Raw genomic sequence first — 144,179 nt, forward strand, 5'->3', positions numbered from 1 at the left:
AGGTCATGGTCCCAGGGTCCTGGGATGGAATCCCACTTTGGGCTCCTTGCTCGGCAGGGAAGCTGCTTCTCTCTCCGCTTCTGCCTACCACTCTGCCTGCTTGGGTGCACTTGCTTTCTCTCTCTCTCTTTCTCTCAATAATAAATAAATAAATAAATAAATAAAATCAATCTTTAAAAAAAAAAAAAAAAACTGAGAAAGAAAATGACCAAATAGTAACAAAGGACCATGCAATTCTCAATGTTCTTGATTGTGTGTGTGTGTTTTCTTTGAAATTGCAATGTCACACAAAGTCTGGTCTGGTTTCGGCAGCAGAACCAAACAGTTAAAAATCTCATACTAAACACATCAGCCCTCATTTGCTGCTGCTAGGAATACGAGGGTGCAGCCATTTTGGAAAACAGCTTGGCAGTTTCTCAAAAACTTCACTATGGAGTTACCATAGGACCTAGCAATCCTACTCCTAGGTATATGCCCAAGAAAGAAAAACCAGGTATTTAAACAAATGCATGCACATACATATACGTATCAGCCCATTTTGCCATAAATGGAAACTCAAAGTGGAACTAACCCAAATATGCACCAGCAGATGAACGGTAAACTAAACCATGCAGTGTATTTATACAATGGGATAATATTGAGCAATAAAAGGAAATGAAGTACTGTACCGCATGGATGAGACTTGAAAACATTATGCTAAAATACAAAATACACATTGTATGATTCCATTTACATGAATTACATGAATGGAAATTCATGTTCTAGAAATGTCTAGAACAGGCAAATCCATAGAGATGGAACACAGATGAGTGGTTGCCAAGGGCTGGGGTGAGTAGGGAATTGGGAATGACTGCTAAAGGAGACAGAAGGTTTCTTTCTTGGAGTGATGAAAATGTCCTGAAATTAGGGGTAATGATGCACAATCCTTGTGACTATGTTAAATCCATGTGAATCCTACACATGGATTATATCATAGTTCCATGAAGTCAGGACAAATAAAATTATCAACATGAACACTGACCACACTGCACTCATAGTACTTTTGTTACATTTTCTTTTCAGTGTTTTTTCCTGTGCTATCCAAAATGCTCTTCAGTGAGTCACTTTCTGTTAGAAGTGTCAACAATTTTATGGAAGCCAAACTTCTGAAAAGAAGCCGATGTCCTACTTTACCTTTCTCAATAGTCTGGCTCTGTGTCCGAATAATCTTTTTCTTGTGGAAAAGCAATTGTTAATGGCTCAACACAGTGTAGGTCGGTTGTCCATCTCTGCTTTGAGAATTGCTAGAGATTAGGGTAAAGCTTTGAAATTATTTGAAATTTTACTTTCTAGGACCTAGAAATGCTTGAAAGTGCCCTGGCCCTTACTCATCTAGGAGTTTCCAAAGTGCTGATTCGAAAAGGAGTAGGAGCACTTTGAATCAAAGCCACACACTGTCAGGAGCCCTGCAGCCTCTGTAGCCCAAGTAGAGCTTTGTAAAAGGAGGAGGTTGAACTGGGGCTGAAGTCAAAGGCCAGCAGCACCTCCCAGTGAATACATATTAAAAAATCTGAGGGGGTTGGTGCGTTGGGGGCACCTGCATGACTCAGTGGGTTAAGCATCTGACTCTCGATCTCAGCTCAGGTATTGATCTGAGGGTAGTTAAGTTCGAGCCCCATACTGCATGCTAGGAGTAGAGCCTACTTAAAGACAACAACAACAGGGCGCCTGTTAAAACCTCTGTCTTTGGCTCAGGTCATGATCCCAGTGTCCTGGGAGTGAGCCCCGCATCGGGCTCTCTGCTCAGAGGGGAGTCTGTTTCCTCATCTCTCTCTCGGCCTGCCTCTCTGCCTACTTGTGATCTGTCAAATAAATATATAAGTATTTATTTATATAAATATATAAAATCTTTAAAAAACAACAACAACAAACAAAACAATTCATGGGCCAATATCCTCAGGCTTAATTGTGAAAAAAACAGTGTACCCTAGGCAGGATTTAAGCCAATACACATATTTTATGCCCTTCTTTTCGCAGGACATTTAGGACTTGATCTTCAGCATCTGACTAATAAACTCTCCAATTTGCCTGCTGCTATAATTGGGTACATGGAAAATCTGGAGAGTTTCATGTCTTAAAGTCCCTCGTGTGATTTCTTCCCCCACTCAGTGACCCTGAACTCATACAAAGAGCTCCTTTCTTAATAACTTAATATGAAGCTTATTTTGTCCTATTTAGTCCCTAATCCGTACATAACCTAATAAGGTGGCGATATTGAACAAATGCTTGCAAAACTCCTTACTGCCTTTATTTGGAATAATATTGCCAATAACTGTAATTAGGACAAAAAGGCATTCAGTGCTTCCCTGAATCTCTTTGGCCTGGCTCCTACTCCCAGTCCTGATCAATCCTTCTGTTGCATTTCCTGCTGAGCAGAACAAGAGACACACATGTCAGTTTCATAGCTGAAACAGAGAGCTAGAGTGAAAGAAAAAACAGCTGAGCCAGCAGGGAGCATAAACTGAGGGGGAGGTGTCAATAGAGATCTTTTAAAATCCAATGTAGTAAATAAACACATAGCCTTTAATAAAGCTGGGTAGCTCTATCCTTGAGATGCTAGCCTTTGCTTCAAGCTTGGCCCAAGGGTCAGTTGATTCTTTATCAGAGCAGCATTTTAGGAATTTTGGTAAAGTCAAACAAATGTGGGAGAAAGAAAAAGATAAGGTGCCCATTCCTGGGCTTATTCTCAAAGAGAAGTGGGAAACCCGAGACCCACGAAAAGACAAAGCATGTAGGAATCACAAAAATATATTCTAAAAATTTAGGATTGGCCATCAAGATACAAATGGATACTGTATCACAGATTTGACTATGACCTAATCTTTCCTCTTTGGATCTTCTGCAAATCCTTTGTCTTGGCTCTCAAAGCTCTCAATCGTCTTCTCTACCTTAATCTCTTCTCTTTCCCAGTTTGCTAAAGAGTGAAATGCTTAAACTCTTGGATTTGACAAAGCAAAAATTAAAGTACTGTAACTCTGAGCAGACAGGTGCCAGGAATTAGGTTATACATTATGTTATTTAATCATCCCAGCTCTTCTGCTTATGTGTTCAGTTTTGATGAAAAATTTGAGGCTTATAAATTCTAATTTAGAATAAAGTTAACATAAATTCTGCCCATCTGTGAGTGGTCTGCCCAATGCTCCCCGGCCTACTTTGCAGCCCTCCTCTGTCTTGTCTCCTACCCCTTCATCTTCACTTTTATACTTCAAACCACCCTTTGAGATCCTTGAGTGGGCCAGCCTTAGTTCTACCCCAGGGACTTTGCATCTGCACGTTGTCAGTGAGGGAGATCAGAATCCTCTTCCTTAAATCTGGTTCTTCCTTATCTTCTACTTCTTAGCTCAAAAGTGTTACCTCCTTGTAAGGTTTTCTCTAAACAGGTGGCTAACAAGTACCAAATCCTTCTCTCAGAGTAGCTTCCTATTTTGACCATGGAAGTGGATTCTCAGGTAACTCTTTAGGGGAGTGTAGCTGACTGACTGACTCCAACTTCTCCATCTTTAGAGCCACTGCAGTGTTCAGTGTAGGTCTGAGACTTTACCCTTCAGATGCTGGTCGGAGTCTGTGACTGAGCAAGGTGAGGGCATAAGACCTGGGCTGTTTCTGCCCAAGGCAGAACTCTTCCAATGAGCAATATTTACTAGGAGGTGGGGGAAGGGACCTCATTGGCCTGGTCAAGATTTTCTCAGTATTGTACCCTAGTCTGAGGCTATACCTACCCAATCCTTCTTCTTTCCTTCTCCCCAGTCCTGTTTTCCCCTAATGAACCACTTGCACATCTCCTTCTGTCTTGGTGTCTCCTTCTCAAAAGACCTGAACTGGTGAGCTTTCTTGCTAAACACTTTGTTTTGTTATCTTCATAGCACTTATAATTACTTTTGAATGTATCCGGTTTAATTGATCAGCTTACCTATTTATTTAACATGTCTCTCCAGTCTCTGCCCCCATTCACACCCTGAGGTCATACATCTTACTCACTGATCCCCAGTGCTAAGAACATTGCCTGGCTAATGATAGCCCTTCAGTTAATTTTGCTGAATGAATTAATGACTGGTTTAGAAGACTAGATTTATGCTCTAAATCTAGCTTCTCCATTTATCCATTTACAATGGGTATTTACTCTTCTAGCTGTTGGAGATAAAACACGTAACAAGAGACAAAATCTCTGCTTTTCCGAATTCATGTTCAAGTGAGAGAGACAGGCAATAAATGATCACAAAAATATGTGTGTGAGGGGCGCCTGGGTGGCTCAGTGGGTTGGGCCACTGCCTTCGGCTTGGGTCATGATCCCAGGGTCCTGGGATCGAGTCCCGCGTCGGGCTCTCTGCTCAGCGGGGAGCCTGCTTCCTCCTCTCTCTCTCTGCCTGCCTACTTGTGGTCTCTCTCTCTGTCAAATAAATAAAATCTTAAAAAAAAATGTGTGTGATGTGCTAAGAGTTACAAAGAAGTGGTAGTGCATAGGAAGGGAATGAAGAGGGACAGAGTATATTCCCCTGATTAGGTGACATTTGCACAGAGATGTGAATGAAATAAGGGAGGGAGCCAAGCAGATATCTGGCAGGAGAGTGCACTAGTCATGGAGAACAGAAGGGTGAAGGCCCCATGATGGAGTGGACTTGGCAAGTTCAAGGAAGAGCCTGGAGGTGGTGAGGCTGAACCACAGAGAGCGGGAAGGAACATGGCAGGAAATACTAGGGGTGAAGGAGGTGAACTTGATAAATTACGTGAGTCCTTGAGTGTCATCATAATGACTTGAGATGCGATTTTTCTCTAAGTAACACGAAAAGTGAATGGATGATTCTGAGTAGAGGAGTGAAGATATCTGATTGACAGTTTTAAAGGATGGCACCAGTTTTTAGCTAGACGATAGCAGGAGACAGTGGGAGAAGCAGAGGGAGTCGCAACAGGCTATTGCAATATTCCATAGACAATTTGAACCAGACTGTATCAGTGGATGTTGATACTGAGCCGAGTTCTGGATTTATTTGAAGGCAGAGTTAAGGGGATTTCCTGACACACTGGATATATAGGGTTTGGGGGAGTGGGAGGAAGCAATGCTGACGTTTGATTTTTGGCCTGAGCAAATGGAAGGATGGTGTTGCTGACTACCGTGTTTCTTCCAGTCAAGCTCAGCTGTGCAGGTACAGACACGTTCAGGCAAAGACTTGATTAACCAAATTGGAGGTTTTCCCCACTGAATACAATGATGGTGGTGTTTTGAAGGTATGTGGCAAAAGTGACGATCCTAGCGGAAGATGGGACATAAGTTGCGTAATGAGAGAAATTAGTGCATGGCAGCTCATGAGGGACCAGGGAAAGGGCTGTGCTCAGTGGATGGAAGGACTTGATGGCATTGAAGATTGGTGGCTAGAAGGTATCACCGGGAGTGAGGGGAAAAATCAGAGCCTGAGGTCCAAAAGTGGGGCAGCTGTGCTCCTTCCCTTGTACCACAAACACTGCCTTTCCTACCCCTGCGTAATGCCTGGGAAGACTCATGGCTAAAATGAAACAATAAATCTCAAACCTACTTCTCCATCTACCATCCCATGTGTCTACCGCTCTTCATGATTAAAATTCTTAAATGTTTCCGCATTACGCTCTGCAATCACAGTCCTTACTTAACGTGGAATTTTACATAGCATGGATTCCATTCACAACAGTACATCAAAGTGCTTTTGTATCTTTGTCAACCACTTTCTGTTGATACACTCATAGGAATTCAGAGATATTGGGACCTTGCGGGTGATCTAATTCCATAAACTCACTTTGACAGATTGGGATGCTGCAGTTTAGAGAGGCGAAGGGACTTTCAAAGACAAATACGCAGTTGAAAACAGAGCTCTGAACTGCTCTAAGTTTATCTGATTATCTGCCTAGAGTTTCTTCTATCGCATACAATCACCAGTTCTTTTTCTTTATGCTTGTCTGGGGAGATATTTTGTGATGTTTTGGAAATCATATCCTACCCTTTTCCCCTAAACCTTTCCCTCCTTCACTATGTCCTTTTACATTGTTCAGTTTCTCCTGGCCTCATCAACAGAGACTTCAAACCTCCGCTGCTTTAGCAGGAACTTAAGCCTCCTAAAAATGTTTCCCAAATATTTCCAAGAGTCCACCAAGGTGGCCTTCACATGTGCTCTCAGACCAGCCTGTTGGTTGAAGACACTTTTTTTTTTTCTTAACTATCCTTCACGTTTTTTCTCTTCTTTTTCAGTTCCTTCTGTCATGGCTTCCGTCAATGAAGCTCCTTGAAGGAAACTGGGGATTGCCACTGGCACAATGCCCATCGGGAGAAGGTGAATGCCCATACCCATACTCTGCTTCTAGAAGTTTTAGTCCCCCAGTGTGCAGGTGCCTGAGACTTGGTATGTTCCCTGCAGAGGTGATGCCTTTTACATTATCTCTGCCCACATGTAACTTGCACACCCAAAGAATGCGACTTGACTAGTAAAGTCTCTCAGTAATAATTCAATGGGTTTTTCTTTTTCAACCTTTGCCTAGAATCCCACTACTCTAATAGAAATGGTTTTGATTTGGGCTTTTCTATCTCTAGCAAAAGAGGGGTACACATGCCATGCTAGCCCTTCTGTTTTTCTAATTTTTTTTTTTAGTCCCTCCCCAAACCAAACTCTTCCCTTCTCACTTAGAAAGCAATAACCTCACTGTAGGCAATGGAAAAGTATCCACACGCCACGTCTGTTCTCAACTTTGTGAACCAAAGATACACATTGCCCTTCTGATTTCTTTCTCCCTCTTTTTGTGTGTCTGTGTATGTCAGGTTGTCTTGACTCTGTCTTCCTCTCTGGTTCCTCCTTATCCCTGTGCCTAATCTGTCAACACACCAAGCCAACACCTGTTAGATGCACTCCCTTTTCCCACTTTTGAGTGTTTTGTCATATGGCAAGATAAGTAGGGACAAGGCTGGAGGCCAGAAGGAGTTTCTGAATTTTAACTCTCAGTTCTGACACTAATCCCATCTGACTCCTGAATGATACGGAATCTCAAATTTGGAAGGTATCTTTAAAGTTTATCTATTTGTAGATCTTTCCCTAAATGCAATCATCCAGTCTAGACGTTTATATCTTAGTCAAGAATGAGGAAGCTTCCAAGGTCACCTATTCCTTTTAGGGGAATTGTACACCATTTTCCCTCACATCCAAATAAAATTTATTTGCTGTAGCTTTCTTCAATACCTTTAATGTACCACCTTAAAGTCAGACAGTGTTGAGTTATGACACAGTTTCGAGTTACTTTAAGACTTTGATGCCCACAGCTGAATGTCTCAATTGGTCTTAACATGTCCCTAACTTTTAAAAAAATTAAATTCTAGTGTAGTTGGCATACAGTGTTATATTAGTTTTGGGTGTATAATTAACTTTCTCAACATATGATGCTTATTAGTACTCAGCACTAAAAAGAAATGAAGTCCGGATCCATGCTACAACATGGATGAAACTTGAAAACCGTATGTGAAGTGAAAAGAAGCCAGACCCAAGGGTCACATACTATATGGTTTCTTTTATATAAAATGTCCAGAAGGAATGTATCTACAGAGACAGAAAATATATTAGTGGTTGCTTAGACTTGGGGTAAGGAATTTAAAAATTGGGGATAAGGCTATGGTTTAAGGGGTTTCTTTTTGGGGTGATGAATATAATCTATAATTGATGGCCATCATGGTTGTACAACTCTGTGAATATACTAAAAGCCATTGAATTGTACACTTTCAATGGATAAATTATATGGTGTGTGAATTATATCTCAATATAGTTATTTAAAAATATGATGTCCAGAAGGAAAACAGTACTCTGCTGTAGATTGCCTTAACCTCTGTATTTCAGTTTCATTCTATAAAACAGATGAGTTAATAATATCTACTCCACCTCCTTGACAAGATTGTTGAATCACACTTTGCAACATCATAATTATGTAAGTTATTAGTTTGAATGACTCTCACCACCTCATATCTGGATCACTGACACAATCCATTTACTGTAACTCATTTGTTTTGTGGGGTAAAAGACAATTTTTTTTTAAACACTTATTACCCAACTCAGGAGAATGTAAGGAACACTTAGCATCCATTGCATAAAGTCTAACACTTCACCTTAATATTTAAAGCTTTCTTCTAACTTTGCCCCACACTTCCTATCATTCTTCACAGCCAGACTACATTTTAATGATAAAACACTGGCTTTCTCCAACATGTATTTTACGTATTAACCTTTTTAGCTGGATATTCCCCTCAAACAAAATATACAGACTGTCTTCCCTTCCCCCTCTCCCCCAAATTCGTATGTTGAAGCCCTAACTCCAATATGACGGTATTTGGAGGTGAGTCTTGGGAGGTAATTAGGTTTAGATGAGGTTGTAAGTCTGGGGCTTACAGATGGGAATTTAATGGTGGGAAATTAGTCCTTATAAGAAGAGAAAGAGACTAGAGCTCTACATGCCAGGGCACAGCAAGGAGGAGACCACCTGTAAGCCAGGAAGAGAGTCCTCATGGGAGACCCGAATTGGCTGGCGCTTTGATTCTGGAATTCTCAGCTTCCACAACTGTGAGAAATAAATTCCTGTGGTTTAAGTCATCCATCTGTCCTATTTTGTTATGGCAGCCCCAGCTGACCAATATATGCCCCTGGAAATCCTTCACTAATCCCAGTTATGGCTTCCTTCCAAAGTTTTTCTTTTAACTTTTTTTGTAACTTTCTCTTGGACCTGCCTCCCCCATCGCCTTACTGATTACTCCATTACTCTACATCCTCTAAGAAGGTTAGCTTCATATAAAGCTAATTTTCAGTTCTTATTCACTTATGTACTATATTTTAACTCCTCACCTACTTGACAAGTTTTTCAAATGAGAGATGCAATGTGAATAATTTTGTTGTACCTTTTCCAAAATATGAATTTTATGGTCATTTCCTCCAGTATTAAGTCATGGCTGCTTCCTCCTTTCCTGCCATTGTTGGCCCTACACTGAGTATGGCCCAAAGCTTATAGGAAAGGCCTCATAGCCAATAATCCCAAATGGCTAATATATAAACACTATGTTGAAAGTTCACTCCATCAAGTTTAACTCCAGAGTTTCTGATGAGTGTCAACATTTAAAGCACCAAGAAATATGGTAGCAAGTGATTAAGTGCAATTTAAAGCTTGTACCTTTTTGTTGTTATGTTACAAAAGGTCATAGGAAAAGTTGGGGCAGTTCTTGAAATTGCATCTCTTGAGCCCAGCGGGTTTGACTATTGTGGGAGGACAGGAAAGGGCATATCCAATAAGGAGGAAACTGCAGCCTTTGCTAGCTCCCCAGTCCGGGTTCAGTGACCCACTTCTGCCCAGAGGATCAGTTCGACCTTACCTTCATGGAAAACTCAAGCCAGTTTGGTTTTTGTTTCTGTTTCTGTTTTTGTTTTTGTTTCTTACAAACACTTTGTAGAAAGTAAGACTTCTAGGTGGAAACCAAAGAGCAATTTCCTAATTTTTTAATAAATTAAAGAGGATGTTTTTCTTTTTGCTACTAGCCCCGTCTTCTAATCAATCAGCACTTCGTGCAACGTCAGGGAAAAGTGTAGTGTAACTGACAGAAGAGACCAGAGCTTAAACCTGCGCTCATTCATTCCATTCTGGGTGAAATGCCTCCGAGGGTCCTACAGGCTTATTCCCCCCAGACCAGTTGGCAATAGAAGGTTGGAGCCATACTATGGGTCATCTCCAATTCATATTATGGGTAAGGAGACTAGCTAAGGCCTGTGAAAGGGAATACCATGCCTAGTGGTTTAAGATTTACAAACGTGGTGATAAAAATTGGTTCAAAATTTGGTGTGGAAGCTTACAGGATGCTCCATGGGAGGTAGGTTTAGGTGCGGAGCACATTTATCTGTGTAGGTGTGTTTTATTGCTCCTGTCGTTATAAAATATACTCTGAATATTTGTCTCATATTTTCTCAAGTTATGAGAAAATCTATCAAAATGTTCTCTGCTTGTGAAAAGAAACGTGAGAATGGATGGAAGGAGGGAAAACAACGAAGGAAAGAAAAGCCTGAAGGAAGTAAGTTAACCTCCCAGCCCCCTCCCCTCTTCTGTTCCCCACCGTCCCCATCTCTGCTTTCGCCATGGCTCCATTCCCTTCCCAGCTCCCTTTATTTCCCACAACCCTGAAGGCCAGCCGACAGGGGTTTACATTTCGAAAACCCTTGCGCGGCTGCCGGAGCTGGGCATGCTCAAACGCCCAGGACGGGCTTTTTTCAGCTTCCAACTTTGGCAGCTCTCCCACCCGCACCCCGAAGGGGCAGGTCCGCACAGATCCCTCGGTGTGAGTAAGCGGGGAGAAATTAACCCACTCCCACGGAGGAAGCGAGGTCGGGGAGCGAGCCGGGCAGTTCGGCGTTCCGGGGGCGCTTCCAAAGGGCGGGCGCGGGGTTGCCGAGCCCTGGGGGGGCTGCGCAGCGCGGGGGGTCTGTGGCCGCGCGGGCGCGCGCGCCCGTCCGAGGGGGCGCTGTCCGAGGGCACGTGCGCGGGAGCGCGCGCGGGGAGTGGTCGCCGAGTGGCGGGCGGGGCGGGCAGGGGCGGGGCCGCGGCGGCGCGCGGACGCCGAGCTCCACCGGGTTTCCTGAGGCTGCGGCGCGGCCACCAGTGGGAGGGCGGCAGGCACCGTATCCAGAGCCCGAAAACCTAGGATTTCGGGGGCGCTGAGGGACGCAGGAGCGGAACCCGGCCGCGGGGAAGAGCCGCGCGGTGCAGCTCGCGCCTTTGCAGACAGCGCTTTCCTCGCTCCGCTTAGGAAGTGGGTGGGGGTGTTTCGTGGCCGGCGTCGGGAGGGATTGGAACGCCCGCGCCGGGAAAGAAAGAATTCACCTGTGTTTGAAGGCAGCTCGTCGGACGTGGAGGGAGCGGCGGCGAGCTCTCGCTCCTGGCACAATGGGCTGTACGCTGAGCGCCGAGGATAAGGCGGCGGTGGAGCGGAGTAAGATGATCGACCGGAACCTCCGTGAGGATGGCGAGAAGGCGGCGCGCGAGGTCAAGCTGCTGCTGCTCGGTAAGGGCGGCCAGGCGCGTCCCGGGGGGCCCTGGGGTCGGGCGGCTTGCTGGGCGCGGCGCCCCGCGGTGGCCGCTACGGGCCCCTCGCGTTTGGAAACGCAGAGCGGACGTGTCAGAGCGGCCGAGAGCGCGTCTCGTGGCGCCGGGGGATGGTTTCCGGGCGAGAGCGCGGCCGGTGCCGTGCGGAGCCGCGGCGGGCGCTCCTGTCCCTGGTCCCCTGCCTGCCTTCTCCCTGGCCGGGGAGAACTCGCCCGCGGGCGGCGGGAGCCTCCGTTCACTGACAGGCGTTGGTGTGGACCCCGCGAGGAACCGCGGAGCGGGTCGCGAGTAAGCCCGGTTTCTCTGAAGTTCGCTCAGCCTTCGGAAGATGAAGGGGGCTTTCGCGGCGAGGGGGGGAAAAAAAAGAAAACCACCCACCACCCCTCCCCCCTTGAAAACCCTTCGTTACGAGGTGTCGTATCGTGGTTGTGGTTTTCCCCTGTCTAGAGTGCCTCGTTTTGTGAAATCAGTGCACCTTTTGTGAGGTTCCGTGGGAGCGAGATGGGTCCTTCCTGTTAACTTCCTATGACGACTCAGTAAGTGTAAAGGGAGCACCGACTATATTTACCTTGCTCAAGGAAGGAGGCTATCTCTGCTGGATGCTTGGTTTTTATTACTGCGGAGACGTGGAAACCATCAAAGTTGGGTAACGTTTGCTCCGGTCGTAGGCAAGGCAGATACTCGAGGGGAGAAACCTATGCGAAAGGGTCACGCGGAAAACGGAATTCTCTCCCAGCCGCCACGGTTTCTGATGAATGAGATTTGCCAGGTACACGCCAGGCTTTTATTTGTCCTTAGTATTGTTCTCTTGGTGGAACGCTCTGGGGAGGTCTTTTCCAGCTTCTTGAGAGACCCCCCCCCCAAAAAAAAAAAGAGTAAGTCAGGGTTTTGACTGAAGAATACATTAGGAAAATAATCACAGTTTAAGATTTGTAGATCTGTGAGTTGGGGTTTTTTGTTTGCTTGCCACCCCTCCCCAACATACACACTCTATAGCTATTTAGGTAGGTGAAAGATTTCAGAATCTTTATTTGCACTTCCAGGGATTGCTTTTGTTTTAGAACAGTTAAAATAAAAGGAATCTTGCACAAGCCTGTTTTCAGTAAGCTTCTGTTTCATTGGTTTAATGACTGCAGGAAAAATGGTGGTTTTTTTTCTCCATTACTAGTAGGCTTAGAAGCAGCAAAGTTGGCATGACTAAAACTAATAATGATCTGAGTCATTTTGCTAGCAAACTGTGAAATAACTTTGCATTTTAAAGACCTGAGTGACTTTCTTCAACCTTTCCCCCAACATAAATCTTTCTCAATTAATACTGTTTACCTAAGTTTTTATGTTACTAAGAAATAACATATTTTGCCTGGGTCAGTGTGTTTTTAGTGTCTTGAACATGGAAGAGACACACCTTGACATGGAAACGTGTAGATGTTTCTCTTCTGATGTGGATGTGCTTGAGACAAAAATGAAACAAAAGGAAGATTGCAAAGTTCTCTTCCTGCAGTTTCTGCACTCCTGCTCTGATGTATTCTTTCAGTGTATTTTAGTGTGACTCTAGTTTGAGCCAGCCATCCACCATGTTTAAAGCAATTGAAAAATTGAGTCCTCTGGTGTTGTTTTATGCTTTAATTAGATGTCTATTGGAGAGAGATGGCCTAGGATAAAGGCCAGAGGAGTTGGTTTTTGCTTATATTCAGAAGAGGTCAGTGTTTCTCAGCCTTAGCGCTATTGGCATTTTAGGCACGGTAATCCTTTGTTGTGCAGGCTGTCTTGTACGTTGTGGGATGTTCAGCATTGCAGGATGTGCTTTGGCATCTACCTGTTAGATGCCAAGAGCAGCCCCCTTAAACTTTGATCCTTGACAATGTCTCCAGATAGTCCCCAGACTCCCCTGGGGGGTAAAAATTAATCTCTGATGAGAACCTAGATTGACAGGTATAGTGACTGTATAATTTAGAAGTAAAAGTTGCCCCTCTACAACCAGCTGCAGTAAGAGTTATAGGAAGGTGTAGCAGAGTCATGCTTTTCAGAAGAAATTAATAGATTTTGTTTTTCTATACCACTAATGTTAGAAAGATTTCAAAATGATTTTTAATATTTTTTAGGTAACTGAATTCCTTCAGTTGTCTTTTCTAACTTTGGTGTTTTGCTTTTCCCCCTGCATCTTCTTTCTCTGTAGAAATCCCTTTGTACCCCTGTTGTGGGCCCAGTTCTCCCTCTTCTTCCTCTTTATCTGTCTTACTCCTACTCCCCTTTTGCTCAGGGTCCCAGCATTCTAGATCCTATAAACAAAATGCTGGCTTATTTCATAAATGTTATTCTTGGAATGTTTCCAAACACTTTTTTCCCCTAATTTGTCTTTAGCAGTGAAGTTTTGAACTTGGGTTCTTCTATGGATGTTTAAAGGCATATGTGTAAGGAGCTCAATGAAATCATTCCATATAAAACACGACAGCTGAATCAACTAGAAAAACAAAATGGTTTTCTGGGTAATCAATAACCACTGTCACTTCCATTTATATCAGGTCTTCCTCTTCAATTATTTTATTATTTTTTTCATCAGATGGACTTTTTCCTTTTAAAAATGCCAGAAATCTCCCAAAGTATATTTAAGATAATATAATAAATAGTTCATTGTATTGCATTTTTTTCTTGAGGTGCATATGTATTGTATTTTAAACATCTGGGTTGAAAGTTTTAGGTATGCTATGCCCATTATTGGGGAAAAAAAAGGTACTGGGTGTCTATTATAATATAAACTTTTTTAAAAATCAGAACTATTTCACTATCCATATTAGGAACAGTGAATTAGGACTTAAAAAAGAGAGGACTTAGTCTAATCATTGTCCTAAGGGAAATGAGGTCATTATTAGAGTGGTTCAAGTCTTTAGGTTTAGTTTTCAGGCATTGATATGAGAATAATAATCATAAATAGAAAAACCCATTTTTATAATGAAAGTTTTCTTCCCATTATAGATGGCTAATTGCCTGAGGGGAAAATATTTTTTATTGACCTGTCTTTGAGGATGTTATGGTTTATCCTTTTTTAAGGTCTGTATCATTAGGTTTTGACTGTTTTTACAGTGAGACTATAGTATGCATATGGACACTTCTTAATTATAATTTTCACAGATGTAAAGGGTTAGATTATACAAAAGTAGAACTTCCATGCATTCTTCATAACATTGCACTCTGAAGCGGAGTTTTGAATCTTTTTCACTCCGTCTCATTATCCTCTCCGCTCCACTCATCCTCTCAGACAAACACAAATCCACACCCTTTCTCTTTCTGTAGTTGGTTTTAAATACTATAGGGTAAGTGAAAATGAGGTGAGGGATAAGATCTCTTCTGCTTGGCGAATATTTTTCCATTGCTACCAGCAACCAGCTCTTTGAGAAGCTACATCATTAATCTTTTTGTTCCTTTATACTTGCCCTGTGACTTCCTTCGTTGGGAAATTCTGGCATTGCAGGACGTTGGATTTTGCGTTGCTTTAGCTATTTCCTTAGCATTGGCTCAGGACCTTAGATGTGGGGAGTCCCATTTCCTTGAGTAAATGGACCTGTATTTCAACATGGGTTCTATGTTTCTCTCTCACTCACCTACCTTGAGGTTAAGGATTACTTTGATAGTCACTACAGGTGGTATTAAAGTGTGTTTTGAAAGGGCTGATTTTTCTGTATCTTCTGTTTCTCCTTCTTAAAATTTATAGTTCAAGTTCTCTGATGCCACTGGCAGCCTAATTGCAGAAGGCTTTCCAGCGTCTGGTGTTTCGCCTCTTGCCTACTCTTGGTATTGTGCTAATTCCTTGCTCAGAAACCTTTGTTGTCTTCTCCATTGCCTGCATAAAAAATCTTTCTTCTAGACCTTGCTTCCCTCCATCCTTATGCTCTTCTCCTCAGGGCACCCTCCTCCTCCAGACAGGAACAGTTGGCATATGGTGAAGCATATTGTGCTCTGGTTTCCAGTTTGGTTTAGCTGTGTGCCCTGCCTGTTTCTCGGACTAGTGTGAGCACTTCAGGGGCAGAATCATTGTCAGTTGTACTTATATGCATCCCAAACAACCATTTAATTTGTCATATGCTTAATTAGTTGCTAATTATGTTAATACCCTATGTAGAATTAGAACTTCATCTAGAATATAAACCATATACTTGGCCATTTTCAGTATTGATGGGAATAATTATCCAGCCAAACAAAGTAAACCAAAAAGGAATATTAACAGCATGTGATGACCAAAATAAACACATGGTATCTAAAAGCAGATTCATTTAAGAATTCTTTTTGACTTTTATGAGAATTTTTCACAGTCCTTATATTATTTGAGAAATTAGAAAAAATTAAAGAAAAATGACAGTGGATATTCAATGGAGGAAAGTGTGCTGTGTTGCAGTTGTTATGTTATTCCTTAGTTTTTTTTCTTTTGTACAGATCTTATTTTGTGATCTTTATTTTTGGCCTCTGAACCATAAGTAAAGAGCATAAGTCTTATTAAATTTATCAGTGATGGGAAATCTAATGCCACTATTATAGGACTTAGAAGATGTTTGGAAATGTAATGCCCGTTTTCTAGGATTTAGTAGGAGATGTTATTTAAACCTGGGAACGATTGCTAGAAATTTTCAAACAAAAAGTGAGCATCCAACCGCAATCTTACTGCTCCTTGTTTTGCATGCCTCAGCTTTGGAAAGTTCAAGCTACCACAAATTCCCATGGGAGGACCTGAATGTATTTGTTGCACTTCTAGGTCACGTATTTCTTGGTCACATGTTCTGGCATATGCAGTTACCCAATGTGTGAGTTCCCACAGTGTGACATTGGTGAAGCTCAGATCCCAGATGGCATTTGAGCTGTATGAACTAAGGTCAGCAGCACCTAATCTTGTAGTGTTTAGACTGCCTTCTGTCATAACTTGTTAAATACTAATTAAAAATCTTAGCAGAAATAAGGCAAACATCATTTTAAGGTGAATGTTCATTCCATAAGTGTAGTGGCTTTTAAACAATGTAAAATGTAATTAGCTTTATGTTCCTGGAGGTCAGAAGTCCAAAATGGGGTTGACCAGGCTAGAATCGGGATGTCAGCAGGGCTTATTTTCTTCTAGAGGTCTCAGAGGAGAATCTTTTTCTTGGCCTTTTCCAGCCTCTATCTAGAGGCTCCCTGCTCTCCTTGGTACATGGGAAACTTTCTCCATCTTCAGAACTAGCAGTGACTGGTGGAGTCTTTCTCAGGTAGCATTGTTCTTGTGCTAGTCCTTTCACTTCCAGGGAACCCTGTGATTTCATTGGGTCCACCTGGATGATGCAGGATAAGTCCCTTCCTTCAGGAGACTTGTCTTAATCCCTTCCACATAGTTTCTGTTCCCATGTAGGCTGACATGTTCTCAAGTTCCTGGGATTGGGACATGGACATCTTTGGGCATCTCATGGGCTATTATTCTGCCTCCCACAGTCTGCCCTCTGGCTGCCAAAGATTTATGTAAAATGCACTTACCGAATCTCAACATCTCCCACAGTCTCAACCCATTACGGCCTCAGCACAGTGTCCAAAATCTCATCCAGATCTCATAATCTAACTCATTTTGGGTGAGATTCTGGGTATAACCCATCTTGTGACAAAATTCCTCTCTGCCTGTGAACCTGTGAAACTTGAGAACCTGTCATCTGCTCTTCTAATATGATGATGGGACAAGCACAGGGTATCAGTTATAGATCTTCCTGTCCAGAAAGAAAGTGGAACCAAAAAAGAGTCATCCGGTCCCTTGCACTGTCCAAACTACATTAGGTTTCAAAACCTGGGAATAATCCTCTGATCCTCTCTACCTTCAGGGTTCTAGACCCCACCCTTCCTTTTTAATGAAAGGTAGCCATGTTTGCAGCTTGAGTAATTTTATCAGCCAGTTTCTTGCCTATAGAATTCTTGTGACCTGATAGGTTTTTGGACTCTCATCTCTTTTTTCCTTTACTGTTTTATAATAACCAGCAAGAAAGAAAACAGCTTGCACCTTCCAACAGTTTGCTTGGAAATCTTCTCATCTAAATACCCAAGCACATAGCTTATATGTTCTGTTTTCACATAACCACAGGACATAATTCACTTAAGCTTTCTGCCACTAGGTAGCAAGAAACCTCTTTCTGCTAGTTTATAACACGTTTTCCTTCCTGTCCAAGTCCTCGCCAGCAGCACAGTTAAAGTCCATATGTCTGTCAGCAGCATGTTCATGGCAATGAAAATATTTCCTGAGATCTCATATGTTTTCTCTAATATATGTTCAGATGCTTAATATAGGTGTTAACACCTGTATTTCTAATAGTGTGTTGGGGGCAATCCAGGCTTTACAACCTTGTTCCTCAAAATTCAGCCTCTGCCTGTTGCCTGATTCCAAACCCATTTCCGAATGTTCAGTGTTTGTGTGTGTGTGTGTTTGTGGCAGCATCACTGATATCTCACGTATAACTTAGAGCATGCAGAATGATTATGACTTCATTTTCTTCAGTCCTTTGCAGTTTGCGTGACTATCATGGTAACAGCAAAATCACCAGTTTCTAGTGCTTCGTATTGAACCCGTGATATTTCAGTCCAGACATAGTGTTAAAGAATAAGACTTTTATTTTTGTTTGCCTCCGCTTCAGTGAAGTTTTTCCTGACCATCCAGTCTAAATTTGTCTTCCTTCCTCTCCCTTCCTAATTACACCATTTTGAAATCATCTTGTGCATTTACTTTTTTATTGTCTGTTGTGCCTCGTGTTAGGGTTGGCTTCCTCAGAGCGTGAATCCTGTCTGACTTGTTTATCATCGAATGACACAGAGTAGTCCTTCCATAAATGCTGATTAAATGATTGACTAGTTAAATTTTTGAACATTAATTTTGATTAATAATCTTTTAAAAAGTTGATACATTTTTCTTGTGCCTTGGATATTTTTAATGAGTTTTGGCCCAGTGTATTCTCATTTATTTCTTTCATATCTTGCTGGTTATTATAACTAAAACCTACTACATTATTATTAACACTCTTCTAAAAACTAAAATTAATTTAGGATACCTAATTCTTGTTGCATGATCAGAAACATACTATGACTCTTGGGAAATTAGGTGTAGAGTGAAATGTGATTTTTATATTTGCTTATCCTGGACATTTTTTCTTTTTGTTTTTAATCTTCGTGGACACTTTGTTTTTAATAGGATTGTTGCATTGCTATTTCACCTGTTATTTGAGCGCTTTCTTAAAAGGCCTGCAGTCATACAGCGTGACATCAGATGTATTCTCACAATCATATCTTTCACAGCAGGACAATGAGATTGTAACTTTGGCTTTCTGGAGCCAAAGTTAGAGTGCTCAGAAACTGACCACAGTCTATTCTTTATGTCTTTTCTATCTTTATGTGGCGAGAATTGTCATTGGGGCATTTGCAAAGTGCTATGCCTTAGGCTTACCAAATCCTTAAGAGAATTTACAATTTACTTAGGGATATATATACATAAAAGTAGTTCCTCATAATGGTAAATAGGGAAGAAATGGTAAAATAATAGATACTAGGAAGGTGAGCTTTAACACTGGGTGTCTTCATTATTGATCACAGATGAGGGTGGAGGTCATGTACCTCTCAGAAATTACCTCTCAGAATAACTGTGGTTTTAAATCTGTCCATTTCCATGCATTTCTGAGCTTATTTTTTGATCCTGCCTGACTGTAAGCTGTATTATATAGAAACCTGCAATCTAGAAGAGACTTTGCTATCTATGACATAGTTTTCTTACAGTCTTCACATAGAAGGAATTTTAGCCCTCCAAGGTTTATTTAGCTCTGTGCAGAGACTCTCTACACAGGGAAGGGCCGTTGACCTGGCAGTAAAATGTTTCTCTTGAGATCTTGGTCAAGTTATCCTAATTCTTGAAGCTTTAATTTTCTTTTCCATAAATTCCGGATAGTAAATGTACCTACCTCACAGGGCTGGGGGACAAAGTAAGCTAATACATCCAGGATACTTAGAGTAACACATGGCACAGCAGTTCTTAGTAAATATAAGCTGATAAGATAAATACTTCAGAGATTCTTTGGAGTCAGCCCTCCCTCTCCGTCTCCTTCCGGTTTGATCCATTTATGTTTGTAGATATTAAATCATTTGTTGGCTCTTCTTAGCCAAGGGTATGTACATAGCAAAGATATCGAGAAGTATAAAGCCTATCTTAATTACTAGTTTCTGATCCAGCCATGGCTTCCTTGTGGGACTTGGTTTTCTGCTAATAGTATCTTCTTTGGGAAAAGACCAGGTAAATATCTGTGTTGTTAGGAATTCTAGAGAGAGTAGATTTTAAGTAATTGGAAAACTTTACAGATGATTTATAAGTAATTTTTTCTCCCTTTTATTACCTGTTTTTAGAGTAAATATTAATTTCCTGTGAACTTTTTATCTTTCTTGAAAATAAAACAAGGCTGTTAATGTAAGTTTTGAAACATTATTTGAGTTGACTCAAATGAATGTACCATTTCTCTGGTGAATTTATGATTAGTTGCCATGAATTTAAAGCCTTTTCGAAACTTTCTGTACTGGTGACTCAAACAGATTCCTAATAAAATTTCAAAATTACCATGAATATACTTTTAAGAAAGAAGTAACATCTCTTGAGAAAGTGGTAGTAACCTTGATATAGAAACAGTGGAACATTTACTCTGTGATAGTATTTGTCTCTTTTAATAATATTTCAGAGGAGTCTCTTCCTTCTGCTTTTATTTTGCCTTTCTAAGGCACAGTCTGAATTTTTTTCTAGTAATTTACTTATCTAATCTATATTGTAATTTTTTTGTTTGTTTGGGCTCATGTCTTTTATTTGACAGACTTCCATGATATTTAAGAAGCATTGGACCTATAAGTAAATGGCACCCAAGATCAATGTAATATAATAGGAATTAGAAGAAAACCTCCTTATTATTGGTAGTTCTGAAGTTAATTTAATTTCCAGAGTTAAATTTATTTCAGTGCAATTTAAAATTGATCTACTGAGTTTTTACAAACTGAGCAGTCAGTGTAATCAGCAACAAGATCAAGAATTATAGGCAAGGGTTATGCTGTGACTGTAACCAGTTGCCAGTCTGGCCAGTCTGGAACTGAAGAGCTGGTGCACTGGCTCCCACTCGGCCTCCCAGAACCTTCCATCTATCCTGGTTCTCTCTGCCATCTTCATATTTCTCTAAAGACTCCTGCATCCTGGTCCATAAACATTCTCAAGTCATGCCCAGCATTAAAAATAATAACATTCAAGCAAGATGTCCGTACTCTCCTTCAGTCATTTTAAATCTCTCATTTCCCATCTAAACTTTTCAAAATAATCAGGCTGCATTACATTTTTACTTTTTCACTTTCCATTCGCTCTTTAAATTGCTTTTTATTAAAAAAACTTGTTTTTCAACTATATAGGAATATTGAGAAATAAAACAGGCACTCTTGTAATCTGTATGAATATATATATATATATATATTTTTTTTTTTTTTAAAGATTTTGTTTATTTATTTGACAGGCAGAGATTACAAGTAGGCAGAGAGGCAGGCAGAGAGAGAGAGGAGGAAGCAGGTTCCCTACTGAGCAGAGAGCCCGATGTGGGGCTCGATCCCAGGACCCTGGGATCATGACCTGAGCTGAAGGCAGAGGCTTTAACCCACTGAGCCACCCAGGCGCCCCATGAATATATTTTTTTAAAGAGAGACTATCTTAAAAAAAAAAAAAAGAGAGAGACTATCTTATGGTTAGTCCCTTCTATAATTAGGTCAGGCCTCTCGTTCTGACTTCCTATCTCTTAACTTTTCTCCAGTTTTTTCTTCTTTAATCTCCTTTTTATGTTACGTATATATCTTTTAGTTTACCTTATCTATTTAGCAATAAACTAATCTGCCTTTTAACATACTGTTTTTAATTTTATTAGTAATATTTGTGTATTTAGGAACTCTAAATAATCTTTTGGAAATAGTTTTTTCCATTCTTATATTTTGTAGCTTTGTAAAATAGTCACTTTCATCATACCATACTTCATAGTCTCTTTGTGAAAGATTTATTATGTAAAGTTCTTAACAGTTCACATATTTGTAGGGTGTTGACTGTATTTCACGGTAGGTAGATCGTGTGCTCTAGTAATTTTTTATTGTGAGCGCATAGTAACCAGCACTTTGTGTGAATTTTGTGCACCCCAGGTTGGCTGTAGTTTTTTCTTAGTCATGCGGGGTGAGGGTAGACGGCAGATTTACTTTACTTACCTTATTATCACAATATTCTAAAACGGAAGGCCCCATCTCTCACCCACTTACCCAACCACTTCCTCCTCCTCCTCCTCCTCCTCTTTGCTGTTGGCTCTATTTTAGTTGGTGGCACCACTGATCCTTGATTTCTTATTTGCTTTCACACCCATTTAGTCAAAAGCTCCATTGACTTTGTTTTGTAAATTTGATTTTGTTTTGTAAATATTTTGCTTATTTTCCTGTCTCACATTTTATCATCCAGCAACACTGAACTCAGGGTTTCTCTCCATTCCTGTGCAGTCTTCTTGCTTGCTTGCTTGCTTTTTTTTTTTTTTTTAAAGATTTTATTTGTTTATTTGACAGACAGAGATCACAAGTAGACAGAGAGGCAGGCAGAGAGAGAGAGAAGCAGGCTCCCTGCTGAGCAGAGAGCCCGATGCGGGACTCGATCCCAGGACCCTGAGATCATGACCTGAGCCAAAGGCAGCGGCTTAACCCACTGAGCCACCCAGGCGCCCTTTTTTTTTTTTTTTTTTTTTTGCCACCGACCACCCTTTGCTCATGTGGTTTCTGCTTAGGATGAGGACTACGTGTGCGTATATGTGCATGTGAGTGTGCTCGTGCGCATGTCCGTGACCCTGGTTGGCTCTCCCAGTGCTGTTCTGGACTTATGATGAACTCCCATGGTGTCCTTGTTCCTGGCAGCCAGTTTTTTTTCCTTGCCTGCCAGCGTCCACTGCTTATTGGTCTGTTATGGCTCATTTTGTTCACGGCCAGGACAGTTTCTCTTACAGTCTTGCCCCTCCTTTGTGTCTCATGGGTGCTGTGGACCTTCTGATCTCTGTTTTTCCTGGGTAGCCCTTTGCTGCAGAGCCAGTCCTGGTAGCCAGGCTCTTTCGTGGCTACCTTGAGTGCTCTGTCTTCTCTGGTCACATCAAGCATGTTGAAAATTATATGTCCTATGCATTTTGCAGTGGTGCTGATATGCCCCAGAGAGATGCCTCAGGGTCTTTCTTCTCCCTGGATCTCACATAGGCTCTTCTGCCTTGAGCAATCTCTTCATCTTCTCTGACATTACTGGTCACCTCCGAAACTGTGGCTCAAAAAGGGATATCAAGATAGAGGTGACTCCCGACCTCTCTCATCCCTCGCTCTCTCCTGCATTTGCCACTAGGCTGTGGATGACCCTCTGGTTACCAGGCTAACGGTCTCTGCCATGCGATGCCTGGAAAGTAAAGCACTTGTACCCATCCATTTCATCTGATGACACTAATGCACCCCATCTGCCTCTTCTCTCATTATGCATGTAAATGCAAAGGAGAAAAAAAAAAACACATCAGTAATTCTCAAAATACTTCTAGCATTACATCCTCTGTTGTTCTTTCCATTCCTGCTCTGAAGTTAGGCCTTTTCACACTTGTCATTATTGTATGCTCTTGCTGGTCCAAGTATGCTAACCTTATTTTCCTAAGGCAGCTCTTCTGAAATTTAAACTTTAATATGCATTGAAATAAGTTGGAATCTTTTAAAATGTAGATTTCCTTTCTATGTCTGGGATGGAACCTGAGATTCTGCATTTCTCACAGGCTCTCAGGGCCTGCCTTTGCCACTGATCCCCAGGCCAGTCCATATTTTGGGAAGCAGAGTTCTAGAGCTGGTGATCCTCCTGGGTCTTTTCCATTTATTCACTGGATAAGCATTTTTCAAGACTTAATGCCATTTTTGCCATGTTCATGAAATCTCCCATAACCTCATCTTTAAGGTATTTAAAACAGTGCTTTGCACAAAGAGCTATCATTTATACATTTATACACACACGTACACATGCGTATGTAACACCTGTCACACTTACATAGTTAAGCTCTTAGTGTTAACCTGAAATGGTTTTTTAGTAGAATATTTTGAGAAAAACTATTTGATATGATCTTGCATGGAAACATGTACTTCCTGGAGAGTGATCAAAAACTGTAATTAGCCATAATGAGTCGTCAGTGTATTTAGCAAGTATTTTTATTTTTTTTTTTATTTTTTATTTTTTTTAAAGATTTTATTTATTTATTTGACAGACAGAGATCACAAGTAGGCAGAGAGGCAGGCAGAGAGAGAGAGAGGAGGAAGCAGGCTCCCTGCTGAGCAGAGAGCCCGATGTGGGACTCGATCCCAGGACCCTGAGATCATGACCTGAGCCGAAGGCAGCGGCTTAACCCACTGAGCCACCCAGGCACCCTAGCAAGTATTTTTAAAATGGATTTCTTCTTTTGATGATATGATTATTCAAGTCAGGTTGAATGTGACCTTATAAATATATTTTTATGAACATTTTCATCTAGTAATATTCATGACATTCCTTTCTCAGAAGTAAATAAAGGGTGGTTGCAAACTCTAAGAAAGTTTATAGTCATTGGTCTTGAAATAATTGATCATACTATTTTTATGTAACCTCATCTCTCCTAATCTTACCTCACATACAACATGATTTCCATTGCCTTCTTTAAAAGGCAATTCTGGTCTTAGAAAACTGTCCTTTCCATATAATATTTCCATTAATATTAATATTTACTGGCAAGTACTACAAAATATGAAACATTTTATGATTAAATATAGTATAAATGACTTAACACTTCTTTTCATTTGCTGGTTAGGCTTAACTCTAAGTTAGTTATGACACCTGGTTCTTATAAAACGTGTAACTTCATTCAATAAATATTTATAGATGCTAGCTCTATGGCCTGCATTATCTAGGTATCTGGAAATGAACAGTCTCTGGAAGTTGATATTAATTAAAGGAGAGGAAACATTCTTCAAGTATTTTAAGTATTACAATACTGGAAACGTAGAATAAAAGCATTATGGTTATTTTGGCTTGTTTACTAGAAAGTTTAAAGCTTAAGAAAATGGGTTCTGGGTTTTTTCTCTCTTTTGTCTTACTGTGTCTTTGGAGTAGATCATTTTAACTTTGTTTTGGATGATTGCATTTTTTTTTTTTTTAAAGATTTTATTTATTTATTTGACAGACAGAGATCACAAGTAGGCAGAGAGGCAGGCAGAGAGAGAGGGGAGCAGGCTCCCTGCTGAGCAGAGAGTCCGATGCGGGGCTTGATCCCAGGACCCTGGGATCATGACCTGAGCCGAAGGCAGAGGCTTTAACCCACTGAGCCACCCAGGCTCCCCTGGATGATTGTATTTTATACATCAGGTTGAATTTTACTGCTTTTTGCCAAACGCTATTCAAAAACTTCCAGATCAAGGAATAAATAAGGAACTCCAAAGTAAGTTATACCATGCATATGGCCATGTTTAGAATTTTAAGACTAATTTCTTGAAAAGTTTAACCAACAACATAGCCCATGGGAGTTTTAGCAGTATATTTGAGATGCCTTAAAGTTTGATATAAAATGTAACCAATATAGGGGTGCCTGGGTGGCTCAGTGGGTTAAAGCCTCTGCCTTCCGCTCAGGTCCTGATCCCGGGGTCCTGGGATCGGGCCCCATGTCAGGTTCTCTGCTTGGCAGGGAGCCTGCTTCCTCCTCTCTCTCTCTGCCTGCCTCTCTGACTACTTGTTATCTCTATCTGTCAAATAAATTAAAAAAAAAAAAAAAGTAACCAATATAAAAAGAGTAGTTCTGGAGAATAGAAAACTCTTAACAGACTCTTAGTATGGCTATATTTGGAGAGCCAGTTAGCAGAAATTTATAATTCATAGACTTGTGTAGATTTTGAAATATATTTGGGCATGTGTATGTTTTTGTTCATCAGTGAGCAAGTGTTATTTAAAAAACAAAACAAAACCAGAAATGTTAGAAAATTCAAACATCAGAATGAGTCTTTCAGATAAACAACTTGTTTTTTTCTGAATAGAAGTAGAAAATGCTTTTGTAAAGTTTTTGTAGAATGAACCCATAGACATGAGGAACTGAGTTGAGATCTCAACTTGAATATTTTCAGAGTTGTGTGGTATTCTAGAAATCATTTGGCATCATGGTTTGTCTTGGTTTCTGAAAGTTAAGATTAATTATTTATATTTATGTAGTTTTAGTCATTAAATATTATATGAATAAGTTTGCAACCAAGAACCAAGATATTCAGTGCATTTAAATAGGACATTTTGAGTAAGAGTATGGAGATGTCATTTAACCTTTGCTGCATTTTCAAGGTTTAGTTTGTTATTAAGATTCTGAAACTACCTATGTGTGAGCCTTAAAGGGGAGCATTCAGCTGGAGCATTTCTGTTACTATCTAGTGATTCTGTGTTTCTGAATATATTTCTTCTAATAATGGATTGTATGGTGTAGATCCAAGATAGTTTTGTATTTTTAATACAACAGTGGTGTGATAACTTTAGTACAGAGACCTCATAAAAGATACATTCTGCAAATTTCTTGAGCATAAAATATTCACTATCTCTGTTTTTCTAATTTTTTCTTCCTATCTGTTTTTCCAATTTTATCTTTAATATTTATATGTTATTCTCTTATAAAAATGGCATCTGGGCTGTAGACATGGTAAACATTTGACGTGGTAAGTGTGTGAAGAGTGCCCCTGTATATAGGTAAGGCTTTTTCTGTGTTAGGGGAGATACTCTACAAGCTAACTTCAGCACAGAGTCTATTATGAGGCAGACACCTCAGAGGAAACCCAACACTGAAACTTGAAAGCTGGTGCGCGAGGAACAAGACTGTGCCTTTGGCTTTGGAGCTGACGGCCTTGCCATGGTGGTTTCCTTCCAGCCTTCTGATTTCCTCACTCCATAAGTTTTATACTCCGTTTATACTACTCACTGCATCAGACTCTTAGTTTTCCAAAGTGAGACAACTCTGATCCTGCCCATCTCACCTTTTGTCCCCTGCTGTAGTGTCTTCAGCCTCTGGCAGGTGGAGATTGGGCCACATTTTGGTCAAATACACAGTCCTCTTCATCTTCAGTTCAGGCAGCTGTAATGGGAGAGCAGGGCAGGGCCATGGTGCCTGGTCCTTGGCCAAGGAAAGAAAGGCTTTGTTACACAAAAAAGTTTGGTGCTGCTTCCAAAACTTTTATACATCTAGTATCAGAGAAATACTAGATACTCTTAAATAGTATCTAGAAATACTAGATACTCTTAAAGAACAAAGAAGAGGCTTTTTTTATGAGACTGTTCCATCAGCAATAACATGTATGTTCATTGTCTTACATGCTTTGTGTTGTTTAGTTTTAAGCTTTACATGAGAGGTTACTAATATCTCAATGTATCTTGAATATCTTTAGTTATATACAGCATTACTGTTTTATAGAAAGAAAATATAGATATTGATCCCTTTTGTTCTAGTATCTAATTATCTTCAAAGGCTGATCGTCTAATTATTATTACATGTATTCTTTGAACATTTGGGAAAATAAACCTTTGAGAAGTTTCTTTCTGCATTTTGAATAGTTTACATGATACTGTATATGTATTTAACTGTGTACTTTTGTGGCTCATATATCAACCTCTCATTAAGTATTTCCAGTATGTCTCAAGTTTAGTGCCTACACAGTAATCCACTTATAGATCTGCATAATTTATTGTATCACACTAATGTTGAAAATTGAGGCCTTTCAGTTTTATAATCAGATATTCTGCCATGATGACTATATTTTATGCATATATCATTACGTGTATTCCTGACTATTTCTTTAAATTATTGGGTTAAAAGGCTTGAACTGAATTAAGGCAGATGATGTGTACAGCTAGACTGCTTTCCCAACACATTCTGGTTTCCACCCCTGCAGGTGGAACATCACCTTCATTAGCATTGAGGGTTCTTGTAATTATCTGTACTAAACTGATGAGTAAAAATGGCTTCACATTGTTACTGTAATCTGCAATCTCCTTTAATTTGCGGAGGGGTGGTGGAAGGACTGTTCTAAAGAAGTGAGTCTGGTCCATTTTGAGGTTCATCAGAACCTGCTCTTTAATACTTTGCATATATGTTGCATATAATTTCCCCTGTTGTGTGGTTCTGGATTTTGTTGCTTTTAGACATACATTGCTTGTTTTACTTCAAGTTCAGTAAAAAGATACAGAGTTGCTTAAGTTGTTGGCTCAGTAACTATGCCTTGAGAGATTTTGACAAATTTTTTTTGGTATTAATTTAATTATATATGCCTTCAGAATATACAGCCTGAGAGCTTTCTCATCAGCAGTAGAGAAGACTTCCTTAAAAACAAGGGAATAGTGCAAATTGTAGAAGACAAAATTGATTAATTCATTGATGATAACATTGATGACATATGTACCATGAAGAAAGTGGGGCAGAAGGAATAGTGTGTACCACCTGTTATGATGGAAATGCAAATTAAGATGAGATACCATTTCATGCCTCTTAGAATCAGGCAATACCAAATGCTAACCTGGACAAATTTAATATCCTTTTGGGTGGGAACATTAGTTGCTAGAAGCATGTTGGGTAAAGATACAGATCTTTACCCCACTGTAGTAATGTAGTAATCCCACTCTCAGGTACAGACTCCAGAGAAAGTATTGTGGTTTTAGTGAGAAAAATTTTCCTTGCAATATTGCTTGTAATAGCAAAATTTGAAATACCTAAATTATTCATCATCAGGTGTGAATAAATGCGAAACAATGAATAGAGTATATCTTGAAAAATGAAATAACCTGATGATTATGCAAATGAAATATTATACAGAGAAAGTAAATGTGTGATAAATCTTAGTGGCAATGTTAAGTCAGATATGCAGTTTGCAAAATGATATGTTCTATGACACATAATGTTAAAAAAATGTTCAAAACTATATCATATGTTTGGGCGCCTGGGTGGCTCAGTGGTTAAGCCTCTGCCTTCAGCTCTGGGATCGAGCCTCACTTCGGGCTCTCTGCTCAGCAGGGAGCCTGCTTCCCCCTCTCTCTCTGCCTGCCTCTGCCTACTTGTGATCTCTCTCTGTCAAATAAATAAATAAAATCTTAAAAATAAAAACAAAAAACTATGTTATATGTTTATAGGTAGAACATATATAACAGAAGTATAACGAAGTGCCTGGAAGGCTAAACATCAAAATCAGAGTGTTGGTTATTTTAAGGAAGGGAGAAAGGGAAGTAGGTGAGGGAGAGGTGTCCAGGGTGCTGTAATGTCTTCAATCTTAAGCAGGGTGCTGAATGCACAGATGTTTGTTCTCTTATTTTCTGGATACTTTCGTATGACTGAAATATTTCATAAGTAAACAGAAGTTTTGTTAGATGCTAATTCATTGCAATTTTGGCATCTTTGTTTTCTGTGCTCCCACATCTGGTTGTTTCCCAAGCCTTGTTTACTCACATTTCCATTCCCTTGTCCATCCTCGTCCTCCTCCCATTTTCACATAAATTAGTCTGCTGTAATACCCTCCTACCTGGTCTTCCTGCCTACACACTTTCCGCCCTCCATTCTAAATTAATCTTCGTAAATGACAGCTTTGATCTTATCAGTAATTTCTCAGAAGTCTCTAGTAGCTCCAGTTATTTACAGAATTTCACCCTGTTTATTAGCACTTCTGTGGTTTGGCTTCCACTCTGCCTTCCAGATTTCCCATGACTACCCCTTGGCAATCTCTGAGGACATCCCGTGCTTTCTTATCTTTGATACCCTTGCTCATGCTGTTCTTTCTAGGAATACCTTTCCATCCTCACCAATTTCTAGTCCTGTCCATGTGTGTTTTGGACAGTATTTGTCAAAATTGAATAATCTGTCTTTAATAAGGAGGAAACAATTCTTAGAGGTTCCTAATACTGATTTATGTATATTGTGATACCACTTATACAATTATGCAGCATGTAATTAGGTGTAAAAATCATTTGTTTCTAACTTCTAAGCAGTCATAAAGCCAAAAAAAAATTGCAAGTCTACAAACTATACAGTTCTTACGAACATTACTTGTTCTGTGCTGATTGTGATATGAATCCGATAGAGACTGCTTTTGCATTTGGCGTTCCCGTACTGCCAAATGCCACAAGATGTCTCAATTCTCTCCTCCACTTTCTGTAATTGAGCTATTGTAAAACCCTCATTCCTGTGATGTGCCCACCTTCATTGGAATAAATGCCTCATTGAGGAATCATCTGTGAGTATCGTGAATTGTAAGGCTCAGTGGTGTTCCTACCATGTAGTCTGATTTTATACATAAAGATAATATATCTCTGGACCTTAACGCAGATAATTCAATAAATCTTTAAGTAGCTACTGTCAGCTGTGGGCTGTGTCAGGTGTGTGGATCCAAACATGCATCAAACATAGATCTGCTCTCAGGGAGTTCAGTGGCAAAGTAAAGCAAAAGGAAACATTAGTTATGGGAGGAACAAATGCTGGGAGTGGGCTTGGAACTTACAAGGAGAGGCACTTGAATTTCAAGTTCTAGCTGTTAACTATTCAGCCCTTCAGCTATTAAAGTGCACATACAAGAATCTTATGTTGATACGTTTATATTGAGTTGATGTCTCTCCTTTTATATTTATGTTCTTCATTCTTCTTTCCTTGCCTCTCATTTCTTTTTCATGGACCCTGTTTCTTCAATTTTTTTAGAACTGAAGTAGGTAATATTAATTTCATGCTGCAAAAGATGAAATTGAAATTGAGGCTTAGATAGACATGTAATATGTCCAAGGTTATACAACTAGTAAGTGGCCAGGCTAGGTCTTGTCTCTCCCCTCTCATCACATCCTAAGGTCTTAACCCTCTTGGTATATTGCTTGCCAAGTACTTCCTTACACTTTGAACTAAAGTAAGCTTCTGTCCTCTTGTTAGATTAAGTGGGCTTTTGCGTTTGTGAAATTAAAGGATATTTCCCCTCCATTAGGGGGACAGAGCCTGGTAAAGAGTAGACATTCAATAAATGTTGGTTGAATAAATTAGTTCTATCTTATGTGGAGAGAATTAATAACTATAACTAAGAATACCAGTATTAACTGATAATATGTGATCAGGTGTTTTAACTGGATTTTTTAAAGTGAAGAATAACTCCTACCTGTATATTAAAATAGTGTCAGTGTTTTGTTTTGTAAAAATGAGAGAAACCATCCTCAGGATATAGTCTGGGATTAGTATAGATTCAGTCTCGTCTCTTATATCTTCTTTATTTAGGGATGAAATATTTCAAATGAAAAATGAAATATATATATATATACATATATACACACACACGTATACACACACACACACGCATATATAATACATATATATATATTAAAATACAGTTAAATATCCTGAGTCTTTGAAGGAAGAGTTAATTATACTTAAAAACTGTACTTACCAAAGAATAAATTTGGATTATTATATTTTAGAGATACTTTTTTTCTATGTCAGTGACTTCCCTATTAAGCAAAGTAACTAAAATGTTAACTTTTTCAGACTATGCCACAATGTAAAAATATCCCTATCATTCACAAGCCGGCCACAGCTTGATGATGACAGAGACTCTAAGAGGGCCGATTAAATTAATCAGGCTTGTCATGTCTGATGTACTCTTCAGAAAGAATCCAAGTATTCATTTTAATTTAGCATTCTTTTTTTTCTTTGATAGATACATAATACACAGTTTTACATTCCTGTTTTAAGGTTTTGATTATAATAGGTTTATCTTAAAAAATGGGAAGCTGTAGTTAATGCCTATAAAGTATATTATACTTTATAGTATATTGAAAGTATATTTGAACACCATTAGGTCTGATTGAAGTTGAAGTATTTCAACTTCAAATTGAAGTTAAGAGTATTTCCCTTTCTTCAAGTGAACCAGGAATATGTTGGAGGTATTTTCGCTCTGATAAAATTGAAAAAAAAGAGTGAGATGATTAATAACTCACAGGTGCCTGGGATAGACTGTGCTTATTCTATCCAAAATGGTAAAATATTATAAATATACAAAGGAGGGCTTCTGGTTATCTTATTTTGAGGGATCATATTAAATGACCTTACCATCCTTAAACAGTGCCCTGGGTACTTTACTTCAGAAACAATGAAAAAGAGATCTGTCTTTTGTGCCTTGGGCAAGAAGGAGAGGAAAAAAAATTTGTGAGCTGAAAATAATATTTTTTTTCCCTTGCATTTAGGAAATTGTCTAGTTTTGTTAATCTTTTGTGACTTCTGTTCTGTTTCCTATAGTGTAATTCCTAGAAGTATTTCATGCAACCAGCTTTATGGAAATCAGGTTTATGTACTCAGTAAACTGATTTTTTTTTTAAAGAGAGCAATAAAGAGGCACACCTTTATTTTGTTATTTTTATGATTATAAAGTTTTTGTTTATTTGAGTTCTGGATTGTAAATGTTTTGTTAAGTGTGTGCTTTTAAGCCCCTGTGAAAATACGGCAAATTTTGTGTTTAGGGCAGTTAATGGTAAGGTAGGCCTGAACTCTTTGCAGAGAGACTTTAGAAATAAAACTTTAATCTTTTCCAAAGATTTCGGTGTTTGCCCTGGACAGAGTGGCAGGGATGGGGTGATAAAACCTGATTTTGTGAACTTGAGTGTGTTTGTTAATTCCCAGACTGAAATTATCTGGGGCTTTCTTTTTTTATTTGGATACTTCTTAGATAAATAAACTTCTACCATAATTTATATTCTTTACTGCAGTAACTTTATTTAGGTTTATGGTTGACAAGTAACACAGTTCAACTGTTACATAATTGTTTAGGGTTGTTATCTTTATAATAAAGCAAATGATGGGTATGTTTTACATTTGAGAGAAAACTATAAAATATCTTTTGAAATTGGTATTTTCTTTCAGTTGCAAGTACTTAGAAGGATTTCAATTATTCTAACTAGAGCTTTGACCTCAGTAATAGCTCTCTGGGCTGTGTTCCAGAATTATTTGTGGGGTCTAATTGTGAAAGACGTGGTTTTACAACTTATAAAGCTACAAATACAGTATTTTTTAAAGTAGGTTAGTTTTATAAGATGTAGTTTCATCTTCAGTGAGAAATATTATTGCAGCAAGAATACCTATTACCTATTATAAAAAAAATAAATAGGTCAGTTATTTTTTATTCCATTTTAGCCTGCTTTTGAAAATTCATTTTTATATGGATAAATGTTGTGTTTCTAACCAAAGTATGAGATTTTTTTCAAATTACTGACTCAGTAAGTAGGATTATGAAACTTTTGAATTATTGAACTTTCCTTGGTAAAAAGAAAATTTGATGCTTTGAGTCTCGTTCCACAAATAACAAACCATTCAGAGTTTGCTCTTAATCAAACATATAACTTATTTTGCTTTTTGGATATTTTCATCATGACTGAATTGTTTTCTTCTTACATAGAAAAGGAAACAAAACTTTCTTAGATAGTACTGCCAATTTAAATGCTTTCCAAATCTATATTTCTGTAAGACATGTATAAAGTATAAAAATGAATTTCTGAATTCTGAGGAGGTGTGTGTGCACCAAGTCTATAATAAAGGTTTTAGAGATTTCAGAATTTGGTTGTTAGGAGTATTTGTTTTTATTTTGAAATCACATGATTTCATCAGGGTTAAACAAAACTCCTATGTGCATACCTTCCTTAAATATAATTTATGTAGTCTAGTTTTTAAGACTTTGCACTCTTAGTCATTAAGGTGTCAAAGTCAGTGAGTAGGCTGGTATCTTTATTATTAAAGATCAGTGATTATAATTGAGGTTTTGAAATTTTAAGTAGCGATGGCATCCCAGAAAGAATGATAACAGAGTTATGTAGTTAGATGTTTAAGAAAAAAAAATTCACTGTCACTGAGTAGACTATTAGAAAGCTGATGTACCTACGAGCAGGCAGGTCTATTGGAGCTTGTCCTTAGTCATCTCTTAACAAGGAACTGTTGGAGCAGGACTTTGTTATTGAGGATGCCATGTGCGTTTGCATAATTCTCCCAAACACTTTTCCCCTGTCTTAAATACATATGTTGTAGTCTGTAAGCACATATTGTGTACCATGTATCCTGTTGTAACAACTGAAAGAAAACACAAGGTTCTTGTACCTTAGGTCTAGTGGTGAGTGAGGGATTTAAGGTATCCCTTTTAAGGTGAAATAAATCCCCAAGTATACATTATAAGTACACTTATTCTACCTCAACACAATAAAGGCCATATAAGGAGCTAACATCTCACGCTGCGGTGAAAAGCTGAAAGCTTTTTTCTAAATTCAGAAATCAGACAAGGATGCCCACTCTTCCCAGTTTTATTCAACATCGTATTGGAAGTCTTAGCCAGAGTAGTTAGGCAAGAAAAAGAAAGCAAAGGCTTTGAATTGGAAAGGAAGAAGTAAAACTCACTATTTACAGATGACATGATACTATACACAGAAAATTCTAGAGATTCTGGTATGTAACTGTTATAACTAATAAGCAAATTCAGTAAAGTTACAGGACAAAAAAATCAACTTAAAGAATCTGTTGCATTTCTGTACACTAATAATGAACTACCAGAAAGGTAAATTAATAAAACAGTCCCATTTACAGTTGCATCAGAAAGAATAAAATAGCTAGGAATAGCTTTAACCAAGGAAGTGAAAGTCAGTCTTGTATATTGAAAACTATCAGACATTAATGAAACAAATTGAAGACACAGATAGAATACAGATAGATACTCCTTCCTCATGGATTTTCAGAATCAAGATTGTTAAAATGTCCATACTACCCAAAGCAGTCTGCAGATTCAGTGCCATCCCTATCAAAATTCCACTGTCATTTTTCACAAAACTAGAAAAAAATGATTCTAAAATATGTATGGAAGCACAAAAGACCCCAAATAGCGAAGCAATGTTGAAAAACAAAAACAAAGCTAGGCATATCAGGCTCTCCGACTTCCAACTATGTTACAAAGCAATAGTCATCAAAACAGTATAGTATTGGTATAGAAACAGACACATAAATTGGTGGAACAGAATAGAGAGCTCAGATATAAACCCACACATACATGATTGATTATGATAAGGGAGCTGAAAATATACAGTGGAGAAAGGCCAGTCTCTTCAATAAATGATGTTGGGAATATTGGACACCTATATACAAAAGAATGAAACTGGACTGCTGTGTTAAACTATACACAAAAATTAATTCAAAATGGGGTGCCTGGGTAGCTTAGTCTGTTCAGTGTCTGGCTATGGTTTTGGGTCATCATGGGGAGGACAGAGAAATGGGGGAACTGTTTTCTTTTCCCTTCTTTTTTTTTTTAAGTTTAAATAAATTGAATTTAAAAAAAACAGAATGGATAAAAATAAGCTGAGAAAGGGTGGAAAAAAAGAGACTGACAAAAAGATACACAAGTTAAATATATATTATGCTGTATGGTGTTAGATTCTCTGGAGAAAAATGAAGCAGGAATTGCAGATAAGTATTGGGACTGGGAGTTGAAATTTTAAATAGTTGTTCAAGGAATGCTTCATTGAGAAGGTAACATTTGAGCAGATACCTTAAAAGAGATGATGGAGTAAATTACACCGACAGCTGGGACAGAATTTCTGAGGATTAGAAGCAGCAAGTGCAAAGGCCCTACTGTGGAACTATGCCAGGTATATTTAGGATTAGTGAGGAGACCATTGTGGTTTGAATGGATCCAACTAGGGGAAAATAGGAAATTGGACTTCAGTGAAAGTCCACATCAGAAGCAAAAGGTTTATGTTTAAATGAAGATTGAAAACTCTTCCTCTAAATTACCTTTGAGGCCCTGAGATGCATTAAAATTCTAAGGTTCCTTCTTAAAGTACATAATCAGTGAGCCTTCATTCAGTGATATTAACTGACCCCCCCACCTTTTTTTTTTTTTTTTTTTTTTTTTTTTTGCTAATTAATATCACTCCTCAGGGATTATATGTTTTTCCAAGAACTGGCTCTTAATACTTTTGTGGAAACTCAACTATCCTATTTTAGGAGGGAACGAGAATGGACAACCTGAGCATAGTATCTAATTTGGCTTTCTAGAAGTCTATTAAATCCACGGTGGTTTTAGAACTCAAGTATATGTTGTTTTCATATTCCCACAGCCAAGTATGTCCGTCTCAAATTCCTAAATGAAATTATAAATGGCAAAGCAAATAAAGATAATTCTGGAGAACTTCTTGAGAATTAACCAAGTTGAAATTTCTTTTAAGTTATCAAACATTTGAATAACCACACACTGTGGCACTTTGCCCTTACTCAAAACAGAAAGAGCTGTTTATTTCAGTTGAAAGTTGAAAACATATAGAATCCCCTGAAGAGGAACACTCAAGTTGTAGGGTGAACCTACACTTGTAACCTAGACTGTTACACTTCTTTGACTTAATTTTATGCACCTACTGAAATCACTGAAAAAAGAAAAATAAAAAACACTTACTCTAAAGGAGAACTTTTGAAATAATTTCTTTCTGATTCCAAAACTGTTAATGAGGGGTTTATATGCTTCATCAGTCTGCTAATACTTAACAGTTTTTTCTAGACTTTTAATTAAATTTTTCTTTTTCAGAGAGTGATCCTTAAATGAATATAAGTCGCATTGCCAGTGGTGAAGCCCATTTTCTCAGTGTGCACCAAGCTGATCTTGCCGGCCTCAGAAATCCATCCCTTTCACATTCTTCCTAATCCATCCTGAGATTTGTCAGGGAGACTTCTTGAGCCTTTGCTCTTGGCTTTCCATGGACTCTGTCCCTTTCTTCTGCTTTTGGCATGACTCTCCGTGGAGAGGTCTTCTCGAGCTGTTGAGGTTAGAGGTGGCCTAACTCCTGACACTGCTCATCACCCACCCCCAACATGCTGGGACTGCTGATGCCCAGCCTTGAGGGTGCTGTTTCTGTCTTGTGGCCTCACCAAGTCTTCTGTGGGTCAAGTTGAGAGTACTGCTCTGGGCCACCGCTGCTGGTGCCTTGCGCTCTCACAGTCCCACAGACACATTTATGAAACAGTTCTTTTTAGGTTTTACTACAAGTTGTTTATTACAGTGCTTTTGTGCCCTATTGTGGCACAAATCCAGATAGGCTTGGCCAAGTGACACTAAGAACCATAGCTCTGGGTCTCCCCTTGTTTTCGAGCCAAGAGTGTGTGACTTGATTTCTCCTTACTCCTCTGTTTCTTTTGAAGTAGTGTCTTGTAGTGTTGAGAAGAACCTGAATCCTAGATGACCACAGCTCAAGTTCAGGTAATACGTTCAGTGGGTGGTTCATCACAGACACTTGAGACATTTCTATTTATTATTTTCATTTTCAGCAGTCTCTCGGTATTTTGAAATATCTTTGTTTCCTGTTTGGATGGCCAAGAATCTTTATTTGTGGTTATAGCCAGGTAGATTCTCTCTGTTTTTCAGTTTTCTATACTAAAATATTCCAGTCTTCAAACAGGCAGAAATCAGTTTGAATCTCTACTTCAGCTCTAACTGGTGGGGTGACCATGGCACATTTCTAAATATCTGGGGAACTCAACCTCCTCATCTGTGAAATTGGCAGAAAACATCTGTCTCATAGGGATTGTAATGAGGATTAGACATGTGTCAAGTGCTGGGCACACACGAGATGCTCATTACCTGCTAGTTAATGTTGACCTCCCTGAGTTGTTTGGATCACTCATTAACCATCAGTAAGTAAGACCGCCCTCCCCTTTCTTTGTCTCCGAGATCTCTGCTTGGAGACAGCTCTGTTGCGTTTTGGTTCCTGGCAAGCCTCTCGGGAAGATGACAGTTTCTTTTTCTTAAATGATTTCACCATTACTCCACAGGTGACGTTTGCATATAGTATATGTAGCCTCTCTTTTAGGTTAGCTCACTGCAGACAGTGTTCTTTGAAAATATGTGGGATAGCATTAGAACTGTTTGCACATGATGTGAACATATGATAGCGGAGTGTAGATTAAAACAGAGGAGTTCATGGAGCCCAGTTCCTCTGTAGTTCTCTGAACCTCAAATTTAGTTATTAAGAAAAATGGCAGGAATGAACCAGGTGGTATTTTAAGAACTTTAATATGTTTGAAAAAATCTGTTATTCTCTAAGATCTGTGCTCAATTTTGTATTTTAGGAAGGTGGTTTTCATATAAGGATATTTTCTGGGATTCCCATCATGGAGTAATTAAGTGTCCAGGAGAATCTCAGTAGAAGTCAGAGTTTGGAAATTGATCAGACAGTTTCCAGCCCCTTTTGGTTGTGACCTTCAGAGATTTTTATTTTAAAATGAATACTGTGACATTCATTTGAAGATCAAAGTCTTCAAGTTACTTGCCAATGTATTATCTGGAGTGATTTTCCCCTTTAACACTTTTAAGAGGAAGAATATTACCTTGAATTGTTATAGTACATTATATTCTTGAGAGCAATGTAAAAATCTATTAAAGAGGATATTTTGGTAAAACAATTTGAGTATTTCCTAAGAAAGGCAGGAAGTACATTTTTAATATTCTTTCCATGTGGTAATATTATTTTTCCAAAAAAATGCTTTGATAGCTAACATAGTAGTTCATGTTGTATGACATGGTATCTTCCACTTTTTTCTCCAGAACACAGAATTTCCGTGCATCAGGTAAATTGGCTTCCCACATCTAAGAAGTACCAAGTTCAAGTTAACAGATTTCTACTGTAGAACACTTTTGAATCTTTAATATGGGGATGTGCATTGTGAATTCTCAAAAATAAGGCAAACACTTTATGACACTAGCCTGGTATGCACAGAACACTTCTTGGCATTCTTCATCATATCAGTGTTACAAGGTTACGGTTTGCGAGAAACTCATTCATATATAGTTTTTCGCAGTTTATAAAGTGCTGTTACATTATTACCTCATTTGATCCTCTCAACCCTGTTAGGTATTGTTTTAATGTTGCAGGTATTAGGAGCATTGGAGAAACTGGCTGGCAACATTATGAAGGCACATATAAATGTCCTTGGAGATTATTTTATTCTGAGAAGGAAATTAGATCTTAAATCAGCAACAGCATGTTGTTTTGAGAAGCATTTGAGAAGTTAATTGAGAATGGCTTTGGTGATTAAAGAGAAATCTGTTAGAAGACATTGATTTAGAGAATGAGAGTTTAAGAATGTCAACTATTTATCACTGGCGTGCTAGTGAAATTTTCCACTCCTTAATTATGTTTGTGTCAACAAGAAAGAATTTCTTTAAATGTCATGTGTTTTTAGAAATGCATTATATGGCTCTGCAATATAACATCTCTGGGGTTCTTAATAAATTTAATTTAAAAATACAAGTTAATCTATAATGTTACTGTTTGTTAAGGCGGGCTGTGTTCGTTTATAACGTGTGAACTGCACAGTCCAAAATACACCGAATCATAGGATGATGGGAAGTTTAGTCCAGAGAGATTTTTGTTGTCCCTTACTTCATCCATCCTCTTTTTCAGAAAGCTGGAGTTATCCCTGCAACATTTCTAGTAGACCATGGAAGTGTATGGCATGATTGGAAGTCACTGTAAAGGTGCTCACTTGCTTTATTAACAGGTACTTATATGGTGCTTGCCATTTGCCAGGCAGCCTCCGAAGTGATCCGTAGAAATACCAGTGTGTTTCATTAATACTCACTGAGTGTGTGCTAATGTGCCAGGTGGTTGGCCTGGATCTTGAAGGTACTTTATGAAATCCTACAGCAACTTGTGAGGACGTGTGTATGAGTATCCTCATTTTGTAGATCAAGAAACAGATATCCTTCTCCTGCTAAGTTAAATCAGGAAATGTATTCTTCTCAAACAGTGCGTACACACCTGCATGCCAGGGTTAATACAAACCACACGAAGAGAACTGTGCTACATCTTCCTGAGTTGGCTTTGTTGATGCACAAGCAGAATCATTAGAATTCCTTTCAGTTTCATGTTTTCAAAGAGGTTTTGCTCCTGGAACTGTCATCTCAGTAGTTCAGTAGTTTAGGGAAGTCTGTCCACCTGGAAACTCTTCTTGGGTTGAATGAATACGTTGAATAGCTCCTCAGGTTGGTGGAGAGAAGTAAGTGGTCATTATTCAGCCACATACTAGGGTTTGGTGTGACAGTGTGGTGGGTGGTTGTGGAGACACCAGGTGAGAACAGAGTGGAAGGGAGCCGGGGTGACTTCCAGTGAAGAGAGGCAGGGGAAGGAGGAATGGGTGTGTGTGTTGGGGAGGCGGGTAATACTGTTAGGTTTCTGGGATGCACGGTGTGATACCATTCTTATTTCTTGTCTTCCCACAAAGTCTTTCTTAAACTTTAAAAAATAATTTGTGAAGCTGGACTTATATTAGGGAATGTGGCCAAGTGCTGACTACAGGTTTGAGGGAGGCTCAGAGCTGACTTGAGATGGACACATCTAGGTGCCCTTGTCTTTGTAGTCCTTGTATGCATTTCCCTCTGGCAGTGTTTGTGTCCGTTCCCTTTTACAGAGCATCTGAATGGGTTTGAGGTGTTTGAAGTACAAAATGGTCCCTATCCTAGAATTCTTCATTTTTTAATCTAAGATAAGTAATTTTTGCTTTGTAATTATCTTTATCACATTACCACCCTCCTACCCCCCAGATACCTTAGTGTCCTAGTAGCCCTTCTGCGTGTAGGCCCATACCGTTTGTAAAACAAGGTATATTTGAACAATGGCACATATGTAGACCTTGTGTCATCTCCAGATGTCTTCACAGTATGGTCTGTTTCCGGTAGATTCTTCATCAGTCTGCTGTGTTTGGTAAACTCTTCACCATTGGCAGGTTCATTCTGTTCTTCTGAAATTAATAATGTAATTCCTTAGCTCAAACCAGTAACACATTTGAGAAATGGGACATTTTCCATCTAACTTCTATTTCTCATGTCCATTTTAACATATGTGAAATTATTAGTTCTGAATTTTAAGATATTTACAGATAGAGGTTTTTATTGCCCACCTCATGATTAAGATAATGGATTTTGTAGCATGTTATTAACACACTGATAGTAATTAATTAATCAGTATTCTTTAAATAGATGCTAGATACACACTCGCCTAAATGAACTGAAGTCCAGCCCTATATTCTTGTATTGAGCACACATATATTATGGGGCATATTGTTAAAGCTTTGCTGAAATTAAGTTAGTCTCAGGTGTACTCAGGCCTTTTTTTCTAATAACCTTATCAAAACAGGGCTGGCTTTTTTTAGTGAACCTAGGCCACATCCTCATGCCGGTGACTTTTCCACGTGCCCACAATTTACCTTTTAATGAGTTGTTTTCACAACCCTCAGAAACTGATTCCAGACTCGCCTCGCTTTCCCACCCCTCCTTGCCGATCCCTTCTCTGACATTCTCCATGATTTCCTAGCTTTCATTTGATGATTTTACAAAAGTACCGGGAATTGGAGGAGGAAGAAGGATGGCTTAATAATAGCTGACTGACATTCCAGAGCATTAGAGTACCACTTGCTTCTTCAGTCTGCCTTTTAAGAGTAATGGAGGGCATCAGGGAAAAGGATTTATAAGCAGTTAGAAAATAAAGCTTATGAGAAGAAGATAAAGCTGACCTATTTGTCCCCCCAAAAGAGAAGGCTGAAGGCTTTATAAGTAAGGCTGTATTGTAATGGTCAACTGTTGGGCACATTTCACAAAGACCAAACAAAAGGAAATGGATTTAGGCGGGACTGTTCAGGGGTTTATATTGAGTATTCTTAGGAATTTTAGGATTCTAAACATTGTTGATCTCTGGAGTGACTTTTTGGAGGAAGTGGATTTTTTTCTCCGTAGTGTCCAGAAATGAGAGATTTTTTTTTTCATTTCTCAGGAATGGTGTAGTCTTATTGTGCTCCCAGAGGCTAACAAAGTTACTCGATGACCTTTACAAGTTCTTTCTTGCTCAGTGATTTTGTCTTTTCACAATCTCACTTCACATCTAGAGATCTGTTGCATTAGAGTCACTTTTATTCTTTCTCTGTCATTTAAAGTGCTGTTAACATTCCATCATGTATCTGCTAATGGAAGTGACTGTGCAGTTTAGTGTGCTCTTCTCAGTATAAAAATAAAACTCTCTATGTTTATATAAAGTAGAAAGACCTCACGTAATATTTCACTAATTTAAATGGCACTAGGTACTTGTGTTTAGTGACCAACTTTATTTTTCAGTTTATCTTCAGAGATTTGACAAGAGTATTTTTTGGGTCTGTTGTGAAATTGGATATGCCATTCATTTATTTTTATTTTCTCCTTCAAATATGTCATTACTAGTTTGTTCTTTTAGCTAAATTATTCTATAACTGGAGTAAGAAATACTATAGTACTTTCAGAAAACTAGATTATTCTTTAAGCATGTCATATTATCTATCCCAAAAGAACAGATGCCATTTGGGAATATTATCCTTAATTTTTTTTTAAACTTACAAGTGAAATAAGCTATAGATATAATCAAAATATTGAAGTAACTATGTAAAATATTCTCGTAACAGTTACTGCACCATTAGGACAGTGTTGCCTCATTTGACTTTCATTACATTTTACTTCATTGAGAATTAAAGACAGAGAAGGTTTATTAATATGAGATCTTTGGCTCCTGATCTCTGTTTACAAGTAGGGTAATCTTGAGCAATTTAATTTTTATTAAGCCTCAGTTTTACCACTTTTGATAGAACATAGGAATGTCACAGTACTTAGTAAGACTGATGATAAAAATGAATGCAAAATGCTTAGCATTAGTGCTTGTCACACAGTAAAAACTATAAAGGTAGCCATTTTTATGCATTAACAAAAACAGATATGGTTTGCTTACCACCATTTACTAAGCATTATACGAGACACTGAGCACTTAAGAGGAAGAAAATCAGTCTTTCCTATGGGGGAGCTCTCATACTTAAATAGGAAACATAGGTAGAAACTAGTAATTGTGATAATGAGAGTGACCACAGAAATGTACTCTTTCAGAAAGTGAAGTTGGATAATATCCAACTTTACCTGCTGTTGGGAACAACAGAAATTCCAAATTGTTTCTAAAAAAGTGCTGTTCAGATTTTTTTGTGTGTGTGTGCAGAGTATATTGATAAGTTGTTCTTGTAAACATCAGTAATCATAGGATTAGCAGTAGAAATGCATTTTGCATTTGCTTGACTCTCAATCTGTTGGCAGTGTAGAGTCTCACAGAGAATACCATTGTGAATATTTGCATATTGATTTAATTTAGTATTCTAGATTGACATTATGATTACTCATTGAGTTTTCATTCTAATATTCTTTAACTGTACATATTATAATTTAATTTTAGTGCTTTCAAACTATGGGAGTTTTGATAATGATGCATATTTATAAAAATAATGCAGGGTTCAGTTTTTTAAGCGTCCGCCTTTGGCTCAGGTCATGATCCCAAGGTCCTGGAGTCAAGTTCCACATCAGGCTTCTTGCTCAGTGGGGATCCTGCTTCTCCCTCTTCTTCTTGCTGCTCTCCCTGCTTGTGCACTCTTTCTCAATCTCTCTCTGACAAACAAAATCTTAAAAAAAAAATCCATATTTATATTCAGTTTCATTTCTCCCATTATTCCTAATGTCATTGGTTAGTGATGGATATGGATCTTGTACACATAATGCTCTATAAAAATGTATACCTGTGGTTCTTAAGTGATTTGCTATAGTTCCCCCAAGCGGGTCTTCATGACATTCTTTTTAGTCTTCAGGTCTATAAGTTGATGTGTTCTGTAGAGATTTTATGACAAGTTTATTTGTCCCCATTGGTGTATGTCACCTGGAGCATTATGTTGGGTGTGAGAACTGATGAGGTAGGTAGAATTGGTATGTTCTATGGTCAGTGCTGTGAATTGTGTAAGACTGATGAATCACAGACCTGTACCTCTGAAACAAATAGTACATTATATGTTAATAAAAATAATGATAACCAGTGGGAATGAGTGGATTAATAAATGGTAGTGTTTCATAACCCCAAATCACTTGAGAGCTGTTGATAGTTTCATAGACCTCTTAATGGAGTTGGAGCAAATCTTGGATTTAATCTTTGTCCAGCCTTAGAGTGAATGTAAGAATGCCCTCTTGGCATTTTAGATCTCATCCTGATTCTGAGCCCTGCATATGGATAGATAGAAGAGAAAAAAGGTCTTCCTTTCATTGCTTCACATTCTGTGGAAAACAGACATTTACAGTATCTGCAATATATATCCATTTTGTAGCAAATAGTTTAATGTCACCTGTGATATCCTGAGATGAGATGTATAGATAATTGTAACCTATCTATATATACCACTAAAACCAGTCAGTATAACATGTAACTAATGTATTAGAGAAGTAAAAAAGTAATCTATAATATGTTTTTCAGTGTGGATGCTCACCTACAACTATAAGTTATTATAAAACTCAAATACTTTTTCCATATGTAGAATCATGCGTAGTTCGCTGTACACGCAAACTGCATTAGGTCTGCCTCTGAGAATGTCATTGTCAGAAATGATGCTCAGCTCTAGTGAAATTTCTAAGTGATGAGGATAAGTAATTGCATTCTTGGAAAAATTTGGTGTATATTTAAGGCATGCAGAAATTTATCTTTATCATCTTTGTTTATATGCAAAGCAAGTTCTAGACTCAGATTATAACACTGTGTTTTTGTTTGTTTGTTTTAACCAACAGAGATGTCCAGAGGGTCATTTGAAAATTGGGCAGCATAGAGGGCAATGTTTCATTGGTAGGATTGTTCTGTATATTGCACCCAGCCACTCTTAAAACCAAAAATGCTCTCATAAATTTCCATTATGCTGCCTGTGGGCGGTACTGTCCTTTTTGAGAATCACCGCCCTGTGCTGACTCCAGTGGGACACCATGTAGCAACTTAGAACCCTAGGAGCTACCTTAGGTCAAAAAACTTAACATAGGGACGCCTGGGTGGCTCAGTTAGTTAAGCAGCTGCCTTCGGCTCAGGTCCTGATCCCAGCGTCCTGGGATCGAGTCCCGCATCGGGCTCCTTGCTCTGCAGGGAGCCTGCTTCTCCCTCTGCCTCTGCCTGCCACTCTGTGTGCCTGTGCTTGCTCTCTCGCCCTCTCTCTCTGATACATAAATAAATAAAATCTTAAAAAAAAAAAAAAACTCAACATAAGTCTATGCATAGGGACAGTTCTCTAGAAATCCCTAATTATCTACTTAGCCCCTTTTCACTAATTTACTAGATTTTAAGATTACTGTGAAATTTGTTAGAAACAAGCCCCCATGCATAAAAGGCCCACACGCAGAACCCTAGATACACTTGAAATTTTTTTTCTATTATGATAAAAATGTAGATAACATAAAATTCACCATCCTAATAATTTTTTAGCAATAGTTCAGTGCCACTAAGAATAGTCACACGGTTGGGTTGCCTGGGTGGTTCAGTTGGCTAAGCCTCCTGACTTGATTTTGGCTCAGGTCATGATCCTCAGGGTGGTGAGATGGATCTAGCCCACTGTCAGGATCGGCATAGAGCCTGTTTAAGATTCTCTCTTTCCCTCTCTCAGTCCCTTCCTCTGTACCCCTTAAAAAAAAAAAAAGCTGTTCAAGCACCATCACTGTGCATCTTTGGAACTTTTTACATCAGCCCAAACTGAAGGTCTGTTCCTATTAAACAATAACTCCCCCCTCCTCCCAGCCCTTGGCAACTACCTTCTACCTTCTGTCTGTATGAATTTGACTGTTTGGTATCCTTCATGTAAGTGGAATCATTCATTAATTGTTCTTTTGTGTCTGGTTCACTTCACTTAGCCTAATGTCTTTGGAGTTCACCCATGTTGCATGTATCAGAATTTCCTTCCCTTTTAGGGCTAATATTGCATTGCATGTATTTACCATATTTTGTTTATCCATTTGTTTATTGATGGACACTTTAATTCTTTCCACCTCTTGGGTGTGGTGATTAATGCTGCTGTGAATGTGGGTGGTACAGGTATAGATAGGTATCTCTTTAAGACTGTTTTTAGTTCTTGTGGTTATGTACCCAGAAGTGGAATTTGTTAGATCACATCACATAGTAATTTTATTTTTTAGAATAAAAAATTCTGTTTTTATTTTAAACTGCCAGATTGTTTTCCATAGTGGCTGTTCTGTTTCACATTCCCACCAACAGAGCGCAAGGGTTCTGCTTTCTCCAGTTGTAAGTTATTACACTTATAAGAAGTTTATCTTCTTTGGATAAATGTCTAAGCAGGTTCTTTGTTCATTTTTTTTAGTTGGGTTATTTATCTTTTTTATTGAGTTGTAGGAGATATATATATATGTAAAATACATAAATATTCTGCATATTAATATATATTATATATAATATATAGTTGTATAATAATGTATATATAATATATAGGTATTCTGCATATTAATCCCTTGTTAGGTATATAATTTGAAAACATTTTCTCCATTTTGTGGGCTGTCTTTTCATTTTCCTTTTAGTATTTTTGATGCACAAGTTTTTAATTTTTGAAAAATCCTATTTAACTGTTCTTTTCTTTATTGCTTGTCATTTCGGTGTCATATCAAAGAAACCACTGCCAAATACAAAGTCGTGAAGATTTTCCCATGTTTTCTTCTAAGAGTTTTATAGTTTTATCCCTTGCATTTAGGCTTTTGAAATGTTTTGAGGTGGCCTTAGCATATGGTATAAGATTATGGTCCAACTTTTGTATTTTTGCATGTGGATACCTAACTTACTAGGTTTTTAACTTTCAACTTTCAGAATTGTTGTTATAGTCTCAGTGATGTTACCATTTCAATGTCTTCATCTCCTTTGCACATGTTACTTTTTTCTACTTAATTTTTAAAATATTCTGCTTATTTTTCTAATTTGTTATGACGTCATTTTTATTCTTAAAGATGTGCACATTTCTGTGTGTTTATGAAATTATTTTAGCTTTGTCTCTTTTTCAGCATTCTCTTCAACTATCCTATTTCTTTTCTCTTATTTTTTGTTACTGCCACCAGACACATACAGACCTCATTTCAATAATGTTTTCCATTGTAAGATTATTATTTTTATTACAAGATATGTGATTATTATAAAAATAATTTGCAAAAGGAAGTCAAAAAATGAAAAACATAATCTTAGCCTCAAAGGATAACTATTTACTGTATATCCTTTCGGATACTGATTGATTAGATATGTACGTATTCATATATATATTTGATCTATTCACACACTTTTGTAGCCTGCATTTTTTTCACATTAGGTATCCTATACTTTTTTCTATGTTGATTCATGTAGAATTGTCAAATTTTAATGCTTATATAAAAATATATCCAGGGGCGCCTGGATGGCTCAGTGGGTTAAGCTTCTGCCTTTGGCTCAGGTCATGATCTCAGGGTCCTGGGATTGAGCCCCGCATCGGGCTCTCTGCTAGACGGGGAGCCCGATTCCCCTTCCCTCTCTGCCGACTTGTGATCTCTCTCTCTGTCAAATAAATAAATAAATAAAATCTTTAAAAAAGAGACAAAAATATATATTCATATGGTTCTATCGTAACTTATTTAATAAACTCCTTCCTGGACATTTAGGTTAACTATATTCTTTTTGTATTGTTAAAATGCATACATGTATTAAGGACAGACTGAAAGGATCATAGTGTTTGGATTTAGAAAATTTAAAAATATTTAAAGGTTTTAAAAAACATATTGTCTGTTGCCTTCTGAAAGGTTGTAACAATTCTCAGTAATAGTATATAAGCATATTCAGACTTCCACACCATGTCTTAAAAGTCACCCTACTGGTTTGATTAGAAATATTTTATCCCTTTTTTTGAATGATAGACTCTTTTTTTATGTTTACAGAGCTTGTAATTTCTTCCTGTGCTTTGTTTTTTATTTCTTTATTGTTACTTGTTCTCTCCTTATTCTGTTTATTGGTTTCATCTTATCAGTTTTATTTTTTTTAAAAAGATTTTATTTATTTGACACATGCAAAGGGCGGGGGGTCAAAGAGAGAGAGAGAGAGGAAGAAGCAGGCTCCCCACTGAGCAGGTAGCCCTGTTGGGACTTGATCCCAGGACCCTGGGATCTTGACCTGAGCTGAAGGCAGATGCTTAACTGACTGAGCCACCCAGGTACCCCATCATCTCATCTATTTTAAATGATAATTTTTTCATCACCCTCTTTCTGTGCTGTTTTCCCCATTTATTTTTATTTTCATTATTGTCAGAATTTTTAAAAGTATATTATATTTTTTTCTTGGATTTAAAATAGGGAGCAAGGAAAAATAGGGAACAAGAATTATGAATTGAGAGATGATGATTTTAGGAAGATTCAATGTCATACATTTGGCACTTAGGGTGACTTTTTCTAGCCACTTGCTTCATTAAGAGAGGCTCCTGCCTCTTTTTAATAAAGCTTTAGAATGAATGTGTTTGAAATGAGCAGTCTAAAGACCTACAGGCTAAAATTTCCTCCTGAGGGAATATTTTGCTAGTACTAGAATCATACTGAAGTAGTAGAAATACATCATTTTCTCATACCAGACACCACCTGTATGCTTAGGTATAAAATCTTTGGATTTCTACTTTAGATAAAATCACGAGTCTTTCAGGAAATTGTGCTGTCAGAAATGCTACACAATGGAAGTGGGGGGGGGGGACTGGTATGAATGTTCCATTTAGAAAAGGTTTGATTTTACTGAGCAAGGAACAAAGTGTTTTTGGAAGTCTTGGGATGATTTCCTGGGAAGGAAGTAAATAGAATATCTGTAATCAAGTTTTTAAAATATTCTTAAATTATCTATAATTATTTTCAAACTTCTTTAACTTTTAAAAACATCTTCACTGAGATATAAACCACACAGTTTGCCCATTTAAAGTGTTGTATGAGTCAGTGATTTTTAGTATATTCACAGTGTAGTATAGCTATTACCATCACCAATTTAAGAACCTTGTTACCCAGAAGAAATCCCTTATCCTCTATTAGTAACCTTCCATTTCCCCTAAACCCCACCTCAATCCTAAGCAACCATTAATCTCCTTTTTTCTCTAAGTTTGACATTTCCAAACATTTCATATAAATGGAATTTCATAATATGTGGCCTGCATTTGACCCCTTTGACTCAGAATAGTGTTTATAAGGTTCATTCATGTTGTAGCATCTATCAGTACGTCTTTTTCTGGTGGAGTAATATCTATTGTTTGCATATATGGATATGCCACATTCTGTTTATCTGCTCATCAGTCGATGGATATTTAGGTTGTTTCTGTCTTTAGGCTATTAAGGAATAATGGTACCATGAACATTCAAGTACAGATTTTTACCTGGGCTTATGTTTCATTTCTCTTGGGTATGTATTTAGGAGTGGAAATGTTGGATCAAATGATAACTCCCTAACATTTTGAAGACTGTCCGAGTATTTTCCAAAGCGGCTGCCCCACTGTACATCCCTGCCACTAGTGCATGAGGGTTCCAGTTTCCCTACGTCCTCCCCAATACTTGTTACTCTCTCTGATTTAGCTATTTTGATGGGTGAGAAGTGGCATCTTATTGTGGTTTGGATATGCATTTCCCAGATAACTATTGATGCTGAGTATTTTTTCATGTTTATTAACTCTTCAAACTTAAAGTATAAGAAATCCCTAGTAGAAGCCCTAACCTGGTATTTAGATCCATTGGCGAGGATGAAACAAGGGAACACATCATATCTCATTAATTCAGAGATACACATTGCATCTTTTTTTTTCTTCCAAGATTTTATTTAAATTGAAGTTAGCTAACATATAGTGTAGTATTAGTTTCAGAAATAGAATTTAGTGATTCATCACTTACAGAGAACACCCAGTGCTCAGTACAACAAGTTCCTGCTTTAATGTCTGTCACCGGTTTAACCCATCTTCCTGCCCACCTCCCCTCCAGCAGCCTTCAGTTTATTCTCTGTAGTCAAGAGTCTCTTAAGGTTTCCCCCTCTGTGTTTATCTCATTATTTTTTTCCTTCCCATCCTCTTTGTTCATCTGTTTTGTTTCTTAAATTCCACATGAGTGAAATCACATGGTATTTGTCTTTCTCTGACTTATTTCGCTTAGCATAATATACTCTAGTTCCGTCTACACCATTGCAAATGGCAAGATTCCATTCTGTTTGATGACTGATACTAGTCCATCGTGTATGTATATATACACGCACACCACGTATTCTATATCCATTCATTAGCCAGTGGGCATTTGGGTTCTTTCCATTCTTTGGCTGTTGTTGATAATGCTGCTGTAAACATTGGGGTGCATGTGTCCCTTCACATCAGTATTTTTATACATTTTGGATAATTACCTAGTGGTGCAATTGCTGGGTCATCGGGTGATTCTATTTTTAACTTTCTGAGGAACCTCCATACTGTTTTCCAGAGTCCACCAGTTTGCATTCCCACCAACAGTGTAAGGGGGTTCCCCTTTCCCCCTATCCATCAATGTCTGTTGTTTCCTGAGTTATTTTTAGTTATTCTGACAGGTGTGAGGTGGTATCTCACTGTGGTTTTGATTTGTATTTCCCTGATGAGTGTGATGTTGAGCAACTTTTCATGTGTCTTTTGGCCATCTGCATGTCTTCTTTGGAGAAATGTCTGTTCATGTCTTCTGCCCATTTCTTCAAAGGATTATTTTTTGGGATGCTGAGTTTGATAAGTTCTTTATAGATTTTGGCTACTAGTCCTTTATCAGATATGTCTTTGATATGAGTGCCTTATATACCAAGTGTAATATGGCTTTACTAAAAACAGCTTGAAAAAAGAAAATCTAGACATTTAAGAAGTTTACTGATTATGGCTCTATAGTCCTAGAGCAACTTGTTCAACTAGAACCTAAAGTATTCTCAAGTTAGGTTCAAATATTCTTTCTCTTATACTTCATCAGATTAAATTTCTGAGTAGCTTGTGGTGTGAAGCCTTTTTACTTTTTTTAAACCTTCTGATTAGTGTGCCAGTGCTTGTGAAGCTATTTTATCATGTTCTAGCTGGTGATTTGGTGCTTTATTTATCCTCATTTTTGAATAAAAACGAATTCCCTATTTCCTTGTAAAACATTAATTTTTTTGATATTTATTCAGGGACTTTTGCCTATTTTCTTTTTTATAAACTTGAGATCTCTGTGTGTCCGTGTGCATGAAGGAGTGCAGGGATTTAGTTAAAGCTGCTTGGTCATTTATCATTGTTAAGACTCACCCTCATTTGGTGGAGACGGCCGATAAGAAAAAGCAGTGAGGCCTTGTCTTTTATTGATCTCTGTGGAACTTTGACCCTGTACAGAAACTGGGTACAGCGAGAAAGCCAGAATTAAAAACAATTTATTATTGTTGTTTATGTGAAATCTACATGTTAACACAACTGCATGAGTCAGGATGGTACAAATAATTTTAATAATTTCCAGCCGTGTAATCCAGAGTTCTGTCGTGGCCCATTTTCTCTCTCCCTCCCCCTGTTGTCTTTTTATTGTGATAGGAATACCTAACATGAGATCAGTTCTCTTAACAAAATAATTAAGTGGACAACACAGTATTGTTAACTATGGGAAATGTGGAGTTGCCCCATTTCTTTTTAATTTGTATGTGATGTAAAGTGACATCTAACAAAACTATATATATGTTACATATTTTATATATATATATATATATATATATATATATATACACACACCTTCTACAGTAGAGAACTGGTCAGAACAACAGTCCCATTGACAGATGATATTGTTTAATAGATCTGGCATCAGATTATTAATAGATCATTACTTTTATTGAGCAAATTTGCTTCTGTGTAATTTCAGTTATTGATCTTAATTCAGCCTTCTTGAGTTTTGCACAGTAACTTCTCTTTCTACATGAGGGCTCTTCAGCTATTTATCAGACAGCCTGTTTTCCCTGATGTTTTTCTTCTGTTAACTTCTTCAGTCTTTCTCTGAATGAAGCAGTTCATAGACCTGTATGCCTCTCTGGACATACTCCCATTTATCAATATCCTTTCTAGAACAGTAGTTTAAAAAGTATTTCAGATATTAGTGGAGCAGTGGAAAAGTGTAGGATATAGTTCTTATATTTTGGAATTATACGTGCTTGTACATGTTTTATTTGTATTAACTTTTCTGTAACTTTTTACTATCATTTTCTTTTTATTAATTTAGTTCTTCCAGGGAATTACTGGATACATTAATTTGTTAAGCTACATTTGTAGCAGGTGTTGATATTTTAAGTCAACTGCATGTATTAATCACTTCCTCTGAATAGCCGCTCCTTACCACACAGTCTGTAGTGTCTTCCTGCAGCCTGTTTCTCCCCGCTCATGAGACCAGGGACCACAACTCTTATTTCCACTCACTCTGTCCTCTATGTCCAGCACTGAGCCTGCCATGTAGGGGGTACTTCACGTATGAAAGAAAAAGCACCGTGATTGTTCATTTCCTTCACACCTTCCTAGAATCAGAACCCTTGTCTTAACTTTGACTTGATTGCCTAACATAGTTGTTGACACCAAGTTGCTAGAATTCTGGTTGTATGGATAAGATAGACTCTTTTGAATTGACACAGCTGGAAAATGGTTGCAGGCATGGGAAAGAGGGGACACTACAAGGCCTTGGGTTCAAATCCAAGATCTTTGGGATGCTGTGCCAAGAAATTTGTATTGAAGAGTTGATACAAATTTAAATATTTGAGAAAAGCAGTTTTGGAAGGAGCATAAAAATTGGGAGATTGGGTAATTAAGTTTTGAATATGTTGATACGCAGGAGGAAGTTTCCTCTGCACTGATGGGATTCGTATTTGTCAAAAACTGACCGTCTTGGGATGCCTGGGTGGCTCAGTCAGTTAAACATCTGACCCCGGATCCAGCACCGCCCCTCCCTCCCCCTCAAGTGGGTTCCCTCCTTATAGGGGAATCTTCTTCTCCCTCCTCTCCCTCTACCCCAGGTCGGCATACTCTCTTTCACGCGTACTCTCTCTCATGCACTCTCTGGCAAATAAAATCTTTTTTAAAAACCCCTAAAAACTACCTAAGAGAAAATCCTTAAAAAAATGCATGATCTCAGGGTCTTGGGATCGAGTCCCGCATCGGGCTCTCTGCTCAGCAGGGAGCCTGCTTCCTCCTCTCTCTCTCTGCCTGCCTCTCTGCCTACTTGTAATCTCTCTCTGTCAAATAAATAAATAAAATCTTTAAAAAAAAATGCAAACATACCTTGAATATTTTCTTTTAAAAATATGTAGTGTACTTTTATTTAGCAGTCTTTTGATGTAGGATTGAATGAAAAATGCACAGTCAACATCATACCTAGTAGTGAAAAACTGAAGAATTATGGCCCTTTTTTTGAGTATGCCTCACTCATTACAGTTCAGAATTGTCTGAAATAGAAATAGACCTCTTATTTCTGGTTCCTATTTAAGTCAGAATTTAAAGATACCTGCAAAGGAATCTGAATGAAGAATCCTATAGATTTAAAAATATTTTCCCTTCCATTTAACAGTAACTCATGGCTTACTTGATTCAGTAGCCTGATTAGAGCTTGCTTTATTGGGTCTTTCCAAGACATCGAATTTAGTTTTTAGACGAAAACCAAAACAACAACAACAACAAAACCCTGAAATGTTTTATTTTGTATATGTTGATTGGCATAATATTTAATTTTTTAAAATTTCTTAAAAGATAAACAGATCATAAAGGGAAGAAAAGAATAGACTTAAAACGTACAGCCCAGACTTCTGGTTATCCCCCAGTATTTATTTTCTAGAATATGGCCACACAGCAAGGAGCCAAGTGAGGCCAGGAGGCTAGATTCTGCTCCTGGGGATGTGAGTGGAAATGATGGTTACATTTTTTGAGTTAACACACTTGAAAGGAAAGAGTGTTTCCTCCACTTCCCTTGCTTGTTCTCCCTCCCACTGTCTGCAAGGTTTGTGTACAGGTGGGATCACAGACAGACAACTACACCGAGTTGGAAACCTGTGAAGTTGTGAAGATGGCAGAGTAGTGAAGCGAAAAGGCACTTGGACTCCTAACATTATCACGCTGACTGTGACCTCTGAACTGCTTACGTTTGGACTGCTATGTGAAGGAAGGAGAGGTGCCATTCTTTTTCTTATTTAGATCACTTCCTTTGCCTGAACCAAAATATTTTGGAAAACTTTAAACCCCAAGCACACACCTCCCTATGGCAACCATCAGTTTGTTCTCTGCGGTTTAAAATTTATTTCTTGGAGGGTATATGTGTGTGTGTGTGTGTGGCTGTTTCATTTCAGTTCCAGAGATAAGTTAAATTATTTGTCTTTCTCTGACTTATTTTGCTTAGCATTATTCTCTCTAGGTCTATCCATGATGTTGCAAATAGCAAGATTTTATTCTTTTCTATAGCTGAATAATATTCCATTCCATTCCAACATACCACCTCTTCTCCATTCATCTGTTGAAGGACGCTTAGGCTGTGTCCATAGTTTGACTATTGTAAATAATGCTGCAAGAAGCATAGAGGTGCTTGTATCCTTTTGAATTAGTTTTTTTTGGGGGGGGGGAGTGTAAATACCTAGTGTGATTAATGGATCATAGGGTAGTTTTATTTTTAAAAAATTTGTGGGGGGACCTGCACACTCTTCCACAGTGGCTGCACTGGTTTACATTCCCACCAGTAATGCACGAAGCTTCTTTGTTCTCCACATCCTCACCAACACTTGTTGTTTCTTGTGTTTTTGATTTTATCCATTCTGACAGGTAAGAGATGATATCTCATTGTGGTGTTGATTTGCATTTCCCTGATGATAAGTGATGTTGAGCATCTTTTCATGTGTCTGTTGGCCATCTGTAGGTCTCTTTGGGAGAAATGTCTGTCCACGTCTTCTGCCCTTTTTAAATTGGATTACATGTTTTTTGGATATTGAGTTGTATCAATTCTTTGTATATTTTGGATACTAACCCTCTATTGGATATGTCATTTGCAGATATCGTCTCCCATTCAGTAGGTTGCTGTTTAGTTGCGTTGATGGTTTTCTTCACTGTGCAGAAACTTTATTTTGATGTAGTCCCAGTAGGTTATTTTTGCTTTTATTTCCCTTGCCTCGGGAGACCTATCTAGAAAAATGTTGCTACGGTCTATGGTCAGAAAATACTGCTTGTGCTCTCTTCAAGGATTTTTATGTTTTCAGATCTCACACTTACGTCTTCAACCCATATTGAGTTTATTTTTGTGTTTGGTGAAAGAAGTTGTCTAGTTTCATTCTTTGGCATTTACCTGTTTAGTTTCTCAACACCATTTGATGAAGGGAATGTCTTTTTCCCATTGTGTGGTCATTTGTCCTTTGTCAAAGGTTAATTGACCATATAACTTTGGGTTTATTTCTAGGTTTTTCTATTGTATTCCATTCCACCAAAGGCATGGTGTCACATAGAAATGATTTAATCTGAGTTGGTGAAAATGGAAAAATAGAATGATAGTATATGCATCCGATTACTTGATGGAAGTGTTTAAAGTGGTGAGAGAATGACCTTAGTTCACATCAGGTGTATAACACATGGTCATCCAAGTCCCTTTGATAATTCTTCAGAGCAGGCTGTGGATAGTAGGTAAAATTTGGGGTGGATACAGGAGAAAGTATAATATCCATGTCTCCTTCTAAATATGATTAGAAACCATTACTTACGTATTAATAGTGAGGGTTACAGGAGTTAATGTACACCATTTTTGTTTTAATTTAGCCCCAAATCAACTCACCTCCTGCTGAACTCCTACCTACTGATTAGTAGAGAAAATTACAAAATGTTCAACGTTGTTTAAGCCTTAGTCCAATCGGATTATTTAAATAGCCCATTTATTTTTTAATTGAATTATTATTAACATACATTGTTACATTAGTTTCAGATGTACAACCTAGATTTGTCAATTCTGTACATTGCTGGACCATCACCACAATAAGTGTGGTCATCATACAGTGTTGGTACAGTATTGTTGACTATATTCCTTATGCTGTATTGTTCATTTCCATGACTTACTCATTTTATAACTGGAAGTTTGTATCTCTTAATGCCCTTTTCCTATTTCATCCATGCCTCCCCTCCCCTCCACCCTGCAACCACCAGTTTGTTCTCTGTATTCATGAGTCTGTTTGTTTTTTTGTTTGGTTGGTTTTTATTTTTGTTTTTCTGATTTCTCATATAAGTGAAATCATATTAGCGTTTCGCTCTCTGACTTACTTCACTTAGCATAACATCCTCTAGGTCCATCTATGTTTCAAATGGCAAAATTTCTTTCTTTTTGATGGTTGAGTAAACAGCCCATTTATGTAGTTTCCAGAAGAAAATGTTTTATCATTTGCCATCCTACACTCCTGGCTGTTATCCCTAATTGGTATGGGGGGTCAGTGTGTGAGTGGGAAGAAAGGGCAGAGTGACTTACTCCAACTCATTGTAGCAGGTCCAGAGTCTTAGATGTGCTGTGCTTTGCCTCTTCTGGTCTTGAACACAGTGGCTCTTACCTAGGTGGTCCTGGCATCACAGTGAAGTGTCTCGTGCTATTAATCATGGCTTGCAGAGAGCCTTCCTGCTTGAGTTGCCTCTAAGTGTGGCCTGATAATCTGTCACCTAAGTCTCTCTAGGGTTGTGATTATCCCGCCTGCCATATGGGCCATCTGGTAGACCCAGTGTCTGTCATCTTAGTTCCCACACTCTCTGAAAATTGGAAGTACTTTGGTCGGAAAGGCTCAGCCTCAGATACTTCCCTCCCTAAACATGATGTGGTCATTTTTAGTCTCCATGTTTGTAAGGGGCTCTAGTTAGGATAAAGTAGGGGAAGATAGGGATGGTCATGAAAGTTTTGTTAGTAAAAGTAATTTGCTGTGATTAGATTTTGAGATTTATATGCATGAGTGATGATAAGGGAATGTGGGTTTGAAGCAAATGAGATTCAAAAAGATAATTTTATTCAGATTTGATCATGAGAGAGATATGACCAAGTTTGTCTAAATAAATTGCACAATTTTAAATCAGTGTTATAGACAACATAAAAATTCGGAAATTGCAGAAATATTTGAAGTATAAAATTGCCTAAGATACAAATATTTAATGCTATACCTCTTTAAATGTTCTTTTTGCACTAGCTGGCCGGTTAGCTCAGTTGGTTAGAGCGTGGCGCCAATATATTTTTTGCATGAATATATATTTACATAAAGCTTAAAAAGGTATGTTTGGTTTTCCTCTATAAATTGTTTTATTTGTCAATTAATTTTAATTCATTATGCATTAAATCTATGTTTTGATACTCTTTAATCACTGATATTTTTCCCTATTCTGTACTTTGCCTTTCCACTTCATTATGGTGATTAAAAAAATATATATATTTGTAGGTTTGAGGACTTCTTTGTTTGGTTTATATATATATGCTTATATATTTGCTTATATATTTAAACCTAAACAAATTAAAAAAAAATTTATGTCAGTATAAAGTCAAGCTCTGTACCAAAGAAGGCTAATCTGACCATGGCCTAATGAAGATGGATGCTTATTCCTTCCAGGTAACATATCTGAGGTTAAGTAGTGTTGAGGTGCTCTCCTTATATAGGCATTCAGGGACCCAAGTTTCTTCTTTCTTGTTGCCCCAGCATTGTCTTAATCCATATAGTTAGAACAAGACCACAGGCATATCTAATTTCTGGCTCATACAAAGGATCAGGAGAGAGATGCCAAGGCTGCATTTTCCTTTTATACACGTCATATGCTCTGATGGGAAATGTGGTGATGTTATACCTAGCAGCAAGTAAGGATGGAAAATACAGTCTTTAGCTGTCATGTTTTCAGCCAGTACTCCTGTTACAATAGAAGAGAACCTGTTTTAATGGGCAATCACAAGCTCCCACCACACTTTTTCTTTTTTCTTTCCAGTCCAGAGTTCTCCCTTTCTGTAGTTCATGGACATATTGCTACATTTTGTCATACTTTCTTCATGGTGTGTTTCCTTCCTGCCTGCCAGAAAATGTGTTTATTGTATTCCTGCCATGTGCTAAGTATAGGAGAAAGCTTTGGGGATATTGTGGTTAAAAAAAAAAAAAAAAAATCACTGGAGGTGCCTGGATGGCTCAGTTGGTTAAGCGTCTGACTTTGTCTGGGGAGCCTGCTCAGTGGGAGTCAGCTTCTCCCTCTCCCTCTGCCCTTTCCTCTGCTGCTCCCTCCACATCTTCCCCTCCCTCTGCTGTCCCCTCACTGCTCAGGCTCCCTGTCTCAAATAAATAAATAAACTCTTAAAAGCAAAACAGGGCTTTCTTTCTTCATAGCTTATAGTTCAGTACCTGTGAGAGACATTAAATCAGCGATTCTAGGAGTGATCCATGGACCCTGGGGTCTCTGAGACCATTTTCATAATAATACTAAGATGTTGCTTGCCTTTGTAATTGTGTTGTCCTTTGTTATGATAGTGCCAAAATACTAATCAGTTAGATTACCAAGTCAAGTCAGTGGACCTAAATTGTACCAGCAGTCTTTGTAGTCTTCACTACTATGCACTTGTGATAAAAAATGCTGAAGTTGTAAAAATCAGTATTTTTATGAAATCATAACCATTAGGTAATGTCCGTGTAATACACGGTATAACCAAACAGGAAGTGTGCCCAAAGGACTTTGCCATGTTCCAAAGCATGTTGATTATCTTGAGGAAAAAACAGTTGTGTGGTTGCTTGAGTTGTGATTTGAACTAGTTGCTCTTTTCTTGGAATACCACTTAGACTTGAAAGGAATTATGGTTAGTCCTGCTTTGGGATTTGGCAGAGTTACTTTGTCACTTCAAAGAAAACAGCTAACAGTGTTAGCTGCCAATAATAAAATTAGAAAGTTTGAGCAAAAAATTTTTTTTGAAATTAAAAAAATGTATCCCTGGCACCAAGAGCCTGATATCTTCCCAAGATCTAGACTCTTTTCTGATGAAATTACAGGTAATATTAAAAAGGTAATTAAGGGTGCCTGGGTGGCTCAGTTGGTTGAGTGACTGCCTTCAGCTCAGGTCATGATCCCGGATTTCCGGGATCGAGTCCCGCATCAGGCTCCCAGCTCCTTGGGGAGTCTGCTTCTCCCTCTGACCTTCTCCTCTCTCATGCTCTCTCACTCATTCTCTCTTAATAAAAATAAAAATCTTAAAAAAAAGTAATTAAATAAATACATATACTATAGGTAATATATATTCTTCTTACTATGTCATTACCATTTTGTATTGAAAATACATCAATATTGAGTTCTGCAGAGCTCAGCGAACTAATTTCCAAATCAGACATGGGTAAAATGCCTATCCAAGTACAAGGGAGATGTATGAACTTTAAACTCTCAGAAGTATGAACAGTTCATAGAAATGCATTATTAACCAGTCTTTAAGCTACCCTTTTCAAATTTTGATATAGAATCGAAGAAGACTATCCACAGTCATCTATACATGCTATGAAATTGCTCTTTCCTTTTCTAACTACACAATTATGTGAAAACAGATTTTCTTTATATACTTCAACCCAAGTAGTAAGTAATCTCACCATATTAAATGCAGAAGTATGTATTAGAATAGAGAAGCCAGGTTCCTTTTAATAAACTGTTTGCAGAAATCTAAGACAATATTACTTACCTCACATTTGAGGGGAGGAGGAAGATACAGTTAGTTTATGTTTTTTATAGGTAGTCAACAATTAACTGACTACAGTTACTTTGATCACTAATCAAGAAAAAAATGTGACCCTTCTTGGGGTTCCTGGGTGGCTCAGTTGGTTATGCAACTACCTTTGGCTCGGGTCATGATCCCAGCCAGGGTCCTATGATTGAGCCATTCTTGCTCAGTGTCATAGTATGGAACCTCTTACAAGCACGAAAGCCTTAGGAATTAGTTTTATTGAGAGTTAACAATGAGAAAGTTGGCCATTTGGGGAGTCTAAATTTTGGTGTTTATAGTCATTATCCAGTTATCGTTATATCCTAGAATGCCAGATATGTCCCATAAATCTGTATATAGTTACTTAAATAAATTCAGAGCTTTTTGTAGGTAAGTAAAAAGGATTTTTAGGCTATGACCCCTGTTGAGGAATAAAATTAGAAACAAAATCTTCTCCCAACTTAGAAATCCTCCTTGTAAACGTATCAGAGGGGAAAACAACAACAACAGAAACAAAACAACAAAAAAAAACCCACTTGTTTTTGAATAAGCATTGAACCAGAGTGTGGTGTATATTAGAGGCAGTGCACTAAGATCTTGCAAAGACAGGAATCTCCTCCCCTTATACAGCTAAACGATACAACGTACTATATACATATTTTCAAGTTAGACCTAACTAGTCCTTAAGAGGCTTGACACCTTATGCACACAGTTCATTGGGTAGATCATTGCGGTTAGCTAATTGGCCTTGTCTGGAGAAGAAACATGTCTCTTATCTTTATGACAGGAGGTAGTTTTGCATCTTAGAGCAAGGCACCCATCTAAGTTAGACCCCTACCCTTCCACAGAAACTGGGAGATAGGGGTGCTGTCTTCTTTGATGTTCACATTTCAAAGAAGTGGTTCCCAATCTCTTAAGAAGGATGTTTTGGGTTATAAAGCTGACCCCCCCCGAAAAAAAAGCCCATTTGTTTTCTAAAATATGTGCACACACACATTTGAAAGAGAGGGAAAGTATTTACAATTATAATTTTTCTCAAGTAAATGTTCTAAGGACAGGGAGGGGAGGGTTATCTTTCCCCTTACTTTCAACAGGTCTAATTAAGCCTCATATTTTTAATTTATACTTGCCCTCACACCTTCTTTATTGCTTCTGTCGTAAATATAAGGACCTTAATCTTGTTGATTGTGTGGCTGCGGTGTGATAAACAAAAGTGACTTTACATGTAATTTGGTTTTATTCCAGTTTGAATTAAATTATGCTGTAGCTTTAATTCACTGTAAAAATTTGAAGTTGTTAAATTTCATATAACATTTAGGATTCCTTAAAAGTAGAGTTGGTAGCCCAGGAATTCAGAATAAGATAATGAAATTGCCATCTTAATAGCTGAATAGCCTCTGATATTGGGCAGCTTAAATCCTGAAGCCAGGAGAATTGGATGAAGAACCTTTTTGGGGGGTGGTAATTTGTTTTCTGAGGTCAGAGGTACTTTGTTTTTAAACTGTTTGCAGTTAAAAGTTTAGATTTCCTATACTGCTCCTCAACAAAATCAGGGGCAGACACTATTTGATTATTATTTTTTAAATGGAAAATTATGTAATTCTAGTCTAGAATTAAAATCTATCTAACCAAGTTTCCTTTACTTGGATACTGTTTGTGTTTTGGTTCCTTCCCCCTACTTGTCCTTACTTGATGTGTTTCCCTTTCCGGAATCTCTTTGTTGACCTTCAACCGCCAGGAGTTGCCTCTTGGTGTTACCATGGTGATGCTCTCTGACTTTCCACCATCAGAACTCTGCTTCATACTCCTGCTGAGCTTACTCTTTGCCCTCCGAGAAGCAGTTTTCTATTAGCCACTTCCTCCTTAGAGAGAGATCTGAAGGAGCAGTGGGAGGGGGTTGTGCCTATCTGAAGGAGCAGTGGGAGGGGGTTGTGCCTGGATGGTGCAGTCAGTTGGGCATCCCACTCTTGGTTTCAGCTGAGGTCATGATCTCATGGTCATGAAATCAAGTCCTGTGTTGGGCTGCACGCTGAGCAGAGAGTCTGCTGGAGATTCTCCCTCACTCTCTGCCCCTCCTGCTTGTGCTTGCCCTCTCTCTGTCTCTCTCTGAAATAAATAAATTTTTAAAAAGAGAGAGGCCAAGGGGCCTTTTTGGTGATCCCAACTTTGACTTTATAGCGCATTAGCTTACTAGTCTACCATGACTATATTGTACACATTCTTGCCCTTTGGGGGTAAAATCTCCCTTCCTAGTACTCTGAAGTCTTTCTCATTTGACAGTGACCAGCTTGTTGACAGTTACTTTGTAGTTGATTTAGTCACCTTGACCAGCCTGATGTTGTGACCACAGTGGCCACACACTTTACTCTTTTCATACATGTTCTATATTCTTGTTTCTCCTTGAGAGGAGGGTGCTTCCAACCCTTTTTAATGCCACTTCTGGATTTAAGGGGAAAACACTAGCTGTCTAATTGAGTATTACTAGTAAAATTCACTTTTTCCTTTCCCCTGCCTTTCCGCTAGGTCCGAGATTATTTCCTCCTCCTCCTGCTCCTCCTCTTCTTCTTCTTCTTCTTTTTCTTCAAATAATATTGCTTCCTGTCAGTGTCTCAAACATGATTATACTGAGATTTTTGAGAATGACCTTTAACTCTTTCCTGTAGGCTGTGTGGAAAGAATACCAGTATTTAGTGTATTGGAACCCTGATCATGTAGCATTTCTGATTTTCCTATTAGGAGTCTCTGCATGAAAGTGAGAATTGAAAACTAATTACATGAAATTGCTAAGCTTTGAAACTCTTCAGCATTTCTGCCTCTAGGATATCTGTTCCTCAAAGAGCACCTTGTGACTAGCAAATAAATTAGGTAAAAATCCAATTAATAATACTCCCATTCTCAATCTTTAAAGAGATTTGAGGATATTTTGCATCACAGGCCATTGACTTAAGATGGTCATTGCAAAGGAAGCTAAGTGTCCCTGCTATCAATTATTTTAAGAGATGTGAAGTGTATTAGAACTTAAAGATAATGTCAGGAAATTTTCTTTTCTTATTAAAATTCTTATCTTTGTATACATAGTTAAACTGGTAGTTGGGGTTTTTTTTTTTGTTTTCTTTTTTTCACTATTTCTGATTTTACCCCATTTGGCTCTCAGACCTAACTGGCTTATATCATGTGAGCCTTTCTGGGCCTTTCAGTTGTTGACCTGTTTCACTGAAAGAACGATCCTTGGGTGGCTTTTTGTCAGAGCTCACTATACCAATGGAATCCCCACTTCTGTGTATGGTTACAGGGATCTAGAAGGTCTCATCATGACAGCATGGTTGCTGCTGATTCAGTTTGCATTTCCGTAGAAAACAAGAGGGCCTTCGTCAAGGTAGCCCCTGCTGCAGGCCACCTAGGACATGTTAGTTGGGTGGCTCTCTCTTGCATGAGAGAAATGTGTGAGCCACAATGGCTACAGTGGTGCTTTTCACAGAGCCAAGTACACTGTTGTTGATTAATAAATAATGGGTTGTTTATCTTGGAATTGTTTTTATTGGCAGATGCCCTGAAACATTCAAAGGCTGTCTGTAAATGAAGAATGCCCTCATTGTTTATTCAGCTCCTGCTTTTCTACTTAATGTGCTGGTATCTTGGGAAAATTTCTTGAATATCCAATCACAAGTAAAATTTAAGCAGCTTTACCCACCCCAGAATTTCAAATAGGCCATTTAACAATGATTTGTTCTCACATACCTCTGATGATTTGGGATTGTGTGTGTGTGTGTTGTGTGTGTGTGTAGCTAGAGGGGATGGGGTGAAGGGAACGAAGCCCAGAAGTTTGCTCTCTGATTGTAACAGGCACAACAAGTAGCTTAAATAAATTTATGTACATTTCTGGTTGATTTTGTGTCTAGCACAGGTTAACTGCTGAGAATTCAAGAATTCAAGAAATATTGCAGAATTCAAGAAACATGTGCAGAGTGAGGGACAGCAGGGATCCCTGGGGGAGTGGGTCAGGAAAAGGTGGTTGATGAAGGGGTAAATACATGGTTGATGGAGGATAAGCAGGGTGGCAAGAAGCAGCAGAGCAAATTAAATTTTGGCAGGGGAAACAGAATGTTTGACGGTTTGTGGTGTGATCACAGTAGGTGTTCTTGGAACTGTAAGGTATTCGGTCCTGCTGGATATGGGGCCCAGATAATATAAATCCTGGCTGTGTCTCTGAAACCATGATAAATACCTCTATGGTAAGTAGCCCTGGCCAAAGACAACACGCAGGCAAGTGATGGACTTATCGTATTTTCTTTGTTTTGTGTCCTCTGCTCAGATGTTCTCTGCTTCTGGCTATCGGAAGGAGCCTGACAAGTAATTGATATAATGTGATACATGAAGACCAGTTACTGTTAAATGTGAAGGATAGGAGGGCTCTCCCTTTACAAAGGGCCATTTGATTGGTAATATTTTTATGTTATGATGGCATAATTCTAGGGACCCAGACTGTGAAGAGACCTTGCATATGTAGAAAGGGAAGGAATGTTTTGAAAATGATTTATGACTTGGGTGATAGGGAGGCTAGAAGAATGTGGGGGAGACATTTCTGTCCTACATCCCGTTGCATCCCCCATGCTAGCCAGTTATGTCGACTGTTGGTTAGAGGTTTAATGATGCTGGTTGGACATATATTGCATGAGACACAGCTGTTGCAACATAATATTTTTCATTTATTCGTTACATGGGTTCTTGGCACCACTGCCCTCCACTTCATTCTTAGGAAGAAGCAAAGGTTAAAATTAGGATAACTGACCAAACAGAACATCTTTCAAGACAGAGCAAAATTTTGAATAAAACTAATTTATAGTACTTTAAGTTATAGAAGATTGAATTTTTTAATGGTTTAGAGAATGCACACAACAATAAAAGCATTTTTTTTTCAGTTAAGTTGAAGTATTGTGAAGTAATAAACTGATGGGACCCTTTTTGACAGTTTTTCTATATGTTATATGTTAAAGATCGTTTTGATATAGGGACTTCTGGGTGGCTTAGTCAGTTGGGCGTCTGGCTCTTGGTTTTGGCTCAGGTCATGATCTCATGGGCTGTGGGATCAAGCCCCGTATTAGGCTCTTCACTCAGTGGGGATTGTTCTTGAGGATTTTGTCCTTCTGCCCCTCCCTACACACACACACACACACGCACTCTCTCTCTCTCTCTCTCTCTCTCTTTCTCCCTCTCTCTCTCCCTTTCCTTTTCTCTCTCAAAAGAATAAATAAATCCTTTAAAAAAAAAGTTTGTTTTGATATACAATAAAATTTAGCTGTAAGACAGAGAAGATGTGTGTGTGTGCATGTGCGTTTACACACTCATTAATGTGCTGTATTGAGGGGGTTGGATATGTGTAAGTGATGAAGTTAGAAATCCTTTATTTTACTTTTTTTTAGGTGCCGGTGAATCTGGGAAAAGTACAATTGTGAAGCAAATGAAGTAAGTAGATTGAAAACATTAAATTTGTTTTTTATGTTTAACTGTACCCTTCCATCAAAGGAAGTAAGTGTTGTTTTGCCTTTTTTTTTCCCCCTTTTGTCCCATTAGAATTATCCACGAAGCTGGTTATTCGGAGGAGGAATGTAAGCAGTACAAAGCAGTGGTCTACAGCAACACCATCCAGTCGATCATTGCCATCATCAGGGCCATGGGGAGGTTGAAGATCGACTTTGGTGACTCAGCTCGGGCGGTGAGTTGTTAAATTCATTATAACAGGCCTGATGAGTAGCCAGAATAACTTACATGTTAATACCAAACTATGTAACACAGATTTATTTACTGTGTCAAGACCATTTTATAAAAGGAGTCAAAAGGTTTGTAGTGAGTGAAGTGAGTCAGAAGCTTTAGAAGTGTTAACCCAAGAATCTATAGCATTGTGTAATCTCTTTATACCTAGAATTGTTTCCTTATCCATCAGATGATTTGGACAACTCAATAACCAGTGCAGTATTTTCTATGTAACATGTGATACTGGGTACTCCTGTATCTCCATAGTGATTCTTGGTAGTTACTGCTGAGTTTAATGCTGACTCTTCAGAATTTGTTTTCATAATCTGAAATGCTGAAATGATCTAATTATTTGTATTTATGCCCAGCTTAAAAAGCATTCTAATCTCCTATAATGAAAACGGTATAAAATCTTGCCTGTCTTTTGAATAGGAAAATATTGGCTGTTAGAAAACGTGGATCAGGATTTGGAGCTAAAGGGATGGGGACCTTAGGATTTTCGAAAAGCTAGTTCCACCCCTTTATTTGATCAGTAAAAACACTGGAACCCGACATGACAGAAAGATTGCCATATGGTTAGTGGGAATGGGGCATCGGGCTGGCACTTCCTCATTTGGTCCAGTAACTCATTTTGCATTTGATTGCAGCTTCCCTGGTCTAGTCCTTCTGACACTTTTTTCTTCATTTCACCCCACCCATTTGTTTGCTTAATCTGTTTATTTAAAGTTTTATTATTTATGTGTGGTTTTTTTTTCTTCGCTGATTTATTTTTAATAACTAATAAAACTTAACCCTTCCACAAACCTTACCTGAAATTCTAGCTTTAAATTTTGATTTTTTGGGGGTACAGAGTAGGTGTCTTATTACTATTACTTTTTTTTTTTTTAATTTATTTATTTGACAGAGAGAAATCACAAGTAGACGGAGAGGCAGGCAGAGAGAGAGAGAGGGAAGCAGGCTCCCTGCTGAGCAGAGAGCTGGATGCGGGACTCAATCCCAGGACCCTGGGATCATGACCCGAGCCGAAGGCAGCGGCTTAACCCACTGAGCCACCCAGGCGCCCTACTTTTTTTTTTTTTTTTAATAGTCCCTTGTATTTTATGTATTCAGTATATATGTGTATGTGTGCATGTGTGTGTGTGCTTGCTGTCTCCCTGCTAATACTATGAGGAGTTTCTGTATTAAGACTAACTTTTCCTTTTTGTCTTCATAGTGTCTGGTAGAAAAAAAATTTTTTTTTTTTAATTTTTTTTTTAACTTTGAGACTCAATTTGTTCTTAATAGGAACAAAATAAAAGCATTATGAGAAAAGATATATTGGGGAAATTTAAAATAACCCTTTTTTTATGTAAGTTACTCTAACATTTCTTTGTCAGTTATTGATCCATATTTACTAAGCTTTATCTTTTAAACAAAAATTTAAAAACTTAGTATAATGAATTAAAATGTTCAGGCAGATTTCAAGATTATTTTGAATAGTAATTCATTACCTTTTAATCTTTTTTTCTGGAAGAGGATTTGATCATATTCAGACATTTCTGCCTAATCTACTGTTCATAGAATTTTTTCTTTTTTTATCTTTGATTGATTCATTAATCATTGATTCATTCAACAAATGCTTTTTGAGCTCTTAATCTTACAGTGGACTACCATCTTGAAGAAGAAATGAATATAGATTGTACTTCAGGCCAGTTCCAGTTATGGTGATTTTAAATCATCCATCCCAACACATAGATGGCATTCTACATTTAGATGTTATATGTGATTATTAGTTCGGTTTTGTAGCCTCCCATTTTCTGAGGCAATTGAAGGGCCAGTGCAAGCAGTATTTTGTGGAGTCTATTTATTTCCTGTTTTTCTCTCAAGGGCTGAAGGACAGAATTGACTGGGAATAACTGCTCTGTTGCCACAGACTTCAAAAAAAATATTTATTTAGTTTTTACTGGTTTTCTGATGCTTTGAAATCTACATGTGGGACTTCTTTTCTCCTCTTTGTTTCACTTAGTGGCAGTTTGAGTCACTCTTCTTAGACTCTCTAGCTGTAGCCTAGTAACTGTTTGCCTCCTACCTTCGGACTCTTCCTTCTGTTTGCTTTAGCCATTGTTACTAACTCCTTCACACAGATGTCTTCGTGCTCTCATATTGCTTTTGATGGTCTGCCCCATGTCTTTTTTTGTTTTCATTTTAATTCTTTAAAGATTTTATTTATTTATTTGAGAGAGAGAGAGAGAGAGAGTGAGTGAGAGCATGAGAGGGGAGAAGGTCAGAGGGAGAAAGCTCGAGGTGGAGCTGGGAGCCTGATGCAGAGTCGATCCTGGGACTCTGGGATCATGACCTGAGCCGAAGGCAGTTGCTTAACCAACTGAGCCACCCAGGCACCCCGCCCCATGTCTGCTTGTGTTGCCTTGCATCTGATTAAGCCTTAAAATACTTGGAGACTTTTGGAATTGTCCTAAGAAATAACAGAGATGCACTAAACATGGCCTAGACTTGAGGAAGGGACATGAAGCTGGATATTGAAACGTGTAGGACTTTCCTAGAGAAAAACAAAGAAAATGCATTCCATAAATAAGAAACAGTATAGTGAAAGGCTGGATATATTTCTGTTTCTAAAGTACCAGTTCTTGGAACTGTTATCCCTGAATTGGAGGATAACCGTATATTTAATTTTGATGGGAACCACAGATGTCCTTTCAGAAAGAAAGCGACATGAATAATCTTTTCTAACAACTGTGCATCAGTGTTTACCAGAGTCTTGCCAACTTAGATATTATCTGCACTCTAATTTTTAATATCTCGTGCCTGAAAAATATTGTCTTCCTTTTTTTCTTTTTTAGTTTTTATTTTCCTGACTTGGTGAGATGGGAAATCTTTTTCTTTCTTCTGTGAATTCCTCTTAGTGTTTTTCACTCAGTTCTGTTAAATTACTTGTTCTTTTTACATTCATTCTCTTTAATATATTTATGTATTTAATTTATATTTTAAAATTGTATATTTAATATTTTTTTTAGTTTTTTGAAATAGTAGTTATGCTGTTTTAAATAATTTTTTTTTGGCAATCAATTCTGACTTCTCTGTAGCATAGATTTTGTTCAAGTTATAGTTATTTTCCAAACTACTCTTACTTTTCTAGGATGTTTATTGTTTTATTCTTTAGATTTATCACTTCACCCATCTGGAAATGTTATTTGTGTCTCTTGGTAGGTGGGACCTAAGTGTATTTTATAATCTGATCATCCCTTGCCTTACAGCCATTTATTAAATATTTCATTCCTCAGTGACTTGAAAATGCTGCTTTAGCATCAAATTGGCTGTGTTTCTGAACTCCATTTTTCCCTTATTGATGTATTTTTTTTCCAGATTGGTCACTTATTGATTACTTTGCCTTTATAAGTTTCTTTCATTATAATAATTTGGAAGTGGGCACCTAGGTGTCTCAGTTGGTTAAGCGTCTGCCTTTGGCTCAGGTACCGGGGTTCCTGGGATTGAGTTCCGCATCGGGCTCCCTGCTTATTAGCAGGGTGTGTGCTTCTCCTTCTACCCCCTCCCCCTGCTTGTAATCTCTCTCACTCACTAATAATAAATTAAAAATCTTTAAAAAAAAAAACCAATATAGAAATAATAACATTCAGCTGGGAGGGTTGTGAGGCATAAGGACATAATAAACATCAAGCATTTACCACATGCCTTTGTCATAATAGATGCTCTTTAAATGTTTGTTGCTACTGTTGTTGCCATTTGTAATTATTATGCAACTGTCATTCTTGGCAGAATCAGTTTATTTTAGTTCCTGTTGTCTCATAGGGTTAATTGGTATTTGGCAGGTAAGAGCACTTATCCCGTTGTTCTTTTACCAAAGTGTGAAGGCGATTATGCATTTCTCTTCCAGGTGAACTAGAGAATCACCTTAATGCCCCACTTCCCTGATGTAGCAAAACAAAAAAGTCTGTTGGTATCTTTATTGGGATTACACTTTAGTGTGTAGGTTAATTTGATGAGAATTAACTAAAAAGATGTAAAATTTTCAGAGATGGTGACTAATTTGCTGTGGAATACTTCATATTTGGAAGTTTTCAGATTTGCAAAGCAGATTACACATTAGTTACTTAAAATCAGAGGAAACAAAATTGTTTTCTGGGATGGCATAGAGTGATCAGATTTCATGCTGATTATCCTCTCAAAACTCTCAGAATGAGTGTCTGTGGATGATAAATTATTGTTTCTAATAATGTGAAGGTAGGGAGGCATTAGGGAGGGGCCTGTTAGCATTCTTGGGCGCTGCACCATTTAAAACAGCGCTACTCTAAGTGTGGTTCATGAATCCGTGTCCACAAGCATGCACACGAGATGAATTCTGAAATTAAGGGTAAGCACTTCAATTTATAGTAATTGGCAGAGTAATTTATATGCTAACTTTGATAGTTTAAAAAAATAGATTTATATTTTATGTGGCATAAATTTTATTTTTCTAATACTAATAGTTCTGAAATAGTTGGGAAATAAAACACAGGACTGGTCCTTTGTCACATGTAGTTTAAGAGAACTTACTTGAAATAATTCAAGTACTTACTTGAAATAAAATATCTTAATATTTAAGATATAAGGAGCAGAAAACCTTGCTTGAATTGACTGAAAATTTGAGCACCCTTTTCCCCCAGGCTTCAGCATGCTCCCACATAATGGCCGCTTTTCTGTTTCTCTAATTTTGTAGTTTTATTTCATTAGTTAGTTTCTTTCTTTCTGCCTGCATTGCCAGATTGCCTTTGAGAAAAGTTGTGTCAATTTACTGTCCTGTCCCATTTACTAGAGTGCCTTTTCTTAGCCCCCCAAACCAACATTTAGAAGTCTTATCATCAAAAAATATTGGCTAATTTATTAGTAAATCTTATCTCAATTTAATTTGCATTTTCAATTGATGGTAAATTGCACAATTTTCTGTCTCTTTATTGTATTTTTCTATCTTTGCGTCAGTGACCTATTTTATACCTTACTCATTTACCTCTTGGAGTCTTCTTATTTTGATGATCTGTGTATGTGTTGTTTGTGTTACATGTTTATATGTTGTTTGTGTGTACATAATGTGTTAATCCTTTGTCCACTAATAGAAATTTTCTCTCACGTTTTGCTTACTGCCTTAAATCTTAACAGTGTTTGGTTTTTAAATCTTGTTCTGTTTAATTTGTTCTTGTATTTAAATCTAGAAAATCTCAAAGATTTACTAAATATTCATTTTAAATGTTTTTAGGGAATCAGTTTTAACATTACTCTTGTATTTATCCTGTAATCACTCCAAAACGTTGTTTTATGCATAGGGTTGAGAACTACATTATTTCTTTTTTTGTCTTCAGATGGCTATTTAGTTAGTAGAGTTTTTTTGTTTGTTTTTGTTTTGTTTTTTTATAATCATACCCTTTCCTACTAATTTACCTTGCCACCTATATCATATAATAAGTTCAGATTTGAATACCAGAGTGTTCTTCTATATACTTATCCTAGTTTATTTCTACTTGTTATTTTTCCAGATAAATTTTTTAATTGGTTTTTTGTTCTGGCTTATGTTTGAGAACTAAGAGGTTGTTACAGGATTATAGTATTTTTCATTCTAAGGAATATTGATTTATGTATGGGGCAAAGTAGAATTAACCTTCATTTGAAATACAATATGTGCCTCTCCAGCACTGTATTTTTCTATTTCCCTCAATTCATATATTAGGTAGCACATTTTTATTTATTTATTTTTTTTAGGTAGCACATGTTTTTATATCTCTTTTGACAGCAGGTTCTATTGTCCATCCAAGAAACACTAAAACATCGTTTATTTTATTAACTTGAAAATAAAAATTAGACATATTTATGATTCATAAATATATGTATAAAAGTTATATTTGTCTAACATTTATTGTAATCTCCTTTCTTGATATAAAGAAGCTCATGCTCACTACAATTTAGTAAAATTTTGCTCTCTGCAATTTAGTTAAAATTAACTGAGATTATTTTATTTTTAGGCTCCCCCCACCTTGTTAAGTAGTGCTATGGGAAAAAAGAAGAATGGCTTCCTATTTCCTTGCTTCAGTCATTTTAACTTTGATTACATTTGTGTTTCTAGGTGGGGAAATGTTTTACATTTGTGTATTTCTTAAAGCAGTTCTTTTTTTTTTTTTTTTTTTTAGATCTTTATTTGAGAGAGAGAGGGAACATGTGTGCCAGTGATATTCGGGGGAGGGGCAGAAGGAGAGGGAGAGAGAATCTCAAGTAGACTCCCTGCTGAGTGTGGAGACCCATGGGGGTCTTGATCTTACCACCCTGAGATCATGACCTGAGCTGAAACCAAGCATTGGCCACTTAACCAGTTGAGCCACCCAGGTGGCCCCAGTGCAATTCTTGAAATGTCTGGGATTGGCACCGTGAGCCATGGGGGTGGTGTGGTGACTCCACTATTCTCAGATTTTCCTAAAAGGTATACTAACTTTGATAAAAGTGGTAGAGTTGTGTTAAATTTGGGGGGTGATTATATCCTATAGACATGTGGTAGATTAAATATGAGTAGTTCTCATATGTGGTATTCAGTATTGTTGACTAATGTTATTAAAAAATAGAGCTAAGTCACTGGAACTAAAGATTTCTATACATGTATTAATTAGGACATCAATATATCATCCTTGTGGCCAGAAATTTAGAATTGTCACTATTTTTAAGACTCCTTTATCGTATTAGTCTGTATTTTAAGAGGGCTTTCTCATGTTTTCTGTTTAAACCCCTAATTTCATTCATGAATTCTCTCTGCTGTATTACCATAAATAATTATCTAGTCTTTGCTTAAAAATTTCAGTCTCTCACTCCCCCTCACCCCATCCCCTGTTTTCTTTGGATGGCTTTGTTAAAAAGTGCTCTTAAAAAATTGAAATCTGATATCCTTTGATGCCTTAAGAATTCACAGAAGCTTTATGCCTACTAATGAAGTCTCTTATCTTTAAGGATCCTTACTTAATACGTCAGAAGACAGCTATCACAGTCCGTCTTCCCTTCTCCAGCCCAGAAGGACTCTTCCTAGTTCTCATAAAGTGGGTGTCAGCTTCGAATAAAATGTGCTGTCACTAAATGCAGCATGCCAAGTGTTCCTGATCATCAGTGGGAAAAAAGGCCCTATGACGTGTCTCCTGACACACAAGCATTTCATAACTCCTTTCTGAGTTTCCAGAGCACACAGTTATGTGACCTGGAGCGTACATTCTCCCCACCATCTGATTTTCTTTTCATTCTTATTAGCTTGAAAACATATTAACGTGGCACACCCATGGATTTTTCCTTGCTACTCAGAAATTGCCTGGCAAACAACATTTCTTTCAACAACAGAGAAGACTACCCATCTACCTATACTGCTTTACTAACCTGTATCCCTTCTGATTAAGCTTCAGTCTTTTCTTTAGTAATCAGAATCTTTTTTCTATCCTCTATCAGGCTGTTTTGGTACCCTCATCTTTTGCTTTCTAAATGTTCTTAAGTAACATTATTTTACATAAATTTTGAAAAGACCTAATCCCATGGCCAGGTGGGATCATTGCTACATTGTACAATGTTAACAGTTATCTTGCCTTGGGCTATGGCTGCTTATTAGTTGCTTGCTGGTAGGTGTGATTGGGTGACCAATTACCTGTGAAACTTGTTAAATCTTTTTTCTTTTTTTTAAGATTTTATTTATTTATGTATTTGACAGAGATCACAAGTAGGCAGAGAGGCAGGCAGAGAGGGAGGAGGGAGCAGGCTTCCCTCGGAGCAGAGAGCCCCATGTGGGGCTCGATCCCAGGACTCTGAGATCCTGACCTGAGCCGAAGGCAGAGGCTTTAACCCACTGAGCCACCCAGGTGCCCCACCTGTGAAACTTTTTAAAGAAGTTGCCCAACTTCTCTGTGCCCCGGGGTCTTTTTATACCAAACACAAATTTAGGTAGAATAATTACTAAGGTAACTTGCTGCTTAAATTTATTACCGTAAAGCTCATCCACAGACATCTGATAATGTCCTCCTAATGACATGGAAGTGAATATTCTAAGTTTTTCGAGGAAGAGAGAGTATTTTACATTTTGTGAAGAAGTTAAATTTTTGAATGCAACAGAGATAGTATGTAAATATACTTCCTTAGTTTCTCAGGTCTTTTCTTCAGGCTTCTTCCTAGAAGGATTGAAGAGAATGTGATCTTATGGCCCATACTAGAAGGCATTAGTGTTTTCTATCAAGAAATTGTATTGAAATTGAATAAATACATCGTAAGGCAAGCTGATTAAAATTACTAAGTGAAAAGTACTTCTCTGAAATGGATAGAGAAAATAATGTTTGATGTTATTTAGATAATAACCAAATTTATACATTTCTCATATAAGGTAATTATTTGAAAAAGTGAATAGTTGTTTACAGTGGTTAGGTAAGTGGAGCTAAAGTGACTTGAAACTATATTATGTTGGTTGTTTTTATTAAGGCTGTTGTACATGTGTTACTTGCTTGCATGCATTTCTCTTGTGATTTACTAAAAAGGGAAACATATGCTTGAATAATATGTGCCCATGCTGAGTTACTTAATTATTTTTCACTATGGGTTCTATCTGGAAAAAAAAAACTTTCACAGATTGGCAGCAGAATGAATTCATACTATCAGCTAGTACTCTTTGCTCTCCTGTGTCACCAAAAATTTCTCTACTATGTACCTTGTCATTATGTGTGTCATCACTTTATAAACATTTACCATAGTACTTTGGGAAAATGCCCCTTGAGAAAAATTAGGGATTGTCCACCCAATTAACATAAAGCTATAAGTCTTAGGGTACAGGGAACCTCTGTGAAGTTAGCAGCTTCACATCTCCCCTATTTTTGGATTAACTCTGTTTTTACCTGAAAACTGGAGTTGTGTTATCCAGCACTGTAGTTTTATAGAGTATTGAAAATGTATCTCTAAATAAATAAATAGAAAATGTATCTAAGCAGAATTGGGATGTGCTATCTGTATAAAAGAAATGCCAGATTTTGAAGATGAAATATAAATAAAAATATGAATTATCTCAATAATTTTATCTTGATTACATTTTGAAACATTTATGTATAGGTTGAAGTATCTTGTTACATTCTACCTAACAATAAATACATGGTTAGTAGAAAATTTAGAATTGCATCAGTGTCTCATGTTATATTTCCTTTGACAGCCCTAACCTACTGTGCTTGATTACTTATGGATCAGAATGATTTAAGTATTTGTAGTCTCAAAACTTAAGGAAAATTTAATTAACTTGATATGCAGCAGTCCTTCATTTAAAATATTTTGCATGCTGTATTTTGTTTCCTGTGCCTGCATTAACAAACACCTGTCCCCACCTCCTGGCCCACTGATTTTAATGTACACACACTTCAGGGTCTCTAGAAAATTTCAGATCATTCTGTGAAACTTTTTCTTACTCCACGTTGGTTTTTCCCCTCTGAATTTCTTTTGCTTCTGTAGAAACTATTGGAAAGCCAACATTTAATGAGGTTCTATTTTAAAATAATCTCTAATGGTATTAGTGTGCTTCTTAGAAACATTTTGGGTGGGAGGGGTAGGGCATACCCTATTCTTCTGTGTCCAAAACTGATCACTGTCGGTGCACCACAAACTGCATGACAGTGCAGAGTTGGCTCCCGTGTCCCCTCCTGAACGGTAGGTGTAGGTCATTCTTCCAGTTTCCTAGTGCCTTGATAGCTATTACTAATGTTACAAAACATAGACACGTGATTTAAGGTTATGCACTTTAAGTTAAGCCAATTTTTTTTAAGTGGTGCTTCAGAGAAACAAAAGTCATGACCCCAATGAGAAATGAAGGAAATTTCAGCATTGTGTCTTTTGGTAAATCTGTAATGCCTTCCTTTGTACTTTTCATCTATAATGTCTGCCCTTTCTACTTTGGAAAAAAAAAAAAAATGGTCTTTGAATGTTCAGGATGATGCCCGCCAACTCTTTGTGCTTGCTGGAGCTGCTGAAGAAGGCTTTATGACTGCGGAACTTGCTGGAGTTATAAAGAGATTGTGGAAAGATAGTGGTGTACAAGCCTGTTTCAACAGATCCCGAGAGTACCAGCTTAATGATTCTGCAGCATAGTAAGTAATCGTAACTTCAGAACTAAACTATCATGAATAATTACTTGCAAGTCAAATATACTCCCAGTCAGTGTTATTGCAGAATTGGCTGACACGTTCTTGTAAAACTCGGGATATTCAGGATGGTGGTATTTGAAGACTTTCATGTTTTTTTGTGTTTGTAGATAGCATTGCTGCTACTTCCTTTGTGTCCAGAAGTGTCTCAAGAGACTCAATGCTTATGTAACTCTCGTTGAAACATGCAGAATGGACTATTTGCGGAGTGTTTCCAAGAAATTGGAACTTTGCAAAGTTCACTGTGAATTTGGGTATATCTCTAGTTTGCCTGGGACTAGCCCAAGGGGAGGGTAGGTGGTGTGGTTCTTTTCATTATGCTAATAATGCCTGAGAAGAGTTGTTTGTCCAGTGACAGGCACCTTGCATGAGATGTACCCCTTTTGAAGGTGTGTGTGTTGACCCCAAGATGTTTTCTCATGGAGTAAAGTACTCTAAGCTTGAAAGTTGTCAGTTGTATGTGCCCTGTTGTATCAGACCTTGTTTACAGATAGCTAAGTATAGTATTTTGTAAGAAAAATCTGCCCTGATTTTCTAGGTGGTGGCTACAGAAAGCTCATAAATCAAGTTGTGATAAAACCTGGTCAGGGAGCTTTCTGCTTGGTGATCTAGCTACAGTTAAAAAAAAAAATCATGTATTTGTTCCCATAATGTGGCATACATACTCAAAAATGTCGGGTAGGAGTAGCATTAATTAGTTTTAAAACGTGTACTGTGCACTCATTTTACTTTGCATGTCACTCCTTTCCTTGACCGAGCCATTGGCGTTCAGGAACGTTGAGGGTAAGATAGAAGATGGTGGTTAGTAATGCGGTCTGGTAAATGCACGCACTTGAGCACAGTGAACAGACAGACAGATGGGGGCGGTTCTTGCTGGTGATCACGCGGCTGCAGGTCACTGGGTACACAGCAAGAGTGCTCGGCACGTGTTCCGTGAGTGATTCCGTGTGAAGGAGTAAGTAATACGCCTTAGTGTGTAACCCATACCAATTTTTATTTTGCTATTTCCTAATCTTTAAGTTTAGTGCTTTACAGTGTGTAAACCACATACATTATTTTGTAGGTATTTTATACATGTGGATGTAACGTGTTACCCAGCACGTAGCTCCTGTCTCCAACTGGTATCATCGTTTCTTAGGCTGTATATCCCATGACTCACAGACTATGTCTTTGTCTTCCTGTTTTATATACTAATAATACAAAATATTTCTTTTAGAGCACTCACACTTGTACATTTTGAGGTAACGTGATTTGTATTTGTATTGAAAGGATTGTTTTCTATCTCTGATGCTACACTGTAAAGTCAGTCAGGTCTGTTCTCACCCTCTATTCTTTCTCTTTTGCCTGGCACATAGTTGTCATTCGCTGTGCCCTTGTTTAATGATGAATGAATGAATACACTATACAGAGGCTAGAAGAGAAATTAGAAGAAAATTATTTACAGCAAGAACACAGCTCTTAGACCACATTATTTGCTTTGGCACCACCAGCACCTGCAGAAAGATCTAAATGGGAATCACTGTTAGTTGAGAAGATTGCTCGAACTGAGCCCAGCAAGGGGAGCTTTTTCAGTAAATAAGGGGTGCTTCTGAGGAATAATCGACTGACGTCAATTTCCCCATGTGGTGGGACTTCCTGGACCACGCAAGTTAATGTTTCCTGTGCTCAGATGTGTGGGTGTACACTGAGATAAATAAGTCATGTGGGCTCCCCAGTATTTCATCAGTAGTAGTTCTGACCTTAAGGCAGCAATAATGGAGCATTTTTCAAGAATGAAGGAAGTCATGGAAATATTTTTTTCCATAGTGGTCACAGTGCATTTTGATTTCTGAGTTTTTGGACTAGAGGTGGGGGGATGCTGCCAAGTTGCAATTTAGGACTATCTAGCCACCTATTTGCTTTGAATTCATGATCATTTAAAACAATTGGGAATTTTTCATGATGACTATCTTTCTTATTTATCTTGTTGAAATACAATGTGCATTGTTTTGAGAAACTATTAGAGCTATAGCAATTTTAAGCAAAGAAATGCATCTGAGTAATCAGAGCACATTTTAAAGAAGAGTAACACACTGCTTCAGAGGGACAATTAGTAAAATATTGCCATGACCTGTTTAGTTGTTTATTAAATTAGATTTTCTTACGATAATGTATAACATTATATATGTGTAATTAAAAACACCCACTAAAGTACTGGGGGATTATCACCAGTGCAACAGTAAGATAGTATTATTTCTCAGTTCAATAAATACAATATGTGTAACTCAAGCTATCTTCTACGAATCCTAGTATCATTATCACATACTTAGACTTAACTTTCTAAAACATTTTTGATTCCTAATTCAGTGTTTGGATAGCTTTTCAGCTCCATCTCTATGAATCAAATAATTATTGAGCTCCTTTTGTTTGCAAGACCTGTTCTAAATGGCTAAGGAAGAGATTCAGAGGATAATAGCAATTAAAGTTGTAGTCGTTGGTGCCTCACTGTAATAGACATAGTTGTATTTCTAACTTGTCTTTGACCACTCCACTCTGGTATCAGAAAATACTGTAGGGATGCCTCCCCACGCTCAGCTGACCTTAGGATCAATTCCAGACTTCTCCTTTGAGTTTGTGCACAACCTCCTAGGGGCCTTACTTTCTGCAAAACAAGGTGACTATTCCTGTCTCCATACTATTTGACTACTTCCCCTGATGTGTGATGGCACTGTTTTTCCCATCCCATCATTCAGATTTCTTTTTACAACCCTCACTGTCTAGGAGTGCTTCTGTAACGACTCAGGTTCATATTAATCTCTCCATACCTGGACTTTGTTAATAATATTATTTACCATATAAAATGACACCACGACATTTTAGTAGCCCAACATATTTGGCACTGTTGGCAGAGAGTATTGAATGGGTGGGTAATTAAGATCAGTGGGAAGTAAAATGTGAATATTGATTCAGGGATCCAGGAAGATGCAGAGTAAAAGAGCATGTGCAGTGTTTTCTTGTGTGTAACTTAAAGCTGGTTAAAAAGGTGAATGTAGCCTTTGGCTAGAGGTTTACTCATTACTTTCTCAAAAACTTAAAACTTTCTAAATCCTCAGATGTCTGGAAAATAAACACAGATGTCTGGAAAATAAACACAGTGTTACCTTAAAGTGTGATAAAGAGAAACAAACTCCTAGTATGCAGTTGGTTGTATCTGGTTTTTAAGAAGTTATTATTCTGTTTCCAACAAGGGCAATTACTAATTCATGTTTTGGGAAAACAAAGTACACAATACCTAGAAAATGTTAAAAGAGCTTTATGGTTGGAGAAGTATAAAAATTTTCATTTCAATGGGAATTGCATAACATATAATCTTAAATTGGTTGTATTATATCATTACACAGAAATGTAAAAATGTCCAATAATTTAGAATCCTGCATGAATCAAAATGTTTTACTCCTTGGTGTAGATGATCTTTAATGGCTGTATTAACTATTAGCATATTGTTTTGTTTATTTCCTCAGCTATTTGAATGACTTGGACAGAATAGCACAACCAAATTATATCCCAACTCAGCAGGATGTTCTCAGAACCAGAGTGAAAACGACAGGAATTGTTGAAACCCATTTTACTTTCAAAGATCTTCATTTTAAGTGAGTAGCTTCAAGGCATATCATTTAACAAATGTAGGTATCAAACACTTTGTTTAGTAAAGAAATGTAAAACTAATAAAAGTTTTTAAAAACAGAGCTAGAAATTAGAGAACACTCTTCTTAGGTGACTAGACAAAATATTTTGAGTGAAAGGGGACAAGAAACATTCTTAGGAGGAATATTTATATATTTAAGAAAAAATGTCCATGCAGATCTCTTGTCTATATTTTTCAGAGTGATTTAAATAAAATAGTTGGGCTTTTATTTCTAAATGGAAAATAATTGTTCTGCTATTATATATTTGGAGAAAGTATTGCTATATATTCTTAGGTTAAAAAAAGAATTTTATTGCTTATCTGCTTATTTGTGGAAATACTAAAAATCAGGAGTATCTTAAAATTTTTCATGAAAATTTTTATCATGCAAACATGTTTGTACTTTTTCATGATGAAAAATGCCATTTAATTTGGAGTGTGTACCAAATATTAAATTACTGAGGTTTGAGCAGAGAAGCACTGAATTGTAACTTTTTGAAACACAAGGTATCTTGGAGCTCGTTTTGTACAATACACTCATTTCAGAATGAACTAGACTTAGGGAAGTTCAGTGAAGCACTAATTTACAGACCTATGTTCCTCTTTTTTTAAAGTATGAAAAAAATCTGTTTTAATTTGCTTCAGTTTAATGCTTTGGAACAGTTATAATAAAGCAGAGCTTCTGAAAGCATTAAAAGATTTCTAGTCGAGAATAAAAATATTCATAAAGAAGCTCACTGTTAATAAGTTGTGGAAGTACAGTTACATATATGCAACTGTACTTAGGATTCCTTCTATGAGTATTTGCTTCTTCAGAGAGAGCAAGCACACGCACGTGAGCATGGGTGGGAGAGGGAGAGAGAAAATATTAGTAGGGCTTGATCTCACAACCCCGAAATAATAACCTGATCTGAAATCAAGACTGAGCCACCCAGGTACCCCCCTTCCATAAGTATCTTAGGTACATTTGTTACTATCATTTGTCACTAATTTATCCCATTCAGTGGTTCATGTAATTGAATTTTCCAGAAAACTGAAATTGAATTTTAATTTTCCATGGCAGCTTCCCTCCAAAAAAACCCCAAACATTGTGCTGCTTTTTAAAAACCAGAATTATAGATTATAACTACTTTATCTGACCATGTAATTTTGTACTTTTATACATGGTCAAGTTTTTCATGTGCTTTAAATTCTTCCCTGTTTCACCAGTTTTTAAGCTGTCAGTGGACATTTTTTGGCTGCTAGCAATAGCTCTTACCAAAATCATTTACTGTCTTTTAATCTGTTTACTGTTTCTAGGATATTAAATGACCAAAGCTGGGAATAGTAAAACATTAATATTTAAATAGTCTGGTATTTAGATGGCATTGATCTGGGAACTACTGTCATATTTATCTTAAAGTTACAAAATAATTTTAAGGAAACTCACTGTCAAAATGAGGCTTCAGAGTTTTTTTTTTTTTTTTACTTTGATATGTACATATATTTTTCCTTTTTGCTTTATTTTAAATGCCTTATTTTAAAAAAGCAAATGTTGATTGTTATGTTCAAGCAGTGACTGTGCTCTGACAAATGTAATCTGAGGAGAAAATGCATGGAGTTGGGGGTTAACAAGTGCAAATTCTTGAGTCAGGTTACCCTAGTAGGTAAAGTGGCCATTTGGTTAAGGTTCTTGGCACAGAGCATTGCCATCTTGCCCGTTGTCAGAGGTGTAAACACAAATGAGGTTATTGTGCCTCAATGGGAAATGAAGAGCTCTGTCGATGGGGAAATGTGCAGTCATTCAGCACTTTAGGCAGTCTGTACAAAATTCACTTTCAGTCTTGGTTCGATTCACCTTAAACATTCACCTGCCGGACCATACTCTTCACTTCCAGCCTCGGTTTCTCAGAGTTGTCATTTCGTCATTACAGAAGGGCTGGGATTCAGTAAAGCCGGCTCTCAGCATGCCACTCCCCAGAAGTCCATTCATCTCTAGTCTCCTTGGGTGAGGTAGAATTTCATAGGACGTGTTTAGGTATTGTTTTCACTTGCTGCCTTGAACATAGGTTTGTCAGGAACTTGCGATAAACTTTATCTTATTTTTGGATTTGAATTCTGTTAAATTATTATCATTGCTAACATATGGTTCTAATTTTGCTTTTTGTATGTTAAATGAGCCTCAGAAGAATGAGGGCAGAAATATACTTAGAATAAGTCTACTGGGAACTCTTGAGTATGTCTTAGTATTTTAATTCATTGTTTTATTTTAACAGCTGATGTAAAATTTCAGTTTCACTTAGTTTTGGTATGATTGGAATTAAATTCAAAATGAGGCAATCAAGCATTATAATTTAAGAATCTGTGTTATCACTTTTGTGACTAGGCATTTGTAGAGAGTGTCTACATGGATTATTTTGCTTTAAGAAATCAATAGTTTTACTCTAATAATTTTGCCAAATACAAAATTGGAATACCCCGTCTATTATAAAATTGTAAGACAAATGTGTCTTCCTTTTTTATAGTACTATAAATATGAAATGGGTTTTGGAGTATGTTATAGGCTGATGGGCTTATATGGTCAGCTAGCTTTGTACCAGTCAGTCTGGGTCCCAGAATTGTTAGGTCACAGTCTGAAGAAAGTCATAACATTTCAGAATGTTCAATATCCCCCTGTACCTTTTCCCTCTCCCCCTTAAAAAAAAAAAAAAAAAAAAAACCTAAGAAAACTCAAATTCATTCTGCTATTTGATGCTAGAAAAAAGTCTGATCTCTTCATGTGAAGCAGAATGTATTATAATTTTCTTCTGGTTTTGGTTAAAAAAAATAGTTCAGAATTTAAAGATAATTCTAATGTATGTGTGAAAAAGAAATAATACCTTACGCACAATCATTTGTAACATCAGATTTTAGTCATTTTTGCTCCTTGGCTAAGGAATTAGACCAGTGATTCAAAAGTATGGTTCCCAGATCAGCAGCGTCAACTTTATCCCTCGGGTGATTCTGTTTTATACTAGTGTTTGAGAAGTACTGGTTCAAATGAAAGGTTCTTTGTTTCTAAATTAGAGATTTTTTTGTGTGTAGTTAAATTACTTGATTTCATTAAGTTAAAGCTCTCTTACCTGCAACATTTCCACAGCATAGCTGGAAGACCTAGATCTTGAATTTTGTAAAGCTCGTCTGTTATTGCTTGGAGGTATTTTAAAATATTCTGTAGATAGAGTTCATTCATTCATTCAACAAATATTGATGAAGTACGACAAAGTCTTTGTCTCTATATTGTTGGGAAGCAGGTGGCAGGGGGAGATGAAATAAATATAATTATCAGGAGGTAATTGCTATAGTGAAAAATACAGCAGCCCTAGGAAATGAATATATCCCCCTCCACCTTGCTTTAACAAATTTCTACAAGGTAGATGGCATAAAACAACAAATTTATTTTTTCATAGTTCTGGAGCCTAGAACTTTGAAAACAACATGTCAGCAGGACTGTCCTCCTCTGAAGGCTCTAGGGAAGAATCCGCCCTTGCTTCTTCCTGCTTCTGGTTGTGGTCAGAAATCCTTGGTGTTCTTGTGTCACATGGCCTTCTCTGGTTCCTCTTGGCTTCATGGCTCCTTCATCAGTTTCTCTCTCATTCCTCTTACATTTTACTATAGCAACAAGGAGAGACGCAAAACCATACCCTGCACACTTTGCTTGGAAATTTCCTCAACTAATATTCTAGTTCATCCCCTAAGACCCAGCACTAGAGCAGTCTAGCGAAGATTTTGGGACTTTGCAAATGATTACCTTTTCTCCTTTTGAGTTCCTTTTGAGAACTCATCAAAAACATCTTTAATATTCAAATATCTCCCAACATTATGTTCATGATGATAAATATATCCCCTAAGATAGGAATATCTCCAAAATTATTACCTTCTATGTCTGTGTTTCTAACCGACCATCTTTTCAGAGCAATCTGGGCTTTTTCTGTTGAGTAAGTCAAGATTCTTCTAGCCTCTCCCTCTTACTCGAGTAAGTCAAGATTCTTCTAGCCTCTCCCTCTTACTCAATTCTCCAGTCACTTCATGTCCCTTCCAAGGAATTGACTTCTAGGACTGTGGGGGCTGGCAGGTGCAGGCTTAGACAGGAACTGATGCTGCAGTCTTGAGGTAGAATTTCTTTTCCTTCTGCAAGACCTGTTTTTGTTCTTAAGGCCTTCCAGCTGTTTGGATGAAGTCTGCCCACATCAGCTGGGATATGTCTTCTTTCCTGAAAGACCACCAATTAGAGATGTTAATTACGGTGATAAAATACCCTCACAGCAGCACTTACGTTAGTGTTTGACTAGCTTCATGGCCAAATTGACACATAAAATTCACCACCACAGAAGGAAATTGTGGGATGGGATGGGTTTGGTTTGGTTGTTATTTTATATTGAGTAATCAGGATATATGTGCCATTTGATCAGAGGAGTTATTGAATAGTCTTTTCAGTAAGCTTATTTTCAACTCGTGTTCTTGGCAGCTTAACAAATGGGTAATCATTTTAAGTTCTTTTATTTTGTTCTTATTTGATCTTTATTACCAGCTCTCTTTTTTCTGTGCCACCCATATTAATTCATTGTGTGGTAGAATCATTTTGTGATATAGCATACTTAACAATTCACTAACTAACCCAGTGGAATGAAGGACACTTAACAATATTAGTTGATGCACTCAAATTTGGTTTATAGGCCAGTACTACTCTGCAGGGAAATTCTTTTTGCCTGAAAATTAAATAGGGACTGTTTTAATTAGTGCACCATCGAGATAAATGGACCCTTTTAGAATGTACCAGTTTGCATCGTGTTTCCATTATATAAGTGGTTATTTCTAGGTTGCATAACAATATGTGAATTTCAACTTTTGCTTAACTTAATATACTCTTATAAGGAAAAGATGAAAAGATCATTGTCTATATACAGTTTGTGTTACTACCCTGCACTAAGCTATAATGGTCTACTATGGTATATTGTATAACTTTTTTTTTTTTTTAAACTCTAAATTTTAAGACTGTTCAGTAGTCTTAACCCAGTGATTCATTCCATCTCTTATTTTTGTTTCTATACCATGGTTTTACTTGTTAATTTAGGCAACCTTTTTCCCCCCTGTTGCTCAGCTTTTTCTTATGGAACAAGGTTTCTTCTCCATGTCAGAGTCCTACTTGTTGCCTCTGAGAGAAAGGAAACATTTTGTAGTGGGAAGAGGGGACTGTGTCCTCTGCCTCTAATGTTCTGTAACTTTGTCAAATTGAATATGCCCTATTATCTCCGCATTGCCGGCTGCTTCCTATGACTTCTCAATGTTTACTCATAGTGCAGTCCGCTCATTCGTTTCTGCTGTTTCTGCTTTAATGTTCCGATCTAAGTGTTCTCATATGTTAATGAATGTGTTGTTTTTTGAGGGTATTTTGGGCTTTGTTTTCAATCAACAGTTTTTAAAAACCAGACTTTTTTCCCTTTTTGAAAACCAGTTTCTGACATCATTTTCCTCCTGTAATGTTCTCCTTTCTTTCCATCCCACATCTCCCTGCAATTTGGGGCTTTTTTGATGATGTTATAGAACCCCCCAGAGCTTTTGGACATTTAATGTGATGTCCCATGCATTGCTTCTCTTCCAGAATGTTTGATGTGGGAGGACAGAGATCTGAGCGGAAGAAATGGATCCATTGCTTTGAAGGAGTGACCGCCATCATCTTCTGTGTGGCTCTCAGTGACTATGACCTGGTTCTAGCTGAAGATGAAGAAATGGCAAGTAGAGCTACTGTTGAAGATTAAGTGTGAAATCTGAAGGGCTGGAGATGTTGCCAAGAATTTTTTCTGAGAAAAATTGTTGAGTAATTCTTGTTAGTGCGTGAATTATTTGAAAGTTCAGGCCTTTTTTTTTTTTTTTTTTTCTCTTTCTCTAGCTCTTCTGTTTTTGTAATAAAAGGGAAGTACACTCACTCAAGAAGCACAGACCCCCCAAAGATGAAAAGACTGATAGTTAATCTCACTTCAACCCTATATGCTTAACTGTGCATTTCCTGTATGTGGTTCTCTACATAGTGTCTGAAAGTAAAGTTAGTTCCCATAATAGTCCAAGGCTCATTTTTCTTAAATGTTACTTCTGTCAGCTCTGTTATCTTTGATCCAGGTTATACTTTGCTATTGATGTGTAATTTTCAGATGTGTTCCAACATACCGTTAGAGGAAATATTAAATAGAAATTTAAGATTCTGTCATTTTAAATTAATGTTAGTACACACTGGGGGGTGGGGGAAAGAGCTCACAATGTCACTTTTGTGTTTTTAAAATCAGGCACATACAATTACAGGGCACTAGGTACGCGATCCCATCATACGTCCATTTCTCTCAATTTGGCACTATAAAATGTATCCATGTCCTTTTAGAAACCACAGATACTAGAAGGGCTGGAAACAGGATTGGAGGTTTCCTTCCCTAATACACCATTATCTTTAGAGTATTGGGCTAATTGTGTCTCAGCTTGCTCAGTTTAATTTATTAATCTTTACAAAACCTCTCCTTGTCTTTTTTTTTTTAAGATTTTATTTATTTATTTGACAGAGAGAGATCACAAGTAAGCAGAGAGGCAGGCAGAGAGAGAGAGAGGAGGAAGCAGGCTCCCCGCGGAGCAGAGAGCCCGATGCGGGACTTGATCCCAGGATCCTGAGATCATGACCCGAGCCAAAGGCAGCGGCTTAACCCACTGAGTCACCCAGGCGCCCTCTCTCCTTGTCTTTTAATGGAAACTTTGATTCCCCGCGTAGCAGCGAGGTCACTTGGCAGCTGTACACTGCAGGGTCCTGAAGCCGGGGGTCTCCAGGCCCAGTGACCCGCGGTGGACACTCCATGAGCACCGGAGAAGTACAAAAAACATGCACCTCACCTGTAATCAAGTGTCCTTGTCCCTAAATGGCAGGAATGTATTTTTGTGGTACGCGGGGTTTCAGCTAAGCTCTGTTTTATTTTAGTGCTTTTTAAAAAGTAGTGCTTCTCCAAATCCTTGCCCTCATGACAGATACTATTCTTTTCTGTAACAGAATCGAATGCATGAAAGCATGAAGTTGTTCGACAGCATATGCAACAACAAATGGTTTACAGATACTTCTATTATACTTTTTCTAAACAAGAAGGATCTCTTCGAAGAAAAAATCAAAAAGAGCCCTCTCACTATTTGCTATCCAGAATACGCAGGTATGCTGCTCTCTGTGGATAACTTGTCAAATCATGGATCTCTAGGGAAAGGCCCCCTAATGCAAAATTTCAGTTATAGATTTGAGTCTTTGCCTTAATAACTCTTACCTTTAAAGGAGATTATTAAACTGTGCTCAAGGACAGATAGTTTCTTGAGGTGTAGCTAAGATGATTGAAAATAGCATAGTTGTATGGAAAAGCTGTTAAGATCATTTTCTGTGATTATTCCAAGTCTTCAGAAACTTAAAATACTGGTTTTTTTATCCAATGACCAGATCTCCTGTCAGGTATGTGTGACGCACCCTAAGACAGGTCTGTGCACACAGCCGAATCTCAAACACCGATATACCCCTAAAGCAGTGCAGCGTGTTACTACAAAGGAACATGAGCTGTAATTGTAGGTGATACCTGAAGAAGGAATCTGTGAAGTTACTTAACTTTTCAGGGGAGTCAGGCAGAGGTTCGCAAGAAATCCTAGCACTGGTAATGAGACTGTTAATGGTCCTGTCACTTCCCTGCGGCAGGAAATGGTTCGCACTTTGAAAAAGAAACCTGAGTGACAGTCCTGGCCTCCCATGATGAGCTCTTTGATCTTGAACAAGGCCATTAATTTACCTGGGTTTCAGTACTCCATTTGTGAAATCAGAAGTTGAGTTAAAACTTGGTTTTAGTTGTGTTTCTTGGAATCTCTTGGGCTGCATTTGAAAAGTGGGTCCCAGAAATGGAGATATTTCTCTCTGACACCCGGACATGCACACAGCATCTCTTTTATTAAAGTCGAGTGACTTTGTTGTTAATCTGGTTTACATTTTGGGTTTCTGAATAAGATTTTATTTTAATGAGGAGAACTCTGTGCCTCAAATAAAAAGAGTTTGACTACCACTGGTTTATAGGATTTGGTTCATTTAGCTAATTGATACAAGTTATTCACCCTCACTCCATCCTTTCTTTTAAGACTTTTCTTTTTTTTTAAAGATTTTATATATTTATTTACTTACTTACTTACTTTTGCTAGAGACGGGGGGGGGGGAGAGAGAGTGTGTGTACAAGCCAAGGGAGGAGTATCGGGAAAAGCAGATTCCCTGCTGAGCAGGGAACCTGACCTGTGCCACCTTTTTTTTTTTTTAAAGTCTCAAGAACTTGTTTCATTATAAACACAATTTCAGTCTTATAGGGAGTACATTGTACAATGAATATTTACTGCCCTGTCACAGTCGCCGATAAAACAGCTCTGTGATGGCAGTGCCCTCACATCCGTCTCCTGCAGGTGAGAACCCTGGAGCTCAGTGACCGTCCAGACCCACGTCTGTGGCACTCCTGCACCCAGACCCTTAACAGCCAGACCCCCACAATTAAATCCGCACTAGAACCAAAGGGGAAGGTTCTTTGACAAATAGAATCACGCTATTCATTATTACAGGGTTTTTCGATGTGTACTCCAGGGTTATACTTCATAATTATTTCACATAGTTGTTTACTTTTAAATGTTTTTCTTTTTGAAAGTCATAGTATCTGGTCACCTTGTTCTGAAACATTATAGTGCTTCTTAGGAATAAAATTATAGTTCTGTCTCCAAATTTGAACCAGGGTGCCTCAGTTTTGTCTATACTTTGATCTTTCAGTTTATTTTTGTCATTTTCTATTATCAAGTAGCCATTCTGTGCTAATACTACCAGAGTGCCCACATGAATCCATAAATACCACATACCAGTAGGGATTTCAGAGCCGCCAAGAATATTTCTCATGTTGTCGCGTAATTTCCTCATGTGCCCAGGGTTAGGGCCTGCAATGAGGACTTGACACGATAATCCTGAGTTTCGATTCCGCTGCTGCTTGCTGCAGCACTGCAAGCACTGCTTGCTGCACTTTTTAATTCCCACGACTGTTGGCTTTCCACGGAAGAAGCCTGTATGGCCTCTAAACTACGTGGTCGGTTTCTCTCTACCACTGCCTGCTCCGCTTTCCCCCTCTTCTGCTTAAATATCCATATGTTGGCATTTCACCACATTCCATCTGCAACCTCTGATCCTTGAGCGCACTCTCCTTTCATAGTCTTGTTTATTCTCAACATGTTAAATTCCAAGGTCAATTCTCATTTCTCTCTAGAGCCTCAGGCTTCCATTTCCAGCTGCTTGTTGAATATGTACATGCTTTTTAGCCCCTGAAACTCAAACTAAACTCATGGGATTTGTTTTCTCAAATCTCTTCTATCTCCCTTTCAATGCTTCAGGTCTCCATTTGTGACCCAGGTTATCACCTATCCCTGCCTTTATACAGGACGGTTCTTGCGCATGGAGAAAAGTTCTGTCACCCTCCCACCACATCCTTGCCAATCTTAATTAAAATCAGATGAGAAATGTGCTCATGAGTTTATTCATATATCTTGTAGCTCTTGGCACAGAGCAGTCTAGCTACCCATAATATATACAGCAAGTTGAGCTATGCACTCAGTACAAGCTGTTTTCCCAAAGCATATTTTTAATTGACAGGGTGCATTAACTTCTATCCGTAAGACACAGATTATTGCTTTAGGAATTCAGAATATCAACCTTATTATGATTTAATAAACTAAATTTTGATTTGTAAAGTATACGGTGGTCTACTAGCAACCTGAGTTACATTAAAATGTAAATTTATTTTGACAATCTAGAAAAAGTATAAAAATTCCTAGAAACATACAACCTACCAGGACTGTGTCATGAAGAAATAGAAAATCTGTTCAGACCAATTACTTCATAATCATAACCTCCCAATAAGTAAGTCCATTACCAAGTGGCTTTACTGGTGTATCCTACCACCATTTACAGAAGAATACATACTAGTCCTTCTAAAACTCTTGCAAAAAAATGGAAGAGGAGGGAACACTTCCAAACTCATTTTATGAGGACAGCATAACCCCAATACCAAAACCAGACAAGGATGACATAAGAAAATTATAGGCCAATATCCCTGATGAACATGAATGCAGAAATCCTCAATGAAATATTAGCAAACAGAATTCAGCTATCTTTTCAAAGGATCATACACCATGATGTAGTGGGGTTTATTCCAGGGACACAAGAGTAGTTTAACATTTGCAAATCAACATGATATACCACCTTAAAATTAAAAAGTCTTATCTCAAATGCAGAAAAACCCTTTGACAAAATTCAACATTCACTTACGATAAAAGCTCAGCAAAGTGGGTGCAGAGGGAATGTACCTCAGTATATAAAGGTTATACATTATAAACCTGCAGTTAACATCATACTTCCAACAGTGAAAAACTGCAATCCACTAAGATCAGGAACAAAACAAGGAATCCCTGTCTTGCTGCTTTTATTCAACATAGTATTAGAAGTGCTACCCAGAACAGTTTGACAAGAAATAAAAGGCATCCATACCGGAAAGGAAGAAGGAATACCATCACTATTTACACATGACAGATATATATAAAACTCTAAAGACTTTACCAAACACCTATTAAACTAATCAATGAATTCAGTCAAACTGTAGGATGCACGGTATATACACAGAAATATTTTGCATTTCCATACACTAGGAATGAAGTATCAGAAAGAAATTAAAATACTATTTACAACCGCATTAATACCTCGGAATTAATTTGAGGAATAAATAAATTAATACCTAGGAATAAATAAATATCTCTACACTGAATACTACAAGACATTGGTAAGAGAAGTAGAAGAAGATCTAAATAAATGGAAAGATATTCCATGTTCATGGAAAAATACTATTAAAATACCTATACAACCCAGAGCAATCTGTGGGTACAATGCAATCCCTATAAAAATTCCAATGGCATTTTGTTTCCCCACAGAAACAGTATAAACAATCATAAAATTTGTGTGGAACCACAAAAGAACCCAAATAGTCAAAGCAATCTTGAGAAAGAACAGAGCCAGAGTCAGCATGTTCCCTGATTTTCAACTATATTATAAAGCTATAGTAATCAACACAATATGGCATTGGCATAAAAATAGACACATATGTCTGAGGAACAGAATAGAGACTCTAGAAGAAAACCCACACACATATGATAAAAAAATTTACAACATAGGAGCCAAGAGCACACAATGAGGAAAAGGCAGTTTCTTAAAAAAATTGTGCTGGGAAAACTGGACCACTGTATTACACCATACACAAAAATGAACTTAAAATGGATCAAAGACTTAAAATTAAGACTCCAAATCATAAAACTCCTGAAAGAAAACAAGCAGTGGCTCTGAGATATTGGTCTTGGTGATGCTGTTTTGGATCTAACATCAAAATTAAAGACAACAAAAGCAAAAAATATACAAGTAGGACCACATCAAACTGTAGAGCTTTTACACAGCAAAGGAAACCATCAACAAAATGAAAAGTCAACCTATGGAATGGGAGAAGATATTTGCAAATCATGTATCTGATAAGGATTAATACTGAAAACCTATCAAGAACTTCAGCTCAATAGTAAAACACTAAAATATGGCTAGAGGCTTTGAATAGACATTTTTCCAAAGAAGACATACAGATGGTCGGCAGGTCCATGAAGAGGGGCTTAAAATCACTAATCATCAGAGAAATGCAAATCAAAACCACAGTGAGCTATCACTTCACCTGTTAGAACAGGTATTATCAAAGAAACAAGTGTGGTGAGGATGTAGAGAAGAGGAAACCCTCTTGCACTGTTGGTGAGAATGTAAATTGGTACAGCCACTATTTGGTAAATAGTATGGAGAGTCCCACAAAAAATAAAATTTGGAATACGATCTGGCAATTCCACTCCTGGGAATATTTCCAAAAAGAATGAAAACACTTGCACCACCACATCTGTTGCAGCATTCTTTACAAAAGCCAAGATATGGAAAGCAGAGGGAAAGCACTTAGTATCACAGGTGGGAGTTGGTGTATAGGGTCCTGCCTGACATGTCGTGAGCCACAGATGGGGGAGAGAGGGTCTCGGAATAGCTTTACCAAGCAGGCTAACAGGACCCTGAAGCCAAGCAAGTAATTTTGTTATTACTGCAAAAGAGAGTTTTTTTTTTTTTCAGAAGGACCATTTTTGAGGTATTGTATATGTACATACATAAAATATATACATACGTGCACACTTAGCATAAATGTGAAGCTCACTGAATCTTAAAAAATGAAAATGCAGATATATTCACCATTTAGATCGAGAAACTGAATACTACCAGGTCCCCAGAAACCCTGTCATGCTCCTCCCAGTCTTAAGCAGTTACAACCCCCACCCTCCATACACCCACACACACACACACACACACACACACACACGTGTGCATGCACGTAATTATGACTTTCATCATTTTTTATCAATTTTGATTGTTTTCCATCTTTTTCCAAACATCAGTTGAATCGTACAGTTACATACTCTCTGTGTCTGGCTTGTTCCGCAATGTGGTTCTGGATCTCCTTCATGCTGTGCATAGCAATAGTACTTTATCAATTCTCATTACTGTCTGGAAACTCATTGTGCAGCTACACAAGCTTTATTTGCCAGTCTACTGCTAATGAGCTTGGGGGTTGTTTCCTAACCTTGAAGTTGTTCTGCCATGAATAGTCTTTTACAGGTCTTCTGTGAACATTTGTCTGTGGCTCTGTCAAGGACACACTGAGACCCTATGGCTGCCTGTGTGTGATTGTCTTTAGATACGGACTATACTTCCTTGGTGCTTGTACTCAGAAGTCTTTAAGCTCATGGCCATAAGCCACATTGTAAACCCATGTACAATTTTTGAATAAAGAAAAATGGAAAAAGCTAATTGATACGTATAGAGAAAAGGAAATAAAAAGTTCTGATCAGCATTCAGCCAACATTCCTTGATCAACCACTAGGTTAGAAAGCAAATGACATGCCACCCACAGAGAGAGTTGGCTCGGTATTGGGATGGAGCTTATAAGGGAGATCTGGTGCTTGAATCTGGCAGGGGCAAAGACCCTGGGGAGCATGGAATTCCATGCTTTTGATTGTAGGGTTTCTTTGAAAGGCTGACTGGCAGTCATGAAAAAGTAATTAACATTGGGTATTTTTCATTTAGAAGAAATCATTTCTCTCATCCCCAAAGGAGAAATACAGGGACAGAATCCACATATTTTGTATGTATGAAACAGACTTCAGTATTTGCAGGTCCATTTTGCTTAACCGTGCACTCATTTTATCTCTTCGCCTTGTGTTTTTCTTGCCTTTTCCCATCTCAGGCTCAAACACATATGAAGAGGCAGCTGCATATATTCAGTGTCAGTTTGAAGACCTCAATAAAAGAAAGGACACAAAGGAGATATACACCCACTTCACATGTGCCACAGATACTAAGAATGTGCAGTTTGTTTTTGATGCTGTAACAGATGTCATCATAAAAAATAATCTAAAAGATTGTGGTCTCTTCTAAGTTTTGCAATTAATGGGGGAAAAATGCATTTTCAAACCAAATGAGTGCTTATATGGGGATCTCTCTAAACTAGAGTCTTGCAGCAACATGGGAATGTAGTATACGACAAATGCATCTGGGACCTGACCAAAGTTGTTCTGTTGTGTCTTTTTTTAACTGAAAGGAGCAGAAGGACCTTTCTTAAATGTGAGAAGTGGTCCTGCAGTGTGAAACTAAGGGCAGTGTTAACGCTCGGCTCTAGTGTATTGATGATTTCTGCGTAAGTGTAAATATGCAAATGTATGTATACATGTATTTATAACTTTAGTTTTCCACACTACTTTTAGGCTTTAAGAGTGGCAACTTAAGATTCTAGCGTGATGGCTTTGGTAATATCAGAAATATTAGGTACTTTGTACTGAATGACAGACTATTACTTTGTTTGCCAGTTTTAAACAGCTTTATTTATGTTCCTGTCCTGTAAATTTTTAAGTACAGTAATTAAAAATAGGAAACATTGCAGTCCTTATCTTGATTATATGTATACTTATAATTCTAAAGTTATTTGTACAAACATTGCACAGACTATTTTAATAATATGATTTGTTCTTTAAATTCAATGTGTTTTACGGAAATGTTCTTCAGAGGATGACTATACCTGCCTTTGGATCAGTTATGTAAACATTGTATGCATTTTAATTTTTCTTTTAAGAGTGCATGCTGATCTGATTCTACATTGAATTTGGTTGAAAAACTAAAAATCTCAGATTTTTGAGGATATACTCTTAGACTTACTGTAAACACTTAATTTTTATTGAGTTGGTTTGTTTTCACTTTGAATTTTAATATTTGGATGGTATTCATGCATTTCCTTAAAAGGTGATGCCAGATTAATTTTTATACACTTTAAATAACTACATTTTTATTTATAACTAAGTTTAGGTGGATTATCGAGAGCATTTTGTGGGTAAAAAATATGTCAGCATAATGAATTTTGAGACATTCATTTGTGTATTTCCTTTGGGAAATCCCTTGTACCTAGAATACATGATAGTTCCTTATTTGGAAGATAACAAGAAAGACCTTTGATTATTCTGCTGCTGATATAATGCAAGCTTTAAATTCATATGTATAACTCGTTTCAAATTTAATTACCATACTATACTAAAATTACTTTTTTCCCTTAGACTATTCAGAGTTCCTCCACTTGCTTGAGTTAATCTTTTTAAATTATGCTATTATTTCTGAGACTGAAATGGGCAATTACACTTAGAAAATGAGTAGTAGTATTTAATAAAGTCAGTGACTGTATGTATCCTGAAATAAGTCTTAAATGTCAGCTCGATATTGAATTTTGATAGCCTTTTCTTTGATTCTTCACAATGTGTCTCTGTGACCTCATTTCAACAACATGAACAGCATTCCCTACGCTCCTTCTGTTTTGTGTCTTCATCTTGAAGAAGTCCTTCAGTAAGCTCTGTGGATAAGTACTTTCTGAGTTGAGTTATGTGCTGTCATTTTGTTGGAGTGTATATCTTGACGTGTATGTGTATGTATGTGTGTGTGGGGGTAACCACAGACTACATTTTCACCTGTTCTATTTTGGGGATTCGTTTTTCTTCTTTGTAAAGAAATTTGAAGTTATCACACTTTTCTTAAATGTGTTAGTTTAGATTCTTTATGTGCCTTTCACAAAAGATATGTTCTCATTAATTTTACCGATGAAAGACCTGTAACATCCATATCGTGAAGCTATGTATGAGATTCACCTGTACTAAGAATAAATTTGAATCATGAGAAATACTGTTTAAAAAGCCACAAAGAAGCACATCTTGGTGACCATCATTGGTGAATTCCTGAACTTTATTCTGTGTAATTGTGTTACTAATAAATCCTAATAAATTTAAATTTTTAAAATTTTACAAACCTGTTGGCTAAACACATGTTTTGCATGAGGATTTAAGTACTCTGTAGAAAGTCCATTTCTCCAGTGTCTTTGCTATCTTTTTGCAATTTCATCTACTCCAGAAGCTTGAGTAAATTTTCGGGCCCTAAGTTTTCCTCATGAACTATGGTGTCACATTTAGGACTGCCTGCTTGATATCCCCTTCTGAGAATGTACTGCCTGCTCCAAGCCCAAATGCACCAAACCATCTTCATCATCATTCTACCAAAAAACTAGTTCTCACCTCCTGGTGTAGCCCACTCAGTACCATCATTTATTCAGTCCCTTAGTGGGGAACTTTTTAGCTACTTTTTAGCCCTCGTCTCCATCTCTAATAGGCCACCATCTTGCTCACAAGTCAACTTATCTAATGCCTCACTGGATTTTATTTTTTTTCTTTGTACTCTTTACATTCTTTACATTCCTACTGAATGCAAGTTTTTGCTGAACTCCCACAGGAAATGGCTTATTAAATTTCCTGCCTCCCATTTCTCCCTTCTCTAACCCAGGCCAGTTATCCCAATATAGAACTGCAGCTGTGTTATCGTCTGTGCATTGACCTGCATTGGCTCTGACCTGTCAGTAAAATCAAATTTAACTTCGCTTCCTATTCAGGGCTCTTCCATCATCTGAGCCCAGTTCATTACATTTCCACTTTTCTCTTGCGCTACATCTTAATAGTACTTTGTGCATAGCCTGGGTTTTTTCCCTCAAGCATCTGTCTACATACAATGTGAGATATGCTTAAAACAATGTTCAGAACATGGGAAGTGTTCACTCATATCTGCTAATGTTATTTTTATTTATTAGGACTTTTGTTTGTGATATCTTTTTTTAGACTCATCTGGCATCTTCTTTAATCTGCCCTTTTGAGAACTCCATGGTTCTAGTAGAGCTGCCAGTCCTCCGTGGCATCGACTCAAGCCTGACCAGTCCTAGTCTACTGTCACTAGGCATGTGACCCCAAATGAACCAGTTGTAGTACCGGTTCTCATCCCTAAGTTTCTAAAAGCTGTTGTGGTTTCTAAAATTCCCTTCATTTCAGTACCCTTCTAAAAGACTACTTATATGCTTGATCTTATTCTTTCGAATTCAATCACTTACTGAAAAAGTCCTGAATAAAATGTGTATGTTCTTACCAGAATAGCAAAGTAACCATAAGACCAGAAGAGTCTCAGAGAGGTTAATTAGGCTTAAAAATAAGGTTAAAAGGCTCAGAGAGGTTGAGCAAGATCAAAGTTTCAAATCTTTGAAACTTCTGTAGCTTCTGACTTCATGTCTGTTATAGAACTCTTAAGAATGTGACCTTATTTCCAGAAAATGTATAAATAGTGTACCCCCACTCTTAACCTTCTGAGTTTATCTGAACCACAACACTTTCTTAGATTAAAAATACACAAGATAGGGCAAAGCTGGAGGCATCATGCTGCCTGATCCTGAACTATATTACAAAGTTAAAGTAATCAAAATAGTATGGTATTGACATAAAAAGAGACACACAGATCTGAGGAATAGACTAGAAAACTCAGAAACCCATGCATTTATGGTCAATTAATTTACAACAGAGGTGTTAATAACATACAAAGAGGAAAGGACATTCCTCAATAAATGGTGTTGGGAAAACTGGACAGCCATATGTGAAAGAATGAAATGAAATGACCACTATCTTAAAACACACACACACAAATTGAATGGATTGAAGACTTGGATATAAGACATGAAACCTGAAAACTAAAGAAACATGGTTACGTCCTAACATTGGTCTTGGTAATGCATTTGCGATCTGATGCCAAAATTAAAAGGCAACAAAAGCAAAAATACACAGGTAGGACTACAAACTGAAAAGAGACTGTGCCACAAAGGAAACAAAATGAAAAGGCAACCTAGGGAATGGGAGAATACATTCACAAATCCTATCTGGTAAGGAGTTAATATTGAAAAGATAGAACTCCTATAACTCAATAGTAAAAGTCAAACAAATTGACTTTGAAAAGGGCAGAGGATCTAAATAGACATTTTTCTAAAGAAAATTTACAATTGGCCAACAAGTTCATGAATGTGCTCAGCATCACCAATGATCAGAAAAAAAATGCAAATTAAAAATCACAATAAGCTATTGCATCATACCTGTTAGAATGGCCATTATCAAAAAGACAAGAAATAATAAGAGTTGGTGAGAATGTGGGGAAAAAAGAGAAGACTTATGCATTCCTGGTAGAGAATGTAAATTTGTGCAGCCACTATTGAGAACAGTATAGAAGTTCCTCCAAAAAATTAAAAAAATAGAGCTATAACATCATCCAGCAATTTCACTTCTGAAGAAAACAAAGACAGTAATTAAAAAGATATATATATCTCTCCCCATGTTCATTGCAACATTATTTACAGTATTCAAGATATGGAAACAATCTAAGTGTCTAGCAACAGATGAGTGCATCAAGAAAATATGTGTGTGTATATATATATGTGTGTATCTATATCCACATACATATACATAATATTTTTCAGCCATAAAAAGAATGAAATCTAGCCATTTGCAACAACATTGATGGACCCTGAGAACACTATGCTAAGTAAAATAAGAGTAAAAGACCAAATACTATATGATCTCATTTATATGTTGATTAAAAAAAAAAAAAAGTAAGAAAAAAGAAACGGGGGCCCCTCACTGGCTCAATCAGTTAAGCATCCAATTCTTCGTTTCAGCTCAGGTCATGATCTCATGGGTTGTAGGATCCAGCCCTGCATGGGCTTTACCCTCAGCAGGGAGTCTGCTTGAGATTCTTTCCCTCCGCCCCTCCCCCTGCTTGTGCTCTCTCTCCCTTTCTCTGCCCCCTCACCCTGCCTCTCAAATGAATAAGTAAACCTAAAAGAAAGGAAAGAAGGAGAGAAGAGGGGAGGGGAGGGGAGGAAATGAAGAAAGGAAGAAAGGAAAGGAGGAAGAAAGAAAGGAAGGAAGATAAGGAAGGAAGGGAGGGAAAAACAAAGAAGCTCACTGATAAAGAGAACAGATTGGTGGTTGCCAGAACAGGGTGGTGGGCAAAATGAGCAAAAGAAGTTAACACGTACAAACTTCCAGTTACAAAATACGTTATGGAGAGATAATGTACATCATGACAATGATAATGAATACGGTATTGCATATTTGAAAGTCTGAGAGAGTAAATCTTTAAATTTCTCATCACGAAAAAAAATTTGTAACTCTGTGAGGTGATAGATGTCAACTAAACTTATTGGGTGATCATTTCACAATATATACACAAATATCAAATTATATTGCATACCTGAAACTAATACTATGTCAAATATATCTCAACAAAAACTTAAATATACCTGTTATATCTTATACCCAACCTATTTATGGTATCTTAACATCCATTAGATTTGAAGCTACTTAAGAGTATGAACAGTTTTAGTTGTTTTACTTCATGTATGGTCTTCTGAACCAACCGTGATGCCTTGTGTAAATGAATTTAATTAGTAACATCATCAATGTTACAGCTGTTACTATTTTCACTGCTCAGTGTGCTTTCTTAGAGGCCAGTAGAGAGTGGTGATGGGGGCCTAGGCTCTGGCATCCAGTCTGGCTTCAAATCCTGGCTCTATTTCTTATTCCTTGGGTAACCTTGGGCAATTTATTTAATCTTTATCTATTCCCTTTTTATCACCTGAAAAAAATAGAGATTAATCAGACCACTAATCTTAATGGTTGTCAGTATTTAATAAGTTCACAATGCATGTGAAGCTCTGAGAAGTGAGCCTGGCACGAGACAATCAATGTCCCTGTTATTTGATTATAAAGAATATTTAATTTGGTAGTGCCTTTAAAATCATAACCAGTGTTGACCAGTGGTTGTTGCTATCAGCCTTGGATGAAACGCCTCAGAAACAATATATACCACTGTGATTCATCCTCATAGTTAAAACCTCTGAGTGTCTCACATGGATATTGATAGACTGGAACAAGTGAAGGAGGACCAAAAATGTATCTTTTTTTAATTCAACTTCAGGATCCACGTCTTGTTTTCATGTAACCAAAAATACGAGAGATTTAGGTTATTTTAAAGTTGATTTGGGAAGTTTGGGAAGTTTTTTTCTTGTTAGTTGCTTTCCCAAACCCTATCTTAATAGTTAAAATGCCCTTCTATATCACGAGTTTTAGATTTCACAACTCCATTGGCCTGTTTCCCAGGCATTTTTCCTTTAACCAGTACCGCTTGCTTTGGTGTCTGTTGTGATTTCTATTATTTACTTGGATTTTTTAGTTACATTAAAAGTTGTGAAACACATTTCATCAAGTACAGAAACACCCAAATGTGCACAGGCAGGAAGCTGCTGGCAGCACACAGAGCGGGGCTGAAGAGCCCGGCCCTGGGACACAGGCGTTCCATGTAATAAATCTTCTCAGGAGCATTTTGAAGGACAGATCGTTCCAGCTTCCCTGATTTACTGGCTGTCTTCCTGAGCTCCATACCAACAGTGAGTGCAAACACTTCCACTGCCAAGAGACAGTTCTTTAAATTAAGAATGCATGGTTTCATTGATGAAAACGGAGACAGTAGCGTTGAGCAAAGCATGTACAGAAGATCAAGACTGATTTGATGACAATTTTAGCAGGTGATAAGTGCCACTTTTAATAAAAGTGGTGCTGTTTCCCCCTGGATTGCTTAGCACCTCACCTAAAAGAAAGCAGAGTAAGACAGACCAGGACTGTCGATAACCTAAGAATTAAGGCCAAAGCTCTTCCAACAGCAGTGTCTTTGAACAGATTCTTAAAATTAATTTTATTCCTGCATAAGCTATATTCGTATTCCCTATCCTACCAGGACTTTCTTTTTTTAATTAGATCCGCAATTTTGGAGTTCATTTTTACTAAATTGAGAGATGTTTGTACAATTTCACTGTAAAGCTAGTCTTAAAGTAAGCCATTTGGAAGATTAGATACTACCTAGAATTTTATGTTAGGCCCTCTCGAATTTTAATTATTTTCTGTGCAACTCCTCAGTACAGCTTCAATCCTTTCCTTACTTTTGAAATAAAAATAGGTGTGAAGTTAAAACTATTTCCAGACAACTCTCTCCTTAATTTTTATTACATTAAATAGTACTGGGTTCCAGATCATGATGGCAACAAGGGAAGAGCTTGAGCTCATCTTTCACAGACACACTGAATTTATAGCTACATATGGAACAATTTCCTCAAAACAAAACACAAAAATACAGAACAAAACAGTAAAACCCCAAAAACTAGCTGTGCAACTCCTAAACACTGAGTGAATGAGGGGGAAAATACCCCATACTCAAGTGGGTAGGAGAGATGAAGTCACAATCTCACCATAAAACCCATTCCTAGCAGGTCTACCCACAACAAGGAAAAATCTCAAAACCCCATACTTCTTTGTGAAAAACTAACCTGACATTGAGCACCACAACTTCTAACACCTGCACCTGAGTGATGAGCCCCCAAAACATCCAGCTCTGAAAGCCACAGGGGCTTGCATCCATGAAACCCACCAGACTATAGTGAACAGAGAACACACTTCTTAAAGGGCTCTCAAGTGCACAGACTCATCCACCAGTACCCGGTGCACAGACAGCTGACTGAAAAGTGCCCAGACTTATCTTAAAGCATCAGCCTAAGGGTAGGCATCTAAGTCAACATTCATCTTACTGAATTGCTCTCTGGAGATGGAGGCCAGCAGGCGCCATCTTTGTGCCCTCCCTCTGCCTCACTCCAGCTTCTTGTTGTCTCCTGCAAAGGAGTTTATACCCTCATCTGGTGCCCTGACTTTAATGGCTGCTGCCCAGAGAACAGCTCCAGAACCCCTTGCTCTGGTGGCCAGGGGGCTTATTATGCTCATGCTTCACACAGGAGAGAAACAGAGGACGTGTTCTTGACTGGCTACTGCCCCTAGAGCACTGCACGAGGCCATAGACTGAGGCCCTCAGTACCTCTGTGAAAGAGGCCCCCTAGTTCGTCATACCCGCAGCCCGAGAGTCCAGCTAACTGAACACACATCTGAGGGCCAGCCGTAAGCCTCTCCAGTGACCCTGAAGAGCTGGCACTGTCTCTGTGCTCTCCCTCTGCTTTGCTCTTGAGTAACAGTCTTCTAGAGGGGAGCTTGTACGTGTGTCTGGTGTCCCAGTTTCTGTGACTGTCACCCGGGGTTGCCCCTTGATTCCTTGTCTCTCGTAGCCCAACAGAGCTTGCTTTCATGGGTTTCATGGGAGTTAAAAAAACGGAGAAACAGTTCTCAGCTAGTTACCACACTCGGGGCATGGCACCAACAACAGACTGAAAAACAGTCTTTCTGGAAGTGCCTATTTACTTTTCCTGAAGCCTCAGCCTAAGAGACAGGCTCCTAATATAGCACACTTCTACGGCTCTACTGAGCTGCTCTCTAGGGAGACTGGGCAGTGGACCGTCCCTCTATGCATTCTCTTTCTGCCTCACTCCAGGTCATCAGTATTTCTTGGAAAGGAGCTTATCCAGTCATTTGGTACCTAACTTTTGCCACTGCCACCCAGAGGACACCTCTTGGACACCTGGCTGTGGTGGCCAGTAAGACTTCAGACTTGTAGTCCCACAGAACTGTATATATTTTCACACTTTAAAAACTGCTGCCTGATTGAACTAATAAATTTGGTAAAATTGCAGGATACAAAATCATTATACAAAAGTCTGTTGCATTTCTATACACTAATAACAAACTATGAGAATGAAATTAAGAAAACAATCCCATTTAAATTGCATCAAAAAGGATAAAATACCTGGGAATAAATTGAAGCAAAGAGGCCCACTGAACACTGTGACACTGATCAAACAAATTGAAGAAGACTCAAATAAATAGAAAGATTATCCAAAGTAATCTACAGATTCAGTGCAATCCCTATCAAAATACCAAAAGCATTTTTCACAGAAATAGAATGAACAATTCTAAAATTTGCATAAAACCACAAAAGACTCCAAATAGCCAAAGCAATCTTAAGAAAGAACAAAGCTGGAGGCATCATGCTGCCCAATTTCCAACTACATTACAAAGCTACAGTAATCAAAACAGTGTGATGTGGTATTGACATGAAAATCGACAAACAGATCTGAGGAACAGAACAGGGAGCCCAGAAATAAACCCATACATATATGGTCAATTAACATACAATAAAGGAGACAAGAATACATGTCGGAGAAAGGACAGTCTCTGTAATAGATAATGTTGGGAAAACTGGATAGCTACATGCAAAAAGGATAAAACTGAACCACCATTTTACACTATACACAAAAAGTAACTGAAAATGAATGAAAGACCTGAACGTACAACTGAAACCATACAACTCCTAGAAGAAAACATAGGCAGTAAGTAACTTGACTTGGGCCTTAATGACTTTTTAGATCTGACACCAAGAGCAAAGACAACAAAAGCAGAGGTCGACAGGTAAGTCTACATCCAACTAAAAAGCTCTGCACAGCAAAGGAAACCATCAACAAGAAGAAAAGACAATCTACATAATGGGAGAAAATATTTGCAAATAAATAAAGAGCTCCTACAGCTCAATAGCAAAAATACAATCCAATTAAACAAGTGGGCAGAGGATCTGAATAGATATTTTCCTGAAGATGACATATGGATGGCCAACGGGTCTGAGAAAAGGTGCTCAACATCATTAATTATCAGGGAAGTGCAAATCAAAACCATGATGGCTATTAACAAAAAGACAAGAAATAGAAGAAATGGAAGAAACCTAAGCTTCTCCATGGTTGAATGGAGAAAGAAAATGTGAACCAGTATTCTGTAGCCTGTGGAATGCGAACCATCCTGGCAGCAAATTCATTCATCTAATTTGTGCTGGACTCACTTCTTAGCACTCTACTACAGAATAGCATAGGTCTTTTTGTTTATTTGTTTTTAATAAAAAGAGAAATACCTGTCAATATAAGTGACCATTTCTCAAGCAAGACAGCTTTAATTAATTAATCCTATTAATTAATTAATTAATTCTAATGAATAGAATGTTTGTGCAGGCTTGGGCATACATTTTATTCCATTCCAAAATTCTCTATTACAGTAGAGTACCAATTAATTGTAACTGTGCATCTCTTCTTCAAAAGGAAGCTTATCTCAAGTCTAATAATTAATGACTGAAACTAGATGGGAAAACTTGGAGCCATTATAATGGGACCCTTTCTTCTAAGACCACCACCTTTAATCTTCTGCACCTAAGACTTTTACGTGTAGATTTAAAACAACAGAGTTCCAAACGGAGTCCCTTGAAAAATTTTACTAGTGTAATAAGATTCGTTCAAGACCATAAACCTGTATATAGTTTTAAATATACTACAGATAATATCTCCTCTAACATGTTAAGTATATATTAAAAATGCATAGATACAATATCTACTCAGCGCCTGAAGTAACAGGCATTTATGGGGCATTACTGATGCTTTCATTTAGTCCTTAGAAGAGTCCTGCAAAGTTACTGATTAAAGTTTTTTCAGATAAGGAGACAAATGAAGAAAGATTAAGTATCTGGTAGAATGTTGACCACTTGTAAGGTGGCAGGGAAAGCTAAAATTCAGGGCCTCAAATCATTTGTTGACCATGTTTTCAAAATGCAGTGGCATAAAGATGTTTTCCCTGAGTGCCACAGGTATAGAGCAGCGTATCTCCGATGCTGTTGCCCAAGCAGACGTTACTAAGTGTGCATGGTGCACACTAGCACACAAATGGCAATGAAAAGTCTAGTGTGGAAAGGCAGGAAAAGAAGCCTAGCACGTTAATCCACTGTTTTCCCAACACTGGATCTGTGCTAACGCAGCAGCTATGACCCATATGTGATTACAGAGCACGTGAAATATAGCTCGTCCAAACTGAGATGGGCAGAAGCAACACACACACACACACACAGCTTATACAAAAAAGAATGCACATGTTAAACTAACATTTTGGATACAATGGGTTAAATGAAACGTATCTTTAGAATTCTACCTCTTCTTACATTGTTCATGAAGGTACTGGAATATATAAAATATTCAAGCATCTAGAATTATATTTCTACTTGAAAAGTAAAACACATTTTTTCTTCCACAACTTGATTTGCATTCCATGGGAAAGTTCCCAACTTTTTAGAGAAGCATATACCATAGATAAAAAGCTCAGATGTGAAGACTATTCCAGTTCTGAAATGGTATGGTTTGATGTAGTATGGCCTTTTACTGTGGGCGGAGGGGGGACTAGCTCATTCTCACTTCAAATATGTCAGCTGTAATAAGAGAGAGCAATACACACTTTGAAAATCCATACTCTAAAACTGAATTTTTAAATTAGCTCTGTCGTTATTTTTAGTTCCAATACATGGAGTAGAAGTAGACCCATCAGGGTACCGGAAAATTTCTAAGCCCTGGTTTACAAACCCATCTCTTTACTGTTCTTTAGCCAAATCACAAGATTTGCTGCTGTTGTTGTTGTTTTTTAATGTTGTTATTGTGTTTTGTTTTTTAATATGTTTCAGTTCCCTTAGCCAAATTCCTTTCTTCCTCCACACCTCCTACAGAACTGGGCTGAGCACAGTCATGCATTAAAAAAGCTTCTGAACTTTTTTCAGAAAGAGTTGCTTCCCTGGAGCTGCAGAGGAGGGCAGGAATTTCATATTCTGCAGGACTTAAATCATAATAGCATATCAAATATTCCAATGCCTTTGATGCATATTTTGTTCTTTGATAAAGACAAAAGTCAGCAATAAGATCGCATCTGTTCTCAAAGTTTTAATAAAATCACATCTGTTTATCTATACAACTGAAGCTTTCTAGATTCTCAAACTTCCCTCAGGATTCAAGCTCATTAGTTCAATAGCATCAATCTGAGAAAGGTTATTATACATATGCGCATATTTTAGCTACACTCCTCTTTAGAATATACATGTATAAGTCACCCCATGAGAAATACCACAGTTTTCTACGTGGCACAATATGCACCAAATAAAAGTTAGCAGTATCAGAATATGTGAATAAGTTCATTTGTCATTAGCTGAAACCATCAAGACACTAGGCATTTTAGAACAATGTCTAGGTATATTTTTTAAGTTTTGGAAGAGCCCAAATGATTAAACCTTATTTAAGTTGCTCTAACAATTAGGAAGAAAAAAACCCTATTTTTATATCAACTTAATTGTAGCTTGATTAAATCTTTATATATCCAATAAAGGCATTAAGAATCAAGTAAATTTATCTCCCTATTTTTATATCAAACAATATAATGTTTAAAAAATAAATTTTTTAATCAAATCATCATGCACACACGAATACAAGTTTTAAATTCATTCTGGTAATTCCGTGTGTTTCTACCCTTTATGTCACTAAATCAGTAGAATGAACTTACTTTTACTTAAATACACTGTGGTTCACATTGGAAGAAGTAGTGTTCCACTAAGAAACAGCAGTATCAATCCTGAGATCTAATCTCTCAGAGACTAACTTCATCTTTTAGGCCTATTTTTTGTGATTGTTACTGTTTTTGTTTTTGTTTTTGTTTTTGCATAAGTGTGTGGATAATCAAAATCACAGTCACTCTGTTTACTAAGCAGCAAAGGACTTCACACACTTGGCTTGCAGTCCCAGCCCACGGTTCTAGATCAACATGATTTTTCTCAAATTTGGCAAAAGAGTTTATCTAATAGGCCTATTCCTTATTTTCTGAAGAAGTGTCATTTTTCTTGAACTTTGGGCAAAAAAATGCCTTTTGTTTAGTTATTGTCAAGGGCAATTGAAAAGCATACATAAGCACACATATATATAATAACCTTTCTCAGAATGCAATAACCAACGCTTGGATCTTGAGAGACTAAGTTCATACATACAGGGTCTGAGCTGTAGTCTCAGCCAGCAGCTCTGCTAATCTGCAGAGCCAAGACAGTCAGGCAGTCTGACCAGGAAATCTAACAAGATTCATGTCTGCCTGATTTGGTTCTTCAAATAAAGGTCTTGCTGGCCCTAGAGCTGAGTCATAGCCCAACCCACAGCTAAGTGTAGCTCCTGGAACTGGTTTACCAGAAAGCTTGGCCAAAAACATCTCAAACATTATATAGCCCAATAATACTTGAGCAGAGTCCAGGAGGCAGACCTGTTTGCCTACAGAGCAAATCCAGTGTCCCTGGTCATCCAGAGAACTTGGGGCACAGGTCAACTTGAGTCAAGACCACAAAGAGACTTTCTGGCCTTGGAACCAGTTTTCCCACTCTGCCCAATCAGGAAAAGTAATTTGTAGCCCCACTCATAGCCAAATATAGCCTTCAGCCCACTCAACCACTGAATGTCAATATTGCACACAGAAGCTGCAAAGTCCACCCAACATCCATGCTTACATGGGTACTTGAACAGAAAGCACAGATCAGGACTTTTCCCCAATTGCAAGCAAAACCGGTGGCCTCAATACCAGGGAATTCAGCACAGAGTCTTGCCTGGTTCAGTTTCCCAAACAAAGAACCATGCAGGCCCTTGGGGGCCTCTTCTGCTGCCCCACCAGGACAGGGAGGATAATTTGTATCCCCACCTATTATTCAGTATAATTCCCAATCCTGACCATCTATCTAGTAAGCCCGACCTAGAGAACCCAGGCCATTGTGAAGACTGTCCTACAGCCTTGCTTGGGCAGGGAACAAAGCCAGGAGTTTTATCCAACTCTTCTCAGCCAGCAGTAACTCTACCTCCCCCACCTCAGAGCATGGGCAATGTCCTCACTTATAAATAGACACTGATAACAAGCTCCACTTCCCCCAAGGGCTTTATAAGTGGACACATCCAGAAGCTCAAACTGAGCTGACTGGTGAAGAATGGTCTCTGTCATAGTGAATCTGTAAAGTCTGGATGAGGAGATGGCTTACTCAAATGAACTGATACAAACATAAGGAATCAAGGATTATGAAAAAGTACATAAACATGAAAATGCCAAAGCAACTAATAAAGCTTCAGTAACTAACCCTAAAGTAATGGAAATCTATGAACAATAAGACAAGGAATTCAAAATGATCTTAAAGAAGTTTAGTGAAGTATAAAAACACAAAGACAATGAAATGAAATTAGGAAAACAATGGGTGAACAAAATGAGAATTTCAAAACAAAATAGAAACCATCAAAGAAGAAGAAAGGAGCCAAACAGAAATCCTGGAGCTAAAAAGTAATGACTTAACTGAAGGACTGAAGAGAACTTCAAAAGGAGACTTGACTATGAAGAAGAAAGAATTGGTGACCTCAAAGACAGAACATTTGAAATTTTCCAGTTAGATGGTCAAAAGAAAACAGAATGAAACACAATAAAGAAAGCTTACAGGACTTATAGGACACAATCCAAAAGAAACAATATATGCATTATGGGAATTCTGAAAGGAAAAAGCATAAGAGACAAAAAGTATATTTAAAGCAATAATGGCTGAAAACTACTTGAACCTGGGAAGAGAAATGGACCTCCAGATTCATGAGGCCCAAAGAACCCCCAGTAGGTTGGATCTTAATAGGGCTACACCAAGACATAGTATAACTGAATTGTCAAAAGACAAAGAAAGGATTTTGAAAGCTGCAAGAAAGAGACAAGTCACATATAAGGGAATCTCCATAAGAGTATTGATGGATTTCTCAACAGAAACTATTAGGTCAGGAGAGAATGAGATGATATTTTTAAAAATTTAAAGGGGGAGAAAAAAACCTGTCAACTAAGAACTGTATAGCTGGCAAAGATGTTCTTCAGAAATGAAGGAAAGATAAACTTTCCTGAACAAACAAAAGCTGAGGGAATTCATTACCAGTAAATCTGCCTTATAGAAATGCTAAAGGGAATTCTTTGAGTAGAAATAAAAGGATACTGATTAACATCATAAAAATATAAGAAAGTAGCATAAATTCACTGGTATTAAGTATATAGTCATATTAGATTATGCATTACAGTAATGGTGGTGCATAATTCACTTATTATAACTCCAGTTTCAAAGTTGAAAAACAAATGTAAGAATAGTACATTTGTACTATTTGTACTAATAGTACAAATAGCACAAATAATACAAATATTTGTACTAATAGTACAAATTTGTACATTTGTACTAATTGTATAACTACAATAATCTGTTACTGGATTCACAACATAAAAACATGAATACAGTAATGTCAATAATTTAAAAGTTAAGGGGGAAGAAAATTTAAAGTATAAAGTTTAGGAATGCTATCTAAATTATCAGTTTAAAATAAAGTATCATAATTTTTTTAAAGATTTTATTTACTTATTTGATAGAGTGAGACAGTGAGAGAGGGAACAGAAGCACGGGGAGTGGGAGAAGCAGGCTTCCCACTGAGCAGGGATCCTGATGCTAGACTCGATCTCAGGACTCTGTGATCATGACTTGAGCCAAAGACAGATGCTTAACGACTGAGTCACCCAGGTGCCCCGAAAGTATTATAAGATATTTTATATAAATATCCTCATGATAACCAAAAGGCAAAAACCTGTAACAATTACACAAAAGAACATGAAAACTTAATTAAAACATACTGATACCCAAGAGACATGAAAACACACAAAAAAGGCAGCAGAACAAGAAATAAGAAACAACAAATCTATGACAGATCTAGAAAAGCCAGAAAACTATTAATAAAATAGCAATAGGAAGTCCTTAACCATCAACATTTACTTTAAACATAAATGGATTAAATTCTCTAGTCAAAAGACACAGAATGTTTGAATGGATAAAAAACAAGATCTGGTTATATGCTGCCTACAAGAGACCACTTTAGCCTGAAAGACACACAGACTTAGAGTGAGGGATCCTGATACTAAAGCCAGAAAATGACATCACTAGGAAGAAAAAACAAACTACAGTCCACTATCCCTAATGAATACAGATGTAAAAATTATCAATAAAATACTAGCAGACCCAATTCAGTAGCACATTTAAAGAATTATTCATCATGATCGAATAGGATTTATCCCTGGGATACAAGGATTGTTCAACATAGATATATCAATGTGATGCATCACTAATAGAATAAAAGAAAAGAATCATATGATTATTTCAGATGCAGAAAAGGCATCTGATAAAATTTAACATCAATTTGTGATAAAAACTTTTAACAAATCAGGTATAAAGTAAATGTGTCTCAACATAATAAAAGCTATATTTATAAGCCCACAGCTAATGTTATACTTAATGGTGAAAGGCTAGAATATTTTCTCTAAGATTAGGAACAAGACAAGAACCCCCATTCTCCATTCCCATCCAACATAGTACTGGAAATTCTATCCAGAGAAACTAGGCAAGAAAATGAACTGGAAAAGAAGAAGTAAACCTGTCTATTTGTAGATGACATGATTTTATATATAGAAAATCCTAAAAGACTGCACCAAAAAACTGTTAGATTTAATCCACAAATTTCAAAAGTTGCAGGATACAAAATTAACATACAAAAAGTAGTAGCATTTTTATATACTAACAAACTATTTGAAAAATAAGTAAAGAAAATAATCCCACTTATACTAGCATCAAGAGCTACAAAATACTTAGGAATAAATTTAACCACAAACATAAAAGTTTGCTACATGAAAACTATAGGACATTGATGAAAGAAATCAAAGAAGACACAGATAAATGGAAAGGAATCCTGTGTTCATAGATCAAACAGTATTAATTCTGTTAAAAAGTATTAATTCTGTTAAAATGTCCATGTTGCCCAAACCCATCTATGATTTAATGCAATCCCCCTCAAGATTACAGTGACATTTTTTACAAAAGTGGAAAAAAATAACCCTAAAATTTTTCTAGAACTCCAAAGACCCCAAAGAGCCAAAACAATCCTGACAAAGAACAAAACAGGAGGCATCACACTTCCTGATTTCAAGTTATAATATAAAGCTACAGTAATCAAAATTTAATGTACTTGCATAAAAACAGACACATACATCTGAGGAACAGAATGGAGCCCGGAAATAAACTCATGCATATAAAGACTACTAATATAGGACAAGAGAGCCAAGAATACTCCATAAAAAATATAGTCTTGTCAATAAACTAGATATTCATATGTAAAAGAATGAAACTCGACTATCTTATATGACTCACAAAAATTAACTCAAAATGGATTGACAACTTGAATATGAGATCTAGAACCATAAAACTTTCAGAAGAAAACATACAGTAATTTCCTTGACATCAATGTTGGCAAAGATTTTAATATGGCACAAGCAACAAAATAAAAAAAAAAAATTAACAAGTGGGACTATCACAAACTAAAAAATTTTTGCAAAGCAAAAATATCCATCAACAAAATGAAAATACAATCTACCTAATGAGAAAACATATTTGCAAACAATGTAACTGATAGATGAGACCCAAAATATATCAAGAATTCGTACAACTCATTAACCTCCCCCAATAATCCAATTAAAATGGGCAAAGGACCTGAATAGACTTGTTTTTCAAAGAAGATATGTAAATGATCAACAGGTACATGAAAAGGTGCTCAACATTACTAATTATGAGGGAAAAACAAATTAAAACCATGACAAGATATCTTCTTACAACAGTTAGAATGGCTATCTTCAAGAAGAAAAATGCTGGCAAAGATGTGATAAAAAGGTAACCTCGGTGCATTGCTGGTGGGACTGCAAATTTAACAAAAACTATGAAAAACAACATGGAGTTTTCTCAACAATTAAGTATTGAACTACCATATGATCCAGAAAGTCTACTTCTGGAAATATATCTGAAGGATATATTTCACACCATGTGAAAGAAATGTCTGGAGCCCCATGTTCATAGCAGTATTATTTACAATACTCAAGACATGGAATCAATCTAAGCAGCCACCGATGGGTGGATGGATAAACAGAATGCGGCTGACAAGTGCGCATACACATGCGCTCGCACGCGCACACACAAACACAAACACACACACACATCGCAATGGTGTATTATTCAACCATAAAAAAAAAGAAATCCTGCCATTTGTGACATAACCTTGAGGTTATGATTAGTGAAATAAGTTAGAGGGGAAAAAAGAGAAAGGCAAATACCATGTGATCTCGCTTACATGTAGAATCTTGAAAAAGAAAAACATTTGAAAAAGAGATCAGACTTGTTATTAGAGATGAGCAGGGAAGGGAAGGGGAATTAGACGTACATGGTCAAAAGGTAGAAACTTCCAATTAATTAGAAGGATACATAATTACAGGGGTGCCTCGGTGGCTCAGTGGATTAAGCCTCTGTCTTTAGCTCAGGTCATGATCTCAGTTCATGATCTCCCCTCTCTCTCTGCCTGCCTTTCTGCCTACTTGTGATCTCTCTGTCAAATAAATAAATAAAATCTTTAAAGAAAAAATAAGATACATAATTACAGGGAATTTAATGTGCAACATAATGACTATAGTCAACTCTGCTGTATGTCTGATAGTTGTTAGAAGAGCAGATCCTAGGAATTGTCATGGCAAAGAAAAAAAAAGTTTCAATTTAAAAAATATGGTAAATATGAAATGATGGAAATTAACTAAACTTATTTTAAGTTGTTAGTCATTTTACAATATAGGTAAATTGAATCATTATGAATCATTATGCTATATGCTTTTACAGTGCTGTATGTCACTTATGTATCTTAACTGGAAAATAAAAATTCACATGTTCCTTCTAGTGACTCTTATTTCCCCAAGTCAATTCTAATAATTTCAGTTGACTTCTTAAAACATCAGGGGCAACATCTTTATGGATAGCTATTTTAATTTGCCATAGAGGTTTTTTTTTTAAAAAATATTTTGTTTATTTATTTGAGAGAGAGTGAGAGAGAGAGAGAGAAAGCATGAGCAGGGTGAGGGACAGAGGGAGAAGCACACTCCCTGCTGAGCAGGGAGCCCTTTGTGGGGCTTGATCCTGGGACTCCAGGATCATGACCTGAGCTGAAGGCAGACACTAAACCTACTGAGCCACCCAGGTGCCCCATGCCATAGAGGTTTAGATAGAACACAAATTATTACATTGAAATTCTTTGTTGCCCAAACTCTTTTTTCTATTAACAATTAGAATTAGGGGTGTAATTGTGCCAAATTCTGTGTCCTTCACTTTTCAAATGACTACATATACTGTGTTGGTGAAAAGTCCTACTTGGGGAGCCAAGAGCGATAAAGAAGCCAGCCGTCTACACCTGCTTCCTGGTTCTGCCATTTCCCACCGTGTGACCTTGAGCCTATTACCTAGCTTCTCCCTGCCTCGATAATAGTTCTATAAACTGAGGAGAACATCAGTGACATCCTGCCCAGCTGTTGCCAGGGCTGACTTACACGTGTGATGCACACAGTGTGTCCAACACGTAGTGCGTATGATGGGAGTTGTAGCTATTATAATCATCAGGATACCGAGGGTTATGACGCTGATAAATTCATCACGGAGAACAGAGAAAGAGGAAAACTTCCCTTATCTCTGGCAGAAGGGCTAGTGGTGAGAGGGGTGTGTAGTGGCGGGATAGACAAATGCTTAATTGTAGTTCAAAAGCCAACCGCGGTGAGCACTGTGGTGGAAACATAAGCTGGGTGACCACCTGTCCCTGGACAGTTCTAGTTTATCCTTCTTTCCCCAGCATAGTCATTAATTTCACCCATTGCACCTTCAGAATGGACCTATGGTCCCTTGAAATAAAAGCATCCTGGCATGAGAGGCCAGGGGATGGGCTTAAGGCCTCATTCCTCATGGAGGAAAAACTTTTGAACTGATCCATTAAGAACAGTTAGAAAGGGATGCCTGAGTGGCTCCGTGGGTTAGGGCCTCTGCCTTCAGCTCAGGCCCTGATCCCAGGGTTCTGGGATCGAGCCCCGCATCAGGCTCTCTGCTCAGTGGGGAGCCTGCTTCCCTTCCTCTCTCTCTCTGCCTGCCTCTCTGCCTACCTGTGTTCTCTGTCAAATAAATAAAATCTTAAAAAAAAAAAAACAATTAGAAAGTGAAAGCCATTTCTCTGTTCCTTGCCAAGTGTCTCCTAAAAGGGACCTGGATAGGGGAAAGCTAAGTTTTCCTTGCATTTTCAGCAGAACAGAAAACAGGAAAAAAAAAATTCTAAACAAGACTGTACTGGTTTCCTTTTGCTGCAGAAAATTACCACCAAATTTTAGTGGGTTCAAGCAATACAAACTGTTCTACAGTTTTGGAGTCAGAAGTCTAACATCGATTGGTCCATGGGACTGCATGTCACTTGGAGGCTCTAGGGGACAATCTATTTGCTTACCTTTCAAGCTTTTAGAAAGTATCTGTGTTTTTTGCCTCACAGGCCCCTGCTCCCTGCAGCCCAACCTCTCCTCTATGACCTTGGCCTCTATCTAAATATTTTGACCCTCCTGCCTCCCTAAGGAACCTTATGACTACATAGGGCCCACCTGGGTAAACTAGGATACTCTCTCCTATGTGAAGATCCTTGACATAACCTCATCTGCAAAGTTCTGTACACTGTATAACGTATCCACTGATTCCAGGGATTAGACCATAGACATCTTTGGGGAGCCATTATTCTGCCTACCGCAGAGACTTATTGTTTTCATTGCTTTGGTGGCAAGAGCATAGTACTTAGAGCCAACTACCATCCTATTAAAAATGAAAGGTTCAATATTTTAGCAACCTCAGGCACATGGCTAAGTCATCTAACTACAATTTCCAAAACTAGAATTAGGAACTCATTTACTAAGAAAATAGGGCTCTAAACTTCAGTGTGACTTTTAGACTTATGTTTAAACGAGAAGAATACCAGCGTAGGAAATCATCATATGAGAATAATAGACAATGGAAAAGGCTTTTGAAGTGAATCTTTTTAAAACAGGAAGAAAAATGAGTAATAAATAATGATTAAGTTGACTGGATGTGTTCCTGACAGATGAAATTTAAGATTCTGAATAAAAAACATAGCTTATATTTAACAAAATTTAGATTGCATTTCAACTGTGCTCTAATTTGTTGAACAAAGAGTAAAACAATATATACTTTTGGCATAGTACTTTTCCAAATAAGTAAAGAAGATAGAAGGGAGTTGGGGAAAATTGGAGGGGAAGACAAACCACGAGGGACTGTGGACTCTGAGAAACACACTGAGGGTTTTGGAGGGGAGGGGGCTGGGAGGTTGGGTGAGACTGGTGGTGGGTATTAAGGAGGGCCCGGATTGCGTGGAGCACTGGGTGTGGAGCATAAACAATGAATCTTGGAACACTGAAAAAAAATTAAATTAAAAAAAAAAAAGTTAAAAATAGAAAAAAAAAAGGTCTGATTACCTTCATAGTTGGCTTTTACAGGATGATCTCAAAAAGGTATTTTGAAGAATACTAGAGGGTTTACCCTATTTCTCAAGCACCTCTCTTAATAATTCACCCCTGAATAATTCATTTTGTTATCATTCTTATAATTATTTTTCTTTGTTAACATTTCTTATTCTGCCAGATCTTTTCTGTATCAGATTTCATTATAGTATTTTTCTATCATTATTTTCATCAGTTGTGTTAATTCTCATATTCTCAGTGGCATCAGTAATTTGCCTTCACAATGGATTTGAGTACATTTGCTAGAACTTCAGGTAATAAAAGGCAAAGACAATAATTAAAAGCCTGGGTGGATGAAGGTGTTACTGTCCTATGGCGCAATGTGCTCCTATTAACAAAAGAGAGATGTTTGAGCAGGGACCAAGTAAATCAAAAGTTCTGAGTCAATTTTTTATGACAGGATGACTTTTTATTCCCTATGCAATAATTTTTACTTTTAATAGTTACTTGAGTAGAGTCATAATAATTTAAAAAAATATATTGGGGGCTAAAAAAATCACATTAAATTTGCCTTCAAATTGTATTCCTTATTTTACTGTTAAGTGTGTTTAAGAGAGAGGATTGCTTTCTAACCATTTATTTTTTTTACATAGAAGCTCCATGAGGACAGTAGTTAGGTCTATGTTTTTCACAATTGTGTTTCCAGCACTAAGATAGTACCTAATGTAGAACAGATACTCATTCAGTATTGGGGGAGAAAGCTTGATGTAAGTATTTTTTAAGATGATTATGTTGAGAAAATATTCACTAAACTGTAATATTTACCATAGAAATTTGCTATCCACCTAGCAACAAAGAATCCACTGTAGAAAGTAGGAGAATTAAAATATTTTATTACTAATATTTCATGTAGAAAATATTTGACTTCTTTTCCTTTTACTGAGAACAATATTGGTCATAATTCCAACTCAGTATTTCCCATAATTTCTCCACAGGACATATTATTATTCAAGAAAGACAGGTAGAAAAGAAGGGATGTTTTTGGTCAAATTTGGAAATGAATAGAATACCAGATCCTCCCCTTAGAGCTGTAAAGACACTGATAAGTCCTGATGCAAGACACAACTTCTTTACATTTGCTATACTTCCCTAATAAGGAAGGCTCTGTTGCTTTCAAACACCTACAAGGACACAATGAGTATATTTAGAACAGTATTTGGGGAAAAATTTATTATTCTTTTTGTCCTTTTCTCACCCCTTTTCTTCTCTATTAGTATGTGCTTTAAGAATTTGGCAAATAAAGAGTGAAGGTTTTAATTAAAAAAAGGAATGGGAAAGAAGGTGAAGAAAGACAGGAGAAGAGCAGGAAGGGAACAAACGTTGAACAAATGCAGAGTACATGGCTACTTGGGAGGCTACACACTAGAGCCATGGTCTGGAGGAGACCTGGAGGTCTGGAGGAGGAGAAACCTGGAGGTTAAAGTGGTGGGAGAGGGGAGTGGTCATCATCCACAGGAAGGCTTTTGTGTGAGGAGACTCTCCCAGAGTCTCGTGATCTGATCACAAGTATTTGTGGTTGTTTGCAGAGAACAGCTAGGGAGGAATTGGCATTTTGGTCTTTTCCACTCCCAGAAAGCCCCTGGGGTTCTTATGCAAATGATCCTTCACCGCCATAGAGTTTTGCAAGACAGGGAGCCAAGAAGATTTTCTGACTGGTCTTGTACTTCTGGAGCTACAGAGCCCACTTAAATGATCCTTTTAGTTTTTTGTTTTTTTAAAATTATGAATGTTTGTATGTAGATAGGTATGCACGAAACATTGAGCATAGACTATGGTTTAAAGAAGAATAAAACCGATACTTGCATCACCTGGGTTATATAAAGTTAATATCTTTGGAGCCCCCCATATGGCTAACTCTGACCATGGCGCTCTCCATCCTCTCCAGAGCTAACCTGGATCCTGAAGTTGGTATTTACTAATCTTTGCGTACTTTATTGAATTAGCACACATGTACCTCATCTTTATATATTGTTCAGTTTTTCATATTTTTGAAATGGTATGTGATATATGGCATCAGATTGCACGCATTCTTTTAGGACTTGCTTTTGTGTTGTTGCTCAAACTTGTTTGAGGCTTATGAATGTTGACGTGTGTAGCTCTTGTTCATGTTCACTGATTTTTAATCCACTGTAGGACAGTATCAATTTACGTACTCTTCTTTGCTAAACATTTTGGTCATTTTCCCGTCTTTCATCAATACTGCCATGAGCATGCTTGTCTTGAGCTGATCCTTAGGAAGGAGAATTAGGGAGTACAAGCATAGTCACATCTCCAAGCAGAATTATCTAGGATAAGCACAGTCACATCTTGAACTCTGCCAAATATGAAATTGTTTTTTGAGGTGGGTGTAGCAATTCGTACACCTACCAGCATCTTATAAAACTTACGGTTTATTCACATCACCAAGAGCACTTGGCATCATTCAACCTGTAACCAATTTGCAGCAGGGCAGCAAAGTGTACTCTGTGATCAGCTGCTGGGAGGCAGAGCGTGTGGAATTTTGAGTTGACCCTCAAAGGACATCCCTGTACTCCAGCTTTCTTGTGAGACAGTGGGAATTCAGACCCCGCTACTGTGGTATATGGGGACCTGTTTTTGAAAAGTATCTGTGAAAATAAATCTATCAATGATCTAGATCACTGAAGCTGAAAACTGGTCACCACTCCATCCTGGGCAGTGGATGGGCATTTATGGAGGGCATTTATGAAGGAAGTGACAAGAAGGGCAAGGGCATTTATGAAGGAAGTGACAAGAAGCATCTGACAGTGGGAGAGGCCCGTGAGCAAACCAGTGGTGGACATGGGCCAGTCTGACCTTACAGATCTCTCTCCCTGTGTGATATGTGGAAGCAGAACTGATTTCCTTTGTATTGAGTAAGCCCTTTGGTTCCTCAACAATTCATTGTGGGGTTGTGGTGGGGTTGTAGCAGGACATGGCAAAAAGGGAAAGAGAGGAACTTATGCTATAGAAGGAAACTTGAAAACTCAAACAAGTAACTAGAAAATAAGTGTGATTATATTTATATTGCAAGCTAATGAAACAGGTGAGGCTAAATTCATACCATTTGGTGATATAAAAACCCTCTCTTCTCCCCTATTTTATACTAAGTCTGATTTAAACTTCTGAGAAACTGCACCATAATCCAGCCTTCTTAGAGTGAACCAGCCTTATTTCTCATGACCCCCTCCAAAACTGTCATCTTGTCTTATCAGTCTGTGGTTCTCACAGTCATATGAATGTCAAGATTTTATTGTTTTCCTTCTCTTTAGAATAACCTCTCCTCACTTCTTTCTCTATATAAATCATCTAAGGTTCTACTTAAAACTGTAACTTAAACCAATCTTGTTTACGGAAATTACAATATTCATATGGACTTCTGTTTTTCTAGAAATTTCCAACATTTGCTTTTGGTAAATTATGAAATATTTGTCCTTGGACTCACCCTTCAGACTCCAAGGGAGCGATACCTCAAGTAAGTGTCCTAGAGGTCAAACTTCATTTCCAAACCCCTTTTGCCCTTAGTTGAGCATGGCCCATGTGACAGTGCCAATGACCAATGGCAGTTCTTCCCTGGTACAACAGGACATAACCTGTCACAGCCCACTTTGTTGGAAGCCCTAGGAGTTCAAGTCTGTGGCTCACATGAACATCAGACACCTCTTCCTAAATCCCCAGTGCCATGCTCCCCAATGTCCTGATGAAAACTTCTGCCACTTCCTGCCTCCTCCTTGTGAAAAGGTCTATTAGTAAAAGCCTCTCTCTAAAAGAAACCAAAAGGAAGTTCAAGCTAGCTTAAGTAAGTGAATAAATAAGTAAATATTGATTCATGCACCTGAGAAGTGAAAGCATGAGGTAGACTTTGAAAGCATTTAGATCTTGGGTCTCCAACTAAGTTGTCTGACTCAGTTTCCCTATTTCTGGGCTCTGCTTCCTTCTACATGACAACTTCATTGTTATGGAAGCTTTTCTATGGGACAGGAAAGAGGAATATGGTCAGCCTCAGCTCCTTATCTCCATAGTTCATGAACTAAAAGAAAGAGAGCCTTTCTCTCTCCGGATATCTAGATAATCTCATGAAGGACTAAGATGTGCATGTCTACACGTTAGATTATCATACTCATTGCCTGGATAGGTTACCCTGAGGAGCTAGGCCAAACCCCGTGGCTAGGAGAGGGTAGGATTGTGTGACTGACAGGCCCCCTCAGAATCACCATGAAAGAAAGAGGAATATTTCCTCAGTGGAAATAGTGATAAAGTGTGAACACGTGTGCATGCATGTGTGGACACACACACACACACACACAAACACACACACACACAGAGTCCACTAGGCCCCTCTAAGATAAGCCAAGTTAGGGATCCTACACTGAACACTTCCATGTCTCCATGTATAAAAGAAACTTGAAATGGTTATGACATGAACCGCTCAAATTGTTGGTCTCTAAATTTTCCCTGAGTGGCAGAATGACTGCTTAGAAAAGTTAAAAAATTAAGAGGACAATGTGCCTGAAAAGATAACTTTCTTCTGATAAATGAGATCTTGGCACACTCAAGTGTTGGTTCCTGGCTCAGCCTCCCTTACTGAGAGGAGTTTCTTTCTGAGGAACTCAGGCCTGAGAATAATCAAGATTCACTCATCTGGTTCCACTCTAGTCAGTCAATTAGGGTTTCATTCCTTGAGATCCCAAAGTGGCAGCACCATTTCTCCTAAGAAGCTCCTAAGTATAAATGCGTACACAGAGTAAAGATACCTACTAAAGCTACTCACTGACACCCAAAATCTAACTTTGGGAATGAATGGTGCTTCATTCCACTGTATTCAATGTAAACTTAATCCCAAGTTCCAAGACTCCAAAAGGATCTCATACTATTCTCCCTTAGGGCCAATTAAGGTCTCTCCTAAATCTTTATTTTCCTTATCCATTTTAGCTGACATATTGCTAGCTTTTTCTCTGAACGGTTATATATTTATAGTCCTTGCAAGACAGAACATCTTTGCCCAAAGTGAATTGTACGTTCCACAAGAGTGTGTAGTTATAGAAAGATCAATATCCTATACTTATCATATTGTATGCTGCATATACTTACTGCATACTTTTTAATAGCCTTGAAAAAAAAAATATATATAGGTCCCTATTTTTATATGTAGATTTTTGCTTTGAGCTCACAAAGTTCACATAGTTCAGAAAATAATTGATCGATTAGTTTCCTAAGGGATGGAGGCAATCTCTCTGCAACACCTCCCTCTCTTTTTTCTCTGAACTTTTTGGAGTGAAAAATTTACTCATACTTTTAAGCCACTGTTTCTCAAATTGTTTCAGGATATCAACAATTAATACTGCAAGCCGTCTCTCAAAAAAATTTTGAGATTTACAAAGTACTTAAGCATAATAAACATTCTGAATGCACCTGCACTAAAGAAAACAGCTTAATTTAATCTAGTACCTCCCAAACGTATTTGACCATGGAACAGTTTTATAGGACAGATTTATTAAAATTTTACAGATCTAGTGCTTGAGGAACAAAGTATGGGAAATACTGACAAGTGGAGAGATGTGGACTTCCTTTAAGAGACAATGGCATCTCTGAAGTGTTTTGTCAAAAAGATAGTATTTTCATGGAAGGTGGAGAGAAAAGGGTTAATGTGTCATGCTGGTATAGGAACAAGGCCATTTACATGGGAGCTCAGCCATCTGGATCCTAGGTCCATCACTGCAGCTAATACACAACTTTCACTCTGACTCTATATTACCTTTTTGTTTTTTCTTTGGTGTATTTCTTGCCTATTTCTAATTTGCTATTTGGTTGTGTTTGCAGTCTTTAAGTTGCTTTAAAATCATTTTTTCATTTACTTAATAAAAGTTTATTGAAAACACTGTGTGATTGTGTGTAGGCTCTGTGCCAGATGTAGGAATAAAAATTTAATGATAAATATATGAACAATACCTTTTTTAATTTTCCAGTTTGCTGGGAATTTGAGATAAGTAAGCAAGCTAGATACCAAAGTACTATAAGCAGATTCTAAGGAACCTCAGAGTGTTATCCCAAGCTTCAGTGATCAGTTTTCTTGAAAGACATCGTATCAAAGACTTGGATGAATGCGTGATGGTGAGGTGACCACCTAACAGAGAGCATTGTTCCAAGTAGAGAGAATAGCATGTGATCTGCTGATAGGAGAAAAGTTAGAAAACATGCTGGGTTCAAACAAAGAGATTAAACATTTAGTATATCTGCAGCACAGGAGGAACTTGGGGAAGAGAAAGGTGGATAGAGGAAGCAAGAACATAGGCACAGCCTAGCAAACCATATTTAAGAGTTTGGACGGGATCTACTCATGGAATGGAAGAAGAAATATTGTTAAAATGTCTATACTACTCAAAGCAGTCTACACATTTAATGAAATCCCCATCAAAATACTGACAACATTTTTCACAGGCTTAGAACAATTCTAAAATTAGTATGTGACTACAAAAGATCCAGAAGAGCCAAAGCAATCTTTAAAAAGAGAGACAAAACTGGAGGTATCACAATTCTAGACTTCAAGTTATATTACAACGCTGTAGTAATCAAAGCAACATGGCACTGCTAAAATAGACATATAGGTCAATAGAACAGAATAGAAAACCCACGGGGGGCCTGGGTGGCTCAGTGGGTTAAAGCCTCTGCTTTCAGCTCAGGTCATGATCCCAAGGTTCTGGGATCGAGCCCCACATCGGGCTCTCTGCTCAGCAGGGAGCCTGCTTTCCTTCCTCTCTCTCTGCCTGCCTCTCTGCCTACTTGTGATCTCTGTCTGTCAAATAAATTAAAAAAAAATAAAATAAAAGAATAGAAAACCCAAAAATAAACCCAAAATTTTATGGCCAATTAACTTTTGACAAAGGAGAAAAGAATATGCAATGAGAAAAAGACAGTCTCTTCAACAAATGATGTTGGGAAAACTGAACAGCCATACACAAAAGAATGAAACTGGACCACTTTCTTAGAAAATACACAAAAATATAAACTCAGATTAAAGACCTATATGTGAGATATGAAACCATAAACATCCTTACAGAGAACGCAGTCAGAAATTTCTCTAACATCAGGGCTAGCAACATTTTTCTAGATGGGTCTCCTAAGACCAAAGAAAGAAAAGCAAAAATAAAGTATTGGGATCACATCAAAATAAAAAGCTTCTGCACAGTGAGGTAAACAATCAACAAAACTAAAAGACAACATAAAAAATTGGATGAAATATTTTCAGATGATACACCTGATACAGGGCTTGTATCTGAAATATGTAAAGAATTTATAAAGCTCAACACTCAAAAAATAATCCAATTAAAAAAGGGCAGAAGACATGGCCAGACGTTTTTCCAAAGAAGACATCCAGACGGCCAAAATACACATGACAGATGCTCAATATCACTCACCGTCAGGGAAACGCAAATTAAAACTACAATGACCTATCACCTCACAACTGTCAGAAAGGCTAAAATCAAAAACACAAGACACAAGTGTTGGTGATGATGTGGAGAAAAACCCTCTTTTGTTCTATTTGTGGGAATGCAGAGTGGTGCAGCCAAGTTATGGAAAGAGCCCAAGTGTCCACTGATGGATGCATAAAGAGGTGTTTTATATGTGCAGTGGAATATTATTCAGCCATAAAAAGAATGAAATCTTACCATTTACAAGAACATGGATAGAGTTGGAGAGTATAATGCCAACCAAATAAGTCAGAGAAAGACAAATACCATATTCATTTACTTATATGTGGAATTTAAGAAATAAGACAGAGGGGGGAGAGAAGGGGAGGGGGGGTTAGGGAGGTGAGGGGGAGCCAGGGGGGAGGGGAGAGAAAGGGGGGGAGAGGAGGATAAACCAAGAAACAGACTCTTAATTGCAGAGAACAAACTGATGATTACCAGAAGAAAGGGGGTAGGGGTCTGGGGGGAATAGCTGAAGGAGATTAGAGTACATTTATCACACTGAGCACTGAGTAATGTACAGAATTATTGAATCACTATATTGTACACCTGAAACTAATGTCACACTGTATGTTAACTATACTGGAATTAAAATAAAAATCAATGTGAGAAAGGGTTTGGACATGATCAGATTTGTTTTAGAAAGATAACGTTGACTATACTGTGGAAAACTGATTGAAAGGGTTAAGACAAAAAGCAAGGACAGCTGGCTAAATTTTAAGTCAAACATAAAAGTTCCACAAATAAGAGCAACCAAAACATGGCAGCCAATCCATGTTCTCTTCAGATCTCTGTAGGTTCAGCTAATGGGATCAGGAAGAAAAGCAAGCAAGTAGGGTCAACAGAAAAGGGCAGCAGGATTAACCACACATTAGTCTATGCTGCAGATACAGCCCATGCTTGACCTATGGAATAAGTACACGTAACTCATCACAGTGTCTCTCAGTCCTGCTGCTCATTTGAAACACTGAAGAACTTTTAAAAATACTGATGCTGAGGCTGAAATTCTGATTCCATTGCTCTGGACTGGGGTCTTGAAAACAGTCTCGAAAGGGATCAGTAGGCAGGACTGAGAGTCAGAGAACCAATGAGTCTACCCAGAAATTCAGACCTATCTTAGTTAATTTACTTTCCATAGTCTAAGATAGTTCTTCTCAAACTGTAACAGGCATCAGAATTTTATGGGGGAGCTTGTCAAAACTCAGACGGATATGCTCTACTCTGAGTTTCTGATTCGGTAGGTGTGGGTGGCACCTGAGAATCTGCATTTCTAACAAGTACAAAAGGGATGCTGGTCCAGAGACCAGACTTTGAGAACCACTAGTCTTAGGCAATCATTTTGGAAATGAGATTTTTTTAGAAGGATATTTTTTTTCCTGGAGGAACTAAGTTTTATTGCTTTGTTCTTTTATTAATTTATGTATGTGGAATCTTTTGTTTCAGAATAAAGTCCTACACACAGAAAAGAATTTCCATAGAGTAATTTATAAAAAATACAAGTTTTTTCTTTTCTTTTTTTTTTAATATTTTATTATTTATTTGACAGACAGAGATCACAAGTAGGCAGAGAGGCAGGCAGAGAGAGAGGGGGAAGGAGGCAGACTCCCTGCTGAGCAGAGAACCTGATGTGGGGCTCTATCCCAGGGCCCTGAGATCATGACCTGAGCTAAGGCAGAGGCTTAAACAACAGATCCATCCAGGTGCCCCAAAATAGAAGTTTTAAAATAAGTTTGGCATGTTTTGTACAAACTATATATTTCCTTGCATCACTATTATTTTTAACAATGAAATCTGCTCAAAGGCTAAAAACAATCATCATTATAGACTTTTATTTCTAAAAATATACCAATATTAAGTATCACAGGAACTATACATACAAAAGTAAAGCCATCAAAATAAAATGAAATGATGCAATTTTGAAATTAAGGAACTTCTTCTCAATTAGGAAAAAATCTGGCTAAACAAATGGATCCTGAACTGAGCCCTGAAGGAGAATAGACTTGGCTTTATTGGACCATGACTGTTGGCCATGGCTTTGCCCTTTCATTGTCATTAACTCTTAGCACTTTACCACTACTTAGACTGGAATACTCCAGAAATAAGGTGACTCCTAAATTAGCTTTGGGGAACATCTTAACAACTGACAAGAAAAGCCACCAAAGCAACACCTTTTTTTTTTTTCCTTCAAATTTTAATTCAAATTCTAGTTAACATACAGTGTGATATTGGTTTCAGGAGAATTTAGTGATTCCTCACTTACATTTAACACCCAGTGCTCATCACAAGTGCCCTCCCTAGTACCCACCACCCATTTAGTGCATCCCTCCACCCACCTTCCCTCAGTTTGTTCTCTACAGCTAAGAGTCTCTTATAATTTACCTCCCTCTCTCTGGTTTTTTCCCTTCCGCTATGCTTATTTATCATTTCTGATTAAGTCATCAAACAAACAAGAATATTTTAAAGATTTTATTTGTTGAGAGAGAGAGAGAGAGAGCGCGCGCGTGTGTGTGTGTGTGTGCGTGTTAATGTGTGTAAGCAGTGAAGGGGCAGAAAGAGAGAGAGAATCTCAAGCAGACTCCCTTCTGAGCATGAAGCCCTTACTCAGGGCTCAATCCCACCACCTTGAGATCATGACCTGACCCAAAATCAAGAGTCAGATGCTTAACTGAGTCCCACAAGCACCCCTAAACAACAGTAGAAATTTTAATTAAGTTTGGATGGTTTCTCGATTTTACCTTCACTCAAATTTTTCCTGATAAACCTTTCCTTAATAAGATGGTTCCTGCACCTGCCAAAATTCCATTCCAAAAGCAAGAATGTGGTTTCTGCAATCTGACATTTGTCACTCCCATGCCCTTAAGAACTCTCAATTATCTAGAGCCATTTCTGCATTTCAGGGCAATGGGAAAGTAGTTTAACATACAATAAAATCATAGGCAAAGAAAACCAAAGCCTCTGTAAGCCTACAGATAGACTTTCACTTTTTTCAAATCATGCAAAATATGTTTTCAGTAATTATTTGTGTCAGAAGTAATTTGTGGGGTAACTATTCACTACTGAAGAAACATTTGCTAAACACCAATGGAAGATAGGGTACTAGACAAGTTCTCAACACAGGCTTAGTTTCATCATAAGCATGTAGATCATAAGCATGTAGATCATTCATCATTACTTATGACATGTTTTAACTCAAAACAATCAAAAGCCAGCATGGTTAAATATTTAGTCCTGTCAATCACTAAGAATATTAGTCAATCACTACTGAATATTAGTATAGATTTTATGTATCTATATTTCAAGTTTATGTATTTGGGAGAGAGTCAGTTCACACGCATGAGTGTGCCCAAGCATGTGGGGCAGGGGCACAGACTCCCCGCTGAGAGCAGAGCCCTATAGGAGGCTCAATCCCTTGACCCTAAGATCATGACTGAGCTGAAATCAAGAGCTGAATGCTTAACTGACTGAGCCACCCAGGGGCCCCAGTATAGGCTATATTTTTATAATAAAATATTCACTATTAAAACCATACAAGAAAAAAATGGAATACTTTGGATATTACCTACTTTTTGATGTTTAAGTAAGCAATATTTTCATTTGGAAGTATAATCTAATTCAGTCATTTTGTAAGACTGTCCAAGAATGCAATCATTATTTTAAGTATTTTGAGGAAAAAAAGAAAAACAAATTTGTAAGAAATGGATCAAAATATGAACAAGTATTCAGAGCATTCTTCACTTTCTCCTTTGCTCCATGCCAACAAGGGCAATAAAATTTAAATATTTTCCTCTAGCTAATGCAGTAAATGACATTATCAAGTAGGAGACCTATGGAAAACCCTATCATATGGTTCCTTGAAGTGGCTGTTTATAGGTTGATAAGACACAACCTGATTGTTATCACTTTAGAGAAGTTAGAGACAATCTCTTTCCACACCCTCCCTGACCCATGAGGAAAGAGAGGCCCAGAGCTAACACCGGGAATCTGTAGATGTCCCTCTGTCATATGTGCCCTTGTAGCATACAGAGCACGGCTGGTGATACACTTTGGTGTGGTGTCTGTGTCAACAATGGAAAAACTGCTCAGTGGCTCTCAAACGTTAGTGCGCTGCTGTGTTTGTTAAACATGCCCCAGACCCAGAGAGACAATTCACTAGGTCTGAATGGAGCCCAGGTGTCTGCAGTTCCAGCAGGGACGGTGTGATCACCGTGCCGACGCAGGTCAGTCTTGGTTGGTACTGAGAAACGCAGAGAACTATGGAATGGAAAGTTTCAGAAAGGGGTTTTATGCTGAATGAGCACACTTTCCCAACCAAGTGACAGCTTTTTCATGAAAACTTAATGGCTTCCCCTTTCCTTTACAACTACAAGGAAAGAGGGAATGCTATTTATACAAGGCATCAGAAAAACCACAGAGCAATAATGATCAACTTCTCGCACCTGACAATCCATCACCTGGGGATACCTGGAAACGTACACATTCACCGGCCCTTTTTTGGAAAAGTCTTATTTATGGGGAGGTATGTGGTAGTCCCCAGGAAACTATAGTTTTCATAATCACTCCTCGTAATTCTTAAAAATCAACCCCCCTTTTTTTTAATTTTTAAAAATTTATTCATGCAAGAGAGAGAAAAGGGGGAAGGGGAGAGAGGGAGAAGCTGGCTCCCCACTGAGCAAGAAACCCAACATGGACTCTGCCCCAGGACCCGGAGATCACTACTTCAACACTTCTCAACGTTGATCTATGAAAGGTGAAGTAAAATAGAGTTGTCCATGGTAAGGGGTTTTAAAAAATCAGCTGGGAGGCTATTAAGGAGGTGGGCTTTAAGCTAGTCATCACCAGGTAAATAATGAACTTCTGACCTGGGCCAAAGTGCAAATACTTCAAGGACTCCGTCGGCTCTGTAAACCAGGGACATAAGCATTCCCTTTTTGTCTTTAAAAACCACTGACTTTTAGGGCACTTTGAGTGTCTCAGGGGGTTAAGCATCTGCCTTTGGCTCAGGTCGTGATCCCAGGGCCCTGAGATCAAGCCCCCGCATTGGGGGGCGGGGGTCCCTACTCAGCTGAGAGTCTACTTCTCTCTCTCCCCGCCCCATCGCCTGTGTGGTCTCTCTTTCTCTCTCAAATAAACAAAATCTTTTAAGAAAAACTCACGGACTTTTGTTCCCTGAGTGGGACATAATTTGCATTGCTCCCCAAGCTTTGCTGCCCGATTTAGAATTCTAAGACCCTAAATAAGTGCTTTTGTTTTCTTTCAGTTCTGCCTCTTTTCTCAGTCAACAGGTATATTAAATCAGCTCGGGGGACACGGTGAGACACTTACCTCCGCAGCTTCTGAATGCGTAGGGCTGGAGAGTGGTCCAAGAACTGGCATTGCTGCAAGTCCCCCAGGTGATGCTGAGGATGCTGTGAAACCCCCGGGCGGGGCCACGCTGTGCAAGGTGAGACAGGAAAATGCCCAGGGGCCCGGGTAGGATCCCTGCCGAAGCCCGGACGTCTGCCCACGGATGCCGGAGGAGCAGTAATGTGGCCTCTGCTGCTTTTCTTGCCTCCAAGGCTCAAGCAGGTGTTTCTGGTTCGTGGAACCTAAAGTGGAAATTCCTGGTAGAACTTCTAGACAACGAAGTTCCCAGGCTTCCAGCTGTTACAAATGGTGGGTGCACCCACGCGGTGGGGGTGAGGCCGGGGGTGGTGGGGGTGGGGAGAACAGGAAGACATTAGCGGAAGCTCAAAGAGGAGAAATTGTGCTCAACTGCTAACCCAAAAGGTAGGAGAGATGTGCAGGAAAGTTTTCATAGTCATTTGTTCTAAACTATAAAAGTCTGTTTATCCCTGCCCATATTCCAAATTTAAAGGGATTAGGAGGATCTGAGGTTCTTGGAAAAACAAGAAAATAAGACCCTAAAAGAGAGGGGTGCCTGGGTGGCTCAGTGGGTTAAGCCTCTGCCTTCAGCTTGGGTCATGATCTCAGGGTCCTGGGATGGAGCCCTGCATTGGGCTCTCTGCTCAGCAGGGAGCCTGCTTCCTCCTCTCTGCCTGCCTCTCTGCCTACTTATGATCTCTCTCTCTGTCAAATAAATAAAATCTTAAAAAAAAAAAAGACCCTAAAAGAGAGAAATTTCAAGGTTGAGGTAATCAGACCAGACTGTCCAATGTGACTAATAACATGCACGCAGTCAAGAGGCTTACTTAACAAAACCTGAAAGCAACGTGATCAATGACTCTTTGCTCTGTTGGCACGTACCCAAATGCAGAATCCCACTTGGACTTTGGAAACTATCCTTTTATGTGCAAGTGAGCTATTAATAGGGGGAGTAGGCTTTGGAAGCAAAGGCAAAGAGATCCCAAGGAGGGCCACAAATCTGTGTTGGGAGAACAGAATTTTGCCCAGAGTAAGGCATACTTTAAGCAAGGGAAAGGAGAGATCTTCTAAGTATACAGAAGGGGATCTCACAGTCCCTAGGCAAGTGAAGGCACTAAGATGCAATAATAAAAATGAAAATAAGAAAGGAGCTTTGGGGACAAAGTAATAAATGAATGTTAAAGGGGTAACTAGAGGGAAAGCAGCCACCAAGGCAATAAGCCTTGCATTAGAAATAAGAGTGGTGGGTATTATGGAGGGCATGTATTGCATGGAGCGCTGGGTGTGGTGCATAAACAATGAATTCTGTTATGCTGAAAAGAAATTTAAAAAAATAGAAATAAGAGTTTGGTGAAGAGAAAGAAGCCAGTCATTAAGGTGTAGTTAGCTTGTCTGTCTTCCACCAAATCTGCCTCTGTACAGGCACCATTTTAAAATCAGGCATCAAAACAGAATACTTCTGGCATAAAAGATCTGGTTTCATAAAATGACACGAAACAGGGACGCTGAAACTGTCACCGATTCAGGGAGCCTGAGATCATCAGATAATCACATTAGCACAGAGCCAGACTTTCAAACGCTATGTTTTCTTCAATTTTCTCTTGAATCCTTATGTTTATAGTAATTCTATTTTTTGCGGAGTTGAAAAGTAATATTCTTTGCTCTCAGTAAATGAAACACTCCATGTTGCTGCCATATCTAAAGACATTTTAGGTCCCATGGACACATTTAGAAATGCTTAGATAGAAGAAATCACAAAGATAATAAACACAGAGTAAATTAAGCACACTTTAACTTATGTTAAACCTTAAGACCTCTTTACGGGAAAAAGTGTACATTGGAAGGAAGGAGAGAAATAGTGAGAGAGGGAACACAAGCAAGGGGAGCAGCAGGCAGAGGGAAAAGCAGGCTCCCCTCTGAGCATGGAGCCACATAAGGGGCTCAGTCCCTGGGCGCTGGGATCATGACCTGAGCCGAAGACAGATGCTTAATGACTGAGCCACCCAGGTGCTCCCTAGGATAGATTATTGAATGAACAAAGCAAAAGCAGCATTATATATATGCTTAGGGTCACATCTAGTAAATTTAAAAAATAAACACATTAAACGGATAAGTGGGCATATCTGATAGACATTAAACTAGTAGACCAGGTTAGACAGGCAAAGGAGAAAGGAGGACTTAGAGTTTACAGGCTTTAGTTCCACTCAAGGATTATGAGCCTTTTATTTTATTTTCATCTTTATTTATTTATTTATTTATTTGACAGACAGATCACAAGTAGGCAGAGAGGCAGGCAGAGAGAGAGAGAGGAGGAAGCAGGCTCCCCGCTGAGCAGAGAGCCTGATGAGCAGAGAGCCTGACGTGGGGCTTGATCCCAAGACCCTGAGATCATGACCTGAGCCGAAGGCAGAGGCTTTAACCCACTAAGCCACCCAGGCGCCCCGAGCCTTTTGTTTTATAAACATAAAAGATTTATCATTTAAATACCAAATGATATTGATTTAAGAAAGCTGATTACTTGCATATTACATGACTTCCCTGGTTTTAGATATCTTCTCAGCATTTCATATGAGAAACCAATGAAGTAATATATGCTGAGTTGTAAGGAAAATAATTTGTTTCGCAAAGATGTGACATTAATGTAAGGTATCAGGAAGACATTCTCCACTGAGCAAATACGAAAGAAATATATAACTCATGCACTCCTCAGTACATATAGAAATTCATTAATCAGAAGTCACTGTGTAAAAGACCAGTTAGGAATCTATAACCCATTGGAACACAGAATTAATACTAAAATAATATAGAATCTGATTACAGAAAAGAACACAAAACTTGCAGTTCTGGAATTAAAAGCTACATAATTTTCTCTAATAGACCAAACTGCCGAAATGGGAGACTAGAATTGGAAGAACACACGTGTGCAAAGGTGGCCTCGTCTTTCATGTAAGGAGTGTAGCGCTTTGTCATCATTGGGAAGGCTGCCGGGAGTGCTGCCTGGTCCACAGCATGCTGGGGGAAGGTCACCAAGAAGATGTGACCGCCAGCTGACCCGTGAGCTGGACGTGGGAGATCCCAGGCTCCGCACCCCCACCCCTGTCTTTGGAACATGGGTTCTGCTTGCCTTTCCCTCTTCCAGAGGCTTCTCCAAGGACAAAGCCTTGAGGCAGTGATGTGGTGTTGAGAACACCTGCGTGGGACCCGTGACTGATTCCAGTTAAGGCCTCTATATAAACTTTAAAGACCTGGCTGGCAGGCATGAGGATCATTTTGCTTTACTGCCTCCACAAGACAAGCCTCCTATGTAAGTTCCCTCTGCTTCTGAAAACTGCCACCTACCAACATGGATGGCCTGCCCCTTCACAGTCTCCCTGCCCTCTGAGGACAGGGGCCATTTCACATCACACCTGGGAGCTCCTGAGAAACCCGAACCAACACAACTCTGAGAATGGCACCATGTGATGTGAATCACCTGGCTTAATTAAGGCCACTCCCCCTTTAGGGACAACCAGCATCCGGTGATGGGTCATCCGGATCCCCTGCCACAACTCTGAAGGATCAGGTGAGCTTTAGAGCAACCCGTGGGCGGCTAAGGACTTGACTGTTACTGTGTAATGACACACCTTCCCCATGCAGGAAGACGTGTTTTCTTCTCCCCGTTCCTATGGGCGGTCGTGCATAAGTACTCCCCCAAATCTTCCCATGCTCAAATCTCCACCCCGGAGGGCAGTATAGTAGGTTCCAGCTATTAAGGTCAACAAGAATAATATGCTCTAAATTGCTGAAAGGAGAAGAACTGAAAAACCCTAAAGAAAATTTTAAAAATGCGGGGATCCAAATAAATAAATAAAATCTTAAAAAAAAAAATGCGGGGATCCTGGGTGGCTCCGTCAGTTAAGTCTGTCTTGGGCTGTGGTCCTGATCCCAGGATCCTGAGACTGAGCGGCACATTGGGCTTCCTGCTCAGCGGGGAGCCTGCTTCTCCCTCTCCCTCTGCCCCCCACCCTGGTTTGTGCTCGCATTCTCCTGTGGTCTTTCTCTAATAAGTAAAACCCTTTAAAAAGAAAATTTAAAAAATGCAAAAACTAATAAAAATTCCTTAAAGGGATCAATACAAGATCAGTACAATAAAATCTACGGCGCTCCGCATCTCAACAAATATTTGAAGATATAATGGCAAATTTCTGGATAACAACAGAAAGTGAAAACATCTTGGAAATCCACCCCAAAAGTAAAGGAAAGCACATGGTATATGTGAAATAAATCTTGAAATTTAAAAAGAAGAGGGCAATGAAGAGGAAAGATTGTCTTATCAGTCTGAAAATGTTATATAAAATTGAGTGATTTTATTAATTTAATATTGGATAGAAATAAAGAGGTTATGCAGAGAAGTGTAAAGACAGACTCATGAACATATAAGGATTTAGTTTGTGATAAAAATAGCAATTTATGTAAGTGGGAAAAGAATAGTGTTGAAATGAGTGACTAACCATTTGCAAAACATTGAGTGAGATTTACAAGTCCTACTGTACACTAAAATAAAGCTTAGCTTTCCATGTAAACCTCTGACTCCATCCTTTCTTCTACCCCAGCACCTCATTTCATCCCTTTTCCTCACCTTTTTCTGTATGTTCCACCTCTTCCTCTCTTTTCCATCAACAATTAAGCATATTTAATTTATTTATAATATTTTTTATTATTTATATTTATATAAATATATAGTATATATATTTTAAAAATATATAAATATTATATTTATATTATTTATAATATTTATCTTAAACTACCAACCAATTAAACAAAAGAAAAAGTTTCATCCAAACCTGCTTCTTCCAGCTACCACCATGTTTCTTGGCTTCTTGAAAGAACCCTTCGTTGTTCCTGTCTTTGCTTCCCCTCCACTTTCTTTTGCGGCACACCACGTCTTACATTGGATCTCTGGAATAGGTTCTGCAACCAGAGAATTCTGGACAGAAGGGTTTTCAGGATGTGCTCTCAGGAGATGCAGTAGGAAGGAGGTGAAGAAGGCAGAATTAAGCAGATGGAGAAGGTGATCCACAGTGTAGGTCCTACTGAGTGCTCAGGTGATCCTGGGGCGTGGTGGGGGGAGCTAGAATTCTTCCAGTTGAAACACAGGAAGCGGGCCTTTTGATCCCACCACAGACAGTCACTGGCCTGGGCTGTCTTGTGCATGGCAGTGTCCTGCCACTGAGGGCAACTGCCCATGGCAGGTGGCGATTCCTGACTGAAGAATGGAGTATTTGGCCTTCCGGAAGTACTGGGTAGAGCAAGATGGTGTCCACTACATTATCCACTACATCTACTTGGTGAGGGGTTTACAACCACTGGCTTCTTAAGTGATTTCTCCACATCAGGGAAAAGCTTGACCTGGATTCCGGTTACTCCGGTTTCCTGCGGGAAATTAGGTGAGAAGTGTTGGTAGAATGAGCTACAACCCCTATGGCTCCACCTGATCTCAAAACTACAAGAGATGTTCATCTTCTCCTCCTCCACCACCCATTTTAGGTGCCCCTTCCCTTGGCTGACACCTCTGCTGGCTGAGACAGTTTGCTGGGTTGACTGACTCACCACCATTCCTGAAGGATTGGAGCCCCTGCTTGCTGGGCCACTCCCAGGCTGAGGCTGCTCTTCTCCTTCTAAGAGGGTCATTGTGAATGATGGCAATCAGAGCCACTCCCACTTAACTCTTTCATTTCCAAGCCCCAAATTCTACTTCTGTGGACACAGTTCCACAAACAGTTCTTGATTTAGGCTCCAACTGACATGCAGGAAGATGATGCCTTTCTCACAGAGTATCTTCCCCAAGCTGGCACCTCAGCTACATCTGGAAGAGGCCAATCCATGTCCATCAGGCTGCTTGGTTCTGAGTCGCGTAGTAATGTGATAGGACCAGCGAATCCCTTGTTCTTGTGCAGGACTGGAACTAGATAAGGCAAGTGACGACTTAGGGTACAACATTTAAGGGAACCATTCAACTGGGGTGCCCAGGTGGCTTAGTCAGTGAAATGCCTCACGCTTGATTTTGGCTCATGACCTCAGGGTTCTGAGATAGGTCAGCGTCTGGCTCCACACTGGGTGTGGAGCCTGCTTAAGGGTACTTGCGGGTCTCTCTTTCCCTCTCCCTCTCCCGCTGTCCCACCCTGCCTTTTCTCTAAAAAAAAGAAGGGGGAGGGAAGTAAGGGAAGCAACTGCTCAACCCAAGGGTGTTGGCCACACCTGGTCAGTTAGTGGCTGACCAGGCCCACTAACGGAAGGTCTGCCTATCAAAAATTTCTTCTCGCCAATTTCTTCTTAGGCCAGCCCTGTTACTTGCAGTACAGAAACAAACATTTTTGCCTTGCCCCTGCCATACCAGCTGACTCAGCCATTAATCCTGCTCCCTTTTTTCTCCTGGAGAGAAGCCATAAAGAAATTTTGATGAGGCAGTAAGAGTGATCTGAGCAAGAAGGGCCAGACAATAGCAGCAAATGAGTCAGTATGGGATCCTTGCATTCATCCTCTTTACTGGTACTTTCCTGCTCTGTTCATGCTCAATTCCAGATGTACTACTTCTGTCTTACCATGGGTTTCTGCTGGGCGTTCCCCTACTATGATTCGATGATTACAGTTCATGAAAGAAACTGGCCACTTAGTTACTTGATGCTCTAGGGTCAGATGCTCACTCCTATTGCCCTTATAAGATCCACATAGTATCCATTTTCACTACAGATAACACAAGGACTATAGTGTCCCGGATTTTATGGCCAAGTCATAGATCATTTGCATCATACCCTGGCCTTGTTCTTCCTTGCAAAGCTCTTTTCTGTTCTTGTCTTCATTCAAAGATGGCAGTTCCCCATGTCACCTGATAAATGGATTCCAGCAATATTTACAGTTACAGAGTTCTGGAAGTTCTATCAAATGTTGTGGTTTTTTAATATGTTGTGAGAGATGTAAGATGCAATAAGTTTATTTTGGAGAAGACGGGCCTTTTGCCAGCACATATTGTTTGCATTCTGAAGCTCCCTTAGTGTCTGGTTCTCTTTCCTTAGAAGGGCCAGCATCTATCACTGAGCTGTGCTTGGATTTGGCCCTTTATGTGGTAGCTTACAGGGGAAATAAGAGTAAAGGCTAAAGAGGGAAAGCACTGGATTGCGAGGCACCTGCCTCATTGGAGTCCTCAGCACAATCTTCAAGCAAAGGGACAGCCACTATCTTTTAGCAACAGGTAATGGACCATGTCTTCTGGTTTAGTAGTTTCATGGGACTCTGGGAGTTCAAGTCTATCAGCAGCATCTCCTCTTTTCCTCTTAGCCCACCATGGTATGGAAGAGCTTTCAGAGCTGAGAATTCAACCTGTTTGAAATTTTCCTACTCTTACAAATAAATTGTGAGTCTGCTCCTGTCTGACTTCCAAGATTCTTGCAAAGTTTCCCAGTTCTTTATTATCTGACCAATCCTTACTTTTGAAACTTCATTTCTCATCACTCATCAAGCTTTTTATTTACTACAGTCTTTAACTAGACAATTATTTCTCAGCTCTGAAGTCTTAGTTAATACTCACTGTTGAGGAAATGCTATCAACCATAAGTGATAAAATATAGTGTGTTGGTTAATAGAATATGTCCTGAGAGACTGAATCATCAGTCTTTCTTAGGCCAGAGGCTTCACTTTGTACTGCCTGTGAATCCTCGGCCAAACTACAGATCTCTTTGTGTTCAGCTTCCTCTTCTGTAAAACAAATATAGGTATTCTTCTCCATGGTATTGTGGTGAGAATTAAATAAGATGACATGTGTAAAATATTTGTAATATGTGAGATATAGAAGACTGAATAAATGTTAACTATTTAAAAATTTTCTCTACGTACTATAACTACTTCTGCTAAAGTTCACATACAGTATTATAATCGCCTATTTTTTCCTTTACGTTCTTCCCAGGATTATGACTTCCTGGGAGCCCAAGATATAATCTGTACAGTCTAGTAATAATTATACAAAGTTTGTAAAGAAGGCCGTGGTGATGCTGTGAGGACATCTAAATCATTCTCAGAATTTAGGGAGAGTTCAGGGAAGGAAGGCATGAAAATTTGAGTTCAGTTCTGAAGAATAAACAGGAGAAATCCAAGGAGAGCATCTGAGAAGAGAGAAAAGGGCACTCTCTGGGTAGAAGACAGGATTGGTGAGGGTTTGGATGCAGTAAAGAACATTAGAAAAGACATTGCTAAGACAGGGGCAAAGGGCAAGCAGAGAAGTGGTGGGAGGTGAGGCCAGTGACTGGTAGTCAGCAGGTGGTTACATGGGTAAAGCCTTTGTTTTCAGACACTCCTGGGTAGTAGAGGGTTCTTTGGAACCAAAGATTGGGTTTCTCAACATCCTGGCTGGATGGAGAAGTTGTATTTAATTGTTAATTAACTGTATTTAATTTAATTGTATTTAATTGTAATTGTATTTAATTAAAATTGTATTTAATCTGATTGAAAGAAAATAAGAAATGTTACTTTTTTTCTATGTGTTTGTGTCTAGGGGTAAAGTCACATCGGTTGCAGCTTTCCAGTGAAGCATTAGCCACCTTGCCTTGGGTTTTAGATCACATGGGAGCCGAGGTAGAGATGATAATAGTGAATAATACTTCTTTAAAAAGGTGTATGGTAAAATATAGGATAGAAAAGTTCTCTAATTACTAAGGAATAATAGGGAACCAAGGACAAGCTTTTCGATCATGCTGGGTGGGAGTTGTCAGTGTTTGAATGTGGTTCAAAGAGGAAAGCAGCAATGGCTGATGAATCAGTTTCTGAGGAGCATAAAGCTACAAAATCTAAAGAACGGGAGGATGAATTAGTCTTGAATGAGGGAAGAGGGAGTTAAGATACACTTCGTCCGCTCTGACAGGAGGAAACTAGAAGAAGATGTACAAGTTAAAGTTATTTTTACATGGGGAATAGGAAGTTTAAGAGTCTCAGAGAATGAGGTAAACGGTAGTGGAGTGAGAGTATTCGTGAAGTAGGTAAAAATTTGGAAAATCTCCTGAAGGGAACGAGAAATGAGTTGACTGGGGACACTTAAGATTATATATCTGGGTAGAATTGAAGGCAGATATAACATATTGGCAAAGCACACAACTTAAAGAGATTTTGTTGGAAGGTAGATGATCTGAAGAATGGGAGGCAAGAACATCATGGTGTCATCTTTTACTGACTTTAGCCACACCATATTAACCTATCTGCTTATCTACCTCATAGCCAGGCTGTAAAATTTATGTAGACAATGACCATGTCATTTTATATTTTTGTTTCCCCAGTCCTAGAACAGTGTCTTCCACATAGTAAGCACTCAGAGGAACTGACCTTTTGGGAGATTTGCTTGCAAAGAGAACATTCTGCTTAAAAACAAAACAAAACAAAAAAGATTGAGGGTACATTGCATTGAAATAGGAGTTTCAGGAGACAAAATAGAAAAGATGTAATAAGAAAAGTAAGTTGTAGGGGCTTAGAAGGGGAGGAAGAAGGCCAGAACAAAGCTATAACAAAAATACCTGTAGGAGAGAGGGGGAGAGGGTCTGGCATTGGAGACAGTCATTAGGTAGGAAGAGAATGAGAAGCAAAATGCAAAGAACGGACCTAATGCTGGAATTCTGGCCTCAAACTGTTTCCACACTAAAGCAGTTAAAGACCCTTTTGAGTTGTTCAATGCTAGATTATATGTTTGTTTGGGGCTTAGTTAGCAATGTGCAGGCTTTTCTTAAGAATGTAAAAAGAATAGTGGGTAAACATTTCCTATAATTTCTCAGTATATAAACCATTTTCCTAGATTATAGAGAGCATATTTAATTCTGAGCACTTTTTAAAAATTTAATTAATTTATTTATTTGTCAGAGGGAGAGAAAGCACACATGCAGAGGGAGTGGCAGGCAGAGGGAGAAGCAAGCTCCTCGCTGAGCAAGGATCTGGATGTGGGACTTGATCCCCAGACCCTGGGATCATGATGAGAGCTGAAGGTAGCAGCAGCTTAACTGACCGGCCACCCAGGTGTCCCTATTCTGAGTACTTTAGTGTCTTTTCTGCCATACACCTTTTTTTTGTGACTTTCTTTTCCCTTCTCTCTCTCTCTCTGTTCGTAACTCTTCTTCTTATATTTTCTTTTCTTCTTCTTCTCCTTCTTCTTTTCTAAAAAATTTACCTTCAATTATTTTCTCTCCAACCATTTCTCATTTGTTAGGAAGGGGGAACATTCATGAGATAGGAGTAAAACTGGAAAAACCAAGATGAAGGAAAGAGGGGTTTTGAAGTACAATGAGCATTTCATTCTCTATTCTGGTATAAAGGAAAATGCCCCTCCCACCTGCCCCAAGCTTTGTTTCATTAGAAATAAATTGCATCATTTGTCCAAGGTGAATTATGGGTAAAAATGGATGAATTTCAAGGTCACAGGAAGTCCTCAGCCTGAACTCATACATACTTGGCTTCTCATTCCAGTTTTGTCATTTATTATCTGTGACTTATGGAAAGTTCTTTATCTTTCCTAAATCTCATCTTCCTCACTTGACAAAAGGAAATGTTATTATCTAACTATGGTAAGCAATTTGGCCCTCATGATTTTGCTCCCTATGAATATTATTTTACATAGCAAAAGAAACTTTGTAGGTGTAACTAAGTTTAATTTACATGTTAAGTTTAAGATCAGGAGATTATCCTGAATTACCTAGATTGGTCCAATGTACTTGTCTGAAGCCTTAAAAGCAAAGGAGAAAGGCAGAAGAGCAAGTCAGAGATTCAAAGCAAGAGAAGAGTTTGACATGCTGACTTGAAAATGGTGGTGGCCACATGGAAAGTCATCAGTTATATTTGAAAAGTAGTCCCAGCCAATACTTTGATTTCTGCCCGCTGAGGCACTGAGCAAAATTCAGTCACCCCATGCTATGCATCTGACCTACAGAAACTAAGAGAAAGTAAATTTGTGTTGTTTAGAGATACTTGAGTGTGTTAGATGGTTAAGTCGGCCTTCAGCTCAGGTCACGATCCAGGGTCCTGGGATCGAGTCCCTCATTCGGCTCCGTGTTCAGTGCAGAGTCTGATTCTCCCTCTGCCTGCCACTCCCCCTGCTTCTGCTCTCTCTCTCTGACAAATAAATAAAATATTTAAAAATAAATAAATAAATTTGAGTTGTTTAAAGGTGTTGCATTTGTGGTAATTTGTTATAGTAGCAATGGAAACTGATACTAATAATATTATAAGATTTAAGGAATTGACATATGGATTGGGGTTTTAGGAAGCCAATAAGTCACATTCCTTTCATTTCTCAAATATAAGACCAAACTCTGAGAAGTAAGATACAAAGGGCAAATGGACAATTAATACTAATGTTATTATTGATGAAGGCTGAATTGGATGATGTGACCTCAATGTGTGGCCACTATAGACTTTGTACAATTTCACTCAGGAAATAAATTCACACTTTTAGTCATCAACTGGGAATGACTTTAGCACCTCTTCATAGGGGCAGACCCCTTACCACATGTTTGAGAAGAAACCAGAGAGCAGCTCTCTCCAAAAATAGGCACATCTGAAAGACAGAGACCCCATGTATTTTGAGCTAAGCATGATTATTTCCTCTTTACAAACTCACTAGTCATATGAGCCATTCTTATTTAATGGATAGAAAGAGATGAGGAGAACTATTCCAAATGAAATTCTTCCGCATTGAAAGATAGCTCAGGAGAATGAGATTCCTTAACAAAGAAACTAGCATATAATAAATGCCTCATATATAGTTACAAAACAGTGGCAATCACTTGGCTTTTCTAACACATTCCATGCTAGTGTGACTTTTTTTTTTTTTCTCCAGAATCCAACCCTATGCTCTCACATTGACCTCTGTACACTGAATCAGGGCCAGAAGTCTTCATTTTGGTGCCCAGCTAAGGCTTATATCTCTTGCTTGTATACCCTCATGAAACTGCCCAGCTCCCTTCATCTTTTTTTCTGTTACCCTTTCATACTGGCTTGTTGAATCTCATGATCTTGGGGCCAGATTCTCCATGCTTCTGTGAGTAGAAACTTGTAAAAATGTAAAGCAATCACTGAATATGGTTTTCAGTAAAGAGAGACATAACTGGACTCCCTTTTTATCCCATTCTAGATATACTACATCCACCTTAGAACTCAAAAGATCTCCCACTGAACCTGAATATTCCTTAGAATTAATCCAATAGTAGCAGCCTTCTTCTAATGTCATGAAGCAAATAAAACTGGCAAATCAAATTTTGTATGTTGAACTCTTAAAACTTTGCTAAGTATATGTCATAATCTAGTGAGCAATGGTATCTAATTTGGCACAAAATCATTGGTGTTGTAATTGTTTTTAAGAAGATTTATTTATTTATTTCAGAAAGGAAAAAGAGAGAGAGAGCATGAATGGGGGTAGAACAGAAGGAGAGGGAGAATTTCCAGCAGACTCCCACATTGAGCGCAGAGCCTGGGGCGAAGCTTGATCTCATGAACAATGAGATCATGATCTAAGCTGAAATCAGGAGTCAGAGACTTAACGGTCTGAGCCATCCAGGCACCCCTGGTATTGTAATTTCATGGTTAAACTTGATCAGTTCTTCATGATGCAACACCATGAGCATAATGATTTGTATGTCTTTTATCAGAACAAATTTGATTTAAAATAACGTAACATTAAAGTGATATTAATAATTGGAATTTTAGGTTAAATAAGAGAAGATGTAGGACTATTGTTGCCAGAAAGCATTCTGAGGAAGCAGCATGCATTACAAAAGAGCCTCATAATCACAAACTTAGTCACTAACCTTAAATCTAGGCTGGTTATGACTGTAATACTATTTTATGCTCCTCTTTCCCAGCCAATTAAAATTCCAGCAATTACATGGCATTCCAGTTGGCTATTTTTGCTGTCTGTGTAAAGGAAGGCAAACATCTTAGAGTCATAGGATTTGGAAGGGGAAATGAGAATAACACAAACTCCTTTTATTTAAATAAAATTTATTTCATTGGGTTTCATAAGCACAAAAATGTGTATTTATGTCACAATACTATCAAGACACCAAGGTCAGTTCCCAAATATTTGTGGAGACTGGAACTTTCATTGAAGAATTATTTGTTCTTACAGCATCTACGTAAAATACCTGAGAAATATCTGTGGAATCTTTGACAGATTATTTAATATCTCTGTGCCTCAGCCTTCTCATCCAAGAGTGTAGGTAATAATATCAATTTTATAGGATGTCTTTGAGTATTAAATGAGTGTCTCTTTCTCTCTCTCTCTCTCTCTACACACACACACACACACACACACACAGAAGTTAGAACAGTGCCAAACACATAAAACTATAAACTATTATTGCTGCTGTTATTTTTTAACACTATTTAAGTTGAATGACATGTGTTGCTGTGTCTCTCTCTGGAACAATCAGAGAGACAGTTCTTGGCATGAAACCACTCCCAGAAACTACACAGAGGTCAGACGGAAGCACACCTTCATCTTTCTGTGAAAAAGGCCTATTTACCAGTCGTGGAGCTTCAGCCTCAGGGCAGACTTCAGGTTTGCCACACATCTGGAGGCTATGGAAGTGTTCTCAGGAAATGAAGCCAGGGAACTCCAACTTTGCCCTCTGACTCAGCCTGACCACAGCTTATCAATACCTCCCAGAAAGGAGCTTATAGTCTAATCAGAAGCCTTGATTTTTGCCACTGTTGCCCAAGAGATCCTCCAGGTACCCTAGTATGGAGGACTGCAAACTTTTATTGCAGACCCACAAGACTTAATATACTTAGATACTTTAAAAGTTGCTGTCTAAGTTTCTGGCTTCTGATCAGCCTGAAACTAGGTGCTGACTGAGAATTCTTCTTTGGAACTCTGGCAAATCTTGCACACCCTCATTAAATGGGACCTATTGAGAATAAATCAGGCTGCTTAGACAATCACAAAATTTCAAGAGAAAAACAAAAGCCAGGACAAGGTTGAAAAACAAGGTTTATCTCCTATACAAGGCCACTCCTTCAAAACTGGGAGAAGTAACTATTTTGCCTGATACATAGAAACAAACACAGAAAGTCAAGAAAAATGAAGAAACAGAGGAATATTTTCCAAACAAAAGAAAAAAAAAAGAATATCAAAAAACAAAAATAACTTTAATGAAATGGAGATAAGTAATTTACCTGATAAAGAGTTCAAAGTACTAATTGCAAATATACTCACTGAACTTGGGAGAAGAATGAACACAGTGGGAACTTCAACAAAGAGACAGAAAATATGAGAAAGTTCCAAATAGAAGTCACAGAGCAGATGAATACAATAACTGAAATGAAAAATGCACTAACAGGGTGTAAAAGCAGACTAGATGAAGCAGAAAAAATGATCAGTGATTTAGAATATGGGACAATAGAACTCACCTAGACAGAGCAGCAAAAAAGAACAAAAAATAATAAAAAAAAATAAAGATAGTTTAAGGGATATATGGGACAACATCAAGTATAATAACATTTGTGCTATAGGGAATCAGGGAGAAGAGGAGAGGAGAAAGCTTATTAGCAAAAATAATGATCGAAAACTTCCCTAACCTGGGAAAGGAGACAGATATCCAGATTTAGGAATCTCAGAAAATTCTAACTAAGATAGATGAACAAAAAGATATCTACGCCAAGACACATTTTTATTAATGTATCAAAGTTAAAGATAGAATATCTTAAAAGCCACAAGAGAAGAACAATATGGGCTGTGTAACAGAACCCCTATATGACTGCGAGCAGATTTTTCAGCAGAAAATTGGCATCCCAGAAAAAGAGTAGCACAATGTAATCAAAGTGCTGAAATGAAAAAAATTTCCAACCAAGAATACTCTACCTGACAAAGCTATCACTCAAAATTGAAGGAGAGATAAAGAATTTCCCAGACAAGGCAAAGCTGAAGTTCTTCACCACTAAACTGGCTTTATAAGAAATGTTAAAGGGACCTTTTTAAGCTAACAAGAAAGGACATTAATTAGTAACAAGGAAACATATTAATATATAAATCATACTGGTAAAGGTAAATATATGGTAAGAGTAGTGGGTTAATCATATATGAGGCTGGTATGAAGGTTAAAGGACAAAAATAGTAAAAATAACTAATTATAATTTAAGAAATGCACAAAATAAAAATATGTAAAATGTGACATCAAAAACAAAGTTTGGGGAGGGGAGTAAAGATATAGTTTTAGAATTCGTTAAAACTTAAGTTGCTATCCACGTAAAGTAGACTATTGTATGTATAGGTGGCTTATGTGAGGCTCATGGTAAAAACAAAGAAAAACATGTAATAGATACACAAAATATAGTAACAAAGGGAACCTAAAAACCTAAACTTAAAGAAAATTATCAAACCACAAGAGAAGAAGTAAGAGAAAAAGAAAGGAACAGAGAGGAACTATAAAACAGCCAGAAACAATTAGCAAAATGGCAATAAGTACTTACCTAGTAATAATTACTTTAAATATAAATGGACTAAATGCTCCAATCAAAAGACACAGCATAGCTGAAAGGATTAAAAAAAACAAGACCCATCTATATGCTGCCTGTAAGAGACCCAATTCAAATGTAAGGAATTATAAAGACTGAAAATGATGGGAAGGAAGAAGATAGTCAATGCAAATGGGAATGAAAAGAAAATGGGTAGTCATACTTCTTTCAGTCAAAATAGACTTTAAAACAAAGACTAAGAAAAGATAATGTAGGACATTAAATCATGATAATGTGGTCAATCCAACAAAAGAATATAACTTTTGTAAATATGCCATCGACACAGGAGTACCTACGTAATTATGTAAAACAGCTATTAACAGACATAAGAGGAAAAACTGACAATAATACAATAATAGTAGGTAACTTTAATTTTCCACTTACATCAGTGGAAAGATTATACAGACAGAAAATCAATATGGAAATATGGGCCTTAAACAACACATTAGACCAAATGAACTTTGATATATAAAGGACATACCATCCAAAAGCAGCAGAATACACACTCTTTTCAAGTGTACATGGAACATTGTCCAGGATAGATCACATGTTAGGCCACAAAATAAGTCTCAGTAAATTGGAGAAGATTGAAAACACATCATGAATCTTTTCTCACCACATGATATGTAACTAGAAATCAATTACAAGCAGAAGAAAATTGGAAAAATCACACATACATGGAGATTAAACAAAATGTTACTGGAAACAAGTAAAGGGTTAAAGAAGAAATAAAGGGAGAAATGAAAAAATACCTTGAGACAAATGAAGATGGAAATACAACTACCAAAATCTATGAGTTGCAGCAAAAGCATTCTAAGAGAGAAATTCATAGTGATAGAGGCCTGCCTCAAGAAATAAAAGTCTCAAACAATCTGTCTTTACACCTATAAAATATAGAAAGAGAACTAAACTGCCATGTTAGTAGGATAAAGGAAATAACAAAGATCAGAGCAAAAAAAAAAAAAATGAAATAGAGACTCAAAAGACAGTAGAACATATCAATGAAACTAAACTTGTTCTTTGAAAAGAAACAAAATTGACAAGCCTTTAGCTAAACTCTTTAAGAAAAAAGAGAATGCTTAAATAAATAAAATCAGAAATGAAAGAAAAGTTACAACTTTAATACTAAGGATTAGTAAAATGTTACAACTTAGTAATATTAAGGATCATAAGAGACTACTCTGAACAATTATATGCCCACAAACCAAACAGCTTTGAAGAAATGGATAAATTCCTAGAAATATACAGTTTTCTAAGACCGAGTCATGAAGCAATAGAAAAACTGCATACACTGATTTCTAGTAAGGAGATTGAATCAGGAATCAAAAACTTTCTAGGACCAGATGGATTCACTGGTAAATACTTCCAAATATTTAAAGATTTAACACATATTCTTTTTGAACTCTGTTAAAAAATTGAAGAGGAAGAAAGACTTCCAAACTCATTTTAGGAGACCAGCATTTCCCTGATAACAAAACCAGACAAGGACATCATAAAAACTGTATATATAAGCCAATACCCCTGATGAACATAGATACAAAAAATCCTTAACAAATATTAACAAGCTGAATTAAACAATACATTTTGAGAATCATACAGCATGATCAAGTGGGATTTATGTTAGGGATGCAAGGATGGTTCAGCAACCACAAATCAATCAACATGATATACCACATTAACAAAATAATGGATCGGGGCACCTGGGTGGCTCAGTGGGTTAAGCCGCTGCCTTCGGCTCAGGTCATGATCTCAGAGTCCTGGGATCGAGCCCTGCATCGGGCTCCCTGCTCAGCGGGGAGCCTGCTTCCGCCCCTCTCTCTGCCTGTTTCTCTGCCTGCTTGTAATCTCTGTCTGTCACATAAATAAATAAAATCTTTAAAAAAAAAATGGATAAAAATCATATGACCATCTCAATAGGTTCAGAAAAAGCATTTGACAGAATTCAACACTAATTTATAATAAAAAAAAAATCTCAACAAAGCAGGTAGAGAGGGAACATACCTCAACATAATAAACCCCATATATAGCAAGAGCACAGCTAACATCATACTCAGTGGTAAAAAGCTGAAAGCTTTCCTTTAAGAGTACAAGCAAGACAAGGATGCCCACTCTCACCAGTTTTATTCAATGTAGTTTTGGAAGTCCTAGAAAGAGCAACTAAACCAGGCAAAGAAGTAAAAAGCATCCAAATTGGAATGGAAGAAGTAAAACTGCCATTATTTCTGGATGCATTTTTTTTACATATAGAAAACCCTAAAGACTCCACCAAAAAACTTAGACCTCACAAATGAACTCAGTAAAGTTGTAAGGTATAGAATCAGCATAACTGACAATAAACTAACAGGAAGTGAAATTAAGAAAACAGTCCCATTTACAATTTTATCAAAACGAATAAAATAGCTAGGAACAAATTTAAGAAAGTGAAAGAACTGTACCCTGGAAACTGTAAGGTATTGATAAAAGACATTAAAGAAGACATGAATAAATTGGAAAGATATTCCATGCTCACAGATTGGAAGAATTGATATTGTTAAAGTGTCCATATTACCCGAAGCGATCTATAATTTCAGTACCATCCCTATCAAAACCCCAATGGCATTTTTCACAGAACTAGAATAAACAATCCTGAAATTTGTATGGGATCACAAAAGGCCGCAAAAAGCCAAAGTGATCTTGAAAAAGAAG

The 144,179-nt window shown here is 38.0% G+C and overlaps 1 protein-coding gene across 2 annotated transcripts; it reads left to right on the forward strand.

The window, feature by feature from the left end:
- The first annotated feature begins 10,289 nt into the window (after positions 1-10,289).
- On the forward strand, positions 10,290-93,819 carry GNAI1 (G protein subunit alpha i1). 2 transcript variants are annotated; one of them, XM_044245898.1, is made up of 9 exons: positions 10,290-10,397; positions 10,906-11,074; positions 64,167-64,209; positions 64,318-64,459; positions 74,455-74,612; positions 78,167-78,295; positions 83,951-84,080; positions 85,373-85,526; positions 91,728-93,819. In XM_044245898.1, the coding sequence occupies exons 2-9, from the start codon at positions 10,957-10,959 to the stop codon at positions 91,916-91,918; spliced, it is 1,065 nt and encodes a 354-aa protein (XP_044101833.1). In that variant the 5' UTR covers positions 10,290-10,397; positions 10,906-10,956; the 3' UTR covers positions 91,919-93,819. The 2 variants fall into 2 exon arrangements, with proteins under 2 accessions (XP_044101833.1, XP_044101835.1); XM_044245900.1 differs by lacking the exons at positions 10,290-10,397; positions 10,906-11,074 and adding an exon at positions 62,952-62,978.
- Positions 93,820-144,179: the final 50,360 nt, after the last annotated feature.

Source organism: Neovison vison, chromosome 4, assembly GCF_020171115.1.
Source record: "Neovison vison isolate M4711 chromosome 4, ASM_NN_V1, whole genome shotgun sequence".
NCBI classification, from domain to species: domain Eukaryota; kingdom Metazoa; phylum Chordata; class Mammalia; order Carnivora; family Mustelidae; genus Neogale; species Neogale vison.

Bases quoted from the DNA above. Each gene is read 5' to 3' on its own strand.
- GNAI1 (XM_044245898.1), top strand. From the start codon at position 10,957: ATGGGCTGTACGCTGAGCGCCGAGGATAAGGCGGCGGTGGAGCGGAGT. The intron at 74,613-78,166 runs GTAAGTAATCGT...TTATTTCCTCAG, and splicing joins CTTAATGATTCTGCAGCATA to CTATTTGAATGACTTGGACA. The intron at 85,527-91,727 runs GTATGCTGCTCT...TTCCCATCTCAG, and splicing joins TTGCTATCCAGAATACGCAG to GCTCAAACACATATGAAGAG.